Source organism: Saccoglossus kowalevskii, chromosome 7 (genome assembly GCF_978046115.1).
Source record: "Saccoglossus kowalevskii chromosome 7, keSacKowa6.1, whole genome shotgun sequence".
In the NCBI taxonomy this organism is placed as follows: Eukaryota; Metazoa; Hemichordata; class Enteropneusta; family Harrimaniidae; genus Saccoglossus; species Saccoglossus kowalevskii.
In genome coordinates, this window is record NC_140647.1 from 12,019,320 (window position 1) to 12,121,815 (window position 102,496).

Here is a 102,496-nt window from a genome sequence, read left to right on the forward strand (position 1 = left end):
TCACTTTTGTACACCCATATGTGAATGGAAGGGAATCGATGCAAGCAAGCTACATGCGACAAAGTCATACGCACCGATGCACAGACAAAGAACATTGACCAGAAGATATAAAACAGAGCAGTATCAAACACCCGGCAAAAGTAATTTATGACACATTCTCAGAATGGGTTTTTCAACTGTTTATGAAAAAGCCTTAACGAAAATACCCAGAATTTATTCATTTTGAAATAAATTATAGTCTTGGTCAATGTAAGGAAATCGTATTTGCTCTATTAGAAGCATACGTAAACCACAAATTGCATATGTTATACACTGAAACATTAAAGTGCAGTGGTCGTCGCGCTGCGCAAGTGTGACATTTGTGTTGATAAACATTGATTTTTCCCACAATCCAATGCGCTCTTCAAATGAAAATCACAAGTATGAGGGTTGACCTGGGCACTGATTACCGCCGGTGACTCCTTCGATACCTTCAAATCACCTAATTAAAGCTTGCAAACGTCCCAGTTTGTACTCGTTGATCTGCGCAAATTTCAAATTCTGTATATTTATTTATAGGAGGCCCATATATTTCATGCATACGTGGCGCGACAACCCTTTAACATATTCTTTATTTTGACTATAGAAACACCCTTGTAATTTACGCAAGTACATACACTACTTACAAAGCAAATAAGGTACAATTGGGTGTCACCAGCCTATTTTTTTGTTGTTGAGAAAATCATGATGGTTGTATTTTAGTGAACAGCAGTCATTCTTTTACTATTGGTTTTTATGTTGGAGATACATGTATTGTGCCATATCACAAATTGAAGGGTGGTGACATAGGGTGAAAGAATCGTGACTTGTAATCCGGAATTATTTTTTAAAAAAAATTAAAAGTTTGTGTTACCATGAAACTATAGCTCCACTGCACATTGCCATGCAATTAATGACAAACTTTCAATAAAAATTAAAGAATGGACTTCTACTTTTAGAGCAATTTTATTAAAATACAATTTTTGTTTGGTGCTTTTTTAATTTTCCTTTATTTATACTTTAGTTACTTTCATTTGTAATCAGTGTTTATTTGACAGAGTAAAGTCTCGCAATCTGATGAAAGTGAACATGAAAATTGCAACTCTAAAAACCAGCATCAAATCAAACTGCTTGTATTGTAAACAATGGTTGAACCCGATTTGTGTAAGGCATTCTGATTGGAAGAGTAATTTGCTCAGTGACTATGAGGAATACAGAAAATTGCACTCAAATTTGAAACTTTGGGTTTTGCGATCAGGTAAAAAGAAAAACAATAGTTTTAATCGATAATAGTTAATAAATAAGTATATACATGTAATAGGAAGATAGAAAAAAAGAGACGAAAAAATCCAACAGAGATGTATGACTTGTCTATCAGTGCATAGAGCAGGGACAATTCAATTAAATTATGTATATGAATATCATGAACACAGCAATTAAATATTACAATCTTTATTTCATTACACCATATAAACATTATTGAAGTACAACAATTAGGGAATGGAAAAAAAATATGACACAAGTAATGAGAATAAACAAAGATATATACACAATTATTCTATATCAAATATGTACAGTGAACAAAAAAACAAATATAAACTAATTTACAGAAAATATATCCCATCAGCTCGTAGAAAGCTTCTGGAATTGGATGGATGATGCCATTAAATAAATATATAATAATTAATTTAAATTTCAACTGTTACATGTGAAGCGGAGTGCCTGGATTACAACTTTCATTCAAACTGTATTTTCATGTTTCCAGAAACCACAGACGATGTAAACACAACATATGTTGGTCAGATTAATGTCTCACAGGCTCACATAATTAAAACATTAAATAGTTTTGGAAGATTTGTCCTTAATATGGGCACCTTGGTGAAAAGCGTTGGTAACATCTGCCAAATTTCACTTTTTTTTTTAAACAAATCGAAGATTCTGAATCTGCCCCGCGAGGGAGCTGAGAACTGTTTTTATTAGTTCTTGCGTTTGGTGTGCTGGACTCAAAAGGAGCAACAAACTAATTAATTAATTAATCAATATCCCTCCGATAACTATTGTCAGCTGCGAATTTGTAATTCGGATAGTAAAACTCTGCAGGTGTGTAAAATCCAAAATGATAGCTCGTCGGCACGGATTAATTTCATTTTAGAGTGCGTCGCTGGTACTTGGAGCGTGTTATTATTTACAAACAGCTCAACAGTGTCACACAGAGAGGACAACAAGCATGGAAAAAATCTAAAACTGTAAAGGTCTCATCCATGCACATGAAGGAATATATTTTGGTGTTCAGTTTTGACAACAAATGCTGTTACTGTAGGACTGAAGTGTGAAAAATTAAATTAGGCTCACCCTAACAACACCACTGACTCATAATAGGAGTCAGAGGACAAACAAAAGAATTCTTGCAACCAGCTATGGTAATCCTCTGCACAGCTACGACAGTTATACTGGCTTCTTTGCAAAGTAAATTAAGTGACAAGTTCAGAATCATGATTTTAAAATGTAAGAAAGTCAATTGAAGTCACCGCAGATTCGGCAAGCATACATAGATGATGGGACAAAGAGATTCCTATCAGCCTCCGTGGTAATAAAACACATCACCGGCGTAGATATGCTGACTTTAATCAGGTGTCAGCTTGTACAAAAATAAGTATTTTTCTCTCCCCATCTTAAGGTATGACAGACTCAATTAAAGTTGCCTCAACTACATATGGCGCAGGGAACACAGCAGACAAAGACATTCCAGTCAGAAGCCGTAGATATTAGTGCTCTGCGATGAGAATGTATGATAAGTACTCTGTCTGTAAAGTCAACTAAACCACAGGTTTACGGATAGCATTTTAAAATGAGAGACTCAATTAAAGTCACCTGAACTACACATGGTTGAAGTCACCCATACAGATTTCTTCCCGCAATTTCAGTAATCCCTGCAAACTCCCTGCAAGTGCTATTTTCAGATTAATTCCTCACAAAGGCCAAGTTGGGTTGTAATTCTAACGGAGTCCCAATGATCAGAATGTTTAATTACAAAAACAGTTCTTCGTGGGATGTTTGTTTGCCAACCTACATTCAGCATCAGAATTAATTTTAGAAACTTGCCACCTTCATCAAAGCAGTAGTAGAAAACACTAATTAACACATCAAATACAAGGAGCAAACCCCAATTGTATAACCAGTTTCTATGCTTCAGGCAATGTAAAAAAAAAATTGATATTGATCCCCACACCGAGTGAGTTGGATTACAAAGAAAACCGAACAAAGCACTTGTACACGCTGAGGTTCAAGTGTGAAGAACAAAGTATATCAATTTAATGGCAACAACAAATGCCCATATAAGGCATTAACAGTAACTACGAATAGCGAGTAACCCCCCCCCCCCCTCAATATTTGTTTGTGATCCTGAGATGGGCAAACACTTTTATTCTTTCATTTTGTGAATGTTTGGCAGAAACCAGGAAAAATACACACTCTGAACAGAAACAAATTAGTTATTTGGGGGGGGGGCAACACAATCACCATATAACGTCTATGGTATATGCACAAAATGTATGCTAGCAAAACCAGATCTTTTTTCTTCAAACATTTTCAGAAAGATACATATATTGAGAAGATGTGGAATCTTGGAGGCAAATCACAGTACAGTGAGTGTATGGAAAGATGTAAACAGGTACAGTCATTAAAACTCAGGAAGAACCAGCTTTTATGATCTTTACCAAGGCTTGAATATTGTTATTCTTGATTGCTGCTCTGCAGGAGTTGATTACCTGCGTCTTGAACTTGCCAACTGCAAATGAACATGCGAGACAATGTGAATAACAGTAATCCTGTATTTGAAGATAAGCCGTATTCACAGTTGTCTGCTTTATTGCAAACATAACAGATATACCACAAAAAAAAAATCTCTAGTCTTGGCGAATTCCACATGGTTTTATATAGATGAACACAGAATTCCAAATACCAGTAAACATTTTATACACACATATCTTTTTTAAAGAAGGTATTTTACCCTCATTGAGGCTGAATTATTATTCCTTTCAAAAGTATGTTTTTGATTTTAAATTTGCCCATCAGCATTAAAAAATGACAAATGTTAATTTGCTATAAATCAAACAGGCTACTACATATTTTTTTTTAGCTTTTACTGTATTTTTGTATGGAAAATGGAATACAAATGTTGAAAAAAAAAAATCCTAATTTGAGTAGTACACCTGCCTGTGTACTGTAAAATGACTAATTTTCACTGGGTTTAAATTTCACTGATTTACCATTTCAGGCATATTCAGTGGGTTTTAAATTCACGGTTTCGTCATTTAGATAATGTGTTCTATGCTAAATTTTACATATTCACTGTGTTTTAATTTAGCGCATTTTTCCAGTCAGCGAAATAAGCTAAATTAAAACCCAGTGAATAATTACCCCCTTTACAGTATATGGTTTGAGTAATACTGCCCTCTATCATCTCACAGTTGAAGAATAAAAAGACAGGCCTGATATATAAGGTACAACATTTTGCAAGACATTATACATGTAAAAAAAAACTATATATGATAACTACATAACGAATGAAGCACTAGGTGATTGCACTACTTACCTCGCAACCTACCAGCTTTTTGTATCATTTGGTTGACTAATTTTAAACAACTTAACAATTCATTGTGATTATTACATCGTATCTTATATCCATTTATAAGATCTCTGTTCAAGTCATACAGCTCCATATATCCTTTTCTCATGTTTTTCCTATTATTAGAATAATTAAAAAAATATTGCATTTACTACTGTGTTGTCACAATAAATACAGTTTATTAACAGTTTTGTCACTTTCTGGATCAACCACTTTTTTCACAGAATAACAATCCTACTAGATCAAATACATGTACTTGTATATTTAATAAAGTATGATCGAAATCTGACAATAAATTAATATTGCACAAATTGCCAGTACATCATCTTTTCACATCAAAATAGGCTAAAAATGATGTCTCGTAGACCTTTAATTTTGAGTTACAGAAACAAGGTGAGAGACCCAAAAATTTCTAGAACTAAGAGGAACTTAAAAATTGTTTAACCCACTTTCAAAGACTTTCATTTTGTAAGGTAACAGTGAAAGAAGCAAAAACATAGAAGGAACGAACAGCAAGAAATGATCAAACTCAGAAAAAAAAAATTATTGCGGGTCATGGGAGCTTCTGCAAATTAATCTCCTAAGCAAATATTAACAAAATAAAGTGCATGATCACATTTTTCTGTAACCCAACTTTCTTAAAACATATATTTTGTTGTAGTCACATGTTAGTGGAGAATACCCTAATCACAATTACCGTAAAATCTGTATTAGAAGCCGCATCCCTAATAGAAGTCGCACCCATTTATTTTGAATGTTTGAGAACCAAAAATTCATCATTTCTCATATGTGTAGATGCTCTAATAGAAGCCGCATCCCCTCTGTTGCATTGTACCATTTTAATAGAAGCCGCGGTTTCTAATACAGATTTTACAGTACACTATTTTTTGTTTTTTCCTAATACCTCAATACCAGGTGGTACATTACAGATATTTGACAATACTGTCACAAACATTTCCCACTATGAAAATAATTTGTATGACTACATGGTTACTATTATAGCATAACATTATTATTTACTGTACCATCACAGCCTCCATCAAAATTGGCCAAATCAACAGAATTGACAGCCCACATTCAAGGATTCCCCTGACAAGCCAATGTCATTATTGAACGGTTTTGAACTGAAAACACCATTCTAAACAAATTCATTCATAAGTGTGGTATGGTAAAGCGCCCTCTATCTGAAAAACCATGTAATTTTGCCACTGTTTGTAGGTCGACACAAACAACCAAAGTATGGGCAACTAGCTTTGTGAAAATTTGAGAATATTTTAGTTATAATGCCATCCTAATTTGCGGGCTTCGGAGAGCATCTAAAGTTGATAAAATTGCCTTGCATTATAGGAATAATTTTAGGAAATATCAAGGGCATCAAGGCAACCCAAAGGGCATCAAGGCAACCCAAAGGGCATCAAGGCAACCCAAAGGGCATCAAGGCAACCCAAAGGGCATCAAGGCAACCCAAAGGGCATCAAGGCAACCCAAAGGGCATCAAGGCAACCCAAAGGGCATCAAGGCAACCCAAAGGGCATCAAGGCAACCCAAAGGGCATCAAGGCAACCCAAAGGGCATCAAGGCAACCCAAAGGGCATCAAGGCAACTATTGTACCTTTGTGAAGTTCAAGCCCTAAAAAGCATTGCTATTGACTTTCAGAAAGAACATGACAACCATAGGGAATGAAGCTAACGATTATTGTAAAGGCATTAATTCACATATTTTAGTTCTATTGTAATTTTATATGTTCCAGCATGATTTTGGTTACTGTAAATGGATTAATTATTCACTGGGTTTTAATTTTGCTTATTTCGCTGACTGGAAAATGCGCTAAATAAAAATCCAGTGAGTATGTAAAATTTATCATAGAATACATTATCTAAATGATAAAACTGTGAATTTAAAACCCACTGAATATGCCTGAAATCAGTGAAATTTAAACCCAGTGAAAATTAGTCATTTTAAAGTATTGGGGAAAACCGCAAAATTAAGACTAATAAAAATTGAATATGTTTACAAGTAATTAATGTCATAATTTTAACAAAATTGACCTTGATACAAAACAGAATGTTGACTTACATGTCTGACATTAGTCTGGCATCTTCAGCTCTGACAACTAAACTACGTATAAGATTAGAATGATCTGCCATCTCAGCTGTTAATTTCTGTCGTACAGAATGGTATTCATCAACCTAGGACAATCAAATGTAAATAAGGGTTTTATGAGGGAAATTTCTGTTAAATACTGTAAACTGCTCAATTTTCGTTGCTAGAAATGTTTGTGATATGATAATTTTATTGCTTTGTTGAAGACAATATTTTGTGAAAGCTGCTGACACACTGTGTCATATGACCCCAAAGAGATATTCAATGCTACAAAATGTCATCAAATTTGTTTCCTACCAAATCAAAGCAGTTTACAGAACATTATACACATGACTGCTCTTACAAGTGAAAACAAATTGGACAAATTATAAATGGATCTAAAATAACATTATTTAATATATGAAGACCAGCATGCATGGTTGTGAAATGAAATGATGACATCCCTGGCACTAAAGATTGATAATATCAAATACATTCCATTCCTAGAGACATTATTCTCTTATTCACATAATTGAGATGCATTATGGGAGCACCACCGTCAATATGGTGTCTTATTTTTGGGAATGGAATGAATTCCATTGATAGTTGGTATTGTTACTAATTTACATGATAATCTAGGGTTATAAACATGCAGGTTTTTAACTAGTTTGAGTACATACTTGCTATTTTCATTGAAACAAGTACAATTTTTACAGAATAACTTTGTGACTATTGGCAAGGAATGAATGAATGATTGAATGTCAGATGTACCTAAGTAAGAGAACAAAAGTTCTAACCTTTACAAGGATGTTCTTCAGTTCTTCCATATGCATTGGAAAATCAGCTGTGACTTGTAAATCTTCAATACCCAAAAAACTAGCCAAGGCTTGAATGATATCACCAGCCAAGTCCATGTCATCAGTCTTTAATATAACCTGAAGATGACACGGCAAACATTTCATGTGGTGTACAACAGCATTGTCACATAAAGAAAACAATCACAAATCCCAATAATCTTATGTTACAAGTCTTAAAACAGAGATGAAGCTACCCATTACTATAAAACAAAGTACCGGTATGTCACAATGATTTTTGCAGAAATGCATATTTCATGTAAACAAATTCACCTCTGCTCAATTTCACATTGACAGAAAGTTGAGTAAGTTTATAAAATGTATGGGCTGTGTTTTTCTTCTGATTACAAAGATTGAACAAGTCATCATAAAAGAAAAAGTGAATGAAATAGAGGATGATACAGTTGTAGCTCATCTCTCGCTAACAGGTAAGAAGGCAACAAACAAATATTAATCTTGTTGTTTTTGATAGAGCACAAACAATTATAAAACTTTGAAAATAGTTTTAATAATTAACAATAGGCATGAGATGGTATGGTAAAAGTGGAACTAATTCTGTGTGGGATATTATTATCTGCTCAGAGGACACTGCCCAAAAGTAATATTGATACCCGGAAAATTATACCGGTACCTGGCAAATTAAAGCTGTAAAAAATGTAGCAATAATGACACAATACTAACTGGTAGTCTAAGCACTTGGAGATAAACTCAGAATCAAATGTTAGTATATTGAAACCACACCTACATATGTACAATACTATTAGCATACCTGTCCATTGGTTTCCATTTTGACAAACATGGGTCCAGATCCCCTTAGTGACATGAAGCCAGCATTTAAAGAACCTTCACATGCCAGATCCTCAGGTAGTAAGAAATTTTGGTTGATCCACATCACAACCTGAATAATATATTCAATAAGTGTGTAAGCAACACATTGGCAAATAAAGTATACTACATATTTATGTATATGCAGCTAGGATAAAAACACATTTTTCATGATGCAGATGCATAAGCATCAATAACATCAATGATGAAGTAATGCAGAGATGCTGGTGATGGTTGGGACATGTATATATATACAAATAAATAAGACCAGATATTCAAGCACTCAGATAGGCACCACCTGGGAAGAAAAGAGGAAGATAAATGGGCACTTGGTGATGGAAAGTTAAAGAAGAAATGGCAATAATGGGCAAAACCTGGAACGAGACCCACTGGCTTGCTCTGAATCATGAAGGCTGAAGAAATTAGTTTACTTATGCTCTGGAGAAACATAGAGAATTAACTAACCAACAATTTTTTTAAAAATCTCAATGCATTCTACAAACCTTACAACACCTCAGAGTTTCAGTATTCAAATTTAATGTTCTATTCATCAAAATCACAAGGTTTAATGTAATAGGAGATTGTTGCATAACAATCCAAAAATGTTACGTTGTATTTTCTGATTTTGTATTTTCAGAACAAAAATAATGTATTTATTTATTTAGTTGCACAATCATGTATTTATTCATTTAGTTGCACAATCAGCATGATATCACATATTTCCTGTATATCATATATTTATATCACCCATTTATCATACACGCATCCATTTGCTATGCAGTGATGGAATTAGTTCTATCAGTGATAGTTCTATTTCATAGTTCTATTAACTAACTGTGTACACTGAATTGTACTGTGAACACTAATCCTCTTGTGCAAACAATCATGTAACTCTGCATAGCTGACAAGGGAAATCAGGATGCCACCTCTTTACACCCGGACGATGCAATTGTTTTGTTTACAGACAATTATAACTTTTAAATAATGTATGTCATGACAAAATTAAATTTGCTGCCTAGATATACTGTGCTATCAATATAATAGCTGGAGAAATGTGAATAAAATGTTATAAACTAACCATCCAAATGTGATGCAAGAATTTCACAGCTCCCATCTCTACAAACAGTCAAGTTTATGCCAATTATGCCATGTAAAAATTACCAACATTTGAATAATGCATATACACTACTACTGACAGTAATATAAGGTTATTACGAGGATACCTCAAAGTTATGCACAAAGATAGTACAGCGAGAGTAACGACCGACACGCAGCAGAGGTCGATGCGCGGTGTACTGTCTGAGTGCATACTTTGAGGTATCCTCGTAATAACCTTATTATTATACATTTTTTCCTTCCAAAGATACATCAATGGAATGCCGAAATCCAAAAAGTTCTTTGTGTATAGTCCGATCAAACCCTGGTGGTAGCCATGTTTGTTTTTATTATTAGAGGACACTTATGCGCGTAATTATTCCATATTTGGAATTCGCATTTCCTAATATGGTAGGATGAAAATACCCTGTCAAATACCGCAAAATTACGGCATGCTGTAATTTATGACGCTACGGTGACAGATAATAATAGATGTTATCTTACACATTCTATACTTACTCGTTGTACACGTTCATTGATTGTAAATGCTACTGAACTCTTGGGTTCTGCCACTTGATCATTACACGGTATATACATAGAGAATCGGGGCAACTGCCGTGTTAACTCAAACACATGATATTGACTACTGTAATAAGATGTAATAAGATGAAATCAATGGAAATTAAAAAGCTGACATGTTGCAGATAAATATTATCTACTAGTGATAGAATGATGAATGATGCACATGCATTGCCCCAATTTTGTTTCTCATACAACATTTACTGCACCTAGTCAGACTGTCCTGGATTCGTCAGACCTAACATAGACATGGCACAATGTTACATTGTTCATGTCATGCATTAATCTTACCTTGATTTGTATCCTACAAATGCTTTTATATGTAAATCCACTTGGACATCTTTTGGTGGAGTGATGGGCACCTTGAGACAGTTAGTTAAGTTATTGATATTTGGATGACTGGAAATATGAACATATAGACATAAGGATTGTAAGATAAAACTTGCTATAAACTTTGGATATGCAAACAAACATATGACATGCACATGTGTAAATCTTCAATACACCATATTTGAGTTGCAATAAAAATATAAGATTTTAGTAGTTTTATCGTTGGTGGCGCTGTTGTGGGGATAAAAGTGAGAGTTGATTCTTCCAAAAGCTACACTCGTAAATAGAAGAGTCTTATACATCTCCTGAATGGCTGTCTTTAAATCTAACTGACTTTCAATTCACATAACAAACAACATAGTTGAACTCTGGTGACCTTGCCCTTTGTTAATATAATTCCCTTTATCACAGTTTGTTTCAATATAAATATGCATTGTCATAATTATTTTGAATACAAACAAGTTTTGGGGTTGAACCAACAGTGGGGAATCAGTCTACCGAATGTCCTTAAAAGATGTAAATATCTTACAAAAACATTGGTGCCTTATTTGTTTAATTATTTTAAGGGACATAATTTCCAGTTGTTTCCAGTTTTATTCAAAGTAATTCAGATATTTTAGTATAAAAATAAATGCCTCATCGCAAAAAAAAAGTTCTGCATTTAGACGTGAATAGATTCATAAAACATGCAAGATAACAGAAAATCTTAGCTGGCTTTTGTCCAAATATTTTGTACAGGTGTCTGTCAAAAATTAATGATTCACTGAGACAAATACGAACTGCCTCATTGTGTGACTACTGTATTATATGAAAAGTAAAAAAAACACCCTTTATGAATAGCTATCATGTTGCAAGCTCTGCTTTATATGCAAATCAACTTAAATAGTTAGTTGGTGTCCAGTGGAGTGAGAAGTCAACAGTACTGTTGCCTCCTGAGAATCTACATCTTCAAACACTGCAATCTTCGAAGTGCGTTTTTAAACTAGTATTATGAAAACTATCATTCTGTTCTAATAGCTGAAACATATTCCTGCGAGTTTTCATTTGTCGAATGAACTATTTGTCAAATACAGAATACATATATTTTAGAACAATTTTCTTTTTAAAATGTGGATGAAATGTTTTGCTTTTTATGTATTGTTTTTGATTTGATAACTTTGAACTAAACAGATTTTCTATTAGCTTCAGATCTTGATCAAAGTTTGGCACCCAGTTCATAGGAGTGCTTATATTGATTTTCTGACATCTTGTTTTCTGTAAAGATTTTATTGGTAGGTTTAAAAATGTGTATCAGACTGTGCAATCTCTCCATGAGTTGGTTTTGAAACCCAGTATGGGATTCTGGGATACATTACCAAGGATATTATTACAAGATAAATCATTTGCTTCATTGAACACATACAACAATGCATATTTCCACTGAGATCAGTGACCTCTGATGTGTATCACCAGTGATCAGTCAAGTAGAAACAGTCAAAATATTTTATCAGATTTTCTCAATTTTTGCATGATATTTTCATACAGGACATCTATTGTTCAAACTCAGGGAAGACATTATACTGATGAATAAGGTGACCAAGTTTGATGAAGTTTGGAATAGAATTGGTAAAGTTATTATGCACACAATAACAATTATTAACGACGACGACGACGACAACAACAACAACGACAACGCCGGACAAAATCTTTCCCTTAATATACCTTTCCCTTCCATCTTTGATGGTACGGGCAAGGTAAAAAGTGTTATTGCAATAGTGCTTGATTTTGAAACAGCTGTTTGCAAAGTAAGGAAATTTGAAAAACAACAGTTTTCTACTAAATAAAAAAAAACTATAATACCCAAGACATTATCCAAGTAGAAAATAAAATCTGCTATGAGCTATGTGGATTACAATATTGAGAAAAACTGTATAAAATTGTGGCGAAGTGGGGATTATGATTTTAAGGCATGTGTTGACATTAGTATAATTACTTACACAACATGGCTTTCCCCTTCAAAGATACCTTCAGCAAATATAAGGACAGCTTTTAATACAGTATCATTGGTAGTGGATACACATAACTCAACATGTGGCTACAAAATAATGTATTGTACGTTATAATCTGATATATAATGCAAATTGTTTAAAAAATCATGTTTGGTTGATACTGGATCTAGGATATGAGAAATAAATCACTACAAATATATTTGTTTTATTGAGTGTGTTTAGCTAACTGACAAATACCAGTATACATATGGTAAGTAATGGTTAGTAGTAGACTTTTTCATAAAATCAAAACATGTCCCTGTTTTATTTGTTTTATAATCTGTTTATGTTTTTTTACTATTCTTTGAAGTGAAATTTTCAAACTTGTAAATATGTTTTAAATAGAATTGAAGACTGCTGTGTTATATGGTTATTAAAGATAATCCAAAATAACTATGGTATGTTTCAAATAAGAGGAATATAAAACTTATAATTATTCTCAAACTTGAATTTTATTCCAGACCTATTTTTATTAAAAAAAGAACGACTTGCAAATCCAAATCCTGTAACAAGGGTAAGTTCAGTCATGTTATGGTGATTTGCTACTTGCTGCGACAACATTTTTTTTTATGTGCATGAAGAACAAAAACTATACAGAAGTAAAAACTTTACATCTCTCCGGCTGAATACCATTCTCCAAACAATAAATGCTGTAAATTTTTTTCTTTCACTGGTTAGTGAGCAGATGACCATGGAAGTCAAACCCATAATCTCCCTGATGCTGGGCAGACAAGCTAACCATTATGCCACTCATCAGGTGAATAAATGGGTAAGTGTGCAGCAAGATTAGATAGAGAAGTAGGCAGAATAACTCTAATGTATGTTTTAAATAGTGTATGGCAAGTGTGTACACACAAATTTTCAACCTTGGGTTACAACTACGATGGACGTACCTCTTAATAACGTATCAATTTAAAGTGCTATGCAATATAGTCTGTGAGCACAAATCATCTGTTTAATAAAAATTATATTCCAGTTTAAAAAATTCCCAATTTTAATCCCTAATGAATGTTATGTATCCGATGTGTGCAAATCACACCTCCTGGATCTATTACTGAATTTAAAGAGCACATGGATATGGTAGTTGTCTTCTTCTTTTGTTTTTGTTATGTATTACAGTAGTGTGCATTGAGATTCAACGCTGTCTATCTTATGTACATGAAGTAATTATTTCTAAAGTGAAAACATTTACTTCTGAAAAACAGTTGTATGTTGGTCCTAACTACTGTGGAATACTTTATTTTCGCTGAAAAGGCTTTTTGGGCGTTTTGCTTAGAATTTATTTTCACTGATTTTTGATGAGATTAATGTAAAATATAGGAAAAAATGTATATTCGCTGGATTTTATTTTCACGGAATCATCCCTTCAGCGAAAATAGCGAAAATAGAGTATTCTACAGTACATAGAAACACGCCTATTAGGAGTTAAAATCTGTTTACCACAAAATGCAATAGACGTTAGTTGCAAATAGATGCTGGGATCACAAGACGTGTTTTTGCCCCCAACTAGTGCTCTATTTTCTCTTACCTGATGATAGAAATGGAACACTATATGAAGAGCAAAACAAGTCTTGGGGACCTATTGCATTCAACGAGATCCCGGTGCCATTTGCATTTAAGGTTTATTGTGATGATACTACAATATGGCCAATCATTGTCAGACTTCATGTAGGATGAAAGCATATACTTGACTTACCTGTTTACCATCAGTTCCAGGGTTTACTGCCAATGAAGTCTGCAGTTGAGTATTGGCAGGAATTATACCCATATCTTGAGAATCAAAGTCTTTGGGTTGATTTCCTTGTTGGCCAGCCTATAAACAAATGAAGTCAAGGGAATGCATAATGCATGTTGTTGATGCATGATTTACCTTTTTTTTCTTTTGGCAAAACTGCGAAACAATTTTCTGACATGCTTTTCGACATGAACCAAAGCCACACAGACCTAAGTCCTGCATGTACAACACTAGATTGAATGAAAATTCAGGGAAAAATGATGTACACCAAAGACCTAGTATGTTCAATTGAGATACCAAGTTTGAATGAGATATGTTCATGCACAACTAAGATCCAGTTCTGGAAAAGCTTAATGATTTTGATGAATTTTATGCATTAAAATTGCTGTCATTCAGAGAGCCTGAATTGGCTCATGAAACAAATACTTGTGCATGATGTGTAATGTGTGTGTGAAATTTGAATATAACTGGCACAGGCATGTCTGAGATACAGAGGTGACTATGTTTGAACGAGGTCCAATCACAATCAATATACCTACCCGTGCATTTTCTTCATAATTTTTCAATTCTAGTAGTAGATTTTGTTTCCTTTGACTCAAATCTCTAATTGTATCTTGTTCTACATTGGTGTTCATTAGATTGCCTTTCATGTCCTTACTGGCAGGTAAGTATCCACGAACTAAAAGAAGAATTAAACTGGAAGATGAGTATACCAATGACTCTTATATGTATGGTGATTATAATACATGTAAACTATAGTGTAATTCTGACCTTCTCCATCAATGGAACAGCAAATAAGTTCTTCTTTTCCGTCCATACGATAATCACCTTCTACAATTCCAGCTAATGATACTGAGAAATTATCTTTAAAGACCACTTCACCAGTTCTATCACTCCTAGCATCAATCTAGATACAACATGGAAATACATAACTTAGTAACATATTATGGTGTTATTTGGAAATACAAGTCTTAATGCTACTCTACAATAGAACATTTTCCATTCCCTGCAAGATCCAGCATGATGCGCAAAATTGAACATAAAAAAAGACGACAAGCAAAGGTCGTAGTTGCATCAAAAGATTGCATGGGATTCAACAAACGTGAAACAATTTTGTGGCTGTTTCCACAGTTACTAGTGTGCTATATATAATGATGGTCAAGTAAAGATATCTCAACATCATATTCCTCCCTGAAAGATAGGAATTTTGACAGATGCCTTTCATGCAGTACGCAAAATCACATTTTAGGTCTGACATAAAGCTGTCTATCATTTTGATTGTACATCCCAAACTTACCTATTTGTGACTTTCAAATGCTACAGTCATCACTCAGTGAGGATTTGAATTACAGGCAAAGAAGCCAATGTACACATTTTGTAAACATCATACTTGAACCAAATACAGTTGTTTTAGAAATTGTTTTTGATTGTGAAGTACAATGTAAACTTATTTTGGGCATAAAAATGACACAAATCAACTATGATGTTATGTATCAAAACACCTTATTAATATGCATGGTAATTTGATACTCTATAAAGTTGTAACATTTATTTACGATGAGTTCACACTGAGTCATTTTGCAATAACTATCGAAACATAATATTTAAAAGCACCATATTTGATGGTTATGGTATTTAGTGCAATACAATGAAAGCAGTAATGATACAATCATTCATGCATATTCCCAATTATCAAAATACCTGCCTTTTAATTTTTACTTGTGTTAGATGTGTACATTAATTACCTTTCCATTGCTCCATCCAGTTATAAGTTCAGGAACTCCATCAGCATCTAAATCAAAACTTTTTATAACAATTGCATGGTTTTTAGACTGAAATAAAACAGAGTTAAAAAAAAACATAAAACAAAAACATCGTACCTTGAATTTGATTGAAAGTCACTGATATGATAACCAAGTATTATGATCGAGTGTAATTTTTTTTTTAAATTTAGAGGTGTGCTACCATATAACTGTAAAATCATAGTCTCATCACAAACTTGACAACATTAACTCACAAATAGAAATCAACTAATGCATTTTTCGCAAATGTATAGTAGTGAATTCTGTTGTAAGTATCTGAAATTTTTCAAAAACATTTGTTAAACCAGTGTGTTCAACGAAAAAGTTATGGATAATATGAGGTTATTACGAGAATACCTCAAAGTATGCACGAAGACAGTACAGCTGAGTACCGACTGACGCACAGCGGCGGCGTACTGTCTGAGTGCATACTTTGAGGTATTCTCGTAATAACCTTATTATTATACATCTTTTCCTCCCAAGGATACACTATGGGAATGTCAAAATCCAAAATGTTTAGAACAGAATCAGCAAACTTCTTTGTGTGGAGTCCAGTCAAACCCTTGTGGCAGCCATGTTTGTTTTTATTATTAGAGGACACTTACGTGTGTAATCATTCCATATTTGGAATTCACATTTCCTTATATAGTAGGATGAAAATACCCCATACAATACCGCAAAATTATGGCACACTGTACTGCATTACGGTGACATATGTATAATAATAAAAGATATTACTGTACTTGTAGCTCTTTCTTCAAAGCTAGCATAACATACCTTAATTCTCCAGTACCTTGAAGTTCTATCATATACACCCACAGTACCATTGGCTAAGGAGTACCCAAACCTGCTGTTCTCCATTGCACACAGTGATGTTATGGCCTGTCAAAGGCAAATAAACACACTGAAATACCGGGTACATCCAAAAATTACACACATGCAAACAAAATAACACAGAAATAAATTTATAGACAATTTTGTTAGATTCTTCAATGTAAAAAAAAACAACAATTTTTGACGTTGCTAATGAGCAAGAAATTTACCTCAGTTTCAGTCATCTCAGCAATTATTTCATCTTCTTGAAAGACTCGGATGTCATAATCCTCAGATCCCACCACCAGTTCTTTCTTGCCATCACCAGTAAAATCACATAATGTTAATGAGCAAACATTGTCACCAGTAACCTGTGAGATCAAACTTCATCATTATTTATGTGCATTTTAAAAGTGTTTTAGTGTGGTCAAAACAGAGGTGGTTTAATATTTATCTCATCTTTGCCTAGAATAAGAATATTTTCACAAGATGTTTTTTACAGAATAGTGAATAACTTGAAAAAGTATTAATACAGGTATTTTGTCAAACTGATGTTGGTTACTATTTGAATCGGTGGCTAACTTCATGCCTATACCAATATTAATTACTACCAAGCCTTCTTAAAAAACTGCACATTATCAATAAACCAAGCACTTCATTTGGAAAATTGTTACACTGTATTTAGAAGAACACCTCAGTCTGTAAGCCAGGAACAATTTTATCTATCAACTCCCTGGTAAGCCAGACATTAAGGTTTTAGTTTTTCTCCTATGGTAGCACACATACTGGCATAAACATCAGATTTGGTTGTACAAATATGTCATACACTTCTACAGATGTCTTTCTTTCCCTGCTCTATTGGAAAACAATCATAGAGCTTAAGCTTAGGAGTTGGGAGCTGAAAGCTGCTATATTTCAAAGTAAAAATTCATGAAATTTTCTTCAAGCTGGCATTACAGTAATAATATACAGAATATCCAAGGACACAAAGGCAATTGTCTCCAAGTGCATCAATCATCTGAAAACTGCTTGATTGATTCAATGATTGATTGATTGATTGATTGATTCAATGATTGATTGATTTGTTGTGGTATTTGCATTGGAAAATGTGTTCTAATCAAGGAAATGTAATACACATTACATGTTGAGATTTCAAAAGTTTGATATCATTAAATTATAAACTTACAGTCCAGAAAAGATCATTTCCTTCAATGTCAAATCCTTGTAGAGCGCAATTACCACCTACAATAGCTAATGGGGCATCAATATTACCCAACTGACCCATTATAATAGCATTCACACCATCTGGTATCTACAAGTAGGTAAACAGAGGAAAAAAGAACAGTTAATTATCACATCTTGAAGGTGACCGTCATTTTGTAATCAAAAGTCTGTGCAACAAATTTGACCTTCAGATTCTGTTGTTTAAATCCTCACTCATAATGGTACATAAGCATTTTCCACCCACTGGTGCAGTCAATGAACACACAGCTTGCAATTCTCAGGACTATTGCAAATGCCAGGGAGGCTCTCATTAGCTTTTCAATTGTTTGGCTTTTTGTGATCATTATACATCTGAAATTGGTTTTGATGTTAATCAGAATATTGTATCTGTATAGCCAAACACAGGGAACAATGCAGTACCTAGAGTGGCATTGATAGTGTAAAAGTGTTTTGCTAATTAAGCTAACCAATATAACTGTTTAAAGCCTTGCTTTTCATATTGGTTACACACAAGCTTCTACAATAATCTTGTATGTTTGTATGTATGTAGAAAGTAGTTACTATTGCATGATGTGCCAACAAAAAATATCCTTGCATTTTTATGCGGTGATTACATGGGGCAATTAACAGCCAGTAAGGTATAGAATGAAACCAAAAAACTTAAAATTAGTGTGAACCATATAATACCTTGGAGATAAATAAACAGATAATAGTTCTGATTGGTTTGAGAAAACAGAGAATGACAATACAATTTCATGGTATTCTTAGTAATGAAAACAGACATAGGTACCGTAAAGGGGGTAATTATTCACTGGGTTTTAATTTAGCTTATTTCACTGACTGGAAAAATGCGCTAAATTAAAACACAGTGAATATGTAAAATTTAGCATAGAACACATTATCTAAATGATGAAACCGTGAATTTAAAACCCACTGAATATGCCTGAAATGGTAAATCAGTGAAATTTAAACACAGTGAAAATTAGTCATTTTACAGTAAACAAGAATGAACCTGTCAAGAACATAGTTGAAATATTTGAAAGAAGTGCATGTGTATTTGTTTTAATTTGTGATACTAGAATACTGGAAAACCACTTTTGTGACTTAAATTGCATGTGAGACAAGTAAGGGAAATCACAGAATATTGTAGTACATGTAGTGATTTTGACAGTGGTTCACAGTAAACCAGGAACTAAATTAATAAAATGATTTCATCTATAACTTTTAAAGTAGGACATCTAAAATTTAGAACATGGTAGCATACATGTGCCAACCCTACATATAAAATGGTTGTTATGGCAACAGAACTGAAAATATTATTTTTTTAATTTTTCGACCAAACAATAAATATATCAGTTCACCATATATTTTATAAAATTTATTGATGAGAATACCTATACTGGTTATATATAACCTGTTGACTGCAAATATTTTATTTTCAATGACCAAAATAACCATTTTTATTTATTTTTGTGTCTTTGAAACATTATAATTTCTATTATTAATTAAGCAATATGCACACTGAAATTTACATCAGCATTTTACAAGCTATAGATGAAATCATTTTCTTAAGATTTTGTAACAGATGTCATATTTCATAAATCATAAGAGTTGCGTGAATATTTTTAAAACACAAAGTGATATAGAAAAGCTGTTAGCCTAGACTTCCCCTTTAAGAAAGCTTAAAAACAAAGGGAATTATTATCAAACTCAAGACTTTGCAAGACTTCGCATATTCTACTGCGTAACTACATTTTGTACAATCATGATTCTATATTTACACATCTCTACATTAGTTATTTTATTTTGGACTAAATAAAGGTAATTTAAACAAGTCATTGTTATCCCTGTTAGAATAATATGGACCAAAAGCATAATTAGTAATTGAGAGTGGATAATTGGCTGGTCTAGTATCAACAGAAATTAGATGTAATATTTCACTATTCCAAAATCAAAATACATGGTCAGAAATTAAACAGGATATGCTATTCATGCAGTTTTTGTATTCAAACTGAATTTCATTTGTCCAGGCCCATGTACAGAGATATAGTAGTATGAAGAAGCAAGATTTTAGGCAGTCAAACGTCTTTGATCTGATTGTGAAACTAATTATCATGGACGGCAATACATTTTGAAAAAACAAGATGGCTGGCAGCTGATCATTCTGGGTTCAAACATGAAATAAATCATCGTGGACAAGTATCTCAACATGTATGATGTTTGTATCAAATTTGAACGAAAACCAACAAGTGTTTTCCAAAAAACAAGAAGGATCACATTATGAAACAAACTAACATGAACATGTACCTCTTTATATGTGATGCATGTGCCAAATACATGTATGAATGAAAATGGTCAAAAAGCCTTGGAGATATAGTAGTATGGACAAAAAGCAAGATGGCTGCCAGTCTACCATATTTGACCCAAATGTAAAACAAATTGTCATAGACATGTAATCTAAAATGAACAATGTATATACCAAATTTTAATGAAAATGACAAACCATAATCATGATACAACATTTCCAAAAAACAAGATAGATGGAGATCTTTGATCCGAATGCGAAACAAAACATAGACTTGTATCCTAACATGTATAATGTATGTATCAAATTAGAACACTAGACACATGCAAAGAATGAACAGAATTGGTCCAAAGGCTTCTGAAATATGACTACGGACGAACTGATACCGAAATATAAGTCCCTGTTTCGAACTTTGGACTAACAAATACTGTTCAGTATTGTCATTAACTTATATGATACTTACATCTTTATAAAACAAATCTGTATTATTTTGCACATCATATGCCAATAGATTTGTTTGTGTGCCAACCATCAATGTATCATTAACAGCATCCACACTTAACGGCCCAGCTTCTACAGCACTTACAGCTTGGTTAATATTCAATAAACTGATATCTGTATCAATTGCACCATCATCTACAGCACGTCCTCCTCTTGCACCACGTGTATGAGGGTTGTGAACAAATACCTAGAGAGAATAACAAACGTCGGTAGAAGATACAGTATCAGGAAGATTCTAGTAAATCACAGAAAAACAAAATTACTTCTTTTTTAAAACCTCAGCAGATGAATTCAGCAGTAGTCGAAGGCTCATAGACTACTGATACTTGTCTTAGGGTTAACATTTTTCTAGTGTAGTAGCCTAATTAGAAATTTACAAAAAAAATTACACTTTGTTTTTTGTTTTTAAATAAAATCAGTATGCATTCAAAGCTCTGAGTATCCTCTGGGTATCTCCTAATTAAGCAATGTGACACTTTCTTCTACAAAATATTACCAAGGGGATATCAACACCTCAAAGTTGTTAAATTCAAGTCATGAACCTACACAGGAACAATTATAGTACCATGGCTATGACTGTTGAATAGTGAGAATTATTACATTTGTAAATTCTGAATAGTTTTAGATACAAGACACATCATGTATTATATAATGTTTACTTTTTTTAAAGTGTGAACATACTGGTGCTTTAACATTGTGCTTTCTAACAGGACTCATTTAGGGATCAAGGGAGAAATCAGACCCCCCCCCCCCCCCACCAAAAAAAATCAAGTTCGGTCAGGTTGATGACTACTGTGGGGAGGTATATTTAAAAAAAAAGAAAATGTTGTTTTTACAATTATTTTAAAATGTTATTTCTATTTTACCAACTAATAAATTACAAGTACAGTAAGACTTTTTTCAACATTACTGTTTCAAAGCATGATTTTGTTGTTGTTGTTGGCTTGCCAAGGTATAAGCAGAACTAGGTGCATCACAAAAAATCCATGTGTCAGTGACGCATCATATCAGATTAAAGAGCATACTAATGTCATTGTGTAAGTTTGACCAGTAGATAGATAACGAATTGCCATATTTATCTATATTTTTTTCCCAGCAAATTGTAACATACATATTTACAGTGGGCAATGTATACAATTATATACATAATCCCTAAACTATTATATTTCAGAAAAATTGTTAGAGCAGAGTGTGTACTTACCTTCCCAGCTGTTGTGGCACATGTTAAACATGGATGCTGCCCATCAAATTTACCCAGTGCCACCATACGTGGGTTTATCTTGTGGTTCAGTTTCAGTGTAAATATGGGTACCAACATGATGGACGGTATGATGTAACCTGCAGGTAAAAAAATATTAAAATTGGTCACAGAAGCTAAGTAAATAAATAAATAATTGTAATATGCACCAAACTATAGCTTGCTCACACTTTGATGGTCACATAATTGAAAAGGGCATAGTTGAAGATTAAAATCACGCTGAATCTACACTGATATAATGGTCATTTAAAGCACTTCAGCAGCATAGAATTTACCAATGAGAAATATTTTGACACTATAAATTACTTTATTTTTACTTGGAATTTATTTTCCCTAAATAGAAAAAATGTCAAAATAAAATCCAGCAAAAATACCGTGAAATTTTTTCCTAAATTTAACTATATAAATCAGTGAAAATCAACTTTATATCAAACAGCTAAAATTTTTTGTTTTAGCAGAATTTATTTCCAGATAAAATAAAGAACTTTACAGTAAGGCCACACCGACTTAATTTTATGGATGACATCCGCGCGCGCATTAGTTTTCGCCTGTTCTCTCAAAAAAAAAAAAAAAAAAAAATCTCCGACGACGAGTCTCCACAGATCGGTTTTCTGTCATATTGTCGCAAAGCGCCGACTTGTCGTAAAACTCGTTTTGGACTACCTCAAAACCAAACTCTGCACAGTTAGATGCGCGTTACGTGAAGCGCAAAGACCTATGGGAAGGAGATTGTCTCAAAACATGCCAATTTTGTCATAAATGATCCAACATGGCGACCACACCACCAAAATACGTGAGCATAAAAGTTCAGAGGTAAAACGGAGGGATTGTTGTAGACTGGTACGCAATTGACGTTGGCCAGGGAGATGTGACGTTTACACAGCTATACGAGAGATCGATAGCAGCAAGCGAGTTTCGCCCAGACAACTTTAAGGACATATTGTTCAGAGTGGCTGTCCCGCGTTTCTTCTGCAATGATGAGAGAAATGAGAGAGGAGTGGAGGTGTATGGTGGCCTAAAAGTCGGTCAGGCGACAAGTCAGTTCGGTTGCTTTGTTCGCATTGAAGTCGGCAAAACTGCAACGAAACCAGCGGAAGCTCCTCGGCCGAAGTCCCCTTTCGGGGTGAAGAAAAGTTTCTTATTATTATTTTTTTCATTTACTGATTCAAATAATTTGCTTGCACGTACAGTCAGTAATATTTTGATCATATGACAAATTTTCATCAAGATACATGTACATAATTTTCTGCATCCAATTTTGTGTTGACACTCTGTTGGTGGTTTTTTTTTCAATACCTAGCCTCTTATAATTTGTTACATAGTTGAAATAGTTCTAGAGCATTTGTGTCTACACTTAGTCTATTTGAAGTGTCACTTTAAAAGCTGTAGTTTGAATGTCAAAGAAGTTAATTTCCTAGTTGCTGTTGACAAACTCATTGTTCATTTTTAATTAATTTTTTTTTCAATACAACACAGTAAGTTTTTCTTTATTATTGAGTTGATGTGTATACCTTTGGCAAAGCTAACATCTGCCTTATCCTCTTGCCTTTTCAAAATCAAAGGTGATGATACCTGTGATAGTAGTACAGTACGAGATGTGTACATCAACATGTGCCTCCTACAAATAAAGACTTGTTGTTTTGTTTTTTTGATACACTGTGATTCAATTCGTAATAACAGCTCCGTAGTCCTGTGGTTTTAGCAGCATTTTTTTTTTTTGGCAGGATTTTTTTTTTCGCCCTCTCGCATTAGTTTTGGGGTCTTCAGAGGATGTCATCCATAAAATTAAATCAGTGTGGCCTAAGTTGAAATTGAATACTGGTATTGAGTTTTTTATGAACAGCGCCACCTATAGTCAAAACAGAATCAAGTAGATTTTCTCCTAATTTGAACTAAATACTAGTACACCTTGATACTTGGCATCTAAGCGCCTCTTATTATCAAACATAGCAGCACACATATTTACATCAACATTGTGTATTAGTATCAACTACTGATATCATTAATCTGTTACTTTTGAAAAAATAATAATCTAATTTTTATTTTGAGCACTTTCATCATACATGTAGACCACAGAATAGGTTTTTAAATGTATAGTGTCACTCCCTGATAATCACTTTTCTGCTATTATTGAACTGAGGAAGAAACTGTCAGTTTTTCTGAATTGTAGGGTTTTGAATGAAATAAACTTACATTGCAATTGGAAAGAATGATTAATAATGCATCTCAAGTTGTCAAAAGAACATTTATTTTTAATATTTTAAGGGTAAGAAGTTGTTGAAATAATAACCTAATTTTTCTAGAGAAGTAGAGATGAAAATTAAAGCGGGGGGAGTTGTCACCTACACTTGCATCATATGGCCATAACATGTCATTGTTTACAAACAAGCGTTTTTAGCGTTATCATCGCTTGGGAATCAATTCCCGCACGTGCACAGGTGACGACCCTCTCACTTTAATAATAAATAGTACAGATCTATCAATTTGGATTTTCAGCTCTCAAGTGACCGTGAATGAGCACCCTGTGGTTGAACAGATCATGATTTTCATCTTTATTTTCGTCGAAAACTGGGTGCGAGCTGAAGCACATTTCTTAATTTTCTTTCCTACTGGTACAAAGTCCTGTTGCTGGTTACATATTATTTTGGAAAATTGAATGAAACTGAAAGTGTCTCAGAAATACAACAATCATGATCATTATGATTTTGTCTTTCGTTTACATCTTAGTACATTTTACATTTCTGACTTTTAATCATGATCGCGTAAATCGCTGTCATCTAACGAGACTTTGTGTACGTAAATAAGATAATTGTTATGTACATGTACACACAGCATCGCCAGCTGACTCAGCTCAGTGACTGCAAATCGATTTGTTTCCATCTCTGCCCTCAGCTTGATATTATTTCGCAAGTCACAGTGTTTCTCACAAAAATATTGTCACGCTTACCTAAAAGTTAACAGTTGATATCTGACAATGCACTATTCCATGTGAAAAAATTAAACAACCAAGCATAATATTTCAGAACATCCTGAAGGAAACAGAAATGGTAAACAACTCACAGACGATCACTGATTCTACGGAATGTTATTTGCCAAGAATGACGGGTAATCTGATAACCTCGTTCGGAGACAATATAATTCAACACCATATTTGATGTACTCTTCTATAAAATATGGGCCAAATTTTAATATGTTAATATTAGCAATAAAATAATAGTAATTATGGTGGGAATAAATAGTAGGCAAATTGTAACTTTAGCGAAATAAATAATGTTGGATTTTGCATTTCGAAAAAGGCTACGTCCAAAAGGAAAATGTCTGCGCCCATAGTTTAGTCTCGCGTCGCTGTGTATTTACACGCAGTTTTATGTTGTATTAGTGATATCATTTGATAATCGGTTCACGAACATTATGAACGCTAATTGTGTAAGAAGGTAAGATGCAACAAATCGATTCTAAGCCGCAAGCATTGCTCCAGTAACACGATGTCGTCATTCCGCTGAAATCGCGTGGTTTACGTAGATTTCATTTCCGGGTGTAAACATCATTAACATGTTGTAACAGTGTATCATTTAATATTTTAATTTTCCTAACGTGCAATGTATGACGTGTAACAGACGAGCAACTAAGCCATGTCAGAAAACTGGCTGGTGAACGGTCATTTCGGCTGTGTACGTTGGATATGGGGGTGTGGAGGGGATCCGGTTTGTATAGCTGCAGCTACGGTTTGTAAAGACTAGTGGATAAGCAAGAAGCGGACCACTTAGAAACTGGTCCATTTCTCTTGAATTCTTTTGGGGTAAGAGTTTATTTAGCCAGCTCCACCCCAGTCACTCTAAACCATAACTCGCTATCGCCCTCCCTAGTTTATATGTATAGGCTCCTCTTGAGGACACTTGTCTGTAGATGGGCATATGCAATTGTGATTCACTTTTATCATGCCGTGACAATTTTTGACTATTTGTGTCTCAAGCCTCGCTTTCACATTGATGGATTGTATCAGTGGTATCATATCCCTGCAGTGGGCGGTGCATGAAAAAAATCCATTAGGGTGGGTGGGGTTGATGGTCGGAAGCAACTCTTCCCGAATGCAATCAAGATGGGTGTTACCATATTTATAATACACTTAATTAAAGATCCCAGACAATTTGTGAGAAGAGCAATCCATGTCCATATCTCATTCATAAATATAATACGTTTCATTCCATGTATGGGATATACCCGGTAAATACATTTGACAACCAATAGACCAACCCTGGGAGCTTGTGCGTTGGGCTCTGTTATGGCAGCCCATTTGTACCATGTTTTTTCCCAAACTGGGTTAATAGTTGATACACATGTACATGATGGTATACATATATCTTGTATGCTTCTATTTCTTTTTGATTCAAAATGGCCATTTGTACAGTACATTTTCTTAGTACATTTGTACTGGGTTAATAGTTGATACATGATGGTATACATATATCTTAAGATTCAAAATGACCAACCGACGGCAGAATTTCCATTTAAACTAACCACACTAACTCACACCACCGTATCATAATGTCAATGACATGGTTACATATAATACATTGTAATCATCATAGATACATGTATACTCAACCACGTTTACGAAAACATTGTATGATTTGAAATAAATATTTTTGTATTTTCTTACCGGAGATGTAAAAGTATATCAACTCTAGTTCATGGTATTTTTCAACACACATAATTTATTTCCATGTTATTGTATAGTTCATACACTATCTAATCAATATCATTTGTTGTGGTATATCACAGGATTATATTAAATGCAGCCAAACAGTATTCAAACATAAAGGCTGGGCAGATGATTACACAGTCTGCAAGAAATATCACTAGATGTCCTTCCACAGTATCCAGAATATTGGGAATTGGATCTGGAATCTCCATATATGCAGCACTTGCAGTTAAACCAGATGAATCTGAGAGTAAGACGAGCACATCTAAATTACCTGTAAGTTTCTTGCTTTTCAATATTGCAAAATATCTTTGCATTGCTACTGAGGTATACTGTATATATACTGTAGAATACTTTATTTTCGCTTAGATACATGATACATACATGATACATGTATACATTTTGTATGTTTGGTTGTCATAGTTACATAAATCAGTGAGACAGGCATTCATAATCTGACTGTCATGTGTTTTACAAACTGATTCTATGCTCACTGAAACGTCTGGTCTTGTGCAATGAAAATAAAAATTATCCTTTATAATATTTTTTGTACAATTACATTTCTTATTTTTGTTGCCATTAATTTTATTCAGTGTCTTTGCAAGTGAGATTCCGAGAATACTAGTAGGGTGGCTTTGAACTGTCACCTTTGACATTTCCAACGCTAGTTGTTAAAGGGGCAGACCACTGATCTCATCAGTAGTAGTAATGTGAGTTTTAGATTAGTAATAAATACCCCCTACTGTACCCAAACACCGTCTCTGTGTGTGTGTACTTTTGTGCTGCCCCCCTCCTTAACAAACCCAGATTTAAGGCTTGGTTATGATATAACCAGTTTTAAATTAGGGTTTGGCCTAATGCCTGCAGGTCATGGGTCACATGCAAATACGATATTGATCAACGAATCAGAGACCCACCTTGTGAACTTTAATCGAGGATTAACTTAAGTAAATAAACTAACTCACAAGTCGTGGCATTTTCAAACTAATATCATTGCGATCGCTGCAGCCGCCAAGTTTACAGTGCCTTCTCTGCTTACCCCCCCTTTTCCCACTCTGGCTTGTAAGGGATTCTTGTTACTGCTATTTACAGCATTTAATATTTACTTTAATATGCCTTGACATTGTATAACATTTGTGATTTGTTTTTGTTTTTTTTTTGCATTTCCTAATTATGTACAGCTTTGAGATATTTCTGTTGCAATGTTTACAGTCTTTATATTATCAACTATGTAACATTAATTCCTATTGTCTTTTATCATTAACAAGTCTGCTGAATTCTGGTTTTACTGTACTTTCGTTTTTTTGTTTTCTTGCCAGTTATGAGATTGTTTTTTTTTTTTTTTTTTTCCTTGTTTTTTTTTTTCCCTTTAGGGGAATTTCATTCGTAGTGTTTTCGGTTTGTAGTACATACAACAGTTACCAGTGGTCTCCCCTGGATCAGCCTTACAAGTGATTTATATATCACCTTTGAACTGTCACCTTTGACATTTCCAACGCTAGTTGTTAAAGGGGCAGACCACTGATCTCATCAGTAGTAGTAATGTGAGTTTTAGATTAGTAATAAATACCCCCTACTGTACCCAAACACCGTCTCTGTGTGTGTGTACTTTTGTGCTGCCCCCCTCCTTAACAAACCCAGATTTAAAAATGAATCAATTCTAACACAGAAAGTCACTGAATTTATTTCAATTTTGATTTGGATCCTTAACCATTTTTGTTTCCTAAAATATCTTGACATAGGATATTGATGCTAGCAGTTTGACTCATACAAGTATAATAAAGAATGCCACATCCCTGACTGTGAATGCTGCTTCCACTTTGTTATCACAGACCACACTAGCACTTATTGAAACATTGCAGGACTATGCAAAGGTAAGCCACGATGTAACAATCAAGTAGAACACTGTAAAGTGTTTAGATGTGACTAACATAACGCATGATTTCAAAATAAGGAAGACATTCAATCACTTCCATGATAATTTCAAACACTCATTATTTATGGCATTTTATGGGTGAATTCTATTGTTTTAAATGTCAGATGTATAATAATACCTTGTGCATACATAATTTATCTCGGTTGTAGGAAATGTACACCTTGATGTCTTTAATGGACCATCAAATTATGATGTTAGCAAATGAATTTGAACAAGAAAAAGTGGGGATGTTGATGATAGAGGTCAGAGGTGAAATAGAAACCAAGAGATTACAAGTGGAGGTGAGTGTATATGTTAACCATGGATAGATGTAACCCTGTCTACTTGCCCATATGAAACAGTTTTGGCACAAAATTGTTAATAAAGTCGTGAAGGGAAAATATGCATTTAATAAAAAAATGCTGTTAATAACTCAAAATTAAATCTGCTTCCTTCAAAAGGTCAGAAAGAACTTGTTTATAGAAATTTATGTTGATGTGGTATGCACTAAATTCTTTTCATCTCTAAAACTAAGTGGCAGATTCAGCACCTGCTAAATGAATACTTGTTTAAGTATAAGCATCTGCTTGTATCACTGCATAGCTGTTTAGACGCCTTAGTCTAGGTCACTGTTTAAGTAAGTCCTGTATATGTCACTGAAATGACATATGACCTTCTGTAATCACTGTGTGTGTGTTTTTCTACCAGCAACTTGAGTCTATGTTACACTTTGCTGTTAAAGTGATGGAATCCACTATGCAAGCTGCATTTCAATCAGGTAATGTCAAATAAAATATCTACATAAATTGTATACATGAATAATTGGTAACTACATACATGTATTCTGTCAAAACATTTCACTACAGTTTCTGTTTATGTAATGTGCTTTTATTTGTCTGTTATACATTTTTGTTGTTTTGGAATGAGATTTAAACCAGAGTGTGAAAATTTACAGAGCTGCACCTCACTTCACAATTTCACTCAGAAAATGCATATTAATGAAATGATCCTCAAATAACTTTGAAAAACAGGATATGCTGTCACGATGGTGCTGTTAATTTATTGATGACTATATGACAGGGTTCTTCACAAACTGGAGGTTTTCATCATTTCTTGACTTGACTCTTCAGCTGGCCATCATCCAAAAACCTACTCATTATTATAACAGGAAAACTTGAATTATTATGACTTTCATCATTTGTGTATACTGTAAAATGACTAATTTTCACTGGGTTTAAATTTCACTGATTTATCATTTCAGACATATTCAGTGGGTTTTAAATTCACGGTTTTATCATTTAGACAATGTGTTCTATGCTAAATTTTACATATTCACTGGGTTTTAATTTAGCGCCTTTTCCCAGTCAGCGAAATAAGCCAAATTAAAACCCAGTGAATAATTAACCCCTTTACAGTATTCACTGTATATCTATCATGTCACTATCGTATTTGCTTTTTTTTTAGAAGTGAATGATACAGAGCATGGAATGGTCATTTATTGAAATGTACACTATTTTATAGTATAAAGCTGGTCATTCTATAATGCTTTATTTTCTCAGGGTGTGATGCTGCAGCTATACTAGCAAGTGAGAGAATCCAACAAGCCGAAATGCAAGTTGAATCAGCGAGGAAAATTGCCAAAAATGCGCTTGAAAACCTGACAGAGAAACAAAAACATTCAATAGAAGCTACTGCCAAACATGAAAAGGAAAAACAAAAACAGCAAACACAGAAAGATGATGATTGAGAACTTTATAGATTTTTTATGATTATGTCAAATCAATTGTGTGTGTCACAGATATGGTAATAATACTGCCAGGGATAATCAAGAAATAAAAAGTTAGTACTTTAGAAAAACTACATGTTAGTGTATGTACATGTATAATGTTTATTGTATACCACTGTAGTGTGGTACAATGTAGATGAGTTTTGTCTTATTGCTGGGCAAAGAATAACTTTATTTGTTCACTTTAAACCACAAGTTGACTTTGAGTTACATGTACAGCGGTAAGTAACTGAATGTATATTATACCATGAATGAGTTTTATGCCTTAAGGTTGCTCAATACAGTTTCTCAAGCTTGGTGGTTCTATCGCCCATATGTTAGCATAGGGCATTTTTTACAAATTACTCTGTACCCCTTTATTTCTAATTGCACGAGTCGTGTTTTCTTTTTTCTCTAGTCCGTTTATTAATTCTGAAAAACACATACAGTTATATCACATTTATCTGAACATTTTGATTCTTACCACTAATTAATTTTATCTTATATGACATTGTATAGCAATGAGCACTCTATTCACAAAAATAACAAATATCCAAAGATTTTTTTAGAACTGTATTGAGCTATCTTAACGAACATTATTATACATCTGTCACCGCCATTAGTTACAGCGTGCAGTATTTTATGGGGTATTATCATCCTACCATATAAGGAAATGCGAATTCCAAATAGTGAAATGATTACGCTCGTAAGTGTCCTCTAATTATAAAAACAAACATGGCTGACACCAAGGTTTGACTGGATTCCACACTGAATTGACTGATTCTGTTCTAAACTTTTTTGATTTTATGATGTATCCTTGGAAAGAAAAAATGTATAATAATAATAAGGTTATTATGAGGATACCTCAAAGTATGCACTCCGACAATACGACGTTCAATCTACCTCTGCTTTGCGTTGATTGGTACTCCCACAGTACAGATTGTTTACTTTTGAAAAGAATCAAAATGCCCAGATCAATAGTTAAACATTTTTGAAAATCACCATGGCAATGAGACACTTAGAGTATAGATGTCACAAAAATTATAGTGGGGGAGTATTCACCTGCGTGTGGCGCAGGCGATCATAGCATATCTTTGTTTTTTAAACAAGCGCCTACCCATGGGTCTTTGCGTTTTTAGCACATGTTGTAATCGTCCCCTAGTCCTCAATTTTGTGCATCGAGTTTAAAACAACTGTTTAAAATATGTGAAACGATATGTTACAAGAAATGTTCAGGAACTGGATGGTAATGTTTCTATTTTGAAAACAAGCTCTTATCATAACTTAGTTTGCTGCGCTTCGTCATCATGTTTGTCTTAACTGCTTTGAAAATATAGTGACTGTGTATGCCAATGTTTTCATATGAATAGTATGGAATGCCAGGTTAACCAGTAAAAGAACAGAATTTAACATAGCTCACTATTATTCCACACAGTCGTACAAACTTCTTCTATGGAATTGTTACGGTTTCTGGGTAATTTTCGTCTGGGAACATACTGTAAAATACTTAATTTTACCTGGAATTAATTTCCGCTGAATAGACATTTTGTCTGTTTCATAAAAATTTTCACTGATTTTTGATGAGTTGAATGTAGAATATAAGAAAAATGGATTTTCGCTGTATTTAATTTTCATCGATTCATCCCTTCAGCAAAAGTACTGAAAAATAAAGTTTTTACAGTAACAGAATCCCAAGCTTCTCGCAGACATTTTTGGAGTTTAGAAATTATTTTCACGTGTGATGCAGACTATTCATGTATCATTTCCACTCACAACAGTCATGGAAATGATCATACCACAGGATACCTTTTTTACTCAAGAAAAACACTTCCATACCTTACAAACTTAATAGTACACAGGTATAACGCCTTCTCATGATATTACGCAATGGGTGGTAATTTACATCTAGACCGAAGCATGTAAAGTGCTGCTAAATTATGTAACACATGTATTTGAATAAACTACGGTCAAACCTCTGTATAGCGAGCACCTTTGAGGGGGGGGGGGGTCATTTGTTGTGTTCGAATCAATTACACATTCCCCCAAATAGAACGTTTATTTCTAACATGTGATACCTGTATAACATCGACTGGTGCAAGGAAAAGTCGTGTTCAATCAAGTGATGTTTTTAGCGAATCGACCAAACTAGTAGTAATGTCTATTGTTAATTTTAGACAGTATTTCTAACGATGTTCAGCAACTATTTATATATAGCGACTAGCGAGGCGCCACCAGTGGTGAAAATTTGACATTCAATCTAGAGATATAATACTTGAGATAATCTGTAGTAATAACAATAATAGTTTTATTGCAACTTCAGAAATAACATATTAACAAATGATAAAACCCGTACAACAATTCAGCTAAAAAAAAGTTTCTCTAATTCCAATATAATCTGTGTTGAATATCGAGTACACTTCCAACGATCGTCCAAAGTTTGTGTATAGCCGAGAGATATGATACCGGAAACAACTAGAACCGACCAGTTATTACAATGAAATTCTATGTGAGTCAACTTGCGTGAGATTCGAACTCACAGATTCATTTCTCTCGTGTATCACATCTATATCAATGGAGTATTTATGTGGACAAAGGCATATACATGTTGATTGATAATTCATGTGAAGATCTGACAAAGAAATTCGGGAACTGGACATGACGTGTTTTAAAACGTCCTGGAACAATTTGAACAGCCGAGAAGAAGTAGGTTTACATTTGTCGATGACGCTTTTTTCTACTGTCTTTCAAACTGGTCGCTGTAATGTCTGTCTAATGTTGATGAGATGGAGATTGGTGTGAAATTATTTCATATGATGCGGGTTCTCGTTGATAAGTTGAACATCTGCTTTGATCTTTTGGATATCTGACATCATCCCCATTTGATCATGTCGAATGGTATGTAGTAATTCTAAAATAAAATTGAATGTAGATTGTTCAATTGTAGGCGTAGATGGTGGTGAGTTTGCCGTGCTGTCAATGACCGTATCCATGGTAACCGGCTTTGATTCTACTGGTATATGACTTGAAATCTTCGATAGAGAAATATCTTCGTTGATGCGTCTGGCATTACGCTTTCCTGTAATATAAATTAAATAAATAAACAAATTAGAATTACTCGGTTAGTTCACATATCGGGATTAATGTTGTCATAGCAACAGTAGACATTGTTACAATATTTAACAACAAAACTTACCACCGGGCATTCTTTTAACTTGGGCCTTATAAGAAGGCACTTCGATATTTCACCTTCACTTCATCTCCAACTGCATAGTGTTTTGACTTGATTCTAGAAGACGACACTTCTTCTTCTTTCCCGCAATCACGTTCTGGTTGCAACCATACAATAACAACTTTTGAAGCCATTTTCGATTATAAAATTGGTTGTAATTGAAATGCGAGAGTACGATGTGATACTGTAACTAAATACGACTGGGGTAACAGGGGTCTCTCCTGCTCCTGTATTTATTCACTTTACTGGGTTGTTAACATCTTTCCGAAAACCTCAGAGGTGATAACTATTGGGAATATCTATTCACCGACTGTCTACACAATACATTGAATTCGATGTATGAATCACCACACTTCACAGGTATATTACATTCATTGTATTGATTGAATACTGTATTGTGATTGGATATTTGATTCACAGAATTATGCATCGTATAATTGCAGAAGAGAAACGCTTCTACATTCACAAAAAATAGTCGCAGGAAAGAAAAAAATCAAAACTTTACTTAGGTTTAGAAGAAAACGATTGGCAAAGTTAATTATTATGATCAATGGTATTGTTCAAAGAGTTCAAAATGTAACGTAGGGTGTTAATTACTCAATTTACTTCGTAGCATAACACCTTTTAGAGTATTACTCAATGGACATTTTGAAGTGTAACGTTTGGTGGTAACTCAATTTACATCGTAGCATAACACCTTTTATAGTATTACTCTATGGACATTTTGAAGTGAAACGTTTGGTGGTAACTCAATTTACATCGTAGCAAAACACCTTTTATAGTATTACTCAATAGACATTTTGAAGTGTAACGTTTGGTGGTAACTCAATTCACATCGTAGCATAACACCTTTTATAGTATTACTCGATGGACATTTTGAAGTGTAACGTTTGGTGGTAACTCAATTTACATCGTATCATAACACCTTTTATAGTATTACTCGAAGGACATTTTGAAGTATAACGTTTGGTGGTAACTCAATTCACATCGTAGCATAACACCTTGTATAGTATTACTCAATAGACATTTTGAAGTATAACGTTTGGTGGTAACTCAATTCACATCGTAGCATAACACCTTGTATAGTATTACTCAATGGACATTTTGAAGTGTAACGTTTGGTGGTAACTCAATTTACATCGTAGCATAACACCTTTTATAGTATTACTCGATGGACATTTTGAAGTGTAACGTTTGGTGGTAACTCAATTTACATCGTAGCATAACACCTTTTATAGTATTACTCGAAGGACATTTTGAAGTATAACGTTTGGTGGTAACTCAATTCACATCGTAGCATAACACCTTGTATAGTATTACTCAATAGACATTTTGCAGTGTAACGTTTGGTGGTAACTCAATTTACATCGTAGCATAACACCTTTTATAGTATTACTCGATGGACATTTTGAAGTGTAACGTTTGGTGGTAACTCAATTTACATCGTAGCATAAAACCTTTTATAGTATTACTCAATGGACATTTTGAAGTGTAACGTTTGGTGGTAACTCAATTTACATCGTAGCATAACACCTTTTATAGTATTACTCAATGGACATTTTGAAGTGTAACGTTTGGTAGTAACTCAATTTACATCGTAGCATAACACCTTTTATAGTATTACTCGATGGACATTTTGGTGTGTAACGTTTGGTGGTAACTCAATTTACATCATAGCATAACACCTTTTATAGTATTACTCAATGGACATTTTGAAGTGTAACATTTGGTGGTAACTCAATTCACATCGTAACATAACACCTTTTATAGTATTACTCGATGGACATTTTGAAGTGTAACGTTTGGTGGTAACTCAATTTACATCGTATCATAACACCTTTTATAGTATTACTCGAAGGACATTTTGAAGTATAACGTTTGGTGGTAACTCAATTCACATCGTAGCATAACACCTTGTATAGTATTACTCAATAGACATTTTGCAGTGTAACGTTTGGTGGTAACTCAATTTACATCGTAGCATAACACCTTTTATAGTATTACTCGATGGACATTTTGAAGTGTAACGTTTGGTGGTAACTCAATTTACATCGTAGCATAACACCTTTTATAGTATTACTCGATGGACATTTTAAAGTATAACGTTTGGTGGTAACTCAATTCACATCGTAGCATAACACCTTGTATAGTATTACTCAATAGACATTTTGAAGTGTAACGTTTGGTGGTAACTCAATTTACATCGTAACATAACACCTTTTATAGTATTACTCGATGGACATTTTGAAGTGTAACGTTTGGTGGTAACTCAGTTCACATCGTAGCATAACACCTTTTATAGTATTACTCGATGGACATTTTGGTGTGTAACGTTTGGTGGTAACTCAATTTACATCATAGCATAACACCTTTTATAGTATTACTCAATGGACATTTTGAAGTGTAACGTTTGGTGGTAACTCAATTCACATCGTTACATAACACCTTTTATAGTATTACTCAATGGACATTTTGAAGTGTAACGTTTGGTGGTAACTCAATTTACATCGTAACATAACACCTTTTATAGTATTACTCGATGGACATTTTGAAGTGTAACGTTTGGTGGTAACTCAATTTACATCGTAACATAACACCTTTTATAGTATTACTCAATGGACATTTTGAAGTGTAACGTTTGGTGGTAACTCAATTTACATCGTAGCACAACACCTTTTATTGTATTACTCGATGGACATTTTGAAGTGTAACGTTTGGTGGTAACTCAATTTACATCGTAACATAAAACCTTTTATAGTATTACTTGATGGACATTTTGAAGTGTAACGTTTGGTGGTAACTCAATTCACATCGTAGCATAACACCTTTTATAGTATTACTCAATGGACATTTTGAAGTGTAACGTTTGGTGGTAACTCAATTCACATCGTAGCATAACACCTTTTATAGTATTACTCAATGGACATTTTGAAGTGTAACGTTTGGTGGTAACTCAATTTACATCGTAGCATAACACCTTTTATAGTATTACTCAATGGACATTTTGAAGTGTAACTTTTGGTGGTAACTCAATTTACATCGTAGCATAACACCTTTTATAGTATTACTCAAAGGACATTTTGAAGTGTAACGTTTGGTGGTAACTCAATTTACATCGTAGCATAAAACCTTTTATAGTATTACTCAATGGACATTTTGAAGTGTAACGTTTGGTGGTAACTCAGTTCACATCGTAGCATAACACCTTTTATAGTATTACTCAATGGACATTTTGAAGTGTAACGTTTGGTGGTAACTCAGTTCACATCGTAGCATAACACCTTTTATAGTATTACTCAATAGACATTTTGAAGTGTAACGTTTGGTGGTAACTCAATTCACATCGTAGCATAACACCTTTTATAGTATTACTCGATGGACATTTTGAAGTGTAACGTTTGGTGGTAACTCAATTTACATCGTATCATAACACCTTTTATAGTATTACTCGAAGGACATTTTGAAGTATAACGTTTGGTGGTAACTCAATTCACATCGTAGCATAACACCTTGTATAGTATTACTCAATAGACATTTTGAAGTATAACGTTTGGTGGTAACTCAATTCACATCGTAGCATAACACCTTGTATAGTATTACTCAATGGACATTTTGAAGTGTAACGTTTGGTGGTAACTCAATTTACATCGTAGCATAACACCTTTTATAGTATTACTCGATGGACATTTTGAAGTGTAACGTTTGGTGGTAACTCAATTTACATCGTAGCATAACACCTTTTATAGTATTACTCGAAGGACATTTTGAAGTATAACGTTTGGTGGTAACTCAATTCACATCGTAGCATAACACCTTGTATAGTATTACTCAATAGACATTTTGCAGTGTAACGTTTGGTGGTAACTCAATTTACATCGTAGCATAACACCTTTTATAGTATTACTCGATGGACATTTTGAAGTGTAACGTTTGGTGGTAACTCAATTTACATCGTAGCATAAAACCTTTTATAGTATTACTCAATGGACATTTTGAAGTGTAACGTTTGGTGGTAACTCAATTTACATCGTAGCATAACACCTTTTATAGTATTACTCAATGGACATTTTGAAGTGTAACGTTTGGTGGTAACTCAATTTACATCGTAACATAACACCTTTTATAGTATTACTCGATGGACATTTTGAAGTGTAACGTTTGGTGGTAACTCAGTTCACATCGTAGCATAACACCTTTTATAGTATTACTCAATGGACATTTTAAAATATAACGTTTGGTGGTAACTCAATTCACATCGTAGCATAACACCTTTTATAGTATTACTCGATGGACATTTTGGTGTGTAACGTTTGGTGGTAACTCAATTTACATCATAGCATAACACCTTTTATAGTATTACTCAATGGACATTTTGAAGTGTAACGTTTGGTGGTAACTCAATTCACATCGTAACATAACACCTTTTATAGTATTACTCAATAGACATTTTGAAGTGTAACGTTTGGTGGTAACTCAATTCACATCGTAGCATAACACCTTTTATAGTATTACTCAATAGACATTTTGAAGTGTAACGTTTGGTGGTAACTCAATTCACATCGTAGCATAACACCTTTTATAGTATTACTCAATAGACATTTTGAAGTGTAACGTTTGGTGGTAACTCAATTTACATCGTAGCATAACACCTTTTATAGTATTACTCAATAGACATTTTGAAGTGTAACGTTTGGTGGTAATTAACCAATTTAATTTACATTGTAGCATAAGACCCCTCAATGGTATAACTCAATGTCCAATTTCAAGTGTAACTCAATGGACATTTTGGTCGTAATTACCCAATTTATATCGTAGCAATACTTCCTCTAATGATATTACTCGACGTAATGCTTGGCTGAAATTACTCAGTTTACACTGTAGCATAGTATCTTCTATTAGTATCTTTTTATGGTACAGCGCCATCAAAACTATCACTGTAATATAGATATTTATTGTGACACAAATATACATGTACATGTATGTTGTAATAAATTACTTGGTTCACATATACTATATGGACTGTATGGTAATTTCCGAGTGTCAATAAATGATATTTGTTCTCAATTATGTGTATTTGTTATTATAACCCAAGCCATGTGACAGAAACCGAACATACATTTCACATTGTAGTTTCATCTGCACATTGTGCAGTCAATAAAGGACGACTCGCTGCTCATCTGTTGATATCAGAGCAAGACGCGGACGTGTACAACAATGAACGAAACACACTATCTAAGACAAGTCTTTGCCCTGGTATCATGCAGTTAGTGCACCGTGGCTCGACATACAAATGTCAAGAGGGTGGTTACAGGTCACATTAAATAGATGGTATTTATCCTTATATGGTCACTACACATGTTGACAGTATCCATCTCAAGAAGCTAAACCGGTGTATGAAAAAAAATCGAAATTAGTTTACCAGTTGGAGGAGATTTTCTAGTAATAATAAATATATAATAATAAAGTTGACAAGATATGTTTTAAACCTCCAACTGTGCGAATTATCAAGATGGTTGTCAATCAGAGGTTATTCAAATCCAAGTGTAAAAGAGCGGTGGTCGTCGCGCCACGCATGCGCGAGATATGGGTCTCTTATGAACAAAGATGGCGACTTTGACTGTTGCACCATGGCTTTTCTACCTCCATGGTTGCACAGACCAACGAGTACGAACGGAGACGTTTCCAAGCTTTAATTAAGTATTTCTCCAGTGATTGGAAGGTATCGAACGAGTCATTCACAGTAATTAGTGCAAATGCCGCTAAGGTCAAAACTCATGATTTCCAGTAGAAGTGCGCACTGGATTCTGGAAAAATGCGCTGCGCGACGACCACCGACTATATGTAACTTCAAAGCAGTAGATATTTCCAACACCATCAATTCAAAGCGACTGTGTTATACGAAGTGGTTTTGGTACGAAGTGACTATAACTGATTAACACAACCGTTTAAACGTTGGCCACGAAAATGATATTTGTCATAACGCATCACCGTCTGTTTACAAATGAACTGTTACATTGATACAATGTACACTGAAACTTCTTGTCCGCTGTTCCATGGACACTGAATAGACAGAAAGCAAATGGCTTGTAATTAACACACGACACCTTCTCGTTATCGAATATTACAGAAACAAGTGTCAAACCATGATAATTGTGTCGTAGATGGCGCTTTATAGCTATCGTCAGTTTGTGTCGTTCATAAATGACAAACACAATCACAAATAAAAACAGGCCGGTATATTATCATTTGCTTTTATATTGAGAAAACATATATCCAATGACATAATTTATCTCATAAAACTTATAAACTTGGACAGGCTAGATATAGATGTGATAAACTACGTGATACGTGTATATACACGACACACCTCGTAGCGACAATATACGGTGATGGCGTCACCAGTGTTGAATACCAGATACTTAGTTTAGAGACATAATACAGGAAAGTACATAAGAGAATAAAAATAATATTTTATTGCGTCATTGAAAATAACATTTTCATAGTAAAATGATAGTAAAACCCATTCAACAACTCGGCTAAATAAAATATTAATAATGTCATAATCAGTGGAGAATAACGAGAGCGATTTCAAAGATTCTCACACATAGTTTGGGTTTTGCGCATTAAAATAAGAAAACCAGTCGAGATTCGACCACGAAGATTGATTTTTCACACGTCTATTCAAATATGCTTGGAGAGTTTATGTATAACAAAGGTGTTTACAAGTCGGTGGACAATTCATGTGAATAATATGACTTGAAGAAACTAGTCAAATACGGAGTAATTGAGTATTTTAAATCATTCCAGAAAAATGATACATGATACAGGAAAGTACATAAGAGAATAAAAATAATATTTTATTGCGTCATTGAAAATAACATTTTCATAGTAAAATGATAGTAAAACCCATTCAACAACTCGGCTAAATAAAATATTAATAATGTCATAATCAGTGGAGAATAACGAGAGCGATTTCAAAGATTCTCACACATAGTTTGGGTTTTGCGCATTAAAATAAGAAAACCAGTCGAGATTCGACCACGAAGATTGATTTTTCACACGTCTATTCAAATATGCTTGGAGAGTTTATGTATAACAAAGGTGTTTACAAGTCGGTGGACAATTCATGTGAATAATATGACTTGAAGAAACTAGTCAAATACGGAGTAATTGAGTATTTTAAATCATTCCAGAAAAATGATACATGTTTTCACTGTAGTTCAACTATGAAGTGTAGTTGTAATAAAATACAGTGATCAAAGTCCACTTTACATTTGCCTCTATCCCTCAACTGTCTTCCAAACTGGTCGCTGTAATGTCTGTCTAATGTCGATGAGATGGAGATAGATGTGAAATTATTCCATATGATGCGGGTTTTCGTTGATAAGTCGAACATCAGCTTTGATCTTTTGGATATCTGACATCATCTTCATTTGATCATGTCGAATGGTATGTAGTAATTCTAAAATAGAATTGAATGTAGATTGTTCAATTGTAGGCGTAGGTGGTGGTGAGTTTGCCGTGCTGTCAATGACCGTGTCTATGGTAACAGGCTTTGAAATCTTCGATAGAGAAAGATCTTCGTTGCTGCGTCTGACATTACTCTTTCCTGTAACATAAATTAAATAAATAGTTTAGAAGCACATTTGAAATTACATTTGAAAAAAGTACAAAACGAACGTCAGATATGCGAGAGGAGACGGATCTCGTCAATTTAAGCGCCAACAACTTGAGACTAGCCGTGTAAAGATGTGAACAAGAATGAGATGACGTCCTGTGTCAACCACGAGTTGAAACCATTAAATCGTTGCAATTTATCACTGATATGAACTTGGTTATTGAGAAAATACAAGGAACGATGATAAATACAGAAGTACATACATTCCGTTTGCGGTATTTGTAGTTGGTGGAGTGTTTTGAAGGACGTTCATATTAATAATGTATCACTTCGACACAAATATACATGTATGTACGGAACTTACCACCGGGCATTCTTTTAACTTGAGCCTTATAGAAGGTACTTCGATATTTCACCTTCACTTCATCTCCTACTGCGTATTGTTTTGACTTGATCCTAGAAGACGACACTACTTCTTCTTTCCCGCAATCACGTTCTGGTTGCAACCATACAATAAGAACTTTCGCCATTTTCGATTATAAAATTGGTTGTAATTGAAATGCGAGAGTACGATGTGATACTGTAACTGAACACGACTGAAGTAACAGGGGTCTCTCCTGCTCCTGTATTTATTCACTTTACTGGGTTGTTAACACCTTTCCGAAAACCTCGGAGGTGATAACTATTAGGAATATATATTCACCGGTCATCTACACCATCCATTCAATTCGATGTGTAAATGACCACACTTCACGGGGATTACTAGTATATCTATTGTGGTGATCGAATACTGTATGGTGATTGGATATGCTATTTCTACATTCACGTCAAATAATCACCTGAATTCGATCGTAAAATTTGTATTGAAGGAAAGAAGAAAGTAAAACTTTATTCAGCTTTAAAATAAAATACAATGTTATGCTACGGTGGCAGTCGTTATTGTATATAACAATCGGAATGTGGAAGTGTAACGCCCTTAAATTGTATTTCTCAATGAACATTTTGAAGTGTTGGTTTTGATGGTAATTACACAATTTACTTCGTAGAATAACACCCCTTTATAGTATAGTATTACTCAATGGGTACTTTGAAGTGCAAGATTTGGTGGTAATTTCTAAATTCACATTATAGTACAACTTCCTTTAACAGTATTACTCAATGGCTATTTTGGAGTGTAACATTTGGTGATAATTACTCAATTCATATCGTAGCTTAACACCCTTTCATAGTATTACTCAATGGGAATTTTAAAGTGCCAAATTTGGTGGTAATTGCTCAAATCACGTGTTGGCATCACATCCTTACAATTACATAACAAATATCGTTGTATCACACCTCATAATAAAAATGCTCAATACAAATTTCAAGTCTAAAGTTCGGTCGTAATTCACAATAATATACTCTTTTCCATCCCGTGTAAAACGTGAAATCGAACGTGAAAACAAACAACAGTTGTTGCATTAGTAGTAGCGTCAAATCATCACGTGACATATGACAAAAATGTTTATCAAAAGTATACACAACTTATAACTCTACAAAAATTCTACGTATGTCTGAAGGAATAGTTTTGAAAAGCTAAGTTCCCTTCAGTCTCACTTTAAGCGCAGATGACTCGTCCAGTGATCAGATTTCAATATAGCGCCCTTTAGAGTTTATTTAATTTGTGTGTTCGTTTTACACTAGTCATATGACTACAGGTCAAATGCCAGAGGTCACTAGCAGTCGACAAGCATACACTTGATAGTTTAGAATGTAATAGCGTGGAAGTGACTGGGTTGAGTCTTAAACGAACCGATCGTGGCAATATTTTGTGCACACTTTAGCATCTTCGAGTTCAGTGATGTTTTTTTCTTTTGAAAATTGAACAAAAACGGCTATGATAATATCATGATTATTATGTCGTTTCACCAATAGGACGTTTCACCTTCAAGTTCGCCGTCATTTATTTGCAATAGCACATAATACGCGTACATTCTGCTTTCCATGCGTGTTTCGATGTCTACTTCGCAAGTTGACGTGTTGTTACTGGAACCTTTCTATGGCGGTTCACATAAACAGCTGATCGATCTGTTACATGCTGAGGTTGGAGGTACTTCTATATGGACACTTCCGGCTAAAAAATGGCACTGGAAAGCCAGGACATCGGCATTGTATTTTGCTGAGATAATTCCTAACACATGTAACAAGTAAGTCTTAAATCAGCATATCAATATTTCCAACAAAAAAATTAAGATTTGGACTGTAATTTATAAACGTTTATATCAGAACGCCCTCTTGTGTCAAATTTTTTATGCATATTTGACAGTGAAAATAGAATATTCACATATTAAAATTAATTGTAGACAGATTTTGTGACAAAATAGTTTAATAGTTAGTTTAATAGTTCAATAGTTAATATCTATTCTCATATGTCACAACACATAGTAGCATATTCCACCTCAAGATTGTTTTTGAATCATCAAAACTATAATGTCTTAGGGCTTGTTGGTGAGTTGTTCTACCTATTAAATACAGTCAAAAAAATATCATGTTTATTTGTTTCAAAAGTCTTACATAATTGTTGATTTGTACCTAGTACAAAATATTTTGTTGGAAAAAAACAGTCTGAAAAAGTGCAAAAATTTTGGAATTGTTTCCGTAGGAATTCATATAAATACATTTTTTCATAAAAAATATTCGTTAGAATGTCCTAAAAAATTGTGACAGCCATAACAATCGTATAACAACCTAATTATATTTTCACTATATGTACCCAAACGAAATTTTGATATATTATGTAACCTTATCACCATAGGAACCAATGTCAAATGAGTCAAAAATCTCATTTTCATGGGTGTTTGACACATCTTTTGTGTGAAAACTAGTTGACTATGACAATAGCGAAAAACAAAACATATGGTAAAAGTCAAAGAAATCTGGCAAACATTTTTTAGTGAAATAAATATTTAACATGTATCGATATATTTATATTTACAATATGTATTCATTATTTATATTTTTAAAAATGAGTTAAGTGTGTTCCGGGCCTCGAAATTTAGATTAGGTCATCCATTTTGAAGGCCAAAATTGATAAAATTGTCTTGTCATGGTACTGTTTATTTTCATTCATAGAACATTATTTGCAAGCTCAGTACTGAACTTAGCAGAGCTTGTGGCTTTAAGACCAGATCTGTCAAGACTCAAGAAAGTCCTCTACTTTCATGAAAACCAGTTGATATATCCTGTGAGAAAACAACAAGAAAGAGATTTCCAGTATGGGTACAACCAGATTTTATCTTGGTCAGTAATTTTTTTTTTCCAAACTCATTTTCCAGGAGAGGATTATTTTGAATATTAGGACAGGGCTGGAAGATATCATATGAAATCACCAAAACAGATAATAACAAACTTTCGCACTTATAGCACTTTTAAATCTTTTATTAAATTTGAACAATATTTAGAAAACACCAAAAACAGGAAATTTAGAAATGTTTTAACCAAATTCAGGATTTCAGCCAATCAGCTACCAGTAGAAAAAGGTCGACATAGAGGCATTAAAAGAGAAGACAGATTCTGTCATCTGTGTAACTGTAATGAAGTTGGTGATGAAAAACATTACCTTTTCAGATGTAATCATGACAAAATTAGGGAATTAAGAAATTCATTATTTACAGCATTCTATGTTTATGCCCCTAGTCTACAACTATTAGCTGGAGAGGATATTTTTGTTTCGATTTTTTCAAGTTCTGATCTTTTTATTTGTAGTAGTCTAGCAAAATTTGTTTTTCATGTTTTAGAATTGTTTTAGTTTATTTTGTTTGTGTTATTTTGGACTTTACACTAGCTCTGTATTGTGTACGTGCCAAATAAAATATCCTATCCTATGAAAAATGTTGTGGAGATCAAACAAATGCAAAACTGAAATTTGTCTTGTTATGCAGATGTATAAATAAATAAAATGACAATTCCCCCCCCCCACAGTTTTCAAGTAGGTAGCCCTGCATCATGTGGTTTGTCATATGTAAACTGCATATGACTATTATAGCCATCACTCCGCTTTCGTTCATATACATTATAGTCTAAGTGATGTTATTTCACATTTACAGGAAGCTTGTATGAATTCCAACATTTGGTGTCAAACTAGGTAGTGTACCAGGCTATTTGAAGCATCAAATATAATGTTTTTGTCATCATTTATAGGACTTTGCATTGTTTACTAACACCTGTGTATGTTTATTGTTTAAAGTTTAGTTGCAGATTTAGTATTATTCAACTCTCTTTACAACATGGAATCCTTTTTGTCATCTATTGATTCATTTCTGAAACTTATACCAGATCATCGTCCACACGGGATATCATCTAAAATTCAACCCAAATGCCAAGTGTTATATTTTCCCATTAATTTCCCGGTCATCACGTCGAGAGCCTCATCTCTGGATGAAACAAGGCCATTGCACATTCTATGGGCTCACAGGTGGTAAGTAATCTATATTTTTGCTTTTATTGTCTTCTTGGAATCTACCTGAATTCATTAGTGTTTGGTGGTCCCTAGCATCGTTACCTCAATTAATACACAAGTTGGCCGGGTGACACATGATCTCATTAATGTGCACATAAATTATTCTAAGACTACTAACTCTTACAGATTTTTTTAACAACCAGAGTCAAATCCCTAATACAATATAGCATCATTTTTAAAATCCATTTGCTCCCTGCTCTGCATGCTTAGTACCTCAATGTTGTATTGTCAGCAAAACAAAATTTTTTCCACAACCAAAAAAGTTGGATTATGAATATTGCGATTATTACTTGAAAAGTCAAACAATTTAAAATGAATTATGCAAACAATATTTTTTTTAAATCATTAATTACTTCAAATTAACTGTAGCTCATGTCACATGTCAACAACTACCTTATAACAACTTAATTGTCTTTTCTGTTGTTCCTGTAGTGGAGCTATTTGAACCATATGGGCTATCATTTTATATTTGCCATATTTTCCTCTTCCTCTTCCTCTTTTGTTCACATTACCTTGTAGTGTGTTATTAATTCTGCTTACATATTACATAGTGATTAATGTTTTCACGGCAAGCCTCCATAGTCAGCACAGCTCCTTAGTCACTCAGCAGTGCCCATTTGCCATGCACCATTACTTGGTGCTATTATGTTTAGAGAACAGAATGGCTGTCAGCCCTGTGTGCTGTAATCATCCGTGTGCTTATAAAATCTGAGTATCCAGGTCACTTGAGTCAGTAGCTACCATAAAATGATTAGAACTTTCTCATCTATGGAAACCTGACCTTTATATGTGTATCTGACCTGCATGGATTTAACTAGCAAGCATGTTGCTGAAGTAAAATTTACAGTATCTAAGTATACAGTGAATAGTAGTCCGTGTTGTTAATTTCTTGTTTTAATGCAGGGAACATGACAAGGGTCCAGACATCTTTTTTGAGGCAATCTATAAACTTGTGGAATGTGGAGTTAAGTTTCATCTTTCAGTTTTGGGAGAATCGTTTTCAGACATACCGGGTAAGTGTGACATAATTTCTTAACCTCTTGAAACATTATATTTTGAGTTGGAGAAATAAACCACTGTTACCAACCTGTTACCTTGCCACAACCTGTGAACTAATCACTATAAAACAACAACGACCTATTACACAATCACCTGTACCACTGAAAACCAACCACCACTTTTAAATCTATCACTATAAACCAGCCATTACCTGAACCAACCACTACCTTGTTTGTATAGTATTGTATTCCTGTTTCCTGTCCAGTTACACTGACGAAGAGTTGCACTCGAAAAATTTGTCCTTTCTAACTCCTGCAGTATTTTACCATTTTCCCGCTGGTCCGTCTTATTTTGTTCACTACCTGTACCACTGTAAACCAACCACCACCTTTAAACCTATCACATATAAACCAACCACAACCAGTACCACTCTAAACCAACCACAACCAGTACCACTCTAACCTAAACATGACCTGATGCACAACTGCTTACTATATCAGTCATAATCATATGCAAAATAGAAGTAATTTATTTAAAAAAGTAACTTCTCTCTCATTTCTGTTTTATTTTTATTCTCAGACGTATTCATAGAAGCTAAAGAAAAACTGAATGATTATATTATAAATTGGGGGTACCAGGAAAGTAAGCAAGACTTTTTCTCAATTCTACAAATCGCTGACGTTGCTGTGTCCACTGCAAATCATGAATTCTACGGAGTTTCGATGTAAGTGGTTTAATATTCCTTTATTAGGTTAGGAAATCCTATCGGGTTTCCATGCAGTATCTAAATAATCATGTAATCATGTCATGTTCAATCATGAATTCTATAGCATTTTTATTCGAGTGTTTTAATAATCATATACTGAATGCATCCTATGAGTCTGTGCAATATTTTAAAAACAAAATCATGTAATTTTGATATTTTCGATCAAGAATTGTAATCTATAGGATTTCTATGAGAGTGTTTTAATAATCCTGCACTAAATGCATGGGGTGGGACCCAATATGCAATGTAATTATGTATGAGTGAGTTCAATAATCTTGTATTACATTTCTATGCATTAAGCATACTTGTTTGGATATACTGACCTTTTAGTGTTATTGTAACTGCATGAAGGGAATTTGGACTCACTTTTATATTTTTATTTTTGGAAATACTTTTTTTATATGCTTTGATTCTTTTTTAGGTTAGAAGCTGTTCATTTCAAGTGCTTCCCTCTGTGTCCAAATAAACTAGTTTATCCGGAAATATTCCCAGGTATTTAGAAATTACGTTAAAAACATTTGTACTTTGGGTATTATGTCCTAATGTGTATGTCTATTCCTCTAACCGGACTGATTTTGTAGAAGCGTTCTCTAGCAGGACTGATTTTGTTGAAGCGCCCTCTAGCAGGACTGATTTTGTAGAAGTGCCCTCTAACAGGACTGATTTTGTAGAAGTGCCCTCTAACAGGACTGATTTTGTAGAAGTGCCCTCTAACCGGACTGATTTTGTAGAAGTGTCCTCTAACAGGACTGATTTTGTAGAAGTGCCCTCTAGCAGGACTGATTTTGTAGAAGTGCCCTCTAACAGGACTGATTTTGTAGAAGTGCCCTCTAACAGGACTGATTTTGTAGAAGTGCCCTCTAACAGGACTGATTTTGTAGAAGTGCCCTCTAACATGACTGATTTTGTAGAAGTGCCCTCTAACCGGACTGATTTTGTAGAAGTGCCCTCTAACAGGACTGATTTTGTAGAAGTGCCCTCTAACAGGACTGATTTTGTAGAAGTGCCCTCTAACAGGACTGATTTTGTAGAAGTGCCCTCTAACAGGACTGATTTTGTAGAAGTGCCCTCTAACATGACTGATTTTGTAGAAGTGCCCTCTAACATGACTGATTTTGTAGAAGTGCTCTCTAGCAGGACTGATTTTGTAGAAGTGCCCTCTAGCAGGACTGATTTTGTAGAAGTGCCCTCTAACAGGACTGATTTTGTAGAAGTGCCCTCTAACAGGACTGATTTTGTAGAAGTGCCCTCTAACAGAACTGATTTTGTAGAAGTGCCCTCTAGCAGGACTGATTTTGTAGAAGTGCCCTCTAGCAGGACTGATTTTGTAGAAGCACCCTCTAGCAGGACTGATTTTGTAGAAGTGCCCTCTAACATGACTGATTTTGTAGAAGTGCCCTCTAACAGGACTGATTTTGTAGAAGTGCCCTCTAACAGGACTGATTTTGTAGGAGTGCCCTCTAACAGGACTGATTTTGTAGAAGTGCCCTCTAGCAGGACTGATTTTGTAGAAGTGCCCTCTAACATGACTGATTTTGTAGAAGTGCCCTCTAACAGGACTGATTTTGTAGAAGTGCCCTCTAACAGGACTGATTTTGTAGGAGTGCCCTCTAACAGGACTGATTTTGTAGAAGTGCCCTCTAGCAGGACTGATTTTGTAGAAGTGCCCTCTAACATGACTGATTTTGTAGAAGTGCCCTCTAGCAGGACTGATTTTGTAGAAGTGCCCTCTAACAGGACTGATTTTGTAGAAGTGCCCTCTAACAGGACTGATTTTGTAGAAGTGCCCTCTAACAGGACTGATTTTGTAGAAGTGCCCTCTAACATGACTGATTTTGTAGAAGTGCCCTCTAACATGACTGATTTTGTAGAAGTGCTCTCTAGCAGGACTGATTTTGTAGAAGTGCCCTCTAGCAGGACTGATTTTGTAGAAGTGCCCTCTAACAGGACTGATTTTGTAGAAGTGCCCTCTAACAAGACTGATTTTGTAGAAGTGCCCTCTAACAGGACTGATTTTGTAGAAGTGCCCTCTAACAGGACTGATTTTGGAGAAGTGCCCTCTAACAGAACTGATTTTGTGGGGATCTTTAGACAAAATGAAATCCCAAAATGAAGTTGAGTGTCTTTGTTGACTATTGGGGAGGTCACTCTTCGAAAAATAAAAAAAAATGTATGTGACCATTTAGGTGACTTAAGACACAAACAAAATTGTTTAATATCACAAAATTATATACTCTATAACTAAAGTAAGATGTTTTTTCAAACTCACTATATCAATGTATGATTTTCTGCTGCATCAATGACATGCCAATAAATTAGCATAATTAGTTGTGTCATCAGTGGCATGTCATACGACTTAGACTGCGCCAATTAAAATTTATAAAGCAATATTCTATTCCTAAAACATATACAACTAATTGGTAATTTGCACTGGAGTGATAAAAAACTGAATCCCTGAAATACATGTGACATGTTCTACAGAGTGCAGGTCAATATCAAGGCACACACTCTCAGTACTATGTATATATGACATGATTACCTTTATTGGTAGTGCATGTGCTTACATAAACTACAGAGGTCAAAAGAAGTAAAATTTTAATAATTCAGCTAGTATACAACAAATGAAGTTTTTTGTTTATAATACTATTCAAATATGGAGCAAGTTTGGTGTATTTATACGCTGGAATCTTCTGTATAGAAGAGAACATGTTGACACAGAGGTTTATTTGCCAGGAATTGTCATGAACAAGGATGAAAACAAAGGGAATTCACTAGGCTCAACTGGCTCAAATTGCCAGAACAATACTTTCTGCATAAATTTTATTTTTAGAAGTTGTCAAATGTTCAAATTCCAATTTTAGTAAATTTCTTTTACCTTTTTGATTTCAAAGACAATATAATTCTAGAACAAAATTTGTAAGTTTGATTATTGTTTGAGAACATTTCAAAAGGTAAAGTGTATATCTAGAACTTGCATACCATAAATCAGGCAAATATACAACACACAAAAACATCTATGGAACAGAGACTATGTGAACATTGCCATAAAATAGAAGTTAAAAAGGCACCATCTGAAAAATTTCAAATTTTACAGACACTTAGGAAACACTATGAACAAAAAATTATACAAGAAATGCACAGTACCCCTATCAGGAATTGTGACCCAAACTATCCGTTGTGTAGTTAGCAATTGTGAGCAATTAAAATGGTGCTATCAATGAACACGATAATACTCAGAGTTAGTGCCATAATTTAATCTTAAAAATCAGCTTTTTTTGGTGGTAAATGTACCAGAAAAAATAAAATAAATTACCCTAGCAAACTTTCAACATTCTATTTTATACACAATACAGTCCACATATAAGCAATACTCGAGTCCATTTGGCGCAAGTTTGTTGTTATTTTCTCAAATTTCTTGACATCTTCAACAGCTATGTCAAAATCAGGCACATTACTATAATGTTTTGGTATTAATAATAATGTGAACTGAAAACAAAGTTTCCGGCATATCACAAGACTTATATAAATGCTTTTTTTTAAGGAGTGTAATGTTCAGAATAATCAACCCTCACTTATATTTCATAAACAGTGCCCTCAATGATTAAACTACTGAAATCGTTCTTTTTTATTGAAACTTAAATTTTGCCTATTAAGCTAGGTATGAATTGTAGACAGTATTAATTTCTGAACACTGTTATTATCTTTCAATATCAGAGGAGTGTTTATACCGGACAGATCAACAACTATTCAAGAGACTGAGGGAGTTCTGTCGTCATCCTCACCTCATACGTAACAAGAATTTACAGGTAAAACTGCAACAGAAATATAAATTGTTCGACATTTAGTAAGTTGTGATATCCTGATAATCTACAGACAATTTGTTTTTGTTTTGTTTTTTGTTTCAGATTGACACAACTAAATTTAGTTGGAAGACACTGCAGTCACAGTACAAACACATTTTAAAATCAGACGATTCTTGACTCTTAATATTCAACCTTATTTATAGCATTCTCTATGTCCTAATAACAGTTTAAAAAGTAAAATTTTACTTGTGCTACTTTTCCAATAATACAATTCATACATATTACCTAAGGTATAAAGATCCTATTCTGTACAAAATTCTCAAAAACTTAATAATTCAGCAGAGACATTTAATGCAATTGCTTATTATTTTTAATCTGCATTGGCATTAGCCAGGCCATGGTACAACACAACCCGCAATACCCAGGGTATTTTTGATTGTGTTGTAGTGTAGTGAAATACAAACCTGATTGATTACATTGTTGTCATCAGCACCATGTACATTTAAATAAGGTAAATAAATAAACAACAAATTTTACCTATATGCGTACATGTCGCTATGTGTAGTATGATACTCACATTGAACACATTTGTTGATTGCGTAGTTTCAAATTACGTTTAAATAAACAACACACTTGATGCACATGTGCATTAGTTGCTATGTGTAGTATGAGACCCATATCAAACACATGTGTCCATGACGACCACTAACCTTTAACTGATCACAATACTGTCTTTTACAATTCTTTTAAATTTTTCAAGCAACACTAGTTCATTTATGATATATTTTATTCAAAGATTCCAACATTACAAAGTTTACTGTAGTTAAATAAATGTGAGATTGTAAGAACAGTTATTATAGCATCAAATTTGAAAATATTATTCCCACTTTGGCACTATTTAGTCAGCTGTAGTAAATAACATGCAGCTCAAACTTGAGTCAGCTATTTAATGATGTCTTTTTCGATTCTCGATTGATTTTACTTCCAAAAAAAATATATAAAAAATATTTTCTTTACAGTTGAACTAAAGTCTGTTCTATTGTTTGTACGAATGTGAAAAATTCATTTCTGACATCATGTCGTTATAATGCTGAGGAATTATGACACAGAATATAATTTACATAATTTGGTATTCTACATGTCTGGAATGAAGTACACAGCAATACTGTTAGGTTTGACATAAATATGGTAAAAAAAAAACTTTTTACTAGAACCGTAAATGTTCTATTATATGTCTCTAGGACTGTTCTCTGATCATTTTTTTTTTCTTATCACACTCATTAACAAAAAAATGTTCTAATATCAAAATTTGTGTATTTAATAGCTTGCCTGTAACTGCACACTGTCAGGCTTGTAGCAACTTTTAAAACTGACTGTTATATGTTGACACTTGTTTTTATGAGATTTCATACAAATGCATAGTTTTGATGACATTATCACTTAAAATAGATCAGTACACACTGGTTGTGGTATTGAAGATGGATTGGTATTCAGTATTGATGATGGATTGGTATTCAGAGAACAGATATGGTATGAGAGATAAAATACCCGCACATAATATAAGAACTAACAGAAAAGAACAACAACCAATACCAATACTGATATAGGACAGGGTCTTGGCTCGCTTGGCTTGTTTCCATGCAGTCGTCATATCGTTACGAGCAAAGGCAGTGTTAGCCTGAAATGTTAAAAAATTGATACAAGTTTATAATTTGTGGGATTTCACTGGAGCCAACCTTCCATGGCTGACTTTATAAACCAATACGTGATTGTGTTAGGAAAAGCGGTATTTTATTCCAATGTACTTCACAATATACATGTAACCATCCAATTTGCAGGATTTCACTGGAGCCAAACTTTCATGGATGATAAGCGGTATTTGACCTCAGTTAAAGCGGGGGAGTTGTCACCTGCGCATGCGTCAGTTGGCCATTGTGTGTCATTGTTTACAAACAAGCGTCTACCCATGAGCCTTTGCGTTTTAGCATGTGTTATCGTCGCTTGGGACTCAATGTGAGGGTTTGCATACTATTATTCAAAAACATTGCATCTAAATATTCAGGTTTAATATGGTGTCCATTTTGTCAGTTTTGAGACTTTTTTTATCAATGGTGAAAACAGGGATTTTTTTTTGTGGTGACAACAATTACATATTATATATCAACATTTTTTTTTCTTCAATATTATTTTGTACGAGAGAATAGAACACAGACAAAATGATTGTTATCAAAATTTGACTTATAGTATGTGTCAACCTTTATTAATAAATTTGGTTACTAATAAATAGATGAACTGTGTAGCACGGTAGATCCTAAGTCGCATAGGGGCTAAAAAACCAAATAAGTTTGCTCAGAACTATTTGTTATTAATTTGTAATCATTTCTCTTCTGAGAAAACAGACAAGCTTTAAAACCCTGCCACTATGAAATTGATGCAGCCTACATTTCTAATTACCATTTCTTACTTTCAAATGTAAAAAATAAAAATTCCTATGGCGTCTTGAAGTGATGATGACATATTGGGAAAAACAAATTAATAAGTAGTACTAATCATTTTATTCGGATTTTCAGCCCTCAAGAATTTTGGGTAGATCAATATGTTAAAACAGACATACAAAATATATGCACTTCTAGAAGAAATGTATACAAGGCTTACATCAGATGCTCTGAGAATGGCAAATATACCAGTTGGCATGAAACAACACACTGTGGCAAATATAGCCAAAGGTAGGTAGTTTGGTGGTGCTGTAGAATGTCCTTTTCGTTCTACTGGAGCTGGAGCCACCTAATGAAATCAATATATACAGTGAATAATATATTAATAGTTTTAAGCGTAATAACGTCAAATGCATGCTATTTTTGAATTTTAACACCAAAAACTGACAATTGATTTGTGTATTTCAGTGGGTAAATTGTTATTGTGTAATGCATGTGCTTTGCATCTGATCTAATATTTAAATTGACAACTTGGACTATCATTCCAGTGAGTCAATATGGTGTCAGGAATTTACCAGTATAAGTTATGTCTAAATTCTGGTATTTATTTCTAGTAATTTTTACAAATGTTTGACAGATTCAATTTTAGTGTCTGAAGCAGTGACACTTTGAAAAAATTCCATTTTATAACACATTCAAATGTGACATACTGAGGGGTGAAATCAGAATGCAGTCATACATACCAGGTTTGTACAGGTATATGCAGGTGGAAAACCAGCCATCTTTGCATCAGTTTGTGTACTGTGATTAGATAAAGGCACCTCAGCACTTTTAATATCAGTGTCTGTATAATATTGATTATCATGGAAATTATACAAATATTCAAAGATGAATATAGATATTAAATTTTGAAACTGATGATGCCAAAATTACAATAACATAAAACTTGTCAACCCATGTCAACAAGTAAAATGTCTAGCCCAGGTATTGACAATCCGCTCTGCTAGGATTGCCCTTAAAATCACTTTTGTGTGTACCTGTGTCTTTTGGCGTTACGTCCCGCTAGGATTGCCATTAAAATCACTTTTCTGTGTGTGGGGTGGGGGGTGTGATTTGTTTGTGTATTCACGTATTAACTTTTCTGTGATTTTTTCGGCTGGACCAAATTGGTTCAAACTCGGCAGGCTGGCCACACCTTTACTCTAGTTAGGTGGTAAAATCTGAAGAAAAAAAAATGATTTTTGGATAACTTTGCGCCAAATGTATCTCCTACAAATGTTGGAGTAAAAACCTTGGATACATCTCATTCTACTTGGCTTGAGTTTGGGCCCAAAGTTCCTATTTGTTTTTGTTTTTTTGATATATTTTTTTCGTGAATGAGAAATTTGACCCAAAATTTGGGGTAACTTTTCACCAGCAAACTGCCTTTTAACCTTTCTGTGATTTTTTTTTCGCCTGAGCCGATTTGGCTCTAACGTTGCCGTAAAAACCCAGGACATATCTCATTCTATTTAGCTTGAGTGTGGGCCTAAAGTTACTATTTGTTTTTTGGATATCTTTTTTCATTGCTGGGAAATTCGACCTCAAAGTTTGGGCAACCTTATAGCTGCGTGTTGTGCTCTACCATAGCAACAGTCGAACACATGTTGTTTGTGTTTTGAGCAGAGTTGATCGATTGCCAATCAGTCTACCGACGTGTGTGTGTGTGTGATTCCCAGTGTCTTCACGTAATAATTAGTTGCCATAGTAACAGCTAAAAAACTGATTTCAGTAGTATCTCTTCCTACAAATCTAAGAATAAAAACTTCGGACGTAGCTTTTTCTACTAGGCTTGAATTTGGGCACAAAGTTACCACCGGCGCCGACATAGTTGCACTGTACCAACGTCAACTTTGAACTTTGATTTAACTGTAAACGTTGCGTTCAATCAAAGAATCTAGAAATTTCAATCGCAAAACGGTTGGAAATAAAAAGTTTAAAATTCTGATCAAAATCTAGGTTAGAGCATAGACCTAACAGAGGGTATATGGTTAAAGGGTCAACTTGCGTGAATGTAATAACAATAAGTTTTAATAATAATAACTGTTATTACTCAACAATTACCATCTGTGGGTAACGTATTGTAAGAAAAACACAACAATAAAGAGAAAATTACAATAATAATACTATAAAGAAAAAAATACAAAAAAAAACATTATTTTTTGTATAATGTTTATTTTAGGTATTTAACTAGTGGAAAACTGTTGTTGCATATGTTTATAAAATTGTTTATTCTATTCTGTTTATTTATTATGTTACATTCTATAAACAGAAATTTTCGTTCTTTCTTATAGCGCTCACAGTCTAAAACAACATGGATTTCATTTTTCACTTTTTTATCATTACATTTTGTACATATTCTATCTTTTTCTTCCACTTTTGGCTTCCTTCTTCGTCCTAATTCAATTTCTAGATTATGGTCACTTATTCTGAATTTTGTTAATATTTAATCTCGTGCTGAAGTCCTTTATTTCCTCTAGGTATTTTTCAGTTTTAAATATTGTTTTGAATAAACTGTATGTTCGTAATTTATTTCCCTCATTTTGATTGTTACTACCGGTACAACTAACTATTTGATTTTTCCAGGTCTGTTTATATTCATTTGATAGTTTACTTTCGATATTTTTTGAGAACTGATTGATGTTTTTTATCTCATATTCACCTTTAGTTTTATTAAATTGGTTCTCCCCCAAGATATGTTCAATCTTCTTTTTCTAGTTTGTATTGTTTTTAATGTTTTCTTTTAATGCACCATGTAGTATATGATTCACTGGCAGTGTGTTTAGTCTATACCAGTATTTGATTTGAGCTTTTTCTGCTTTGATCCTTATTGGGAGTCTATCAATTTCACCCTGAATACCCCTGATTAGGGCTACTTTACTTACACCTAATATAAAACGATAAAAGTAATTACAAATTTGTTCTAAGCTGTTATTGTCCTTTATTTCATGGGCCCAGATTTCCGATCCATACATTAATATTGGAGATATTAACTGATCAAATATTTTTAGACTCAGTGATACTTAAATATTTTTCTGACTTAGGATTGTTTGTCGTATATTAACTAATGCTTTCATTGCTTTGTTTTTGAGCATCACACGGTTTAGTTTATATTTGCCATTTGGAGTAAATACTGTACCTAGGTAGCAAAATTCTCTAACTTCTTGATTCTTAAATTTTAGATTTACATTTTTTATCAACCTGTTACTTGTGTTAAAAACCATTGCTTTTGTCCTTTTTATATTTACAGTCATGCGCCATTTTTCACAATATTGATTTAATTTATTCATGCAGTTTTGAAGACCTTCCATACTCTCAGATATAAGCACTAGGTCATCTGCATATTGAATACAGTTTATTTTATTATCACCAAGCATGACTGGTTTACCAATATCGGCACCAAATATTTATGGGAGATCATTTCAAAAAATATTAAATATAACAACCAAAGACGCTAGTAATAAATTGAAGCTCAGACTAGTAATACAAGTTTATTATGTGTATTACTAGTCTGAGATTGAAGTGACTTCAGAAGACTGAATGTCCTTTGTGAACTTCATATATGAGGCCCCGGATTTAGTTATAAACCGACGTCAGCTTCACATTCATGTTCTACCATGGCAACAGCCAAAAACATGTTTAGTCAGGAGTCAGATTTGAGTGTAAAACTAATAAGGTCTGCGTGAAAATTAACTAATTATGCAAATTAGATTATTAATATGCACAAATATTTACCTCAAAAAAATAGGTCTCCGCATAGTTTGAGAGCATATATGTGCCAAGTTTCATTGAAATGCGATGATTAGTACTCAAGATATCAGTGGACAATTGACTCGTTATGCAAATTAAGTAATTAATATGCAAGGATTTTTACCAAAACCTGCATCAAGTTTCATCAAAAACCAAAAAGTGGTTTATGAGATATCAGTGAAACGGACACACACACACATACATACAGACAGACAGACTAACTGCAAAGACTACTATTGTGTGCTTCACATTTAGTTTCTAGGAAAAATATAACAAAATCGGATTTGGAATTAATATATCCATTCTTTTTTATTTGTTCTCTGGTGTAGATTAATGTCCCAAATATCAGGGAATTTACTTTGCTGCTTTGCTAACCGCATTGCTATACATGGAGCATTATTGCTTTTCAATTAAAGCAGGGGGTCTTCACCTGCGCACGCGCGGGAATTGAGTTCCAATCGACGATAACAACGCAAAGGCTCATGGATAGACGCTTGTTTATAAACAATGACACGCTATGGTCATCTGACGCATGCGTATGTGACGACTCCCCTGCTTTAATCAAACTAAAACAACTTATATAATCAGATGCAACAATGTTTCAATATCCCAGACCATGGAACTATAAACCCCCAGACTAAGCTGAGTCCAAATTTCTCTGAGTAAATCACAAGTTATCTTCTCGAACTACAGAAACACTACACAGATTACACACATACAAAAAAATGCATCTAACATCAGTGAATTATAATTTCTCGCTTTTCTCCAGTTGTTCGCGTCTTTTACATAACATTCGTACATTCAATCTGTTAGAAAGCATAAACCTCGGTGGGATATCCCTTTCAGTGTGGGATTAATAATGTAGCTTGCACAGTTAAGTTGGGTGTACATTCGCAACAGTTTGTAGTGTGGAAAAAGGAAAAAAACCACGTGATCTGCAATCTGTAAAATAAAATGCATTTGACCAGTTCGCTGACCCTGGAATGATAATGGATCTGGGTATCGTGGCGCCTCATATTCTCTGGATGTGGATACATTTTTCAATATTTTGTTTTTAATAGTCTGATTTTCTAATTCTAGTAATTTATAAGTAATAACTTTTGTATGTATAGCAATGTTGTTAAAACAGTGATGTAAATTGCAACATTGCCCAGCCGATTATTCACGCGATGACAGTCAAGCCGATGTAAATTCACTTTTGCTTTTGCCTTTACAGAAGAAGAAAATCAAAAGTAGTTTGATTTTATGCTTTCGCACCGTAGTGGCTAGATCATGTCTCAAAGTTCGTGCCAAGATTAGATCGACTTGGCACAGTCAGATGTAAGATTCTTTCTAAATGATGATCAAAGACCAGAATTTACCTTGCTTTTCTGTCATTGTCAACACCAATTACTAAGCGAAACCAACAACAACAAAGAAGTAACCACTTTTATGACGCAGCGTAATTTCAGTGTACTGTACTAGAAGAACGGTTATGAAACTCTATTGTTAAATATGCTAATTACCCATTGACTTCTCTTTGATTCGTATTCAACCACTATGACGCCATCGCTTACTAGTACTAGTATATTGCTATCTCCGTTCGTTTTTCATGGGCGTCTACTACTAGGAATTTGAAAAATAGAGCTCATTAAGCCGAAAGATCAACGTAGAAGCATCACCGAATTCGGTGCGAATGTTGTGTGATACTCAAGGTTTCGTTGTTCGCGAAAACAATAAAATACCGATAGTTTATTTTTACGTTTTTTCCATTCTTTTTGATTTGTTTTCTGGTGTAGATTAATGCCCCAAATGTCAGGGAATTTACTTTGTCGTGCTTTTTTAATTTTTGTAAAATTTGTATGTTTTATATATGTGTTTTAGCAGTTAGTGTCACCGTTTTTATTCCTTCTGAGGAATGTTAAGTGTTTAAATAAACTATCTGTGTTTTGTTGACAGATTTGCCATCTGTGAATCGAAATTGACTATGGCATTCTGTACCCCAAAAACTCTGTCTGCTAATGTTCCAAAATGTTAGTATTTGTTACTACATTAATGTTCGGGTATTTTAATGTGGAACTGCGATTATCACTAATACGCTCGATAACTAATTTATTATTTTGGCACCAACCAAAGTTGGCTGCTGATTACTAGTATTTTTAAAGCGAAGTTTGTTTCTGGAGTTTGGATTGTTTAGTTGTTGGGCATTAAAAACGCCGGGGATACAATTGAAGTAAACAAATACAGACCCACCAGAAAGTATTCAACCCGCCACACTACACATAGTTACTTTAAAATATTTTATTATAGCTGTAATTAATTTTTGCTTAATATATTTTTGTGTGGAGTTTATTTTCACTGATTTTTGATGAGTTTATGTAAAATATGGGACAGGATAAATTCGCTGGATGTTATTTTCAATGAATCATGCGATTAGCAAATTAACTCAATAACTGTTAGAATAAATATATTTATATATCGAATAATATATCGTCGTTTTTGCAAACAATAAAAACAAAAAATTTCAACTGTCATGCAAAATTGAATAAAACGGCACATAAATGGCGACACAAGTCCTGAATTTTGCATGAATTAATAAACGCTTAATAATTGTAATTATTAACTATTGCATATTTTTTTCGAATACGACTAGTATATCATCCAGCCCCATAGTTTATAATGGTCAGCCCTAAACAGCGCCATCCGAGTCGGAAGAAGTGTCTCAGCTAGTGCATCATCGACAACTCTGACGCAAATATATGGCACGCCAAAACTGTCTTATGTGGATATATATCATTATACACTGCATACTCGTTATTATACAGTGGATAGTCTATATTATACACTGCATACTCGTTATTATATACTGCATACTCGTTATTATACACTGCATACTCGTTATTATACACTGCATACTCGTTATTATACAGTGTATAGTCTATATTATACGTTGCTTACTTGTTAATATACAGTGCATACTCGTTGTTATACACTGCATACTCGTTATTATACAGTGCTTACTCGTTATTATACACTGCATACTCGTTATTATACGGTTCATACTCGTTATTATACACTGCATACTCGTTATTATACAGTGTATACTCGTTATTATACACTGCATACTCGTTATTATACACTGCATACTCGTTATTATACAGTGTATAGTCTATATTATACGGTGCTTACTCGTTATTATACATTGCATACTCGTTATTATACAGTGCATACACGTTATTATACAGTGCATATTCGTTATTATACACTGTATACTCGTTATTATACACTGTATACTCGTTGTTATACATTGCATACTCGTTATTACAAACTGCAAACTCGTTATTATACGGTTCATACTCGTTATTATACACAGCATACTCGTTATTATACGGTTCATACTCGTTATTATACACTGCATACTCGTTATTATACACTGCATACTCGTTATTATACAGTGTATAGTCTATATTATACGGTGCTTACTCGTTATTATACATTGCATACTCGTTATTATACAGTGCATACACGTTATTATACAGTGCATATTCGTTATTATACACTGTATACTCGTTATTATACACTGTATACTCGTTGTTATACATTGCATACTCGTTATTATACAGTGTATAGTCTATATTATACGGTGCTTACTCGTTATTATACATTGCATACTCGTTATTATACAGTGCATACACGTTATTATACAGTGCATATTCGTTATTATACACTGTATACTCGTTATTATACACTGTATACTCGTTGTTATACATTGCATACTCGTTATTACAAACTGCAAACTCGTTATTATACGGTTCATACTCGTTATTATACACAGCATACTCGTTATTATACGGTTCATACTCGTTATTATACACAGCATACTCGTTATTATACAGTGCATACACGTTATTATACGGTTCATACTCGTTATTATACACAGCATACTCGTTATTATACAGTGCATACACGTTATTATACATTGCATACTCGTTATTATACACTGCATATACTCGTTATTACAAACTGCAAACCTGTTATCATACACTGTATACTCGTTATTATACACTGCATACTCGTTATTATATACTGTATACTCGTTATTATACACTGTATACTCGTTATTATACACTGCATACTCGTTATTATACACTGCATACTCGTTATTATACACTGTATACTCGTTATTATACACAGCATACTCGTTATTATACAGTGCATACACGTTATTATACGGTTCATACTCGTTATTATACACAGCATACTCGTTATTATACAGTGCATACACGTTATTATACATTGCTTACTCGTTATTATACACTACATACTCGTTATTACAAACTGCAAACCTGTTATTATACACTGTATACTCGTTATTATACACTGCATACTCGTTATTACAAACTGCAAACCTGTTATTATACACTGCATACTCGTTATTATACACTGCATACTCGTTATTATATACTGTATACTCGTTATTATACACTGCATACTCGTTATTATATACTGCATACTCGTTATTATACACTGCTTACTCGTTACTATACACATCATCCCAAAATGCAATTCGGTTTGTAATCCAACACAGAGGGCGTTTACACGTGATTTCTAAAATGTCGGCGGCACAAGTAGATTACCGAGATCGTGATCGAGAGATTGAAACTGTTATGCTGAGGCTGGGATTAGGAAACCTAACACAGCGTTTCAGGGATGAACGGATAGATATACACACCGTGCCAAATTTAACTGATGGTCAGTTAATTCGACTTGGGGTGAGTAAGATGGGCGATCAGGTTCGGTTACGTGAGATGGTAAGCGAAATTGTCAACAAAAAAGACGACATACCGAGCACCAGTGCACGTCGACATGGCGCTGCTGAAATTGCACTAGAGCGTGCATCCTTATTCTCGCCAAGTACCTCTTCCTCCTCGGGGTCATCTAACGCCCGTGGCCAGAAAAGGAAACGCGTCCAATCCAGTGCCGCTCGTCGTAGAACGTGGACTAGTCACCTCATTTGCCTTGCAAGTAGGACGTCGTCAAGAGCCCCGTCAGTAACTGAAAGGCAAGTACTTCACAGAGCGGGATTGGGATCGAAAAAAATACAGTTTTTGGCCGATGATGATGAAGAAAGTGTAATACAAAAAATATCGGACGAGTCTGAAGGTTTCCCGCAATTACGTAACTGTGGTGGATTCGAACTGATGCAGTGTTTACCGCATTGTCGTGAGTTGACGTTAGTCAGCTGTCGATCGTGGTCTGTCAGTGAATTAAAGGCGCACATGGGATCCCAAGCAAAAATCTACATTCGACCAATCCAAACGACACTTAGCACGGAACCAATTGAACAACAAGCAGAAGGTTCGTCCTTAAAAGAAATATGTAGAGGTTGCAATCAAGAAGTCCTTGTCCGGGAATTACGTGATCATCTCTGGACGTGTTCCTCTGTATTTGATGACAGTGAAGATGAAAATATCACAACTATGACTTTGGTAAGTTTCAATATTAAGGTGTCGGTAATTCAGTTTTCAGACAGAATGTATGAATGACTTGAAGTCGTATTCTTAATAGGATCTTAACTAAATGAGGTACAATAAAGTATAAAAAATACAATAAATATTATTAGCAACAAGTAGACAGCAACAATAAACAAAAGAATATGAAATCACTGAAAAGCAGGTAAAGTAAATAAAATATTAATCTATGTTTTCTGGGCAGCTGGTTTCTTTGATTAGAATGCATGTAGTGCAAAATGTGAATTTTGTAAACATCCGAAAAACACAGCAGTATTTTTTATTCCCGAGCACACATAACATAAACAGTGAAACATTAAATGTGACATTTTGATTCCACTACATCACATGTATATTTAATAATCATTACATAGTGTGATTGCCATGGTAATAGTATGGCATCTCCTTGTACATGTTAACATACTAAATGTATGTATTTCTCATTTATAGACAAATGAAAATATACCCTTGGTATCTGCCGTACAAGAAGACGTCGTTATTAATGAGTAAGTGATTCTTAGACATAGACCTACATACAAAATTCTCTCATCTGCTCGCCATTCTAACAGTCTGAGTGATATGATTTGCTTTGCAATCACATGGCCATGGTGCATATCGTTCCCAGTTGTGGCATTATCGTGAAAGATCACTGCTGATATGGTACGGTAAACGTCACGATATTCACGTTAAAAGTCATAGTTTTATGTGTGTTCGAACCGCACGCTGTTTATTTTGGAAAGACGTCTAAAAGAAGGGTAATATTCAGCCGATTATCAAAAAACATCGGTGGCCGCAGAGAAGTTCCGTAAAAATATAATTTCTCTGTCCTTTTGACACTCAACGTTGGTCATGTGATAAAAAGGTTATCACTTGATATCCTTTGTTCGTAGAGCTGGTTGATACTCGTGGCGTCATGGGCTGTATTATCTACCCCATGACGTCACTCGTATCAACCAGCTCTATTCACAAGTGATATCAGGTCATAACCTCATAATATCAAGGATTTATAGGAGAGGATATGTAATACTGGTGTGATGTGCGATAAAGATACAAATATAATCACAAAATCGAAAGACATACATTCATTTCCTGAATGAGTCTGTGAAAGATATGGTTCGTGTTATGGCGATAACCTTACTCATGTATGCTATCAAACATTTCCAAGCATTGTACAGTCTCTCGTTTGTTTTGTTTTTTGGTATTTTTTCAATAAAATGATATACTAAAAATATTATGTGTGTTAATGGTGAAAGCCGGGTTACCGCATAATGGTTACCGCAAAACATACAAGAGACTTTTGTCCCTTGTAGACGCCCTCTAGCAATACCGGTGATGATTGTCACCGGTCTGGGGTTCATTCCGTGATGCAATGATTAACAGGCTTATTAATATTCCACTAACGACAAAATTGGAGTTCAATTTTCATAAACAAACTTCTGTCTTGATTCTGTTACAACCAGGGGCATCTACTAGGGACACAAGTCTTTTGTTTGTTTCGTGGTAACCCGTCTTTCGCCCTTTACTCACTCGCATAATTTTTTTTAAATATTTGATTTTATTGAAAACATACCAACAAACAAACTAGAGTGTATGCAAGTCTATACAAATCCTTGATATATCACATATCACAATTATTTTGAGTTGCACACCATGAACTTATAAATCATTGGTAAAATGTATTTATGAAGTCCCTTTTGGCAATTTCTATTTGCAGATTTTCATTACATTTTGTTATTGAAAAGATTCAGTTTCTGTTCAAATTTTTTTAAATATATATACAAATGGCCATAAATAATTTATTCTTCAGGACAAGTGATAACGGGACACATGATAATATAGTACATGTAGTTGAATCGGACATTCAAAATATAAGAGAAGACGTCATTAACCCTGTAAGTATGTTTTTAGTGTTAATGAAATTTCTCATTTTTTAGAACATGTTATAATTATGTACCAGACCTTCCTGATATGATCACAAGTGATTCCATTCAAAATGATTTTGTAGTTGATAATGAGGGATCCCTACAGGGACATGTACTTTAGACATTAATTGTGTACAGATTTAGCACATAACACCAACAGATATATGATACATAATGATATATTTTAAGTCATTAATTCAAAAGTAGGCTTCAACCTTTAACATGAAAATATCACATACTTCAGTAGTCAGTATCCAGAATAATAAAAGACTTGACACTGTTAAACATGTTAGGGCTGACTATATTTACAGATGATTGCAGTAGAAGATTCATCTACTGTAGATGAAACTGTACAACTGACAGTGCAATATTGCTTACAAAATAATGTAAGAGATCCAGTAGAAATACTAAGGTTTTACCAGTCCAAAATAATGCTGGGAAGAAGCTTAGAAATACAAACAATGGATCAGTGTGATGAAGAAGATACATCTATTATCTGTGTCGATAGAGTTTCATTAAAAGAAACTGGAATGTCTGAGATCAGTCAGCTAGATATAAACGAGCTAAGAACTACACTAGAGGTGGAATTTTATGGAGAGGTAAATTTGTTTTAGTGTTTTAGTCCCACCAGATGATAGTCTGAAACAATAGGGGGCATTTCTGTATAAGGTTACTTAGTTAGGTGTGCATGGCATCATTCACCCTGGAGAGCCACCTCAGTCACAAAGTTGCTAGTCAGCCACCTGTCGCTTTACTGAAGATTCAATGATTTTTAATACCACATCTCCTCCCAATAGAAGCAGACATAAACTAGAGATATTATTCACTATATTGTTATTCGAAAGTATAACTTATTAGTCCCCGTCGGACGAAGTCTGAAATGGGGACTTTTAGTTTGACCTCAGTGCGTGCGTCCGTCCGAACCCGTATCTTGCACATGCCTGGACCGATCTTGTTCAAATTTCATACACACCTCATACTACTTGGGATACATATACACATACATTTGTTTGTGATCTGATTCAAGATGGCCGACTGGTGCCCATTTTAGTGTTAAAAATGTGTCAAAATCCACTATTTTGGCCATTTCGGAATCGAGTCTCGGTCGTGCATGTACGGATTACGTTCAAACTTGGTACATACATTGATCAAAATGGGGTCTTGGTACACATCCTTTTTTTTTTTCTCCCATGTGCGAAGCACACAATGGGAGTCTTTGCGGTTACCCTGTCTGTATGTATGCATGTTAATAATCTAATTTGCATAAAAATTAGGTAAATTTAGGCTATTTTGGTGATATCTTAAGAACCATTCAACGTATTTCAATAAAATTTGGTACATAGATGCATTGGGGTGATGTACTTACCTGATTATGTTATAGTGGAAATCAATCCTAATTATCTAATTTGCATGATTAGTCAAATTGTAGGTATTTCGGTGATATCTCATGAACCGTCAACTTCAACGCTGTTTCTGGTTCTCACAGAGCACACAGGAGTTTTTTCTTAGCTTTCTTCGATTTGCAGGTTGGATTCAAAATGGCCGTCATTCAAGATGGCCAAATGGCATGCTAAAACTTGGTCAAAATCTGCTGTTTTGGCTATTTCAGAACTTGGTGCATGTCCTTTTTTTGCAGGTTGGATTCAAAATATCACAATTCAACCAAAAGCACACCTTACTGATTACCAGCAGTGAAAAATCACTGCATTCCTCTAATACTACTGATCAGCTTTGCCATTAAAATCACAACGGGACTATGCATCTTTGATGCTTGTTTTGACAATTATAATACATATAATGTATTTATGCTTGATATATGTTAGCACAATACCAGTAAACACTGATTAGCATATTCCTCTATTCTTTAACATTAATAGCCTAAATATTGCTTTTTACTTTCATTACATTCAGAAAGCCAAGGATTATGGAGGTCCTAGGAAGGAATTTTTTGCTATCATTTTAAGAGAGATTAAAGAGACCTACTTTGATAATGGGAAGAAGATGTATATGTCCAGTGATTATATGACTATTGGTGTAATCATGGGTATGTTTATTCTTAATCTACTTGTGTCATATGATTGTCACTTTTGTCTCACGTGTGCGATGCACAAAAAGGGAGTCTTTGTGGTTACCATGTCTGTCTGTCTGTCTGTCTGTCTGCTTCAAGAGCCAACGGCAGTGTTATTGTGTTTCTTGATTCTTTGAGCTCTGTCGAGCAAGTTTGTGCTGCCAGTATTACTGACATTGGAGATATTCTCGTTCATGTTGAACCTTTGACTAAACCAGCTACTAAGGTTATTTTGTCAGGAGTTCCTCCCTTCATTCCTAACAGCTTGATAGAATCGCAACTAAAAATATATGGTAAAATTGTTAGTTCAATTTGAATGATACCACTTAGATGTAAAAAACCTGTATTTATGGATGATGAATGGTTTGGATTTCAATGAAACTTGGTATGTAGATGGTCTGGGATAATGGGCAGATCAGATTCAGTTTTTGGTTAGCCTAATTGTAGCCACTATGCTGATATCTAGTGAACCATTCAACATATTTCAATGAGACCTGGTACACATGAAATGATGCACATACCTAATCAGGTTATTTCGGTGCTGTTATAGTGGCAATCTATACAAATTATCTAATTTGCATACTAATCAACCAATTTGTAGCTATTTCAGTGATATCTCATGAACGTTTCTAGATATTTTTAACTAATTTACAGCTGTTTCACTGGTATCTATAGAACCGTTCAACATATTTCAATGAAACTTGGTAAACAAATGCATTGGATGTAATACATAGACATTATTAGATGATAGTGGGAATTTGTGCATTTTAATTATCTAAGTTGTCATATATCAATTGTTAAAAAGTACACTCATAGTTATTCAAAGATTTATGCGCTCATGGGTATGTAGGGTGATATGTAGTGTTTTCCATTTGTGCTGTCAAACATTACTGTTTCTGATTCTCACAAGCACACAGGAGTTCTTTCTAAGCTTTCTTTGATTGATATTTTAAACTTCTTGAAAACTACAGCAAAATCCCATTTAGGCTTCATTACATTCAGACTTAGTACATACATAGAATATCATGGGAATGTTTATGAATTGCTCTATCACTTGATTAATAATTTACATACTCAGTTACCATGGAAAAATAACTGATGACCACTCATTTTATTGCAATTTTCTGAATATACTAACAGCTAATGCATGTATTTTCTCAACTTTTGGTGACTTGCAGTTCAATTGTATATAAAGGTAGAAGTCAGGTACACATCAATTTTGAAAAAGTTGGTCATAAATAGTATTATGTTTTTGGCTTATTATGTAAAATCATTTAAAATACATTTCCATGATAACACAAAACAGCGTTTTTTCATGTGTATAGTATTTTGAGCAAATTGACCTAACATCTTTCAAAAATTGCTATTTTTAGAATAATTCCATGTTCTTCAGTGCAAAAAGAAGAACATGGTCTTTACCCAATACGTTTGTTTTTGTCTTCACTCATTTGATATCTGATTTTTTGATTGATTTTATTGCTAGTAAATTCTGGGTATTTTCATTTATGAGTAGCCGCCTATATTAAACTCAAGTAAATCATGTACTAATTATTGTTTGTATTCTGGTATAGCTCTCAGTATGTTGCAAAATGGACAATTACCGCAGTTTCTTTCTGAAGATATAAGACAAGAACTATTTATGGATACAGATTCCTCTTGTCCATGTATTCAACAATTAAAGCAAGGACTGGACAAATTGGGAATATATCAGGTATAATTAAACTAACGTATAGTTGTTATACATAGTATTTGCCCTGAATGGAAATGTATTTGTTTCCAGTTTTCATTCTAGATACCAGATCGATTCAAAATCTGTGACATGTATCATGTAACATACATGTGCTGTAAACTTACATTAAATTGAATTGTATAGTGGCTATGTCATGACTTGTTAGTCCCCGTTCGGACATAGTCCGTAAACGGGGACTTATGGATTGTGCTCTGTGCGTGCGTCTGTGTGTCCGTCCTCGCCTGTATCTCGAACATGCATGGACCGATCAAGTTCAAACTTCACTCATACTTTACACGTTATATGGGACGTATGCACATGCATTTGTTTCATGATCCGATTAATGATAGCCGAATGGCGGCCATTTTAAGGCCGAAAATGCATCAAAATCGCACATTTTCACCATTCCGGAAACGGATTTCAGGCATGCATAAACAGATTTTGTTCAAATTTGGTACATACATTAAACATAATAGGACCTTGATGCATGTCATATTTTTTGCGTGGATCGGGTTCAAAATGACCGAATTCAGTTCTGGATCCATATCTGCAACATCAATCAAGTTCAAACTTCACACACATACATCTTGTCGTGCATATGCTTAATATTCATTTAGATCATGATTCTAATTTTTGTCAAAAAATGGTTTATATGTTTCTTAAACATAATTTTGGTGTCATAGTGAGATCACTAATTTGCATATCTTGAACAACTGATACTTTGTTGCTACAGTGTTGCAAAGCCCATTACTTACTTGCAACAACTTTCTCACAATGCATTAGTAAGGTCAGGAAGATAAAATAGGACATGGTGGGTACACATGTGCATATCTGGCTGTGTATGTTTTCAACTTTTGCACTCTTTGATTTAGAGTGCATTTATGACATTTATGCTGCACATGCCTTTAAGTAATACATTAATCAAAATTGGTTACAAAACCCATTCTATTTGGTGAACAAGTATAATTGCACTTGCAGTGTGCTTTAGTTGGGAAGAATTACTGCACTGCTTGGCTGCATACTAAAGCAACAAACGGGTGACTGGACATGACATTCACACTGTTTTTGTTCAAAGCACAAAGACTTGATACCATTTTGTTAATGTCCTCAATGCCAGTATCACCCAGAATTTGAAGGAGGACGTGTCATTGACAATGACTTGTTTCTTTATTTTCTTTTTTTCAGTTATGTATTAAGCTGCCGACCATGCAACATTTATTTATCCACAATCCGTCTAGTGCATTGACCTTCCCAAAACTAAAATTGCTGTTGGTCCCTGAATTCAGTGAAGTTGGGTCAAATAAAAGGCGATTTGAAGGGGAAGTGTATGCTGTCTTCATTAAATATTTGCGTGAACTTGCAAGTAAGTATCCAACAATCCACCATAGCTAAGCTTTAGAGCTAAGGAGAAAAATTGTGCACACATTGGGACTACCATGTGTGTGGTGGAGGGAAGGGGGGCACTGATAACTGACAACTTGCATGATTATTATTAATTGATTTTAATTTTTTGGACATTTATGTTCATTATCTTCAGCACGGCGCTCGTTCTAAGCCTTTTTTGATCTTGGGTCTTATTACTGCTATAATATTTAGCTTCTGGAATGAGCTTTAAACCATAGCTTTGAGTGTAACAGGAAAATTTGGTGATCAGATTTCAGTATGAAAATCACACCTAATGTTAACACATCTGGTTGGAATAATGGATTGTATTATCAGAATGCATAGAGGACTGTTTATTTCTGTTGCATACATTCATGAATATTTGTAGAATATGATTTTGGCATTAGACTATTAGTTGAACAAGATTAAAGTGTAATTTTCATCTAAAAGTGGACGAGAAAACAAGATACAATTCTTCTAAATGACTGTCAATCATATAGATTTATTCAAATCAAAGTGTTACAAATATGTCCGTTCAAGGTAGAGATAATGTGTACATAATATGCTAAAACATACAATGTAGGATTGGCAGTAACTTTTGAATACATAATGAGCAGTGGGCTGTTCATTCAAATGACATTTCCATGATTCAATGGTGCAATCCCAGGAACTGCAGAAATGTGCTTAATGTATCATTACAGTTTCCTGCATACTCAATAATTTGCTAGTAACAACTTTTTTCTGTTGTTTAGGTAATAGAAGAGATCATGTTACTTTGGAGGATGTTCTGTCATTTGCAACAGGATCAGTTCAAGAGCCAGTTTTGGGTTTTGGCACACATCCTTCGATAGAATTTGTTGAATATAAAGAGTCCTTCCTACCTGAGGCAGATACATGCATTAATAAACTTAAATTACCAATACCTAGTATTGAACATGAGTTGTTATCAACTGAACAAATGCATACTTTATATGACTATGCATTTACAAGTAAATTCTATGGTAACATATGATTTTAATACATATATGAGAGTTTCCCATTAATGTGTTGTCAAAAAGTTATCCCTAATGGATATACAAATGACAATTGTGCATACATCATATCACTATGTTTATTACTGGTACATACAAAATATCCTAAACATCTTTTTGTATTTAAAGTTGTTTATAAATTGTACCATTCTTAAACCTCTATTGGGGTCTTGGGACTTTCAGCACTTCCAAAACACAATCATTTGAATAAGTGTTTGATTTTAATTTGCTAAGACGATTGAATTGGGTTCTACGGGATGGTTTTGCTGGTGCATTCTCATTTTGTTCTTTCAATGTACCCACATTCAGGCCATCAAGTATTTCACATAATAGTCTCATGATCCCAACAAAGCTACATGAATGCTCTCAAGTTCAAATTTAACTGTTAGACTTTGTATGGTAATCCAGGCTGCCAAAAAATTGTTCCACTTGTTCACTACTGCTAAAATTTCTTTAATTAACATTTATGCATCAAGATGCTGAACTCTTCACTTTGAACATATATGTACATTTCTTTTGAATTTCAGCAAAAAATAAAAAAATATTTACTCTTAAATTCTAACATCCTCATCTAAATTTTCATTAAACAAATGGAGAAAGTTAGCTTATAGTTTGTGGATTGTTATAGTTAGTCCCCGTTCGGACGAAGTCCGAAAACGGGGACTATTAATTTGGGTTAGTTTCGTCCATCCGTACGTACGTCCGAGGCTATATCTCGGACACCCATTGACGGATTTCATTCAAACTTTACATGAAAATAATTCATAATGTCTTACATATGCGCGTCAAGTTACTTTATGATCGGAGCAAAAATGGCCAACTGGTGGCCATTTTGGATGTAAAATTTGCTATTTCTGATACCTAAACGTGTCCGCAGATGACTGGGCCGATTTGGATCAAAGTTTGTATGATGATCATACATATTGGGTTGTAGGTGCACAACATTTTTTTTCGTGATTCGAACAAATATAGCCGACTGGCGGCCATCTTGTTTTTCATGGTACCTATGCTACTTTATCTTGAATGCCATGAACGTTTCTGTTTAAATTTTGTACAAAGATAGTATACCAAGAGATACAACTACACCATCATTATTTTTGTGATTGGATTCAATATGGCTGACCGATGCCCAAATTTCATGTAAAAGTGCTAAATCATCATTTTTACATGTTTGGAGCTGTTTCTCAGAGATGACTAGGCCGATATGAATCAAAGTTGGTATGATGATCATACATATTGGGTTGTAGGTGCACATCATTTTTTTTCGTGATTCGAACATATATAGCCAACTGACGGCCATCTTGTTTTTCATGGTACCCATGCTACTTTATCTTGAATGCAATAAACATTTCTCTTTAAATTTTGTACAAAGACAGTATACCAATAGATAAATCAACATGAACATTATTTTTGTAATTTGATTCAATGTGACTGCCCAATGTCCAATTCTCGCGTAAAAGCACTAAATCGTATTTTTTTACAAATCCATCTCCTATTAATGGTTTCAATCTAATCTCAATGACTTCATTAGCATCAAATTGATATGTCAGATCAAAAAATTCTGGACGGGGAGTGTGTCATTAACAATGACTTGTTTAAGATGTTTTTTGTCAATGCACACTAATTCACTCCAAAAACACAATTACATTATTATAATTGAAATGTTTGTATTGAATAAAACCATTGGTTGATTTTCCTAAGCATACCCATATGTTGTCCATAGATTTTAGGTACTAAATCCAATACATTCCCTCAACAATGTAGAGTGTTATATGTAGAACTTAAAATGTTCACACAAATATTTTTGCATACATTTTGCACAATTGAATTGTTGTTTATTGCATTACAATAACCGTCTAGTATCATAAAACTTCAAGGAATCACAAGCATATTTAGAATCCTAACGCACATTGAAAAAGTGGGGTGCATTTTGTAAAACCTGATTTTCAAGCCAATTTTATTTTCTGAAAATTACATGAAATTGCGTGAATAATTTGTATTTCTACAGTATATGAATGTAATAGAACATTTTAGTTTAGTTTAGTTTAGTTTGACATTTCTGTTTTGGGTTATACAATAAAGTATATTATGTTGACATAAAATGTAGCAGCAATTTTCATTCAAGCCCATTTAGCAAAGCTATTATGCATGATTGTGTTACGAATTACAGTTTACAATCTTACTTCGCCCTGAATGAATACATTTTTTTTCATTTAACCATTATAGAACATGTTAAAATGCATTTGTATTAAATTGCATTCATTGCATTATACCTTTTGCTGTCCACATACATGGTCTTGGAGCAAGAGGAATCTGTTATACACAGACTTTAAACACCTGTACCTCAGACATACCTGGACCGATCAAGTTCAAACATCATACACATATACAACTTTGGATACGCATGTAAATTTTTTACATGGTAAAATTCAAGATGGTCGAATGGCAGCCATTTTAAAACAAAACAAAGAAAGCTGTGTGAGAATTAGAAATAGTATAATTGCTGACAAGACAAATTGGGGGAAAAACTACACTGCATCCACCCTATATACATCTTTGAATAACTTGAGTGTACTTGCTGACAACAGAGAATTAAGAAACTGTGATGGTGTTTTGAAATATCAGTGAAACTGCTAAAAATGGCTAATTCCCACTATAATCTAATCATGCCTACACCCAATCTGTGTACCAGGTTTACTGCAATATGTAGAATAGTTCAAGAGATCAATATCGTAGCTACAATTTGGATAATCATTATGCAAATTAAATAACTAATTTGCATATAAACTTCCAGCTTAAACTAACCAGGTGTGTGCATCAACCTAATGCATCTATTTACAAAGTTTCATTAAACCATGTAGAACAGTTAGCTGAAATTTGGCCGTTATACATGATTTAATGAAAATTGGTTTCAACCAAAACGTAATTACGTCTGCACATTATCCAAATTTGTACCAAGTTTTATTGCAATGTGTTGAATGGTTTCTGAGATATCACCAAAATAGCTATAATTAGATTAATTATTATGCAAATAAGTTAATTTGAATATATTTTAACCATAACCTAATCAGCCATGTGCATCACCCCTAATGCATCTATGTACAAGTGTCAAGTGTGTTCAACGGTTCTTAAGATATCACCAAATTAGTAAAATACAGACCTTTTTACGTTTCGCACACGGAAGTAAAAAATGCATCAAAATCGCAAATTGTCACCATTCCGGAACCAGTTATCAGTCATGCATGGACAGATTTTTTTCAAAACTGATACATACATTGAACATAAGCATGATAAATGTTATTTTATTTTGCAGACTGTTTAAAATGTCAATGTCACCCAAAATACAAACGGAGGCTTTGTCTGACCAATACCTCCGCTAATACCCATGTATAGTAAACCATCACTCAAGATGCTCTTATCAAGTTGTGCTGAAATCAGAACACTTAAGAAAGTTACTGTATAACCATAAACATTTCCACTATTATGCAAATTAGTTTCCACACTCTGGGATCAAACTCCAACGTTATAGGCGGGCACAGTTGTTTATTTTCATTTCCAAAGATCAAATATGGTGGTGTTCACTACAGTTACTAAATATATCTGACATCATTCGCATGCTGTTTGGCAAAAATGTAACAAATGACATCACAGTTAGCTGTTATCATGCGGTGGCCATTGCTGACTAATTTGTGTTTCAAGCCTTGCTTTCACGTTCCATGCAACGAAAGGATACATATTATCCGCCACCAATATGTCAAGACGAAAGCAAGGCATGAAAATCAATTAATATTCAGTAATGGCCGCCGTGTGATAAGAGCAAATAGGGTTTCATTAACAATATCCGAATTGTTCTCAAAAAACAGAAACTGTAAAATAGTGTGCCACAATACCAACATGTGCAAGGTCCATAGCCTTAATAAACATGTACCCAGTGGAGACATCCCTTCCCAAAAATGTATTGTACCGAAATTATGGCAACCTCGTTTTATCCTTAAATAGAGCACGGTTACTAAAAAAGTAACCGTGAATAGAGGAACATACTACCGTTGTCTAAATGTTACTACCTATAACCTTGGTTTACATTATGGTTGTTGATTATTTGTATAGCTAACATGAAGATATCCACCCCATAATTGTCAGAAGTCCAGTCTCTTGGAATAGCTGCACCAAGGTGATCCCTGCATTGTGGTGACAATTCATATGATGGTGTATTCAAAATTGGTCTTGGGTCTACGTCTTCTTCATCATCATAGATAATCCCCTCTGCCCCATAATTAACAATTTCTGTGGACCTTAGTTCAATTCCCATTGGATTCTGGAGCTGACCTGAAACCCACAAACGGAGAGGTGAAGTTCTCGTGGTTCTCATTCTGTGCCGTGACCATGCTTGTCGCCAAATTTCCAATTTCTCGTCAATCTTATGCAGAAAGACGTAATGCAATGCAACAATATGCCTGGTGTCTAAAGGATTCAAAACACCACAGTCCTCCATATGATAGAACAACTGGTAGTAAATACTCAGTACACCACTGAAAACGTCTTTCCATAGTCGTTCAATGCGTTGGTTGTGGGTACTCTTGCCAGTTATCATACTTCCTCTACCTACCCCTCTTTCTGAAAGCATGAAATCAGCTATACCCACATTTTCTAGACCTTTGTCAGAGCGGACACGACTTGGGCAACCATACTGCTCAACACCTATTTTGAAGTGATGCAAAAGAGTATCAGACTTATTATTATTGAGGCAAGCTAGAACAGTGGGCAAACGACTAAACCCATCAATTGAACCAAATATTACTATATACCATCGAATCAATTTATGGTTCGTGTCCACATGCCACAAATGATTAGGGCCTTTAACATTATAAACTCTCCTATGCAGTTGTGTAATCCTTCGGCTAATGACTCCATCCTCGTCTACTCGGTGTACACTGTCTCTTAATCTCATGCGTTGAATCTTTATGGAATGTCGACTAAGAAGTAATTGCCTAAGCATGTTTTCTCCACAGTATGGGAAATCTCTTGTTATATTCAGTATTTTAGCATCTAGTTCAACATCAGATATCTCTGTAAAATTCACTTTACTCAAACCGTATTTCGACATTCGTCGATAAACTGTACTTTCGGAAACAGTCAGAATCGTTGAAATCTCCTTTATGGTAAAATCTTCATCCAGCAAGTTTTCTAAAACAAATTAAGGGATTGAGAATTCACGTCCTTGTATCATAGGCGATTGTCCTCCATATGTTGAACATGCAACTCTTAGTTTCATCATATCGCTTGAATTGATGACACCTAGTGTTTCCATTTGTGGAATGGACAGTTTACAAATTATATCAGGTGTTATTCTTTCCCTTTCAAACTTACTTTTCAATGATTGCAAATTGAGACTGACCAGGATATTTATCATAGAGGATTCCATCTCCATTGCTGCTTACGTGGCGCAAAAGCTACTCAAACATGCAGTTCAGTAAACAGTACAACTAGCACATGCACACTGAATTGACATATTGCATTGTATTCTGGGATGATGTATAAAATAATGACAATGCATTGTATATTAACGAATTTGAATTGTACAATGTGTATGCACACAATGCACTGTATAATAACGAGTATGTACTGTATAATAACAAGTTACCAGTGTGTAATAACGAGTATACAGTGTATAATAACGAGTATGCAATGTATAATAACGAGTATGCAATGTATAATAACGAGTATGCAGTGTATAATAACGAGTATACAGTGTATAATAATGAGTATGCAGTGTATAATAACGAGTATGTACTGTATAATAACAAGTTACCAGTGTGTAATAACGAGTATACAGTGTATAATAACGAGTATGCAATGTATAATAACGAGTATGCAGTGTATAATAACGTGTATGCAGTGTATAATAACGTGTATGCAGTGTATAATAACGAGTAAGCGATGTATAATAACGAGTATGCAATATATAATAACGAGTATACAGTGTATAATAATGAGTTAGCAGTTTGTAATAACGAGTATGCAGTGTATAATAATATAAGCGATGTATAATAACGAGTATGCAATGTATAATAACGAGTATGCTGTGTATAATAACGAGTATGCAGTGTATAATAACGAGTATGCAATGTATAATAACGAGTATACAGTGTATAATAATGAGTATACAGTGTATAATAACGAGTATGCAGTGTATAATAACGAGTATGCAGTGTATAATAACGAGTATGCAATGTATAATAACGAGTATACAGTGTATAATAATGAGTTAGCAGTGTGTAATAACACGTATGCAGTGTATAATAACGAGTATGTAGTGTATAATAACAAATAAGCACTGTATAATAACGAGTATACAGTGTATAATAATGAGTTAGCAGTGTGTAATAACACGTATGCAGTGTATAATAACGAGTATGTAGTGTATAATAACAAATAAGCACTGTATAATAACGAGTATACAGTGTATAATAACGAGTGTGCAGTGTATAATAACGAGTAAGCAACGTATAATATAGACTATACACTGAATAATAACGAGTATACAGTGTATAATAATGAGTATACAGTGTATAACAACGAGTATGCACCGTATAATATAGACTATACACTGAATAATAACGAGTATACAGTGTATAATGACGAGTATACAGTGTATAACAACGAGTATGCACCGTATAATATAGACTATACACTGAATAATAACGAGTATACAGTGTATAATAACGAGTATGCAGTGTATAACAACGAGTATGCACCGTATAATATAGACTATACACTGAATAATAACGAGTATGCAGTGTATAATAACGTATATGCACTGTATAATAACGAGTATACACTGTATAATAACGAGTATGCAGTGTATAATAACGAGTATGAACCGTATAATAACGAGTATGCAGTGTATAATAACGAGTAAGCACTGTATAATATAGACTATACACTGTATAATAACGAGTATGCTGTGTATAATAACGAGTATGCAGTGTATAATAACGAGTAAGCACCGTATAATATAGACTATACACTGTATAATAACGAGCATGCATTGTATAATAACGAGTATGCAGTGTATAATGATATATATCCACATAAGACAGTTTTGGCGTGCCATACAAATAGGGCAATTGTTTAATACACCTATATTTCTATATAATGGATCTTGAGAGTTTTTAGTTTGCACGTATTCTTAATAGTAGTAAAGGAAAACAATTAGGAATGAAATAAATCTTGCCAAGCATTTTCAATTTACTGTATTAGTCCACGTGTGCCTTTAATGACATCGTGTCATTGTTTGTTGTACATTTCCTCAACAAACCGGAAGTATTTAGTTTCACGCGTGGTATTGATGATGTTGTGAAATCGTTGTTGTGAGAACTGACCAGCTTTGAATTGAACGTCTCACTTTATTAATGTAAAACGTAATCTGGTTTGGTTATTTAACGTCGGGCATTGACCAAAACGATACAGTAGCAATGGCGTCAGGCAGTGGAGGCGGCGCACATAATCTTAACTTCAATATTGGCGTCTTAGGTCATATTGACAGTGGTAAAACTTCTTTAGGTAAGCATTATATTATTGTTAAACATATAATTATTAATATTTAAGTGCACAGTTTTGTCAACATGTGTTTAACAAAAAAAAATTTGAATATTTGAATAACAGTATTAATACATTTATTGCAACAATAACAATACAGTTTCCATTGACTGACTGCAATGAAATGAAAATGAAAAAACAATACCGACTGAGTACATCAAATACTACAGAAGAATAAATATTGGTTGCATTTCATTTTAGTCAATATTCACTATGTTTTAAATTTTCTGGTTTGTGAAGGAATTAAATTGTTAAATTTCAATGGGGTTTAATTTAGCTTTTAGCAAAAATATAGTAAGCAAACAGTAGTGCATATCGACCAATCAGAATGCTCCATGGCAGGATATAAATGTACACTGAATGTTTCTTTCCAAATTGATTTTGATTTATTTTCTCAAGTCAAATCTTTTTGATTTCAGAAATTGTCCTAAGATGCCTTTGTTCTCATAAATTGTACTTGGACTTTTACGTTTATTAATGTCTATATCCCATGACATGAAATATGAAGCACTGACCAAGTTTTACTGAGCTAAAAATGAATCAAAATGGGTGATGTGGCATACACTGTACCATTGTGCAACACTATGTCTGTATTTAGGCTATACAGTACATGTATGTAGCTTCAAGTTTGGTAATGAATACTCAAAAAATACAGATCTCACTTGTACAGTCTCTCTAAGTGTCACAATTTTTATAGAAGATATCATTTAAAAATAGGTGCATGTTTACCTTTCCCAGTATAAATTCCACGCAGAAATCTTGACAGGAATCACTAAATGTCTTAAGTATATATTTGTAGAATGTTTTGGGGCAGGGTTTTTAGTCAGATAATGACCTCAGTCTCTTCTAGTTTTAAAGTCCTCACTAAAGAATGTTTCAGGCTATGGGCTTGCTGTTTTATCTCAGGTCAGACTTTATACCCTCAGAAAAGTCCTCGTACCAGGACTTTATTCATGCATAAAACCCAGTTAATAATTAAGCTCTATTCAGTGGTTAAATGTTTCTAATTATTTTCATTAACAAATCTAAATCCCACTCTACTTTGAAATATATGTACTGAGCAAATATGTAGAGGGCTCTGTCTAATACGGTATACTGTAAAGGGGGTAATTATTCACTGGGTTTTAATTTAGCTTATTTCGCTGACTGGAAAAATGCGCTAAATTAAAACACAGTGAATATGTAAAATTTAGCATAGAACACATTATCTAAATGACGAAACCGTGAATTTAAAACCTACTGAATATGCCTGAAATGGTAAATCAGTGAAATTTAAACCCAGTGAAAATTAGTCATTTTACAGTAATATGATCGTAGAATTCTGTTTTATTATTAATGACTATACATTTTGCATTAATATATACTGGATGAATCATATGAAATAATCAATAATATTTATCTACCCTGTAACTTCACTAGCTAATTCACAAGACAATATAATACGATTTAGAATTTAAGATTGTTGATATTTTAGCTGAATTAAGATTCCAGATCATGTTTTTTATTCCGGTAACCCCTTTAATCTGAATGCAAAAAATAATTTATGGGCGTTATGTTTTGGTGTTTTAATAATTTGATGGTTTGTTTACTTTTTATATTAACAATTACATAATTGTAATCTTATTTATTTTCTTATAATGTCAATTTAGCTAAAGCTTTGAGTGAGATGGCTCTGACTGCATCATTTGATAAGAATCCCCAAAGTAAAGAAAGAGGTATCACGCTGGATTTAGGTAAGTATACAAAATTAAAATATAATTTTTGAAAAAAAATGTGAAGAATGTGATTTATTTTTCTCAAGACCAGGATCAAATAACATATCTTGCTGATTTTTTACACCAGTGTCTAGTCTGGTGAGGTTAGGGTCCTGATTCTATCAGAACTATACATGTAATTCTTCCATAATTGGGCCTCTCTGTTATGGTCTAAGCTAAAGCACTGGACCAAAATGATCATACTTCAAAACAGAACCATAGTATTTATAGCAAATCCTTTGGGGATATATAATTAGTTTGTTATAGTGAAGTGTTCACTATCATGAAGCATATAATACATTGGGTTTGTTATAAGTAGACATGCATGGTGTGCATTATAATTAGGTTACAGTCTGTACGTGTCTCCAGTAGTGAACCATTCTGAAGGAATCTTTTTTAATTTAACCCAGTCACAGCTTTATTCAGTCTCCTGGATGGCTCATCATGATCACCAAACAAAATCAAAACATCCATCATTTATACTTGGCATTCTGGGTAATTTTTGACATACATGCTCTATATTGGATGGCATTGTTTCTGCTGCGTTGCGATACTGGAACATAACCTGTAATAAACCAGCCAGTGTCAGTCTAATATAAATGTAGACCTTATTGATATTCAGAACATATTGGACCAATACTATTCTAGTATCCTCGGGCGGAGTTATGTCACAAGACGTTCCACATTGCTAAGACGTGCATTAATGTTTCTATTTCTATGGGCTCTGTGCGAGCTGCTTTGAAACGCTTGTCATAGAGCCGATGAAAATAGCTAAAACAGCACAAACTAAAATTTGAAGTAATCCTGAACAGCCAAATTTATATATGTTGCAAAGACAGGGGTAATCTTGTTACACTGTTCATAGGAGTCTCAACAACAATCCCAAAATACCGTTTTCTGAAAGTTTTCGACCTTTGTATTCACCGTGATATTTGTGAAGCGGTGAAAATGCCCAGATCTCCGCCCCTGAGAATAGTGAAATTGGTGTGTGTAGGTCAAAAAACATTCCTACTACATTCTTCACATGTATAGCAATAATTGTTTATTTATCTATCAGGTTTTTCCACATTTATGACGGATATTCCAGATCATCTGAAGAGTGCTAAATATGAAAGATTACAGTTTGCTTTGGTAGATTGTCCTGGACATGCTTCCCTTATAAGAACCATTATTGGAGGTATTTTCACTAGGTTTCATAGTAGTTTGTGTGTCTATAGATCAAGTAATTTGCATATGATTCAACATTTTCTCATTCCACATTTCTTGGATAATTGTAATCCTTGCTATTTTAAAGTTGCTTTCACACTTGGTAAATATGTGAAACATCACTACAACAACTACTGTAAAAGGGTTAATTATTCACTGGGTTTTAATTTTTCCTATTTCACTGACTGGAAAATGCGCTAAATTAAAACCCAGTGAATATGTAAAATTGATCATAGAACACATTATCTAAATGATAAAACCATGAATTTAAAACTCACTGAATATGCCTGAAATGCTGAATCAGCGAAATTTAAACCCAGTGAAAATTACAGGTAGTCATTTTACAGTAACTAAAAACAGAAAATGTAAAAATTATGCTGTTTTAACTAAAAAAAATTTGATATATTAAAAGTAGATATCCTGTCTTTACTTTAAGATTTCCGAACACATCTTGATCTTCTAAAGTGTGTTGCAGTGCATGTCTGCCTAGCCTCACTAACATTATTACATTTGCTGATTTTATTCTAGGAGTTCAAATAATAGATTTAATGATGTTAGTCGTAGATGTCACCAAAGGAGTGCAGACACAGACGGCTGAGGTACGTTCTACTTTAAAGGATGGTGGATACCACAACTGCATATATTTGATTTGAGTCCCATACAACATGTAGCAACATATAGCAACATGTATGTGTATATATATTTATTTACATAAAATTGGAACACACACATTCACGACAACTACTATTCTTTAAAGGTAATCTATTATAATTACTTGAAGAATATATCAATTTGTGCATCACTTTGCATCCATGAACTGAAACTGAGGTTTCGTTGTCTGATTCTTTGCAGTGTCTCGTCATAGGAGAAATAATATGTGAAAAAATGATAGTCGTCTTGAATAAAATTGATTTATTACAACCTGCCAAAAAACAACAACAGATTGAAAAGGTAGGAAATGATAATGTCTGGCTCAGTGCCAGGAAGTACAACTTGTGTCTTGCTTAGAAATCTATTCATTCTATACTTTAATTATGTATGATTTAAAGGAAACATCCAGGTAAATTTCCTGGGACAAATTCATCATGAAAACTTAATATTTACTGTTCATCAGTGTTGATCTGCATGAATTGTTTACAAATATTGACATTTGAGCTGAAAATTACGTAATGGATGTCTTGAATACTGTCACTTGCATTTTATTTTTATTTTATTTTTTAAATTTTCCAGTTAAATCTGCCAATCTTGGTTTTGATTGATTTGGATTTTATTTGAGATTCATCTCATTTTCAATTAGTTTGATTAAATTATCTGTATTTCTGCTCTCTATAGATGAAGAAAAGGATGGCAAAGACATTGGAAAACACACGGTTTGCTGGCTGTCCAATGATATCGGTTGCTGCTAAACCTGGTGGGCCTGAGGCTCCTGATACAGAAGCTGAAGGTGTTGACATTTTAATAGAGGTACTCAACAGTTCACCATGTATTGTCTGTTTCTGTATATTGCGCCCTCACTGGCAACACTTTGAAATGTTCCTGACCTTTTTGCAAATACATTATAGAGGAAGGACAAGGGGGGATGGCTGGTACAGGTTACAGGAAATAAAATGAAAGTTCCATTTACAGTAAAAAATGGGTTTTTACACTTGTGTTTAAGAATCAAAATTGGAAATTGCGTATGAATTACGTCATTAAATTTGGAAAATGCTTTATACGCTTACAAAAAATAAGATCGTTTTATAAATTACGGACAAATAAAATAGCTGATTACATTTTACACCTTTCCCATGTTTACGAATTTACGTTTTTTATTTATTTAATTTACATTTTTATGAAAACAAAAAAAAATTGATTACAGCTCATGAAAACTCTTTTTTGCCGACCTTCATTATATACCAGTTACAAAGTTATATTGAAAAGTTACAATGAAGTATTTTCTTTTTCACAGGAATTAAAGAAGCAAGCATACTTACCGAAAAGAAGTTCTTCTGGTGCCTTTATTTATGCTGTAGATCACTGCTTTTCTATCAGAGGCCAAGGCACAGTAATGACTGGCACTGTACTCAGTGGTAGTGTTTCAGTGAATGATGTAAGCATAATACTGTAATTTAATTTTCACTGCTAAAAATGTTGGTGATTTTAAGATTTTATGGGATTTGTAAAGTCAAAATTTTGTAGAACTGGAAAGATAATTTCATTGCTGAAAAGATTTTACGTTTTTTACTGACTCATGAATTTTTTGAAAAGTTCTCTCACAAAATTGAAATGATTCACTGTTTTTTATTGATAGTTACGTACATATTCTTATATACAGGAAATTTATTCATAACACTGTAACTGAAGTAGCTATTCAGTTACAGTGTCAAGCAGTGCTGATTTTGAAGTATTTCTGAACTGTAGTCAAATTAAAAGCTTGGCTTATGTTATCATTGGAAATGAATATAGAGTTTAAACTGCTGCTTAGATGAAATGAAATTGATATAGTTGCATACAAAATAAACTTTTGGCTTATATTCATCAGCACAGTTTAGTAACGTATAATAATTAAATCATAATTATATGCACATGAAACAAACACGCATGTATAATGTTGTCAGTATTCATATAACTCTCACTATTATTTATGTTAAATATCAATCATTTCTGTATTTATAGAATATTGAAATCCCAGCATTAAAAATGTCCAAAAAAGTGAAGTCTATTCAGATGTTTCGAAAGCCAGTGAACAGCATAATGCAAGGAGACAGGGCTGGCCTGTGTGTGACACAGTTTGACCCCAAATTGTTAGAGAGAGGTATGGTGTGTACACCTGGTGCTTTACCAACTATCTATGGTGAGTTTTGGCTTACATTAATACACATTTTAAGGATTTTCACATACATTTTAGGACTATCTGCATTTATTTTGAGACTTGTATATTCATAACTTTCCAAATAAATGTTAAGACATCCCACAGACATTTTAAGATTTTCTACATTCATTTTAAAACTTTCAACATAAATTTTAAAGACTTCTCACTTTCATTTTAAGACTTTCCACATTCATTTTAAAACCTTTCAAATTCTTTTTACGAATTTTCTCAGTGATACATTTGCTTGTTAGTCTATCTGCAGATGTGCAAATATCATATATTTTCATGATACAACTATTAAAGTGCTAATCATTCAACACATGGAAAGAATTGCAAAATTGGTAAAATGACCATAACTAATTTGCATAGAACTAAATAATTTTAGAGATCATTTGCATAAAATAAATTTTTACATTTCTTCAAATGGGCAAGTACGGGTTACCAGGAACACCAAATTTATTTTATTTGAGCGTTTGCAGGTTGTTTAATTCTGAAATTTTTATTCAACTTATCCAGTATTATCGGGTTGTAAAGCATGCAAATTCATGCAAATGTCACTCATTGATCAACACGGCTTGCAATTTACAGTGATAACATTGCCAGTAAGTTGTTTTATTAATAGAAACACATGTCATATAATAACAACGACAGCAAACAACACTGTTATTTCGTTGAGTGTGAACGCAGAACAAGTGCGACATCATATTTCTTTTTACGTTATGTCGACGCTTACAGTGGCTTATACAGTCAATGAACTTGTGTTTTTTGTATTAGCTGCAATTGTGGATGTCAAGAAAATTGGTTACTACAAAGGGAACATTGCAACAAAAGCCAAATTTCACAGTAAGTGATAATATTTGTAATACCACTGAACTTTGCATGGAACTTTAAAATATTTTAGCTTGAATTAGTTTTCACTGAAAAAATATTTGGGTGTTTTGTATGGAGTTTATTTGCACTGATTTTTATTGAGGTGAATGTAAAATATAGGAAAAAAGGTATATTCATTTAGTCATCTCTTCGGCGAAAATAGCTAAATTAAATTCTAAGCAAAAATAAAGTATTTTACAGTAGGTATATTGAGTATTATTGCCTAGATATTGGCGGCCATATTGGAGTCTCATCAAATGTTTTCAAATGTAGAATATCACCTGACACAGCATGCAAAGTGTTTATTGAACTATTATTATGATTATACTGGTAATATATAGATTAGGAATTCAGATTACACATTTCTATCCATTGTTATATACAACATGTTCCTCTTACTAGCTAGATCAAGCATCAACTAATTTGCATATTTGCTGACAGATTGTTCATGCTGACTGTATCTGTCTAGAGTTTGAACGTATGTATGTGCATATTAATTTTGAATACATTAGCTATAGTACCAGTAGTATATGTTAAGGTACTCTCAGATTCTTTCGTGGAGGACAATCTCTGTTTTGAAGAGACTGATAAAAAAGCAGGTGGCAAAACCAGTATAAGTAGTAAGAATATACCCTTTTCAGTTCACTATGATATCCCATGCTAAGTGTGAAATCAAACGTAAAAAACATGACAAACAAAGGTCATAGTGGCATCAAAACAATGTGTCAGAGTCGTCTAACACAAAACTATTTTTTGGGTATTTCCATTGTTAATTGTTGTTAGTTAATTTTGATGAAGTAAGGGAATTTCAACACCCTAACTCCCTCTGAAAGATAGGCATTTTGATGAAGTAAGGGAATTTCAACACCCTAACTCCCTCTGAAAGATAGGCATTTTGATGAAGTAAGGGAATTTCAACACCCTAACTCCCTCTGAAAGATAGGCATTTTGATGAAGTAAGGGAATTTCAACGCCCTAACTCCCTCTGAAAGATAGGCATTTTGATGAAGTAAGGGAATTTCAACACCCTAACTCCCTCTGAAAGATAGGCATTTTGATGAAGTAAGGGAATTTCAACGCCCTAACTCCCTCTGAAAGATAGGCATTTTGATGAAGTAAGGGAATTTCAACACCCTAACTCCCTCTGAAAGATAGGCATTTTGATGAAGTAAGGGAATTTCAACACCCTAACTCCCTCTGAAAGATAGGCATTTTGATGAAGTAAGGGAATTTCAACGCCCTAACTCCCTCTGAAAGATAGGCATTTTGATGAAGTAAGAGAATTTCAACACCCTAACTCCCTCTGAAAGATAGGCATTTTGATGAAGTATGGGAATTTCAACACCCTAACTCCCTCTGAAAGATAGGCATTTTGATGAAGTAAGGGAATTTCAACACCCTAACTCCCTCTGAAAGATAGGCATTTTGATGAAGTATGGGAATTTCAACACCCTAACTCCTTCTGAAAGATAGGCATTTTGATGAAGTAAGGGAATTTCAACACCCTAACTCCCTCTGAAAGATAGGCATTTTGATGAAGTAAGGGAATTTCAACAGCCTAACTCCCTCTGAAAGATAGACATTTGATGAAGTAAAGGAATTTCAACACCCTAACTCCCTCTGAAAGATAGGCATTTTGATGAAGTAAGGGAATTTCAACACCCTAACTCCCTCTGAAAGATAGGCATTTTGATGAAGTAAGGGAATTTCAACAGCCTAACTCCCTCTGAAAGATAGGCATTTTGATGAAGTAAGGGAATTTCAACACCCTAACTCCCTCTGAAAGATAGGCATTTTGATGAAGTAAGGGAATTTCAACACCCTAACTCCCTCTGAAAGATAGGCATTTTGATGAAGTAAGGGAATTTCAACACCCTAACTCCCTCTGAAAGATAGGCATTTTGATGAAGTAAGGGAATTTCAACACCCTAACTCCCTCTGAAAGATAGGCATTTTGACATTGTACTGTAAACAAGAGAAATTCAAATTCAAAACTGAAAAATTGGATTTTTGCGGTAAATGTTCTATAAACATTACACTAGATCTCACAGTAAACAGAAAATTACTTATTCACTCAATATTATAATGTTACATTATTGTTTCCAGTTACTACAGGTCATGCTACAGTCATGGGTAGACTATCTTTCTTTGGCTGTTATAAAGATGACATAGCCACCACCGATTCAGGTGAGTAAATAATTAATTAACATCTCTTTGTATGTAAATTTTCAGTTACATTGATTGATTGATTATTTTTTTTTTATTGGCCACTTTTTTTTTGCATTCCAGGTTTTAATTTTGATGAGGAATATCTTTATCAAGATGAACTTCTCACTAAAGTGTCTTCAAAGAAAGCTGATGATAACAAAGAAAATGAAAGTGACCTATCCTCCCCATTACCCAACCAGCAGTACTGTCTCATAGAATTTGAAAAGTCAATTACTTGTCCTGAGAACTCACTTTTGATTGGTTCCAAACTTGATACAGATATTCATATCCTTTTGTAATGTATGTTAGAATGTAAGAAATCCAAGTATTATGATACACATACATTATGCATAGTATTATACATAATACATTATATTATACATATGCACATCATATGCACCTGATTCAAAAGGTCAAATGGCGGTCATTTTAGTGCTGAAAAATCATCAAAATCAATAATTTCTGGCATTTCAGAACCGGATCTCGGCTGTTTACAGATGGATTTTGTTCAAACTTGGTACATACATTGAACATTATGGGACCTTGATGCCATTTTGTTTTTCAGATGGGATTCAAAATGGCCAACTGGCAGCCATTTTGTTTTAATGAGTGTGGGTCAACAAACCAATACATCTGTTTATCTATGACATGCCTCGACTGATTATGTTCAAATTTTATATATTCATTATACATCATGTCATAGATAAACAGATGTATTGGTTTGTCGATCCGATTCAAAATGGCCGAATGATGGCCATTTTTATGTTTAAAAAATCATCAAAACCTCAAGCATTTCTGGCATTCTAGAACCAGATCTCTGTCATTTATGGATTGATTATGTCCATATCTCTGACATGTTTATGTTCCAACTATATTACTATAAAAAAAATTTTAAATTTGATAAATAATTGGCACTGTGCCATGCATGTTTTTTTTTTTTTTCAAATGTGTATTTTCCTTAATTCTTTCCTACATGCCAATATGTGTAGACTAGCATTCCATGGTCACATAGTGCATGCCATTACAGATAAAGTAAGATATTGTAATTGTATTTATACCAGTATTTCGATTGCCTAAATACGTTGTTCTGATTGTTCAAGAACATAGTTTTGATTATGCAAGCTGTGGTTATTTAGATGATATACCACAGTTTTCTGTGTAGAAGTAGGCCAAACGTGAATAACAAGAAAATCAGTAATATTTTGCGCTATAGACGTATCGCATAGTGGATACAAATGTAACACTCAGGTATTTTGAGTTAAAAAGAAAAACATGAGAAAAATAATAAAATAATGTTGTCCATCCTCAAAAACAATCAGACGCAGTCCGAAAACAGGGACTTATGTTTTGACCTCTGTGTGTCCGTCCGTGTGTGCGTCCGTCCGAACCTTTATCTTAGAAATGCCTGGACCAATCACAATAAAACTTCAAACATACATCATACATGATATTATACATATGCACGTCAAATTGTTTCACGATCTGATTCAAGATGGCCAAATGGCAGCCCATTTTGTTCTAAAAATCATCAAAATCAAGCATTTCCCTGCTGTTTACAGATGGATTTTGTTCAAACTTGGTATATATGTTGGACATTATAGGACCTTGATGCATATCATTTTGTTTTCAGATAAGATTCAAAATGGTCGACTGGCAGCCATTTTGTTTTAATGAATGTGGTTCTAGTGCCATATCTCTGACTTGCTGTGACTGATGTTCAAATTTTAAATATTCATTATACATCATGTCATAGATATACAGATATAGTGGTTTGACAATCCTATTAAAAATGGCTGAATGGTGGCCATTTTTGTGCTAAGAAATCATCAAAATCCAGCATTTCTCGGCTGTTTACAGATGGATTTTGTTCATACACATGTACTTGGTATATTTTGTTTTTAGATAAGATTCAAAATGGCTGAACTGGCCGCCATTTTGTCTCAATGAATGTGGTTCCATTTACAAAACAATTACAGTATCTTTTGTCCTATCCGTTTCCATTGAAATACAAAAAATGTTTTTATAATGGCAATTTTTGGGAAAATTATACTTCCAATATATGTAGTATTTGTAAATAAGAGTGTCATCTGTAATGCTAATGCTGCATATACAAGGGAAAAATCAAAACATTAATATACAGTACATGTACTAACCAATCATTGGTACATTTTATTTCTGCTCAGATAACCCAAAAGATTGTATAATATTTATATATTTTAATTCATTAATACAGATTTTACACTACTTATTCATTCGTTTTCGCGGTATCATACATTAAGGACTCTTCAATAGCTTGGAGGAGAACACTGCATGATTGTGTTTTCTGTACATGTCTTGCATCCTTAATTAGTGCTGACATTGTGTTTGCTTTCATGTATGTGTGCACTATGTCAGTACAATACTGACAGAGATCAATATATTGTATGCATCACTCAAAGTAAATTTAGACCAGCGATAAATCAAGAATGAAATATATCAGTAATGTTAAATAAAGATAGAATTTTAGAAAAATGTTCACCAGTAAACAGTTTGCTATTTTAATACACGATCAGCATTGAAATTATCCTTGTTTAAATCAGTCAAATTAAGTTTTTGCTAATTTTCTAATTAAACATGTAGCACACAGTTTTCTTATTGCAAATGTCAAGTTTTCGATATTATTTATTGTAGAACTATTCAGAGTCAGTGCTTCCAAGAATAAAAATATTCAAAAACAAAACAAGAGAAGGATTTGTTGAAAGGGTAAGTCAGCATGTCTTTGACCTTTTATTATGGAGTCAATTTATTACCAGGCTGTATTGTAACTTGTCATTAAAGAATGATCCTTGACAATTTTCATTTTAATAATCATAACATTTTAAAACTTTTTACTTAACATGTTTATTATAATTAATATATTAAGTAAAAAATGGGTTGCCAGCAGTGTTCATTTGCACACCATGCACAGTGACAACAAGTTCTGTAGAGAAATGTCATCACTGTTCTACTTTCTTGGAGGAAATTTGCTTTAAATGAACAGTATATAATAACTAAAGTTATTTCCATGGACCTTTCTGCTAAAATGGCAGCCATTTTTTAATTAAAATCTGAGGCATTTTTGAAGCTGTAATTTTCCGTTTCTCGTAACGAAACATTAGTAATCTCACAATAGTGTTTATTTAAATTTACATCACTGAGCATTACGTAATATAATTAATTGTTCATGAAGGCGCTCAAATTAGACAAAGCAATAAGTAGACAAAAACTATAATGGAGATTATATTTATAACTGCCATTGTGTTGAAATAATTTAGCAAGAGCATTGGTAAAGAAAGAAAGAAATGTCTTTGTGATTCCTAGCAAATTACAAAAAACCACAGCAAAATATAAAACAATTAAAGTCAGGAAGTGATATCACTTACATATGTTGTATACATTTTATCTGTTTCATGCACTGGATTGCATTCTACGATTCCATTCTATTTTTACTAAGATGTCGAAATCATTATAAATGCTATACATGTAGTTGTTTATGTTAAATGGATACAGATGTGTTGTGTAAACGTAATTTAATACTAGTCTGACAACATGCCATATTTCGTCTTGTACGTAAATCGTATTCACTCCACATTTGTAGCTTGATATCCACATGTCTTCCTGGATTAATAATATCCATCTTTTTTTCAGATGTTAGATGACTATAATGTCATTGGAAGGGGGCTGTTCAAAAAAGAAACTAACATTCAACTGTTTATTGGTTTGAAAGTTGATCTCTCCACTGGTGAACGTGGCGTGATTGAAGGAGGATTTGGACAAAGCGGCAAATATAAAATAAGAATCCCAGGTAAGGAATTCAAGCGCTGTAGTTGAATTTCTCAAAATAATAACAATGTGTTGTATATGTTTGAATATAAAGTACATGTATGGTTTTGGTTGGTAAAGTCATTCTTGATGTCATTTTGAATACATATATAGGTGTGAAAAATTTCCTTAGTATTTATCAAAACAAATCTTCTTTGCTGTTTTAGATGGTTTAAAAGCAGAAACTAAATCCATGTTGTCATCGGGAGGTAAAAAGAAAGGAAAAGGGAAACAAACACCTCAGCAAGCAACTGGTAAGATGAAATCTGTAATCGATAGCAATATTATTTTATCCAGTATAAATTTTGAGATAAAAACAATGCATTATTGTAATAATTTTGTGAAAAAACAATACTCTATTGTCTTCAGCTCATTGCAGGAAGTAATAATAATATCTATCAAGGAGCATAAAAGTGTATGTATTCTCAGTGGCAAATTTTAAGTGATCCAACTGAGTTTTAAGTGAGGTTTTACACTTTTGGATTGGCAAAGGAAAGGGGGAAAATAAAACTGCTACAGACTGACTTGTCCATGTTGTAAAAAGAAAGATGAAACCTTGGTGCACATTGTCTTACCTTGCTTTGCAGTGCGGGAAATCGCATCAGTATTTCTCGTGTTATAGATGAAATCATTTTCTCAATTTCTGACAACAGACTCTATGATGTCATACTTTACCAATAATCCTTTGCTTGAAAATCAAGATGGCTGACTACATAATACTGATGAAAAGTTGAATATCTAGAAAATGAATAGTGATATAAAAAAACTGTAAATTGCATTCTCCTACATTTGTGGAGCTTTTTCTTGGGGGGGGCATTGTGTTGTTTGGCTTGACTTCCTCTTCGATGCCTTAAGTTAATGTTAATACATGTACCTTAAAGAGTTAGTGAGAAAACAACCTATTGTTTGGAGTCAGTACACAACCCTATAATGAAGACATTTGTACAACCACTGACAAATAAGTCAAACAATTCCTTATCAGTGCCATGGAGTCCAGGCAAAAAATTTTCAACAACATATTACATTTTTGTATTTTTTTACTTTTCCTCAATGCTAATATTCAACCAAAATTTGTTATTTTGTATAAAAACCTTATTTTTAAATTTTGTTGATGTCATATAATGCCACGTTTGATTCGTAATTTGTGCAGCTCCTATTCATTCCAATACATGTAGTTACTCCCTGGTACAACGGAGTATAATAAATAAATAAATAAATAAATAGATAATAAAACAGGAGACAGATAGTATTAATTCCCATTTTTGCTGCTGTAACTAGGAATATTTATTGCATTTTCACAGATGATGCGTCGGTTGAAGCACATCAACCTATACATGTTGTACTGAAGTTTAAACGATACATTCATGATCCGAAAAAGAAGATGATGCAAACGTAGCATGTCACCCATCTCTAAAGTAAAGGTGCAAATATTTTATTGGTGCAAATAATCTCTACTCAGAAAGTTACTCGATTCTCATGAAAAGGTCAATCTTGGTTGTGGTTTACCAGCTTTAACAAGTTACCAATAATATAACTTCTACTGTTGCCCACAAGCAGCATAATTTGATCTTGCTGCTACAATGTTTTGCATTGAAATCCATTTTGCTCTGGTTTTTTGGTCAAAAAATCAACTTTATTATTGGCAAGGATTCGTAAAATAAAGGTATGCAACTTTCACAATCATGTATGAGGATATGAAATGATTATCTCACAAGAAGCAAACTCTCAAGCTTTGCAGGCAATTAATTGAAGCAATTTTAATCTGTGTGTGTGTTTGTAACTCAAATGTTAATATAACATTACAGACTATTCGGGTAGTCTACAGTGTACATGCTGCTCGAAAATGTTGCTTAAACATTAATGTGTGAGATACCATCGCATTCAAAAACGCAAAAACTAAATGTTACATGCTTTGCAAATAAGCAAGGGCATTATCAAAATCGGTCTGAAATGAACACTAATCAGTTTATTCACAGACTCGCTAACTTGCATAAGAATTTCTTGAAATGTTGGTTTGTCTTCTTAGTTTGTTATCATCTGGCAATTGGATGACTTTCAATTTCTATGAGGTCTTCATCACATATCTCACTCTTGCATGTCCTCATTGAATAAATCCATAGTAGTTATACATAAATACTGCTTTTAGAGAAATAAAAACTGTTTTCAATATAATTTACTTTCATAATTGCTAATTTCATTATTGCGCTGTGATTTATTATGTTATTTGTTGACTTCTAAGACAGCAGAGCTACTATAAATCTTTTAATTTTCACTGACAATTTATTATTACTCAAAATTTCTCAATTTTCACTGACTTACAAAATGTAATTTTTTAATAACATGGTTTATAGCAAATTATTGACTGTATGTGCCAGGAGCCTCAAAATGTCTATAATGTTTGATAATTTGATAAATATGATTCATGGGTTTATATTTGCGTGAGCTTAAAAAAAAACATGGTGATAAAATTGCAGGAAAGATTACAAACAAGTAAAATTGACAAACCATGCAGGTTTTGTTCATGTGCAATACATTTGAGTGAACAAAAACTCATTTTTTTTTCAGCCATAGTTTCGCTTTCTCTATTGTTTAATTTTTTTTCAGACATATGAAATATAGAAATATGTCTGTGGTATCCATGATATTTTAGTGTTTACTGCATGGGTGGCAAAGTGAAAATACCTTGAGTTTATATGAAAGTCAGTCACAGATATACCGAGGAAACCCCTTTGTACATTTTTATTTCAGACCTTCTTACTTTACTTTTAAGTCTTGGTTGTGCAGAAACAAATACAAGAAATATATTTTAAAATTTATTAAAATGTGTCAATACTGTTTGTGGGTTGAAAGTGGGGGGGGGGGGAGAGGGGTAAGTAGCATTACATGTCGGTTCACTTTACTTTCACTTCACATTTAAAATGCACATAGAGGTTCACCCAATGAATATTTACTTATTGATAGTTGCCATTTTTTTAAGATCGGTTAATTGTCACTTAAGTTGTACTGGTATTTAAGATCAACTTATCGGTAAATGTCAGTTATTTGTATTTACAGACAAGCTGGTAAATTCAGAGACATATCTTCAAACCATGTGTCATGCTTATGCTTTTTGTGACGATAAAATACTAATTTATGAGACCATGAGAAACGTGTATATCAAATAGTGTGCACAATATAGTACTGGTAAAGACTTAAAACTAGAGAACAGTAGAAAAATAAAATACATATGAGTAGAATGCCATGTATGCACAGCTGCTCTAGCAATTGGACTCAGAATAAAATCAGTTCAACAAAAAAACATACTGAGAATTGTATAAGTTTTCATTTTAGTTATTGATTTAGAAAAGCATATTTTTTTACTTTGATCAATGCCAGTGATGTGTTATCAGGATTAATGTGTCATGGAGAAGACGCGTAAAAGATGGATCATGTGATGCCTTTTATGCATAATCAAATATTGTTTGAATGTCAGTATATTCAAGATTATATTATATACAATGTACATGAAATAAAACATTTTGTTTTATCCCTTAGGTCTTCATATTGTCATATTTGTTAATTTCATTAAACCGATTGTCTGTTATTAATATGTTACAAGTAGTAGTTTGGCTCAAATTACCAATTGAACCCCATTCTCAACTACAATGTGTACATCACTACAAGCTCAAACATTCATTCTGCTGGTTCAATACAGTTTCATGATATAACCTATCCTGGCCATTTATGATTACAGGTCACATGACACAGTGATGGACAAGATTACCTCCATCTACACAGTCCTGTAGCATGCCGTTTATGGTTTCATGTAGCTAAGTTAGGTGAATAAGTGATGGCTATGTTTTTCTTGTCTACATATAATACCAACAAATCTCCTTACGCCACCTTTAACAACGCTCTATTCACTATGTTCAATAACTCACCAAAGACTCCGGTCAGTCAAAATGACTGTTTTAATCCTTTCCGATTTTTTTCCTGTTCGAATTTTTGGTCTGACTAGCTGTCACCTACGTGGCGGTCAGACCTCAGAGTTCGAAGGGGACCAAGCAAGGCAGGGATTTGTACATTGACATTTGATGAGTACTCTGCCAGCCAGGGATCGTCTGTTGGACCCAGCGACAAGGGATTAATTTTGTTTTTTTCCTGAGTCCTGCCCCCACTACGAGTCACTACTCCTTCGCGAACCCGTGGACGCTCCCAGAGTGGACCTGCATGGCCATAAAAAAAACGGCGGGTGGCCACTCGAAGTCTGTCCTAGTGACCCAATGTTTGCCCCTCCCCCCTGGTAGGACTGTCTCTTCCGGGATCTAGACTGGAAGCAAGGCAATACCAACTGCAGGACTCTCTTAGTATGGCCGAGTGCTGGACATAGGGGGGAACGTACAGATGTTGTTGATGGGCGGACCTTAGTCCCCCACAGGATAAAGGCCTTAGGGAAATTTTATACTCAATCTTTCCCGCTGGACCAAGTGCTACCCAATCGAGCGGTGTTTGAGACCAGAGCCAGCAGAGACTGGAGTCAAATCGTGTGCCCGATCAGATCCTTCGGTTCCTCCCCCTGACCCCGGTACCACACATTTTTTGGTTCGGTGGGCCGGGCAAAGGGGGTGGCCGCGTTCATGGAATATTTCGACCGTTTAGTCGGAAAAAATCCATACACTGAGCGTAGAGTGGTGACTCTCAACCTTCTATTTATGGCCAGCCACTGAAACGCATTGTTTTGCGCCGCCAGCACTCTGAAGTCCCAAAGGCGGAACGCACCAGCCTCCTTAACCAGCAGACACAGCCATTGATGGGACACCACACGGCTACGTGGGATATCCCGCATTGTCATCTGGCTTTCATGGGAGGGGCTGCCTCTGTACATCAGACTGCAGTTTTGTCTGTTTTTACTGGGCGTCACTGCAGGCGGGGGTTCCCCTTGGACCCACTCGTCATGACTATGACTCTGGAAACAGATGCCTCCCTCACTTGTTAGGTAGCGCATCTATTGGACGAACAAGTACAATGGGAAATGTGGCCTCTGCATTTGATTCAAGATCAAGACCACAGAATCTTGCTTCGCATGGACAACACAGCAGTGGTCTTCTATAGCGACAAGGAGGAGGGACCTGATCCCCATTGTTGTCAGTCCTAGTGGAGCAAATTCTTCTTTGGTACCTGGAGTACATGTGGAGCTAGCCGCACACCACCTTCCAGGTGCGAGAAACAGTCAAGCGGACGCCCTTTATGCGAGAATGATTGATGCTTTCCCAGGTCTCCAGACTATAGGAAAGAAGTGGGTATGATAGATGCTGCCCTAGGTCTCGATATTATAGGAAAGATGTGGGTATGATAGATGCTGTCCTAGGTATCCAGACTATAGGAAAGATGTAGGTATGATAGATGCTGCCCCAGGTCTCCACACTATAGGAAAGACATGCATATCTTAGATGCTGCCCCGGGTCTCCAGACTATAGGAAAGATGTAGGTATGATAGATGCTGCCCAAGGTCTCCAGACTATAGGAAAGATGTGGGTATGATAGATGCTGTCCTAGGTCTCAAGACTATAGGAAAGAAGTGGGTTTGATAGATGCTGTCCAAGGTCTCCAGACTATAGAAAAGAAGTGGGCTTGATAGATGCTGTCCAAGGTCTCAATACTATAGGGAAGATGTGGGTATGATAGATGCTGTCCTAGGTCTCAAGACTATAGGAAAGAAGTGGGTTTGATAGATGCTGCCCAACGTATCCAGACTATAGGAAAGAAGTGGGTTTGATAGATGCTGCCCAAGGTCTCAATACTATAGGAAAGGTGTGGATATGATGGATACTGTCCCAGGTCTCCAGACTATAGGAATGATGTGGATATGATAGATGCTGTCCTAGGTTTCCAGACTATAGGAAAGATGTGGATATGATGGACACTGTCCCAGGTCTCCAGACTATAGGAATAAAGTGGATATGATATAGATGCTGTCCTAGGTCTCAATACTATAGAAAAGTTGTGGGTATGATAGATGCTGCCCCAGGTCACCAGACTATAGAAAAGTTGTGGGTATGATAGATGCTGCCCCAGGTCTCCAGACTATAGGAAAGATGTGGATCTGATATAGATGCTGTCCTAGGTCTCAATACTATAGAAAAGTTGTGGGTATGATAGATGCTGCCCCAGGTCACCAGACTATAGGAAAGATGTGGATATGATGGATACTGTCCCATGTCTCCAGACTATAGGAATGATATGGGTATGATAGATGCTGCCCCAGGTCTCCAGACTATAGGAAAGATGTGGATATGATGGATATTGTCCCAGGTCTCCAGACTATAGGAATGATGTGGGTATGATAGATGCTGCCCCAGGTCACCAGACTATAGGAAAGATGTGGATATGATGGATACTGTCCCATGTCTCCAGACTATAGGAATGATGTGGGTATGATAGATGCTGTCCTAGGTTTCTAGACTATAGGAACGATGTGGATATGATCATATGGATACTGTCCCATGTCTCCAGACTATAGGAATGATGTGGATATGATAGATGCTGTCCTAGGTTTCTAGACTATAGGAAAGGTGTGGATATGATGGATACTGTCCCAGGTCTCCAGACTATAGGAATAAAGTGGATATGATATAGATGCTGTCCTAGGTCTCAATACTATAGAAAAGTTGTGGGTATGATAGATGCTGCCCCATGTCACCAGACTATAGAAAAGTTGTGGGTATGATAGATGCTGCCCCAGGTCTCCAGACTATAGGAAAGATGTGGATCTGATATAGATGCTGTCCTAGGTCTCAATACTATAGAAAAGTTGTGGGTATGATAGATGCTGCCCCATGTCTCCAGACTATAGGAATGATGTGGGTATGATAGATGCTGTCCTAGGTTTCTAGACTATAGGAAAGATGTGGATATGATGGATACTGTCCCAGGTCTCCAGACTATAGGAATGATGTGGATATGATAGATGCTGTCCTAGGTTTCTAGACTATAGAAAAGTTGTGGGTATGATAGATGCTGCCCCAGGTCACCAGACTATAGGAAAGATGTGGATATGATGGATACTGTCCCATGTCTCCAGACTATAGGAATGATGTGGGTATGATAGATGCTGTCCTAGGTTTCTAGACTATAGAAAAGATGTGGATATGATGGATACTGTCCCAGGTCTCCAGACTATAGGAATAAAGTGGATATGATATAGATGCTGTCCTAGGTCTCAATACTATAGAAAAGTTGTGGGTATGATAGATGCTGCCCCATGTCACCAGACTATAGAAAAGTTGTGGGTATGATAGATGCTGCCCCAGGTCTCCAGACTATAGGAAAGATGTGGATCTGATATAGATGCTGTCCTAGGTCTCAATACTATAGAAAAGTTGTGGGTATGATAGATGCTGCCCCATGTCTCCAGACTATAGGAATGATGTGGGTATGATAGATGCTGTCCTAGGTTTCTAGACTATAGGAAAGATGTGGATATGATGGATACTGTCCCAGGTCTCCAGACTATAGGAATGATGTGGATATGATAGATGCTGTCCTAGGTTTCTAGACTATAGAAAAGTTGTGGGTATGATAGATGCTGCCCCAGGTCACCAGACTATAGGAAAGATGTGGATATGATGGATACTGTCCCATGTCTCCAGACTATAGGAATGATGTGGGTATGATAGATGCTGTCCTAGGTTTCTAGACTATAAAAAAGATGTGGATATGATAGATACTGTCCCAGGTCTCCAGACTATAGGAATGATGTGGATATGATAGATGCTGTCCTAGGTCTCAATACTATAGAAAAGTTGTTGGAATGATAGATGCTGCGCCAGGTCACCAGACTATAGGAAAGATGTGGATATGATGGATACTGTCCCATGTCTCCAGACTATAGGAATGATGTGGGTATGATAGATGCTGTCCTAGGTTTCTAGACTATAGAAAAGATGTGGATATGATGGATACTGTCCCAGGTCTCCAGACTATAGGAATGTTGTGGATATGATAGATGCTGTCCTAGGTCTCAATACTATAGAAAAGTTGTGGGTATGATAGATGCTGCCCCAGGTCACCAGACTATAGGAAAGATGTGGATATGATGGATACTGTCCCATGTCTCCAGACTATAGGAATGATGTGGGTATGATAGATGCTGTCCTAGGTTTCTAGACTATAGGAACGATGTGGATATGATCATATGGATACTGTCCCATGTCTCCAGACTATTGGAATGATGTGGATATGATAGATGCTGTCCTAGGTTTCTAGACTATAGGAAAGGTGTGGATATGATGGATACTGTCCCAGGTCTCCAGACTATAGGAATAAAGTGGATATGATATAGATGCTGTCCTAGGTCTCAATACTATAGGAAAGAAGTGGGTTTGATAGATGCTGCCCAACGTATCCAGACTATAGGAAAGAAGTGGGTTTGATAGATGCTGCCCAAGGTCTCAATACTATAGGAAAGGTGTGGATATGATGGATACTGTCCCAGGTCTCCAGACTATAGGAATGATGTGGATATGATAGATGCTGTCCTAGGTTTCCAGACTATAGGAAAGATGTGGATATGATGGACACTGTCCCAGGTCTCCAGACTATAGGAATAAAGTGGATATGATATAGATGCTGTCCTAGGTCTCAATACTATAGAAAAGTTGTGGGTATGATAGATGCTGCCCCAGGTCACCAGACTATAGAAAAGTTGTGGGTATGATAGATGCTGCCCCAGGTCTCCAGACTATAGGAAAGATGTGGATCTGATATAGATGCTGTCCTAGGTCTCAATACTATAGAAAAGTTGTGGGTATGATAGATGCTGCCCCAGGTCACCAGACTATAGGAAAGATGTGGATATGATGGATACTGTCCCATGTCTCCAGACTATAGGAATGATATGGGTATGATAGATGCTGCCCCAGGTCTCCAGACTATAGGAAAGATGTGGATATGATGGATATTGTCCCAGGTCTCCAGACTATAGGAATGATGTGGGTATGATAGATGCTGCCCCAGGTCACCAGACTATAGGAAAGATGTGGATATGATGGATACTGTCCCATGTCTCCAGACTATAGGAATGATGTGGGTATGATAGATGCTGTCCTAGGTTTCTAGACTATAGGAACGATGTGGATATGATCATATGGATACTGTCCCATGTCTCCAGACTATAGGAATGATGTGGATATGATAGATGCTGTCCTAGGTTTCTAGACTATAGGAAAGGTGTGGATATGATGGATACTGTCCCAGGTCTCCAGACTATAGGAATAAAGTGGATATGATATAGATGCTGTCCTAGGTCTCAATACTATAGAAAAGTTGTGGGTATGATAGATGCTGCCCCATGTCACCAGACTATAGAAAAGTTGTGGGTATGATAGATGCTGCCCCAGGTCTCCAGACTATAGGAAAGATGTGGATCTGATATAGATGCTGTCCTAGGTCTCAATACTATAGAAAAGTTGTGGGTATGATAGATGCTGCCCCATGTCTCCAGACTATAGGAATGATGTGGGTATGATAGATGCTGTCCTAGGTTTCTAGACTATAGGAAAGATGTGGATATGATGGATACTGTCCCAGGTCTCCAGACTATAGGAATGATGTGGATATGATAGATGCTGTCCTAGGTTTCTAGACTATAGAAAAGTTGTGGGTATGATAGATGCTGCCCCAGGTCACCAGACTATAGGAAAGATGTGGATATGATGGATACTGTCCCATGTCTCCAGACTATAGGAATGATGTGGGTATGATAGATGCTGTCCTAGGTTTCTAGACTATAGAAAAGATGTGGATATGATGGATACTGTCCCAGGTCTCCAGACTATAGGAATAAAGTGGATATGATATAGATGCTGTCCTAGGTCTCAATACTATAGAAAAGTTGTGGGTATGATAGATGCTGCCCCATGTCACCAGACTATAGAAAAGTTGTGGGTATGATAGATGCTGCCCCAGGTCTCCAGACTATAGGAAAGATGTGGATCTGATATAGATGCTGTCCTAGGTCTCAATACTATAGAAAAGTTGTGGGTATGATAGATGCTGCCCCATGTCTCCAGACTATAGGAATGATGTGGGTATGATAGATGCTGTCCTAGGTTTCTAGACTATAGGAAAGATGTGGATATGATGGATACTGTCCCAGGTCTCCAGACTATAGGAATGATGTGGATATGATAGATGCTGTCCTAGGTTTCTAGACTATAGAAAAGTTGTGGGTATGATAGATGCTGCCCCAGGTCACCAGACTATAGGAAAGATGTGGATATGATGGATACTGTCCCATGTCTCCAGACTATAGGAATGATGTGGGTATGATAGATGCTGTCCTAGGTTTCTAGACTATAAAAAAGATGTGGATATGATAGATACTGTCCCAGGTCTCCAGACTATAGGAATGATGTGGATATGATAGATGCTGTCCTAGGTCTCAATACTATAGAAAAGTTGTTGGAATGATAGATGCTGCGCCAGGTCACCAGACTATAGGAAAGATGTGGATATGATGGATACTGTCCCATGTCTCCAGACTATAGGAATGATGTGGGTATGATAGATGCTGTCCTAGGTTTCTAGACTATAGGAACGATGTGGATATGATCATATGGATACTGTCCCATGTCTCCAGACTATAGGAATGATGTGGATATGATAGATGCTGTCCTAGGTTTCTAGACTATAGGAAAGGTGTGGATATGATGGATACTGTCCCAGGTCTCCAGACTATAGGAATAAAGTGGATATGATATGGATGCTGTCCTAGGTCTCAATACTATAGAAAAGTTGTGGGTATGATAGATGCTGCCCCATGTCACCAGACTATAGAAAAGTTGTGGGTATGATAGATGCTGCCCCAGGTCTCCAGACTATAGGAAAGATGTGGATCTGATATAGATGCTGTCCTAGGTCTCAATACTATAGAAAAGTTGTGGGTATGATAGATGCTGCCCCATGTCTCCAG

At 34.5% G+C, this 102,496-nt stretch overlaps 6 protein-coding genes across 6 annotated transcripts; 4 read left to right on the plus strand and 2 right to left on the minus strand.

Annotated features, from left to right (window-relative positions):
• Positions 1–1,454: 1,454 nt before the first annotated feature.
• LOC100375650 (BBSome complex member BBS2-like) lies at positions 1,455–25,155 on the minus strand. Its single transcript, XM_006811098.3, has 18 exons — positions 25,024–25,155; positions 22,020–22,156; positions 20,781–21,005; positions 17,975–18,100; positions 17,019–17,159; positions 16,753–16,857; positions 15,919–16,005; positions 14,945–15,080; positions 14,713–14,852; positions 14,135–14,251; positions 12,388–12,485; positions 10,373–10,480; positions 10,022–10,148; positions 8,352–8,480; positions 7,526–7,663; positions 6,723–6,835; positions 4,613–4,761; positions 1,455–3,805 (listed from the first exon to the last, which is right to left on the minus strand). The coding sequence occupies exons 2-18, from the start codon at positions 22,134–22,136 to the stop codon at positions 3,705–3,707; spliced, it is 2,157 nt and encodes a 718-aa protein (XP_006811161.2). The 5' UTR covers positions 22,137–22,156; positions 25,024–25,155; the 3' UTR covers positions 1,455–3,704.
• Positions 25,156–25,380: 225 nt separating this feature from the next.
• LOC100374901 (diablo IAP-binding mitochondrial protein-like) lies at positions 25,381–30,553 on the plus strand. Its single transcript, XM_002730363.3, has 6 exons — positions 25,381–25,510; positions 26,859–27,054; positions 28,521–28,652; positions 28,864–28,995; positions 29,402–29,471; positions 30,253–30,553. Exons 1-6 carry the CDS (start codon positions 25,488–25,490, stop codon positions 30,438–30,440), a joined length of 741 nt encoding a protein of 246 aa, XP_002730409.1. The 5' UTR covers positions 25,381–25,487; the 3' UTR covers positions 30,441–30,553.
• A 12,584-nt stretch (positions 30,554–43,137) lies between these two features.
• On the plus strand, positions 43,138–51,907 carry LOC100375794 (tRNA-queuosine alpha-mannosyltransferase-like). The gene is made up of 8 exons (XM_002730369.4): positions 43,138–43,491; positions 44,417–44,584; positions 45,531–45,761; positions 46,707–46,816; positions 47,382–47,526; positions 47,990–48,060; positions 51,283–51,374; positions 51,474–51,907. Exons 1-8 carry the CDS (start codon positions 43,289–43,291, stop codon positions 51,546–51,548), a joined length of 1,095 nt encoding a protein of 364 aa, XP_002730415.2. The 5' UTR covers positions 43,138–43,288; the 3' UTR covers positions 51,549–51,907.
• A 233-nt stretch (positions 51,908–52,140) lies between these two features.
• Positions 52,141–59,070, minus strand: LOC102802442 (proline-rich transmembrane protein 1-like). Its single transcript, XM_006811106.3, has 4 exons — positions 58,957–59,070; positions 54,550–54,650; positions 54,027–54,155; positions 52,141–53,049 (listed from the first exon to the last, which is right to left on the minus strand). Exons 1-4 carry the CDS (start codon positions 58,970–58,972, stop codon positions 52,822–52,824), a joined length of 474 nt encoding a protein of 157 aa, XP_006811169.1. The 5' UTR covers positions 58,973–59,070; the 3' UTR covers positions 52,141–52,821.
• A 3,036-nt stretch (positions 59,071–62,106) lies between these two features.
• On the plus strand, positions 62,107–73,319 carry LOC146740245 (uncharacterized). Its single transcript, XM_085501093.1, has 7 exons — positions 62,107–63,063; positions 63,535–63,590; positions 64,892–64,976; positions 66,918–67,050; positions 68,646–68,785; positions 69,989–70,166; positions 70,939–73,319. The coding sequence occupies exons 1-7, from the start codon at positions 62,188–62,190 to the stop codon at positions 71,196–71,198; spliced, it is 1,728 nt and encodes a 575-aa protein (XP_085357219.1). The 5' UTR covers positions 62,107–62,187; the 3' UTR covers positions 71,199–73,319.
• A 5,218-nt stretch (positions 73,320–78,537) lies between these two features.
• Positions 78,538–95,078, plus strand: LOC100375943 (selenocysteine-specific elongation factor-like). The gene is made up of 16 exons (XM_085501094.1): positions 78,538–78,780; positions 80,466–80,549; positions 81,628–81,747; positions 82,305–82,375; positions 82,629–82,727; positions 83,109–83,240; positions 83,725–83,865; positions 84,432–84,609; positions 85,402–85,470; positions 87,604–87,684; positions 87,787–87,989; positions 88,678–88,737; positions 90,376–90,447; positions 91,372–91,528; positions 91,713–91,799; positions 92,847–95,078. The coding sequence occupies exons 1-16, from the start codon at positions 78,693–78,695 to the stop codon at positions 92,939–92,941; spliced, it is 1,737 nt and encodes a 578-aa protein (XP_085357220.1). The 5' UTR covers positions 78,538–78,692; the 3' UTR covers positions 92,942–95,078.
• Positions 95,079–102,496: the final 7,418 nt, after the last annotated feature.

Coding starts and splice junctions, on each gene's coding strand:
- LOC100375650 (XM_006811098.3), bottom strand. CDS start 22,136: ATGTTGGTACCCATATTTACACTGAAACTGAACCACAAGATAAACCCA. Junction 12,486..14,134: donor CTGGAACTGATGGTAAACAG/GTAAGTCAAGTA, acceptor ATTATTTTGTAG/CCACATGTTGAGTTATGTGT. Junction 8,481..10,021: donor TCAATGAACGTGTACAACGA/GTAAGTATAGAA, acceptor TATATTATTCAG/GTTGTGATGTGGATCAACCA.
- LOC100374901 (XM_002730363.3), top strand. CDS start 25,488: ATGAACGCTAATTGTGTAAGAAG. Junction 28,996..29,401: donor CCAAGAGATTACAAGTGGAG/GTGAGTGTATAT, acceptor TTTTTCTACCAG/CAACTTGAGTCTATGTTACA. Junction 29,472..30,252: donor GCAAGCTGCATTTCAATCAG/GTAATGTCAAAT, acceptor TTATTTTCTCAG/GGTGTGATGCTGCAGCTATA.
- LOC100375794 (XM_002730369.4), top strand. CDS start 43,289: ATGCGTGTTTCGATGTCTACTTCGCAAGTTGACGTGTTGTTACTGGAA. Junction 44,585..45,530: donor TACAACCAGATTTTATCTTG/GTCAGTAATTTT, acceptor TATTGTTTAAAG/TTTAGTTGCAGATTTAGTAT. Junction 47,527..47,989: donor GAATTCTACGGAGTTTCGAT/GTAAGTGGTTTA, acceptor ATTCTTTTTTAG/GTTAGAAGCTGTTCATTTCA.
- LOC102802442 (XM_006811106.3), bottom strand. Junction 54,156..54,549: donor CATATACCTGTACAAACCTG/GTATGTATGACT, acceptor TGATTTCATTAG/GTGGCTCCAGCTCCAGTAGA. Junction 53,050..54,026: donor CCATTCTCAGAGCATCTGAT/GTAAGCCTTGTA, acceptor TTAACATTTCAG/GCTAACACTGCCTTTGCTCG.
- LOC146740245 (XM_085501093.1), top strand. CDS start 62,188: ATGTCGGCGGCACAAGTAGATTACCGAGATCGTGATCGAGAGATTGAA. Junction 63,591..64,891: donor GAAGACGTCGTTATTAATGA/GTAAGTGATTCT, acceptor TTTATTCTTCAG/GACAAGTGATAACGGGACAC. Junction 68,786..69,988: donor ACAAATTGGGAATATATCAG/GTATAATTAAAC, acceptor TCTTTTTTTCAG/TTATGTATTAAGCTGCCGAC.
- LOC100375943 (XM_085501094.1), top strand. CDS start 78,693: ATGGCGTCAGGCAGTGGAGGCGGCGCACATAATCTTAACTTCAATATT. Junction 83,866..84,431: donor GTAGTGTTTCAGTGAATGAT/GTAAGCATAATA, acceptor CTGTATTTATAG/AATATTGAAATCCCAGCATT. Junction 88,738..90,375: donor TGCATGCCATTACAGATAAA/GTAAGATATTGT, acceptor TATTTATTGTAG/AACTATTCAGAGTCAGTGCT.